The sequence below is a fragment of the Apodemus sylvaticus genome, chromosome X (assembly GCF_947179515.1).
Source record: "Apodemus sylvaticus chromosome X, mApoSyl1.1, whole genome shotgun sequence".
Classification (NCBI taxonomy): domain Eukaryota; kingdom Metazoa; phylum Chordata; class Mammalia; order Rodentia; family Muridae; genus Apodemus; species Apodemus sylvaticus.
In genome coordinates, this window is record NC_067495.1 from 100,618,582 (window position 1) to 100,762,760 (window position 144,179).

Genomic DNA, 144,179 nt, shown 5'->3' on the forward strand with positions numbered 1-144,179 from the left:
TAATCCTATGGGTAAATCATTTCACTCGCTTTCCCGATTTTCCTTCTTCTTCATTCGATGGGGCCATAAAATGACAGGGGACGAGAAAGAGAACGCAGATCCCTAGGAAAGTTACAGTGTTTCTTGAGGCCTGGGGGATGGGGGTGGGTGGGTGGGATGACGGTGCGGGTTGTTTGGACTGTGGCAGAGCCATGGGGCCCAGGCTGGGAGCGGCGCAGAGCGGGACCGGTTTTCCGGGGCTGGCAGCTGCCTAGCAAAAAAGTTTCCTGTGGAACAGTGGCCGGCGGGGGCGGGGGCGCGGGCTGCGGGCTCAGCCCAGGACCCGGGGGCGGGGTGCGGGCGGCTGGAGGCTGGCCTGAAGACCGTTAGAGACTCCCTCTGCCCCGGGGCCCCCCTGGCTCGCCTCCCTGCTGCGCGGCTGCCCACCTGGCGACGTGACGCTCCACCAATCCCCTTCGAGCTCCTCCGGGCCCCTGAGCCTTGCACCGCCCCCCTCCTCACCCTGAAAGGCGCACCCAGCCCCGGCCGCTCTGCGCTCTCTCCGCGGAGCACCCTTCTGGCTTCTTCGTCTCTCGGACGGACGGACGCTAGAGCTCTCTCCTCTCTCTCCCTTCACCAAACTTACTTTCCCGCCTCCCGAAAAACTCCGGCTTCCCTCTTCCTCCTCCCGCTCGCCTCTTGGCTCTTTTCCTCTCCACGTCCCTCTCCTCTTCCCCGAACCGCAAACCCACCTTCCCATTCCTCACTCCCATCCCCTCCGCCCTTCCCAGGACCCCCGAAAACTCCTCTTCCTCCTTCATCTCAGACCCAGTCCCAGCGCGCCTGCTGGACGCGGTCTCCTGCTCGGTTCTTCTCGAAGCCATGGCAGGACCTGGGAGTTGGAGGGACAAGGAGGTGACAGATCTGGGCCACTTGCCGGTAAGTAAAGGACTCCGGGACATCGCCCCCCTTGTGAGCTTCTTTCCGTGGCTTTGAAAGCCCAGGGAAGAGAGCCTACACCCTCCAGTAGCCTAGGCCAGGACTTCGACGGGCTGTGGCTTAGGATGGGCCAGGGAAGCTGCTGTGCACAATCATCATCCCTGAGCTCGTGGCTGAGGTGAAGGCCACGAAACGCAAAGGAACGGGTGGGGGTGGGGGGGTGAGGTTGGGGAGAAAGAAGTGGGTCCTCAGAAAGGGTGTGGCCTTTTCTAAATAGAGCCCGCTTTGTCTAGCAGCTGTCTAGCAGCTAGTAGCGCATGGGTACCTGTAATAGAAGCATTCCCGGAAAGGACAAGTGGTGGACCACCCTACTTTCCTTCTTTTGCCAGCAGAGATCTCTACCTATGGGCGGACCCCCAAACCGCCCCCCCCCGCCTGCGCCGTAAAAAAATGTACTGAGCACAGAAAATATAAGCATAGGATCACACTGCTCTCACTGTGTAATAGCAATTTCTAAAACTTTATTCTCACCAGGAGAAGGTTCTGGATTAAGTATTGCGGAGTGAAAAGAACTCGACGCCTCTTGGAAAGGACCGGAATTCTGTACATGGCTATTAATTTTTAAAAGTGTATCATCTCTCTTAGATAATGAAATATAAGTTTGTTTGTGGTTATCATGTGCGGGGTCTCCGTTTTCAATGCCCAGTCGAAATTGATTGGTGGGCTATTAAAGCCGTCGTAAACAGCAGACATACTACTGTGGCAACACCGTTTATTTCAATGGCATCTGGTTTCTCGCTGATACTGGATCCCACCCAAATTCATTTTTCAAGTTCCCTTTTTAGATTGGCATTTCACTTGCACCCTTTCTTGAATGCAAAGGGCCCCTGGACTCTCCAAAGGAGAAATGAACAGGCACTGGCCTGGAATGATCGCCAAGCGTGTGTTGTTCAGAGCAGTGGCCTCCTTGCCTTGAGAAAAGCTAAATATTAACCTCGGGGTTATAGGACTATTCAAAGACATCTTGCCTTAATTAATTTTGTGTATGTTTGGCATTTAAAGATATGTGTTGTTAATGATGGCTGATACTTGCCTCCCTAAAAGCAGGACACTCCCAAAGCCTCCCTTTATATTTTACATTAGAATGGTATGTGGTGAGGGGAGGGGTGAACATGGGTAATATTTTAGCAAACTGTTATCAGTCATTAAAAGAACATATTTCAATGCAAAACTGTTGAATAGCAAGTATTAGAATTACTGTTATTGCAACCTCATAAAATAAGGCCAAATAATTTTTAAAAATTAAACTCTTTTTCTTCCCAGATACACCTGAAATCACTTCTTTTCCAGGACGTATACAAGAGATTTCTCGACTATGGAGACCTCAATTGGATTCCTGTCCGTCCACCAGAGCAGAATTTTTCCTATTCAGATTAAGATTGGTTTGATCCTAAATAAGAATGTAAAGGCAGTGCAGTGCATGAGCTCGGCTCCTCCTCAGCACGCTCTGGGGGAAGGGTGGGGAGTGGTGAGAGCACACGTGGGCAAACTGAAATCAACAGCTTTCTAAAAATGACCAAGCCGAGGGATAAAAAGACCTTATAGAACCGATAGTGATAGCATGGGGGAATTCCCAACCCCCAAGGAACAACAAAGGAAAAAAGTAAAGGTGTGATTAGCCCAAAGAATGGGGCTAAATTCTCTGGATTAGCTGACTTGGCCCTGGCTTTGGGATATTCTGATCTGAGTCGAGTTCCTGAGATAAGCATGATCCTTATATTATAGTTCAGTAGAGCATTAGTGTTCTCTAGATTGGGAGAGGGTGGTTGTGGTTACAGAACAGCAAGATGAGACTGCCTTTTAATGTTGAGGCATATGGAAAAGACAAAAAAAACATAGGGGGCCAATGGTCTTTTCTCTCATTTTAAATCCTCATGAAGGGTTCAAGTTAGGAAAATTCTTATATTTCAGAATTTTATAATAGTCGTTTTATGTACTATCTGTACAAGTCATGGGTAATTCTCCCATTTCACAGATTCAAATTCCAAGAAAAATAAATATAGCTGGAGAGCAGTGTGCTCTTCAATATTATCTTTATATCAAATGCTTAGTAGAGATTGAAAGTCATGCTTTCTGCAGTCACTGAGGTATAGGAGGGTTTTTGTTTTGTTGATATTTAACTTATCTTGATGACTTCAAAAGAAAAGAATAGAGAAATTGATAGTTAATTTAGTTTGCACTTTGATGAAAGGGACAGATGTTCAAGTAAAGAAAATGGCCTAGGCAGTGTCCCTTGTAGTAATTATTCTCAATAGGACACATATGAAGGACAGAATATTGGCATATGTCCCTGATAAGTGGACAGCTAGATAATGAGAAGAGATTTAACCCTTGAATCGTCATATTGATGAAAAGTATCTTGGAGGCCTGGGTGTGGCCTACCCAAGCAGTAGATTGAGTGCTACCATGCAGAGTTCCTGGGTTCAATTCCCATACTATACAGGCCCGCATCAACATAGACACATTCTTTTTCAGATTGTAGAGATACAATTAAATATAGATTTGAGATTTGAATATTTTGTATTCTTTGTGGTTATGAAAATCAACGACCAGAATCTAGAAACCCTTGAGAGTACAAGTTTGTACAAGAGTATAGATTGGAATTTAAAGGGGTGGAGATTCGAATCAGAGGGAGAAGGGTCATGAGTTTGAAGCTAGTGTGAGCTACAAATAGTCTGGGCCTTCAAAGAAGACCCTCTTTTATAGTACACAATAGCAAAACAGTGCAATTAGATAACATTTTATTCTAATATTAGTTTTATTAATATTTATTAATATACTAGATAAATTATATATTTTATTACTAAAACATTACACAGAGAAGAAAATGACATAAAGTTCACAATTGTAGATGGTATTGTAATGTTATTATAAACCATTTTATATAGGGTCTTAGACACATAAAATAAGAAGGCCAATACAATTCTCAATGAGTAGGCGGATTCCATTATATTTGCTCTTTGTTTTGAAGACAGGGACTCTCATAGCCCTGGCCACCTTCCAAACTACTTATAAAGGTGACACTGATCTTGGGCTCCCTATTCTTCTGCCCTTGTTTTCTAAGAGCTGGTACTAAAGATATGGACCACCATATAACCATCCATGTTAATGACTAGCTATAACTTTTCCCAATTTTTACGTGGTTATAAACTTTCTATAGGAGAAGAAAAATACAGAGATTTATGGTATGTGCTTCCTTTCTTAGAAAAGAGAATTGCAATGTTGTATGTGTTCACACATCTTAAAATCATCTGTTTTGCCTTGCTTACTGTACAGGGGTATATTTAATTTGTGATTTATTATATATGGCCATGTATAACTAGTAACCAAGTCTGTATAACTCAATCCTCTTTATCTCCAAATCTAGCTTATTTTTCACTATGATCATCCCGCAAACCTTCTATGCCCACATTCCTTGTGGCTTCGGCCTTGGTATTTGACACAGCCATGTGTACTCCTAAACTATATTAGGGTCGGGATTAGATAGTACATGACCCAAACCCTATATTGGAATTACATTGACTTTATATTTAAATATACCTTCCAGTTCACTAAGAAGGCAAACCCTGAATTCAGCCATGAGACGCTTCTCACTTTATCAAGTCCCTTAGCTGCTGCGTGGAAGCAATTTTGCCTTCAAGTGCCCAGGCTTTGAAATATCCAGCACACCATCCATTACAAGTAGAATAGTGCCTCAGCTTGACATTGTAATTCAATTTATTTTTTTCTGAGCCACGTTCTTTGTCTCTAGGACAGTGTTTTCCCCTAGGTTTGTGCATAGAGACCACAGGTTACATGCATTGAGAATCGCCTGGGTAGTTTAAAGACTCATCTAAGGAAATTCTGATTTTATAATTTCATAGTAGCCCTAAAGATTAGTTTTAAACAGGATTGCTAAGTAAGTATCATGGAGGGATAATCTATGAATGGATCATGAAATAATGATCTACCACCCTTTGCCCTTTCTAAGCTCCGTTTCTATTGTGAAGCTCTTCCTTGCCTTGCCACTGACTGAGTTTCACTCTAGAAATTATCCCACTAGATCCAACATATTAGAGACTCTACCCATTAGGGTTTTTTTTTTATATAAAATTACTATTTGTAAGATTAAAAATGGGGAAAGAAAATCCCGTGTCATCTCCCTTTATGCACTTTGTATGTCTTTATCCCTTTTTTTTTTTTTTTTTTTTTTTTTGCTGTGTGACCAGGGAAACACATTCCCTCACATTTAAGTAAATTTAGGCATACTTAAAACTTCTTGCTACAACGACCACGTGTTGCTTTTCTTCCTGCTTTATGTAGGTGGTTAGACTTGGAAAGACTTCCTTGACCAGCAAACACTGCCTCCTGGTGGTTCTGTTGCTTCCTTCTTCCGTGCCCTTAAGGAAATTAGCCAGTGGACTCCTCCTTACTCAGAAGGGGAAAAAAAAAAAAAAACTCTTAAATTCCAGTTTGCAAGGGCAACTCAATTAGGGCTTCTAATTTGGTAAAGATAATTTAGATATATAGAACTATTAGACAAATATTTTTAAAAATTGCTTAATGACTTCTGGCTCAGAAATAATTTTATTTGGCCTTTTTTGGCCTTTTTTTCCTCTCCTTTTTGAGAGATCTAGCAATTGGGTTTCTTATATTACAGTTCAGAATAATTGTGTGCTGAATAAAAATAGGAAATGATATTAAAAAGCTGTGTATTAATTTACAGATCAGCACAGTTTTTCCTGCTTTTCTCTTAATTTAGTTGTAAGATATGTTACAAATGATAAGGATTAACAATAACATCAATACTAAGTTCAATACACTTTTAAATCATGAAATGTAAAAATGTTTTATTTTATTTAAAGTGAGCATTAAGGTCATTAAGATGATTTTTGAATAGGAAACAAGATTTCTAACAACATTAATGAAACTAGAACAAGGGCTCTGTGATTCCACAGCCCATTTACACACTTAAAATCTGTCTATAAGATATGCTTATTATTATTGATAGACAAAAATAGGATAAAACAAATTTCTGATTTTTTTTTTTTTTAAGTTTCAGAGTTTCAGGCTCCATAGACAATATGAGAGTTCGCTAACATATGGTATCTTTATCACAATAAATAAGACTTATGAAAATAATTGCTTACCAATAACAGTTAGCTAACTTGTTTAATTGTTTTAAGAAGTAACCAGGCTCTGCAAGATGGCTCAGCAGGTAAACGTGCTTGCTGACAAACCTCAAGAATGGAGTTGAATCCCCAGAACTCACACAGTGAAAGGAGAGAATGGACTCCTGCAAGGTGTCCCCTGACCTCCACGTGTGCACCATGGCATACATGAATGTGTGCACACAAGTACAGAATGAATGAATGAATGAGTGAATGTGTCCACACACGTACAGAATGAATGAATGAGTGAATGTGTCCACACATGTACAGAAAGAATGAATGAGTGAATGTGTCCACACATGTACAGAATGAATGAATGGGTGGATGCATGGATGGATGAATGAATGAGCGAGTGAGCAAATGAATAAATAAATAAATAAATAAATGCATTTTTATTGGTTGTTTCTCTTGGATTGCTACTGTGGTAAATGTACTTCTCAGTGATATATTTAAAAGAACTATTCGGTACTACAGTAATAGCACCGAAGAGCTGGTTCTTAGCAACTCCTTTGTTACTTACCTTTTCCCCATAAATCTTTCAGAGTCACAGCAAAAGTCATATACTAGACAGTAAATATAGTCTCCTCAAATTCTAAAAGCTGTCATTTAAATCACATTTATATTTTGAATAGAAAGATATGCCTTGATCTACTTGCTTATACTCACCACTTCATTGTGTGATTATTTTAAGAAAGGATTCTGGATTGCTGCCTTAACAATCGTTTTGTCAATCCTGTGGAAACATCTGGATCTTAAGATGAGAGAATCTAAATATTAGAGCTCAGAAATCACTGAACATAATGCCTTTAGTTCACACATGTGAGAATAGAATTGCAGAGAATAAATGAGTTACCTAGAGTTGTATAGTTAGTTAATAGTTCTGGTATGAAGAGTCAAGAGAATATTGATCTACTTGTGCCACAAAAAGACACTCAATTGATACAAATGTGAATGCAGGACAGAATACGCTCACTATCATCAGGTTTTACAGTATAATTATGCAATTTCTTAGTGTTCTTTTTTTTGTGAAGGACTCTGCTTAATCTAAGAACATTGTTACCTATTCTTTTGGGAAACAATGGATTCATCACAGAACATATTTTTGGGGTGCTTTTTGTTTTTTACATTCTAAAGGAACAATGCAGATTAGAATTTTTTCAAGAAAACTGATAATTTTTGTTCTAATTTTTGTAGGATCCAACTGGGATATTCTCACTAGAGAAAACCATTGGTCTTGGTACTTATGGAAGAATCTACTTGGTAAGTGGAGTTAGGTTACTTATTCATGCTTGATTTTATAATAACAATAGTAATTGTGAGTCAAATTCCAACAATGCAAATAAAATGTGGTTAAGTGCAATGCATCAATCTGAAAGGTGAATCATGCTAAAATATACAATTGAAATTTTAAATTTATTGTTTATTAATGCGAAATGAAAGCATTAGAAAATCTGTTGAACCAGTAAACATGAGATGTAAAATACATGGCAAAAATTAAATTAAATTCTTCATTTGAAAGGAGAAAAAACATCTACCCCTTCCCACTTGGGACCTAGAAAAGGGGAAATCATTTGAAATGTAAATAAAAAATATATCAATTAAAAAAAAAGAAAGGAGAAAAAACAGAATGTATCAAAAATTATCATTTATTTTATAATATATGTCAATGCTTTACTTGTCCATATTGAACTTTAAGGTGAATGCTTTATTATTGATAATCATAGTTCATAATTTTCCATTTTAGTGCACATGATTCTATAAATGTATAAAGTTTGCTGAAGAATTTCTCAAGAAATGATGTATTTATTTAATAATTCTATATTACACATTAAGGATGTCCCAAAATTTGTGATAATCTCTTAGGATAAACTAAAGATTGAACCAAATATAGTTCCTACTTTTCAAGGGGTTATAATATGGAAACATGACATTCAATGTCTATATGTATAAGGGGCTTTTTTGAAACATCCACATAACATATAATTTTAATTGTCATGCATTAGCTATGAGAAAAATCATAGTAATATAGATGAATAAAACATGGAAGTTTATTTAGATTAGTGGATCATTGTTGACCTAGTTCCTGGAAAGTTAAAAACTGATATCAGGGGTATAAATATGAAGTATTGTGGAGGATATTGATACATTTTAGGGGGTATGACAGCATTAAGAGCTGGCATGTATTTAGTTAAGTCTGCTTCTTGTACTCATGATAAACTTATGTTTCTTCTATCTTGTAATATTATAAAACATAAGGTTCTATACAAGGAAACACTTCTAATTAAAATCAGCATCCCTGTCCCTAGGCTAAGCGTTACTGCCCACTGGTTACAGACATGTTTACACTGAAACTATAACAATGCCCTGATATAGGCCTAAAGGAAACATCTTTGTTATTCAGACAAGGGTACCCTCTATCAGGACTTGTCTGGAGCAGCATCTTCCAAGTAGAGCATCTTTTCTAATGTATCTGCCAACACTGGTGTAAAACATGCTTTTAAAAATTCATACCAAAGCACAGTTCACATAGCAGCAATAGCAATGTAGCCATGCCATAAGTGTGGAAAGAAGCTTAGTGAGTACAGAGTGGGGGGGGGACAGGGGGGGAGAGACAGAGACAGAGAGACACAGAGACAGAGACAAGAGAGACAAACAGACACACAGAGAGAGAGAGAGTGAGAGCATTAAAAGGACAAACATTTCCTTTCCTTCAAATAAGTTCTGATCTTACACATAAGCAGAATTGATTATCTACAAACTAGTAATGGCACAGAGCCAAGTATATTGCTTATGCTGTGTTTTATTTCCTATTTGTTAACATTCTCAGTTTTGCCTCTCGATCCAATGATAAAGCACTTTATACATGGGTAGGAAAATACCTTTTTATAACACACACATTTAGAATATGCATATAGCCTATAAAAATTTCAATTCCTATGTTGGTGTATATAAATAATATGTATGTATAATTCTTCTGACTAAGAAGTATAAAGCCTTCTCCATCACCAAATTTTGGAAATAAGGTAAGAATTAAATAAATAAACATTCTTCAGAAGTGATATCCTCATCAGAAGAACCAAAAAGGAAAAAGGTATGTTATGCATGGAAATTTATTTTAAAAACAAAAACAAAAACAAAAAAAAAAACCCTGTGGTTCTAGTATTTCAATCACAATGAAGACTCAAATACAGATTTTATGTTGATGTAACTTGATGAATGCCTTTCCACTTAGTTGTGTAACATACTGGATGAGGTTCAATTTTGCTTTTACATATCCTACAGTTGTGTTTTAAGTTTATTTATATTGACTATGCTCACTCTTTCTATATTCACTGGGGGAGGGTTGCATTGTCAACTCCCTTAGACCAAATAAAATAAATGCTTTTTATATAAACTTTTGCTTCAGCCTTTTCTAGAATTTTCTTTACGAAGATCTAATTTTATATCTGGTAGGAAGAGCTTAAGACTGAAGACCTTTATGGTCCTTGTAGTTTGAGGCTTCTAATGCATTTCTAATGAAATGTATGACTTCTCTGTTACTTCTGAAAGACAGGCATAGGAGCTGGATTTTCCGTTTTTTTTTTTTTTCCCCTCTCAGCAATATAAACATGTCACTTCATTCCCCTTGGTTTCCATTGTTTCTGAAGTTTGTGTTTGTGTGTGTGTGTTTCAGAGATGCCCCCTCTCTTTCTTGCCCCACCCTAGTAATATTACTTCTTACTAAGTTCTTGTTAACCCTGTGCTAAGGATAGGGGGGAGTTCTCTACTTTTCTGTCAGCCTCATTCTTAGCAGACCCTCTCTCTGCCTCTGTCATACTCCACATCATTTGGCTTCCAAACTAGTTTTGGCTTCTCTCCAGAGAGGACTGTAATTTTTACCTTTTTCTCATTGCAGTGGATCCTTATCTGTATTCAGGAATGAATAGGTTATTTGCCTTTCATCAAGGTAGTGGGTTTATTCCTTAGGTATAAAGGTGTACTTTCTAGTGCTTCTCAGTTTGTTGGTGTCTCTTCATTGGCTCTGTGCCAGGAATACACATAGAGATGCCTGTATGCCTGCTTCCCAAGTCTTTTACACTGTCACATAAATTCACACCTAACTTACTGTAAATCACCTAAAAATACATGATTTCTTTATGTGTTCTCATATGTCTGTTTATTCCCATTGTGGCCATATGGAAGCCCATGCTCAGGACTGATTTCTCCTTGCAGGTGGTACCTTTCTTCATCCTCAAGACTTGTTAGCTGCTTTGGCACTTCTCTCTAGATACTCTCCAGTGTGATTTTGTATATCGTTTAGCTTTTTCTTGCTATTAGTCTAGGAGTGGTTCTTTTTCTTGATTTCATATCTTCATCCAAAGTGAGAAGTCTATGTAAATTTCTTTTAAATGAATGTTCATGAAGCAACCATTCATTGTATGGTATTGTACATCAACTTCCAAGAATTTTATATGAAACTATTCAGATCTAGAGGTGGAAAATGTTTTTCACTGTCAGAGTTTTCTAAGGAAATACTCATTGCAGGATAATGATGATTTCTCTCTCTCATTCTTGGCCCATTTTATTATACCTCAAACTAACTTCCTTTTGCAAAAAAAGCATATTAATACTACCCCCATAGAAAACAACACAGAGTAAGTTGTCATTAATTTTAAACTGAGTACACTTTTCATGCTAATAATTCTACCTTAGAAGTTTATGATAAGTACTCCAGTTTGGAAGCATAGAGCCACTCCTTGTGTAAAATTAACATATTTTGGTGAGGACATAACTCCTTTGAACCAGGCAGGCCTAATTCAGTATTTAGAGTTATGACTTTGAATCAATTGTTTTACCTCTGACTATTTATATTTTGTTTATAAGATAGAGTTCACCATACTTACCTTGTAAGTTCTGAAGAAACTTTACAGAAACAGTATTCATAGAATGTTTGACATATATTAGATGTCCCTTAAGACATCTTTCACGGTCATTATTTTTAGTATTATTTTCACAAACAAATGAACTAACACTGGAATTGATAAAAAATGGACTTACCTTATACCTAGTATTTCACTATTTTGTAAAGCAGTATTTAGTAAAAGGACAGAAGTAAGCTCAGTGGGCTAAATAACATAGTATTACTCCTACATTATCATTATAGTTATGCCTAAATATGCAGAAGGGAAACATTGAATTAAATTCTTAGATTATTAAGATATCGAGTAATTTTCTAGTCCATACTTTTTGCTAGATTGTCACTCCAGTCTGTGTCTTACATAGATGTGTACGTCTATTATATATATTACACATTGCAGAACTAACCTATACAACAAAATGCAGATAGGATACCATTCAAAGTTACTGTGAGAATGATTCACAGAGCCCTTTGCTTTTTTAGTGCTGCCAACCACATCCCCTGCTGTTGTTTGTTTTGGTTAAAGTCTCTCGGATGTCTTCCAGTTTGGTTCCAAGCTCTCCTTCTCTAGCAGGTTTCCAGCTGTCTGCTGAGGACTGTGCACTTTGAACTAAAGACTGAGTCTCACACTGCCTTCTAAGTCTTTTCCTTTCCTTCTTCTAATTGGACACCTATCTTCCCACCCTATCCCCCTTCCTGCCACTACAAACTTGACTTAAAGTTGTGAGCTTCCTTTTCCTTCCTCACACTCGGAGAAGTACTGCTCTTCTGTTTTCCCCCAAGTAGGGGTCGGAGATGGTAGATTTCACTTTACCTTTAACTACTAGGCTCATAACTTGTGATTAGTAATTTCAATTAGAAGAATATTTAATATTGGATCATGGAATGACATAGGTGCAAAAAAGAAAATAGCTTATAGGCTAGGAAGATGGCTTAGTGGTTACAGGAGCTTGCGATCCAAGCCTGATGAGCTGAGTTCAATCAACAGAGCCCTTCTAAAGGTAGAAGAGAGTCAAATCTACAAAGATGTTCTCCCATCTTCATATGTACCCCATGGTACATGAATGATGTCCCATCTCCCCAACAGATAGAGAGGCACACAGAGGAAGAGAGACACAGAGAGAATATAATAACAGCAAATCAGTGTTTCAGAAAATAGATTGCAACTCATTTTTTAACAACACAAACTGAAACTCAAGTTTCTCAAGGAGAAATGTACACAGAAGTACTACAGTAATGTCATGAAATGGGAATCAACAGACTAAGAGTCTTTAGAAAGGAAGCGTAGAAACTGGCAACCTGACCCTCTTAACTTACTCTAAGCATGTCATTTAAATTTTCTGAGCATATTTGTTCAGCAATAACATCAATACACTAGACAGAATTGCCAAAGTTTCTTGTGGCTTTGAGATACAGCACTTCACTGAATGTTTGACACAGCATATGATTAAGCAAGTCCTACTCTCAGAGTAATGACAATAATCCTGTAGTTCCAGGACCTTCTTGCATACTAGTTGATTACTAGTGGCATTTCCATGTTTTAGTACACCAAATAAATTCTGCAGCATATTTTTCTGTTTCTTCCTCTATTTTACCACCTGAGATAGGCTTGAGAATTAGCTGTTATTATAATATCCCTTTCAAAGGTAAAGTTGGTACCAGGGATGCTAAGAATGTAAAAATACATTAGTATGTATCACAACTCAACTAAACCTGGTATTAGTAAAGTGAAGCAGGCAACAGGATTTTCTGAATAAATAAAATGACTGCAATCATCTTGACCTCTTGACTGAAATGCTAACATGATGAAGTCAGTAAAAGGAACTGAATGAGACAAGCCAGCCACCTCAAGCAAAAGCAAACTTGTCTGAAATACAGTAAGAATGTATGGTGATAAGTAGATAGTTCAGAAATTGAAACTTACCTTGGCTGTTGATCCTTGAGAGATCTGAGTAGAGAAATCTGTCTCTTGATAATCAGAAGGTTAATTCAGGTAAATAATAATGTAGCTTTAGAGTCCTGAGCAAATCCCTGATCTGTTTTTACTCTGGAAGGGCAACAGTCATTGTGGAAATCTTGTTTTAAAAAGCTGTCTAATGTATGGCTCTTGAATTAGATTTTTTTTGTACACACTGCTGAACACATTGCTTCAATTAACAAACCTTACCAGACAGGTGAGATTTAGGATTATTAGTTACATTTTCTGCATTTGAGTTTGGAGCAGGGAATGGGGCAAGACAGGAAGGAAAGAAATGTCTTCAAAGTTGATGACATACAATTTATGATATTTAAAATTAATTTCCAAAAATATGGTGCTGACATTTGAGTTGCCTAGCCACTAGGTCTATTGGATGGGAGAGTGAATATTTTTCCTTTTAGGCTGAAATTATACTGTTTATTTGCCTACCAAATGTCTAGCACTGTGAATGCTTTCTTTTTAGGTAGGAAAGTTTCCTCACATCCTTGCCATTTTGCAAATATAGCTCAATTAAGTCAGCCAACAAATATTACTTGAGTGCCCACAGAGAACACAACACTGGGTATTTTATCATACATTGCAAGCCTCTGAAACAGAATCTGAAGCTGAAGATTAATTGAAGCTATAGGCATACCAAGCTATTGTGCCTTCCTAATACAACATCCCAATTCCAGAGCCTGGCCATGACTCCAACTCCTTCCTGTTCCATGGTTCTTTTTTTGATAATATGTCTCTGGAGTAAGGACTAGCTTTCTCAAGTAACATGAGACTGCCCTAGCATAAGAAATATTAAAAGTGTCTATTATATAAAGACATTATTTTCAATGTTTAAAATACTCATGATAGAAATTCCCAAAACTTAGTGAACACATACTATTTACCATATACTGTGTTGAGTGGAATGTAGTAAGATAATCAAAACCTATCTGGAGGCAATTTTTCTTGTCTTACTTAACTGAGACCCCCACATTAGAGGAAGGGATGATGCTAAGAGGAAGGAAGAAAGAGGGATGACTGAGAGTGGGCAAGAGGGGAGAAAATAGGAATGGTATTTATTTGTTTGTTTGTTTGTTTTACTGGCTATAGTAATTACAATGAATCAATAAGAATTCAAGAAGAGTTTTATTATCACTAAGAGAATAAAGGTTGAATATTTGTAGTGGGGATGGTGAAAAGAGCCAGCATAGGCTAAATCAATTGAGACCCAGGCCAAATTAATGGAAAATATTAAGTCTTAAAGCCCTTAGAGAAAAGGATAGCTTTCTAGCTTGGCAATGGCACCTCTCAACTATTGAAATGGAAGCAGGCCTCTGAATTTTAAGGTTACATGGTTTTTTCTAGTTTATCAAAAGTTATGTATCTGAATCTTGAAAAAAGAAATCATTAATATTACAATTAGAGAAGAGCAAGTCATGTATTAATTTTTCCTCTAAGATCATTAATGTAGTCAGTATAGTATATGGATATGCAAGCCTTAAGCACATGTATAAAATCACACTCCTATTCATGGAACAAATTCAGTTAAAATTGTTTAAGTATCAAGAGTTTCTGCTTTGGTTTAGCCCTTAGTAGTTTCGCATCAGGTCACCATTACATGTCATTAGACACTTTATAAAATATCCCTTGATTTACTGAAACAAGAAATTAGAAGTAAGAACAAACCCTAATTGGTTTTAGACCTTCTCAACATTCTATCATACTTGTATACCCGTGTCTAAGATAATATTGCAAGTGGAGCCAAATGTGTTTAGAAGTTAAGTGTGACTCTCTGAACATTGTAAACAGAAAAATGGAAGCTCTTAGAAATATGTTTTACACAGCAACTGCAATGGTGAAAAACTTACAAAGAATCCTATTAGTAAAATCAAATGAAAATATAAAAAGCAAACAAAATATAGAAACAGGTCTTTATGCTACAGTTTTTATTTTCTCTGCTTATCTACACAGTGTTATAATAAATTGCCCCTCTACAAAAGCCTGAGGAAAGGAAAGGGAAATTAGATGTGAATTTTGTGCTATTAAATAGGAGAAATAATGGCACCATGGTGTCTTATGGGTCATTTTTATTGTAAGATAAGAAAGCGTCTTTGAGTTTGTCTTTTCAGGCACCATCCCTTCATGACTAGAAAAAGAAGGTTAGATTGTTCAGAGACCCCTGTAGTGGGAAAAAAAAGATTGATTGTATTCTAAGCACTGCCAGCAGCAACATTTTGTATAAATCATTAACCCTAAAGTACAAAAAGAAAAAAGAAAAAAAACTAACAGCATAAGCACCATCATGATCATGATCAAAAAGCGCAGGTCTATGAGTCCTTGGAGGACAGGACAGCTCTTCTTGACTTTGAGAAAAATACTATAATTATTGATTTAAACATTATCCACATTTAGGGACTGTGACCTCAAGGTCTAAACATTTCCTTAGTTGTTACATTGTCACTAGCTCTTACTAGTCATTATTGACTTGACATCTCATAAGAACACTGTGATGTACCTTACCTATTCACACAGGAGGGAAGCAAACATGGAAAAGATAACTAACAAACTGACAAAAGTAGTAGATTAGACCTTTCAGAGGAAACTCCACAATTCTCCATTCCCTAGGGGTGTGCTCTTAGCCCTCCTATGTCATATTCATCTTAGCATGTCCAGACCAGAATAAAACAGTCTATTAGATATCAAGTGAACATAAGTATTTGTTTCCCCAACTGCAAAAACAACCATATTTACAAAACCAAAACAAAGTAAACTCAGGACATGATGAAGATCATTAGCATGTGTCCCTGGAACACACTGTTTCCTTCCTGATGAGCATGAAGACAGTCCATCTTAGGGCCTTTTTCTGAAACGTAATTGAATTTCTGAACTGGATGGGCACAAACAGATAGGCTTTAAAGGGTGCTCAAGCTCGTAACTGCACTTCTTAGACTCCTAGAAACCACTGAATGGTAGAACAATGCTTGCTATTAACACTCCCTATTGTCTAGTGCCCAACATTCTACTTATGAGTCCAGGGGCATTTTCTTCAGTTATGTTCCTACAGGTCACCCCCAGGAAAAAGGAAAACACTGAACAATCATGTAGAGTTAAGGCCTTGTGGATAACTGAATTACTTTTTCTTCCTTTCTAAAGATTTATTTATTATATATACAGCATTCTGCCTGTACTTATGCATGCCTTCAGGACAGAAGAGGGCATTAGATCTCATTACAAATGGTTGTGAGCCACCATGTGGTTGCTGGGATTTGAACTGAGGACCTCTGAAAAGCAGTCAGTGCTCTTAACCTCTGAGCCATATCTCCAGCCCAATGAACTGATTTCTTTTTATTTTTTCCTTTTTAAATGTTTTCAATTTTTAAAAGATTTATTTATTTATTTAATATATGTGAGTATACTGTTACTGTCTTCAGACACGCCAGGAGAGGGCATCAGATCCCAATACAGATAGTTGTGAGCCACTATATGGTTTCTGGGAATTGAACTTGGAACCTCTGGAAGAGCAGACAAAGTACTCTTAACCTCAGAGCCATCTATCCAGCCCAATAACTGATTTCTTTTTAACTGCTTTCATTTTTTAAAGATTTATTTAATATATGTGAGTACATTGCCACTCTGTGCAGACACATCAGCAGAGGGCATCATATCCCATTACAGATGGTTGTGAACCACCATGTGGTTGCTGGGAACTGAACTTGGGACTTCAGTAAGAGCAATCAGTGCTTTTAACGTGGGCCATCCCTCTAGTCCTGAGAATAGATTTCTTATTAATGAGAATTTTCATTAATTCAGAGAAGAAAACCATGAGGCCCCACTTCTAGCTGGGAAGCTATTACTTATTAGTTATTAGCTATTAAGTTGAGAGCTGCTTGGAGACGGACAGTCAGTTTTTCCTAAGAGTGTAGCCTCAAGTAGACTCATGTCCCAGTGTAAAAGGGCACATATCCAAGAATATATGGCCAACACAGATTTGACTTGGGTTTATTTAAAGAGGGGCATGATGAATGGCAGGTAAGTAGGTAAAGGAGGAATGAGTACAGAAGGAGTTGGGGGAGGGATGAATATGATCAAAACTAATCGAATAAACACATTTAAATGTATGCATTCATAATAGATATGTTTCTAGTGGCATGTATAAAGATTAGACTGCACAAAACTTAAGGACCCCCTTTCTCTGCTTAAGAACATAACTTCTCCCAGAAAAGATAGGGAAAAAATGACACATAGCTTCACACGTTAGACATTGGCGGAGGATGAAGCACATGGAAGTAGACAGTAAGGGTTTGGCATTGCAGATGTGGAGGTGAGAACCAGGTATGCTGTTTTAAAATGTCCTTGTATTGTTCCCATCAGATGGGGATGCAGGTTTCAACAGAACTTACTGCTTGAGGTTTCCCTAGTGGTTAACCTCTACAAGAGTTTTGTAATCAGCCAAATTCTTCCCACCTTGACACAAAATAGTATTGTGATGACAGTCAAAAACCAGCCAGAAGGCTTGGCGTGGATGTCTAAACAGGAATTAGTCTTTAAAAGTGCTATACAAGTTCTCTTGAAAGCAGGGATCCAAGTGTATTTTTTCTTCATTTTGACTATCATGGAGTGCCTAATAAAGTGAATTGCATATGGCTGGAATAGAAAAACATCAGGGATAAATAAACAAGGAAAAATTTCCCATTTCTGTTTTCTATTGTCCACATTTATGTGTCTCTTTGTCTTAAATATTTTCATTTAACAATGAGATAATTTAAAAAGAAACACTGCATCCAGAAAATCTATTCTCATTTTTTTTAGGACTTCTTTGCTTGTTTTCGATCATTTTTTATTAAATGTGTCCTTATGAAAAATTTCTTTTGAAGATCTGTGAGGGCTTTATTTTTTCCTGTTTTTTAAATTAGATATATTCTTTATTTGCATTTCAAATTATTTCCCCTTTCCAGGTTTCCCCAGCGAAAAATCCATAAGCCCTCTCCCCTCCCCCTGTTCCCCAATCAACCTTCTCCAGCTTCCCTGTCCTGGCATTCCCCTATACTGCCGCATCTAGCCTTCTCAGGACCAAGGGCCTCTCCTCCCACTGATGTCCAACAAGGCCATCCTCTGCTGCCTATGCATCTGGAGCCATGGGTCCCTCCATGTGTACTCTTTTGGTGGTGGTTTAGTCCCTGGGAGCTCTGGGGGGTACTGGGTGGGTCATATTATTGTTATCACTTATATACTCTCTTTGGAACAAGAATGGTACCTTATACACCTGGTGTTTAGCACATTTTCTATTGGATATAAAAGGATGTGTGTAGAAGTGACCACCTCTGAAACGTCACCTCTGCAAGATGCACCTTGAAGGAAAAGCCTAATGACACCCTACAAAGCCATTACCAGAGACAGCTTAGTTTTTTCAAATTATACCACCTAAGTAACTTTCTATTCTGACTTTTCTTTCAAAAGATGGTACTTTGTAGAGATAAATATTTCCAGCGGATGGAAATATTAGCCCTGTTTTTTATTACTCTCTCCTGAATGAGTCATTTAGGATGCTTGAAAGAGTATATTTTTTCTCAGGGTACTGTAGTTTGCTGTAGAGTTGTTGGCATGGCCGAATAAGATGGTTTCAAGAGAGCTTCATACCTTCAGGAAGATGTCTAGAACATGTACAAATATTTCCTGACTTGGAAAATTGGCAGCCATTAGAAAGAAAAACACATATAAATAAGAACTTGCTTCCCTTCACCTTCTACCCATGCTCGCCAGCTTCTGAACTATCCTAAATTTTATTATGCTTTAAAAGAAATTAAATGGCCCAAAATAGTAAATTTTAAAAGATTTAGTAGGATAAAATTCTTCTTAGCAGCTCTCCTTCTCCTCCCTCCATACCAGCTCTGTCTCTTTCTCTCTCTTTCATTCTCCCTTTCCTCCCCCTCCCTCTTCTCTTTCTCTCCCTCCCCCATCTCTGTGTGTGTGTGTGTGTTTATGCATGCTTGATTTATGACCCTTTAATGTGTCTTAAACATATCATACTTGGCATTAGGTAGATGTATTCAGTTGCATTGGCGCCAGAAAAAGTCAGCATGAACAAAAAGGTGAGAACTAGTTGAACCATAAAGTGGAGCAGTGATATCTGTGGACTACGGAGCCTATGTTTACTCCAACCAGTGCATTGTGGAAACAAATTTGACTGATGTCTTCAACAAAACACTACTAACTCTAAATATACACAGATATATTATTAGTTTTATGACCATTTTTGAAGGAAATTATTAAAAATGTTTGTTGGCATCTGGTGTATATAGCCTTACTAAAATGGAACATAGATGGTTTCTATTGCACTCAAATCTGAATGCCTAGACTCAAGAGAAAGAAATTACAGAAGAATAACTGTCAGCTTCTTGACCTAAGGCCCTTTAGATGGGGTATGAGGCCAGAACTATCCAGATAAACCTAAACCTTCCCCAAGTTTCTCCAATGGCATGTGTGGGTATGTGAGTTTATAGGAATATGTTGAAATATGATCAATAAATCTATGCAAGAAAATGTTTATAAAACAAGAGCAAAATAATTATATCCATAATTCTGTTAGAGCACTTATAAGGCCTTTCAGGCACTATAAAAGAGGACAGTTTATATTTTGTCAACTTTTTAAAGTTTTGAGATTATAATATAATTACACTAATTCTCCCTTCCCTTTGCTCCTTCACATGTTCTCTTACCATCTTTCAAATTCATGGCATCCCTTGCCCTTGATAGTCGTTGCATGCATATATGTATATGCATGCACTCATATACTTCTTAAGATAACCTGCTCAGTCGCATTATAAAGAGCAAAAGACCTGCTTTTTTACAACACACACATATATCTGAGGGGGGAACGCTATGTTCAACTCCATACATACTAGTTTATTTGGAATTCTGTTAGTGTTTTTTTTTCCTAGACTGCTACACACTTGATAGATGCATGAGATATAGCAATCAAGACTTGTTCCCTGAGCATGCATCTGTAGGTTTATAGGACTTGCCTTCTGTTTGCATTAAAATAAGCAGAACGATAGGTAAACTAAACAAATTTGCTGATTCTTAATTGAGTCTCCTATTGAAAAGTACCCATAAGGGCAAGGGCTAGATAACAGATATCACTTTTAAAATTTTCTCTGCAGAAGCATTATGCCAAAACAAATTTGCTGCTTAACTGTGTATTTTCTGTTTTTCTTTATTTAAATATTATATTTCAAGGCCTTGTTGTTCAGGTGGGTAGTAAAAAAAAAAGTGAACAAACAAACAATCAAAAATATGTGTGCTAAAAAGACAGACATAGACGGATTTAAGGCCTTTAAAAATGGAGTTGCCGATTTGGTTCCCAAATGGAGAATATTCACTTAAATTTCAGTCTCATTGAACAAAGAATAATTTTGAGCACAAGTATGCCCCAAAGGTGTATACTTATACTACGAGCACAGGTGTCCATCTGAAATTAGAATTTAGCTGGGCAAGTTCTGCATTTAACCTGCCAGCTTTACTCAGAAGCAGCTTTACCTAGTCACAAGTTTTATTATCTGTTAACCCTATGAAATTTAGGACTGGCAAAATGAAATAACTTACCTAAAGTCATGCAGTAAGTTGCTAAGCTCGATTTGGAACAAGATTTCTTTGGCATACAAAAGCCCTCCCTTTTAACTATGTAGTATCAAATTATCAGGTACTTGTTAAATACAAAAAGGGAGCCCCCTCTTCCTGCCTGGCAGGTGAGTGACAAAAGGCAGGGTCTGTCCTGGCTTCTCAGAGGGTGTTTATGATAAGGCTTCATTGTATACAACTCACAACCTTTGTAGGATTCTTCCTTCCCTTTAATTTGGTAAGTCTCAAAAATTTGTGCCTTTTAGATAAAGATGGAGAATTAAAGAATTAGCTGTTTAGTCATTTGATGAAGCCAAATTATATGGTATGATTTATGGGGAACACAAGGAGCTATATGAGAAATTATTTAGTTGTTTATGACAAGCTTGTTCTGAGTAGTCAATATTTAAGGATTACATTTTGTCCCAAAGAACAAGCTTTTTTCTAAAGAATAAATTTATAGTTTTTATGTAAAACATTTCAACAGTAAAGTGACCAGTGTACAATGTGTTCTGAAACCAGCCAGAGCAGAAATAAATTAGACATGCTATTGATATTGTGCTATACAATTTCAAAGGGAAAAGCTTTCCAAATAACTAGACAGTATATATATAAACTTAAGAGACTAATGCTTTTAATAAGAGTTCTTTCTAGGAAGATAACTGTTTCATGAATTTAATTCCATGTTGTTAACTAATAATTAGTGCAAACATTCATCTTTCTGTAATCATATCATTATAATCCCATACAGTGGAAGCACACACTTTGGTATCGCACAGGTCTGAATTTAACGTGTTTTTGAGTTAAATGGCTTCCTGAATAGAATACCCAGGTCACTTAACCTCCTTTAGGTTCACAGGCAAAATCACTAGGTCATGTAGTTGTTATCATCCCTGAAAGAACTTGTCAAAATCTTTTCACCAACCCTAGAGATGGTACAAAATGTTATTTTCACTGAAGATGAGAGAAATGATCAAAGAATTACTTTCTTTAATATCAAGCTTATTTTAGAGCTATAGACAACTAAGAAATGCTCAGAAGGGGAGAAATAGTCTTCTCCAGGGAAGGACACAGTAAATGTTTATCCATGAGCATGTGATCATCCTCTAAAACAAACATATGATTAACAGTATATACAGTGAGCAGATTAAATTTAGGGGTACATATTTATATTCATATAACAGTTAATGAAAAAGATAGTCATGGATTTACGGGAGAGCAAGAGGGACATATTGGAGCAGTTGGAGAGAGGAAAGAGGAAGAAGTAATATAATTACACCACAATCTAGAAAATAAAATTAAAAATAACTCTCCCAAAAGGTGAAGTCGTTGGGGAAGAATCAAACTCTACTGCAGGTCAGAGTAGGAAGGACTCCTTAGACACTATAGGTCTACCATTAAATTAGAAATAAAAAACTTAAGCCCTCAGCAGGAAAATTACATGTTTAAGGTCAAATAAGTAAAGATGTAAACCCTCATGCTCTAGAGAAAAAATATGTCCCTATCCTTTGTTAACTTAGTCACACATATTCAAGGCTTCCAGATATTGATTAATACTCTTGATTTTCAAGTAGCTATGATCTAGAGAGCTGAAAGTGAAATAGCTCACTCTTGACTGCCAATAATTAAAATGGTAATGCTGTCTAATAGCAGTAGCTCTTGTTAGTACACCAGGGAAGTGTAATTCTTCCGAAATGAGATGTGATTTTAATGTTTCTCTGAGATCTTTTGAGTAATAGCCATAAGTAAACAATATTAAGCAGTTTATTCAAAGGAGTCTTATTGATACACACAACAATTCAAAGAGAAAGCAATAGAGTCTTCTGTCTTTGCCATGTTACTCCCATTTCCTTCATCTCTCCCTTGATACAGTTTTCTTGTTCTTTTGTATCTTCTCTCCTGACTCTTTCCTATTTAGATGCCAACAGTGCTTAGTGCAGTGAAAAACTTCCACTGCCACAAACTTCTTCAGAGTTCTTTGGAAAGAAACCGAAGATACGTGAAGGAAATTTGTTCCTGGCTTTCTGCAGCCATTTTCCACCACGTTTATTTCCATATGTTATGTGTTATTATGTAAAATTTTAGGTAATTTGTCCTAGGTTTATTAGATGATGATGATTTAAATGTAGGGTTGTCTGACCTGCCTTGGTTTAAAATATCTGTTTACATTGCTAATGCCAGATATGCGTGGGACTAGGAGGCAGTAATAGCGGGCAAATGAATGATATAAAATGGACTAGATTTCAGTACTTCATTCCTTCTAGAGTAACCCACAATTTGATATGAACTAAGAAATGCTTTGAGCAATGGAAGCCTTGAAAGTAGAGCCAGTAGCAGGCCTTTGGCTTGGATGCCTCTGATGGAGTATAATATCCTTGTTTTTGTACTGCCCAAGTTCTTCAATTGGAGCGCACACCAAAATCCTCTGGAGGAATAATTCACACAACACATGCCCAAGGTCTACATGAAAATGCTTCCCCTGGGAACTACTGCTAAGTTGGACTATAGATATGAACCAGAAATCTCAGAGAGGGCTTATTGATTTATTCAGAAGCTAGGAAACCTTAAGCATAAGATTTGAGAACATAGAGATTTGACTCAATATGGTATGGTTTGCTAAAATGAAAAACGAAAATTATTTCCTACAGAACATTTTACTGCATTCTTCCCATATTTACGTTACTGGACACGCATGCACTTTAGGTCTTCTTATCAGGAATCACATTTTAATATGTATTTTATAAATTAGGAAATGCATTAAGCCACTTATTAACAGTTTAAGGAATGACCTTAGTTCTCACCTTAATCTCAAGAGAAACAGGTCCAAGGCAGGTAAATTATTTCTGATGGTTGTGTGAGAGTTAAGAGGGAGAATTCCATAACAAGGGGAGTTGCTCCCGAGAAAAGCAAAGCCAGATGTAGCACCTCTGTAAAAGGAAAGAGCCTTAAGGGCTGTGTGGGAGGGGTGGGGGAACGAAGGCAAAGCACACTTTGCCAGAGGTTATCCAATTGCCCTTGATGGAGGGAGCCTGCTTCTCTCCCTCTTTCTGGCTCAACTCTCTTTACTTAGAATGACCCTCCACTGACCCAACTTCATTTAAATGCAAAGAAACAAAGAAAGACTGAAGGACTTAATCCTATCCCTTAAGTTAGAGTATTGAACAGCTGATTGGTATAACCTCTTCAGAAGAAGACAACACACACTGTATATTCAAAGCAATGTTTTAAATTTATTTGTCAGTTCGGGAAAACAGGCTTCATTAAGTCCAGAGAGAAACAACTTTTTCAATCTCTTTGCACATGCTATTTTATTTGCTTACCTGAACCTCATCTAGAGTTATGGGGCCATTTAAGTTCTCTAGTGGAAAGGGAATTGACCTTTGGGTCAAATATTGTGAGACTTCATTGATACCGTGAAAAACGTTGAAGTGGACATAGGCTAAAGACTTAAGCTGAAGAACAGAGAAAATGGCCTTGGTCACCTAGATGAGTCTTTTAAATTGAGTGATGAAGAGAGAAATGGTAAAGTTCTGATTGTGGATAGAAACAGAATTGGGGGACTCCTGGCATTGGTAACTATGGCTTTTACTATCCCTTTTTAAAATCTCTTTCCAGCTATCAATAAAGCCTGCTCGTCTAGATGTCTTCAGGGTACATATAGCTCAGAGACTTGTGTTTTCTTTAAAATGTGGTTTTGATTAATCCATTCTTGGATCATCCAGTTGGTTTTTGGTCAGTTAACTTGAGCCTTGGACTTTAATACTTTTTCTTTTTCATATTTGGCCATGTAAAAGGAGGATTAAAGCACATATCAAATCTAAGCAGCAGGATTTAAACCAAGCCAGACTCATGAACTCTTGTTCTTACTCCTCCCTTCTGATGTTAGACATCTAGTCCCTACAGCATCACCAATGTTTTCAATTAAGGAAGCCAGTTTAAGTGGCATGTGGACCACTTTCTTAAGGGAAGCCCAGAAGCCAGTGCTAAAGTCTTGGCAGATAATAAAGGCAAAACTAAAGTCTAGTCACTTCAGATTTACTGAAAATCTGCTGAAACTTCTATGAAACCCCAAGACTTTAACAGTCCTCCCCCACCCCCAAATGGGGCCTAAAGGAAGGAGGGCCACAATGTCTTTCGAATGTTTTTGAATACCCTGTTAGGTCCTTTGGAAATCTACCATCAAACTAACAGAATCACAGAAATGGTTATTCACCTGTGTTTCTGTTCCTTCTCTTCTGGCTAAGCCAGATTCACAGATTCTACTTTCATATATTAATTCCTTTTATGTTGTCATTCTCAAAGTCAGGCTTCCTGATCACCAACGGTGTCAGTATCATCCAGAAACTTGTTAGAAATGCAGAACCCTTGGTCCATTCCAGTAATATTGAAACAAACACAGCTGGGATTGCCAACTGGGTGAAACAGGAAGCTTGCTTTAATAGATGCTGTCATTCTGGGCTTATACCTAGTGGGAGAGTCATTGCTGAAAAACATTTCTTATTTGTATTCTGTCCTTGAAGTTCCTATCATCCTCCCATTCTATATATCATCTATAGTTAGAATCAGCTACTAAATAGAAAAGCACATTTTTTTTTTGGAATTTCATGATCATTTAGCAAAACTTACTTAATCTCCTTTCCAATCTCATGAGTATATGAGATGCATACTCAAACACCCATGCACAACACACACACACACACACATACACACACACAAACACACACATTCACATATGCAAAGATTCAGTTAGAAATAAAAAAATATTTATCATTATTTAGACATTCCAACATGCCATGAAAGGAAAAGTAAATTGTCTTCTTTTTACTTGGAAAATCTAAAGAAAAAGATGAACTAGGCAAAATTTTGCCATGTCAAGCATAAAAGTTTCCAGGTTAAGTTCTTAGAACATATAGATTTGATGAAGAAATTTAAAACTCCCCTTCACAATAAAAATAAATTATAAACCATGAAAGTATGACTTTGGGCATGGATAAAAGCAAACACCCTGACTTTCCTGCTCCCACAAATCCCTAGAAGTTTAGAAATACACACAGCCCTGGTTTTGATTATAGAATTAGTTACTTTTCTCTGCATGGCATATGTATTCTGTTAGTGAATTGGAAACTTAAGCAATTTGTTCCTTACATCTTAATACACAGTCGAGTAGCATTTTGGGACAGTCTTCACAAAGTTCTTTCTTGGCAAGTTAGTGATGGCAGCTTAATGCACTGGTTTGGAGTAGTGTAACAGCATTCTGCAGTAAATTTCTCTGTGATGATGGCTTAGAATGTACTAAATGTTTCTGCAGAACTCTCAGATCTGGAAACCTGGGCAGGGTTTTTCAGAAAAGGCAAAAGTTGACAGTTGTGATAGAAAAGCTGTAAGCTCCCCTAGTAAGATTTACAAAGAGATAATTTGGAGGTGATTTGAAGACTTACAATTTTCTTGTCAGATATATTCATCCATAGTTCCAGTCAACTTTGTGATTCCATGTAAGAGTAAATAAGGTAATAAGAGAAAGAATGCTTGTCAAGGCTAAATTAATTTTTGGTTAGCTTATGCTGGCTGAATATATCATTCAAAATACATAGCCTCAAGCTACTACTGAAGTTTTATATATTCCTAGCAAGAAACTGAGGCAATATTAACATCTGTAAACCACATGAATATAATATTATATTTAGTTAATGAGCTTCAGATGAAACATATTTGAGTCACAGAAAGCACCACTCCATATGTATTCTAACATATGTCACTTCTGTTTCTCTTAACCCTCACCCATGGCGAGTGAGTCCAGATTCACTACATTCTGGTACACAGTACTTTAAATGGATGTGCCATGTGATAAAGATTCTTAGGTTCTCTCAGAGGTTGGCTTTCAGTAATTATAAGGAATGGTCATTTCATTGTTCTACTCTTTGGAAAACAGATCTTAAGTGAAGGTAACAGAAAAGAGAAAAGGTAAGGAAATGCATGTGCAATGAATGCAGAGAGAGGCTGGCTATAGGTGTTTTATTATACAAGTAACTTACAAAACAAGTAGAACTCCAGCATGTATTTGTGGATAGATAGGCACATATGTAGCTGTACTTCTCATCTATCATATATATATGATAGATGATTGATTATATGATATATATATATATATATCTATATAATCAATAGTCATGATGACATTTGAAAATACACAGGCCACATTCTTGTTGCCACCTCCTCTCCCACTTCTATTGCTCTTATGCCTCCCCCTCCCTTTTTTTCCTCCCTCTTCTTTTTTGTTTGACCCCGATGCCCTCTTTATTGACCAAGCTCTTTATCTCCTCTCCCTTCCCCTCTTTTCCTCTCTGATTTAGTAGAAAACTTTCAACAAATGTGGGACAAGAAAATGCTTTTCATTGTCTCTCTATTAAGTTAAAGGCTTAGTAAAATAGAAAATTACACTAATTGATAAATCTATTATCAGAACTAAAATATAATATGTATATGATATGTAAAAATATGTGTTTGTAATATGCAATCAGATGATTATCTTTCTTAAAACTCCCAAAAGAACACTAAATGAGCAGAATTTATGAATGTAAATTATCCTTCAATAAACTTATCTAGTTTATAACAGTAAATTTATGTAATTATTGTGGATCATAGAGCAAAGCATGAGACGTATACCTATAATGCCAGAACTTGGGAATGAAAGGCAGGAAGACGGGTTACAGGGATCAAAGACAGTCTAGGTTACAGGAGATCTTGCAGAAGAGTCAGATAACTAGGAGATTTGCTGTGAGATAGTATCTTTTATATATGACAGCTAAATTGCATCCATGAAATCTCAACAATGCAGTTGCCTAAACTATGATAATACCAGTTGACATATCAGTATGGATGGAGGAAATTCTACTGTTCCCTAGCACTAGAGCTACAGAGAGAAAAGGAGAGGGAGAATCAATCTTCTTGTATGAGTTATCCAATTACAGTGGCCAAGCCAAACATGGGCATACAAACAATACTAAAAGGATTCAGCTGGCTATAATCATAAACTTACATGTACATGCATATTTATATAACATTAATAATTAAAGAATAAGAGACCATGAATTTTTAGGGGGAAGTGTGAGAAAACAAAAAGACTTGGAGGGAGAAAAGGGACGGGGAAATGATGTACCCATATATGAACATATTTAAAAAATTAAGAAAAAATGGTGACATGAGACAAATGTGAAGATTAAAAGTAGACAACCAAAATGCTAAAAGTGTAAACATCTAAAGCCAATCATGGTAGTGTTCATACCTTTTCTTAGGCAACAAATAGGAAGGCTGGAAAAGAGGATTCCTTCTGCCCAGGAGTTTAAGGCCTTCTTGGACATCATAGAAAGTCCCATCTCACAAAAATAAGATACATAATTTGATAACATAAAGAATTGATACTGAGATTCCATGGCTATAATATCATGCTTGCCCAGTAACAGACTTCCTCCAAGTGGCACCAAAGGGTTACTTTTGTTTCCTGCAGTTTGTTTATGTGTGTATGCACTGAAGGGGTTGGATTAGAATCTCATTAAACTAAGGCAGTTCTCCACTGAGGTGAACTGATTTGCAGGGTGATGGGGGAAGAGAACTGTTTAAGTGTCAGAAAGTAAATCATCTGTCACAAAACAGGTGGAATGGATAATGTCATGTGAAATTTGAGAAACATCTGTTTGCCTATATAACAGTGCCTGGGTCAAGATGGAGCCACCTGGTTGAAATGATGTATCAGGTTGCAAAAATCAGAATCTGGCTGACCCAGGACATTTTGGGCAGTGGGAAGAACAAAAGACTTATCAGTTTTACATTTTTAAAGACTGCTTTACTTTACTTTCTGGGGGTTAGTTCCCATGCTAGCAAGGAAGAAGAAAAGTGAGTTAATGAAAAGTTACCATCATTTTGAGAATTCTGCTCAAGAGAAGAGATTGCAGCTAAGATGAGTAAGCACTAGATTCTGAATCCTTGACTTTCTTGCATTCTTAACTTGGCTTCTGCAACTGGATCTCTTTCATCTAGGGGAAGGAGACCCTGTGCCACTGATTACATCAATATGAAATACGAATGCTTAATGCGTTTATGTAATTTTCTTAATTATGTTTTACAGAACTAGATTTACCTTCCTAAGCATACACAAAATATAAACCATGGTAAAAATGATGATGTTGAAAAGGAGACAAGAACCAAGGCCAAACACATTCTCTTGCTGACCTTGGATTCCCTTGCTATACATACACGGAGTACCTATAAGTACCTTGCAGAAAAGTTTTCTACACATGTTTCAATACGTTTACAAATCATATATAGCCAATCTCAAGGATCTTAAGGTGCTTCAGGTATCCTCAATACAATTGCCCTCTTAAGTTCTGTAACTTTCACATCTTTGAAAACAATCCTGCTATCTTCACAATGATTTCTTTTCATGATTTTCTACAAACATAATTAATGTGATGCCCATTGTGGGTGGTACCATCCCTGGGCTGGTAGTCCTGGGTTCTATCAGAGAGCAGGCTGAGCAAGCCAGGGGAAGCAAGCCAGTAAGTATCATCCCTCCATGGCCTCTACATCAGCTCCTGCCTCCAAGTTCCTGCCCTGGTTGAGCTCCTGCCCTGACTTCCTTTGGTGAGGAACAGCAATGTGGATCTATAAGCTGAATAAACCCTTTCCTTCCCAACTTGCATCTTGGTCATGATGTTTGTGCAGGAATACAGACCCTGATTAAGACATAGATAAACAACAAGATTTACTCTATTGTGTTTTTTTTTGTTTGCTTTATCTTTTGTATTTAGGCAGTTTATTTATTTTGAGATACTGTCTGTCTAGAGAAAGAAGTGGATTTTTTTTTTAAAAATTCAGTATTTGTTAACCATATTTAACAATTTCCATTGATTCATGCTGCTGTTCTTGTCAAAAACTAATGCACTACAAATATAAAGATTTTAAACTTATTTTGTTTGTTAGTGTTAGTAATTATACATGTTATGAATTTAGTTCAGATGTTTAGCCACTGTATAAAATATGATAGAAACATACAAAGTGATCTTATTTGCTGTTAAATAATTGTTGAAATAATTTTATACTCAAGAAAAAAAGAGGCTTATAACATTGAATGTAAATATGACAAGATGTGGTCATTCACTGTTGCAATGCTGCTACTTTGAAGGCTAAGGCAGTATTGCCATCAGAATGAGGCTAAAACAAAGTTGGTTTCAGGCTAGCTGGGAGCCATGTAGTGAAACTCTTGTCTCAAAACAAATAAATGAAATGAAACAAAAACAAAACAAAGCAGGCAACAACCAGAAAGAAAGTGTAATTGAGTCTTTGCTAAAATAAATTACCCCCTTTTCTCAGTTTATCTGTGGATTTGGATTTAATCGGGAGCTAGTTTGGAAAATTATATAAATGTCATCATTGGGGCCTTCTTTAAAATCCAAGTTTTTCTCACTGATTAGCTACTAAAATTTTAAACAGGAAAAGAAAAGGAAGTGAGATAATTATCCTACACTAATTAAACCTAATCATAAGACATTTCACAAAACAAGATATACAGGAAAGTCATCACCCATATCTAAAAGGAAGGGAAAAAAGTATTTTAAAGTCTCAGACATACTTTCTTCCTCATGATTTTACTTTGACTGAGATTATCCAGAGATGTGTTTCAAAGGATAGTGATGGGTGATAGAATATTTTGGTATCAGGATGTGGATCATTTGATGTACAAATAAACTATATAGAGAAGAAGTTGGCTCTAAAATGGATGTATTTGTGGCTTTAACTTTCCTAAGTCAACATTTATGAACACAATTAGTGGCAGATGTTAGAACTGGGGTAGGGAGAGTTGTATTTACGGAGTCTTTATTTAATGCTTCTCAGCAAATTTGCTAAACTTATTTCTAGTAGGCAACATATTTTTGGCAGTGTGGGACTATATAGTACATAGACAGTGAGCTTATACTTTGTTTTGAAGTCTTATTTGGTTGGTTTGAAAGTAAAGTTTCTCACCATTAAAACAATAGAATGTAGCTAGAGAAGTTATAGCCCATTCATTTTGCGGATAGGCCTGGGGGAGAATAATATATTATAGATGGTAGACAAGGAAAAAATAGGTACTTTGTGGAGTGGTAGAATGAGAAATTTTATGAAATAAAATATTGACATAGAATATCTGAAACTATCATGTTGAACAGTTATACAAAGAAATCAAAGGATTAGAGGGGGGAGATCAACATTTGTTCTAACTGGTGGCAGAGACAATTGTTAGGTGCAAAATGTGTGAAATTAAATTAACGTATGCATATAACGTAAAACACATATTTATATTTGTCTTATAGATTTGGTTGTGAGCCTAGTGTTTAATGGCTGAACCAGCTCTCCAGCTGTTAAATAATGCTGCTGCTTCATTTTGGTACTTAAACTTGCTAAAAAGTAAACAATTAATTTCTAATTGACTTTCTCTAAGGGAAGACGTGGTCAGGACAGAATTAATTTTAGTTCGTTAAGCCATTTATATGGAACCTAGATTTTGCTAAAAATAGTAGATACATTTTACAAATTTGAAGCAAAACTAGCCACTTACATGAGTTACCTGACTCTACACTTCACTCAGTTTCCTGACATTCATCAAGATCAGTTAACATTAAAAACACAACCCCGCCCAATTTTGTTCATTTCACAATAATAAATCATTCCATTTTTTTCTCCTCTCTTCTTCCTTCCCTTTTTCCTTCTGCATCCCTTTCTCCCAACGCTTGTGTCCGGAAGGCAGCTGACAGATATTTGACACTTTTACCCTCCTAAATGACCCAGTGAGAAGACAGAGCTCCCCCTTTAGTCTCCCATATAGAACTCTAATTTTCAGTCTCACTTGAGACGCCTGCTGCCCCCTCCTATCTCCGGTTTTGTAACCGCTTCTTGTACTCTCTTCACCTACACAATGAAACATTTTTGCAACAATCTGACTAAAGTAAAGCAACAATATAACATTGTATCTAACTCATTACCTGTGATTGTAGAATGAGAAAAGTGAATTTGGAGGTAGTGGGAAGAAGTAGAAGCACTTCTGAGGAGAGATTTATTATTGCGAGAAAAGAGGGTCATTAAGGAGGCCCTTGAGCTCAGTCTTTTTGTGTATTTCCCCATGAATGCTGTATTATTTGACTTGTCATAGTTCACAATTAAATAAAGGTATACAATACATGACAGTAAGAACAACCTCTAAACTACAGTGCTGACAGTGACTCATGACTCTAATACCAGCAAAGACCCTTGGAGACAAAATACTTTTGAGATAAATCCCAGATGTAGATTTAGTGAGTTTTTTTCTTTCTGTACATTGAAGTGGAAATACAGGAGCATTTACAATAGCTCTACAGGCAGGCAACAAATGCCTAGGCTCCCACAAGAGGTGAAGCCCTGCAATCGGTTTATGAAAGAGCTGTAATTTGGCCCAGAAGTTAATGAATCAGATATATGATTAAAGAAGACTCAGAATACAGAGGTAAAATAAACCATCCTAACTTTGCCACCTTTCTTTACAAAAAGGAAGAATATAATTGCATAAGAAGAAAATACTTAGTCTTGCAGCCTTACTGGCATGCCTGTGGCAAAGCCCCATGTCAGAATCTTCCCTTTACTTGCGTCTTGCCAGTACAGGCATTTTAGGAAAATTCATGGAAAAGAAAAACACTTCAGACACAGCCCCCCTCCAAAAAATAAATTAGGCTCACAGAATTCTTAGCTTTGTGAGTATTGTAGGTGGTACAGCTTTCTGACAATGAAAGTCAGGCACAATTTTAGAAAAAGAAAACACAATCAGAAGACAGGATTTTGATGGCAGGATTTTGTCTCTGCTGTGACGTCTCAAACGGACTGGATGCCAGGGCTCATGTTTATCTCTCCAAGCAATAAGAGCTTTAACACACTCATCATTTTATAAAGCTTATTGTTCTATTATTAAAACTTGCATTCAAAGGAATGGAAAATGTGGTCTAAAATAAGGGAAGTTAAATTAGTAAAATTACAAGGAGATATTAATGTAATACATCCAAAGTTACAATGGAAATCTTTGACCTCTATCTCAGAATTTTTATACATGAAGTTGGAAAAATTACTAAGAGTACAATGAGGACATTTGGTCTCTTTGAACTGTGATGAATTCTACTATCAACAAGTAGAGAATAACCATTTTGTCAGGCACACAAGGGGCATTTTAATAACTTGATTATATGCTTAAGTATAAAGAAAATTTATATTTCAGGGGTCCATATCCTACAGAACATACTCTGACTAAATTCAATATAATTTATAAAGCAAAAACAAAATGCAACAAAAATGTGATATATCCAGAAACGGAATGCATGCCTCTGTCTATAATTTGTAGGCAAATGACTACTTAAATATAAACTCAAAAGCATCTTGTCTGAGATCCTTATCTAATCTAATAGTGCTTTTTACTTGTGACATTTAGTGCATATCAAATAATAATACATTCAAAGGATAATTCATTAAATATTTGCTGAAGACCTGGACAAAGTAGTGCTAAACTCATTAATATAATTAACTTACTTATAGGGAAATTATTCAATCAATTTGCAAAAGTGGTTTTGTTCAAATTTTTGGCACTATTATATTATATGTCATGTATCTGACTTGATGAATAGTTTAAAGTGATATGCAACAATACAAAATAAGAGAAGAAAAGAAAACCCCACAGAGTTAAGTTGAAAGACTACAAACCAACAGCAGAATAGGAAGGGATTCTTAGACTGTGCTTTGGATCTGTTGTTAATTCTGTCACTGGTTGTGTGGATTAACAAATTTAGGGGTTAGTAGTGCAGAATTAATAGAAAAAATATGAAGCCATATGAATTAGGAAAGAAAAAAGTCAAAAATTTCAACAAGGCCAAGTCGTCCTGTGTGCCCATGATATGTATATCCTTTTTTCCTTCATTTCCAACCTGAGAATATTTTCCCATCAATATATGTCTCCTTTAGATGACTGTCTCGGTCTCTCAGATTACTTTTTCAGATTGCCTTACTAAAATTAACTAATTTTCCTCAATGATTTTCTTGTTCAGGGTACCCTTAAGATATCCTGCACAGCATACATAAAAACTTCTCTTGGAGAAGTCATAAACACCCTGTCCACGTTAGAGTCATACATGGGTCTTTTGTGATTAAGCCTCTACTGGTAGAGCTGGGAGAGTTAAGACTCCCCTTTGGAGTGAGTAGATTTTGAAGGAAAAGCTGATGCTTTGGGCTGCTGCGCCCCTCCCCTCACCCAGCAGCCAGCTGTTTCAATGCTTTCCTTACACTGGTTGCGCTGCTTGATAGAAGCGGAGACACTGGCCCTCACATCTGTCAGAACAGATGGAATACATTCTGTGTGAGTGTTAACTGATTCATGCATTGCATAAAGAAAGCAGTTTATGTTAAAACATTGTGACATTGTGGTGAAGTATTATCCATTCTGTTCTGGCTAGAACCTGTTTGCTTATAAAAGATGTGTTTCTTTGCCCTTGCCCATGCCTTGATACACTGTCCCACGGTTACGTCCAAAGATATCTAAAGAAAAAAAAAACAACTTCCATGATTGTGAGAATGAGAAAAAATAGTGACAGAGAGTTGAAGGGAGGAAAAGAATATGAAAAGGAAAGGAGCTTCTGGGATCTAAATTCCCTCTTATATTTGTAATGTATAGCACTCCTGAGAGGAAAAAAAAGTCATAGGCTTAATTAAACAGGCACACACAGAGTTACGCAGGTATCTTTTATTCTATCACATTTTCACTGTACTTTGATGAATAATGATGCTGGGAGTGTGAACAGTGATTTTGAGCACATGTAGGACCGAGTCATGTATGTCATAGTTTCCTCAACATCTGAATTTCTAGTTTATAGACTGTGACTATTTTTTAAAGACTTGTGTCTTCTCTTTGTGGAAGTGTGAATGCGCCATGAATATGCAGATGCTAACATAAGAACAAAAGATGGTGTTAGATCCCCTGGAGCTAGAGTTAGAGGTGACTGTCAGCCAGCCACCTGATAGGGGCGCTGGAAACCAAGCTTAGGTCCTTAGAAAGAGCAGCCAGTATTCTTAGCCTCTGAGCCAACTTTTCATGCTACAGGCTATCACTTTCAATTTGTATTAATGGCCAACATTGAAAGTTTCATGATGCTGCCTAGTTGTAAGAATGAACTTCAATGGTTTTGCATTTTTGTCACCTCTAGACCTGGCTTATGGTGTAGCCGTCTGTTGAGGACACCTCTTAGTTACCAAGTAGCCACTATCCATATATTTCTAACTACCAATTTTGAACTTTATTGTCCATTTTATGCAATTTGCTGTTTGAGTGTTGTAGTGTCAGAGGGAGCAGCTCCATTTGCAAATGATGTTACTTCATATTTTGACCTATTTTTCCCTGCAGGAGTAATAACAAGGGTAATAAAAGTCAGTTGAAGCTGCTGTATAAGCACACATAACTGCCTCAAATTACAGGGCAGATCCTAAGCTACAAAGCCACTGAAACCGCCAAGGTCCTCTTCCGACTATTTCACAGTTGTACTAAAGCATGACCATGACTGCCCCAGATTTTTGGAAGAGGAAAAACATTATGCTGTCTGGTTACTCTGGTGCTTCTGTAGCTTTTTACTTGCAAAATCTGGTTCACTTTGAATCCATTTACTAAGCTAGCCAAGGATTTTGTAATTGGATGGTTTGCTACCAAAGAAAGGGATGAAACACTTGGTGTTCTCAGCACTTCACACCTCTGAGCTCAATAGAACCACAAGGAATATATATCAGGGATATTTAGTGAAGGTTTCAGGGTAGTAGCACCATTGAGGATTAGGCAATATCCCCTGACAGACTAACATTGTATGGCTTTGGCAAGAACCTTGGCACTGCTTCCTTTTAATAGGCCCCTACCCTCTGATATGGACGAGCACGTATCTTTCCAAGCCTTGAGGTTTTCTAACTGAAGAGAATTGCATGGAACTTTGAGTGGCCTCATAGTGTGACCACAGAGATGATTACAGGGTTGAAGAAGGGAAATTCACCTACTGATAATTAATGCTCTTTGGATTCCTGGAGTACCAAGCAACACGGCAGCATTTAACAGGCTTTGTCTGAAATCTCAGTGTATTATAGTACTTATTAGGTGTTATGATCTCTCTAAATTTATATGGCATAAAAATTATTTTGTGTTCCACCATCACCCATGTGTCTACACTCACCACTTGGCACTTCTATTTTAGATTCATACTGCAATTAAGTTGATTTATCCCAATACACCTTTGCTGAATATGTGTAACCCTAAAATTAAATAAAAATAAAATTTTCCTTTAAAAAAGTTGTCATCTAGGTAAATGATTCATTTGATAAAAGGAACATATGAGATCTCAGACATAGAGTATCAAGTGATTATGTAACTTAAATTTATGTTACTTAATTACCTAGAGTGTAAATTTACCTTCATTTTACTCAAAGATATGACATGTCTTCATAGTGGCATGTAAGTAACAACTGTTTTACAAATAATATTTATTGTGTCTTTAAGAAATCTGTTAGAAATTTTAACAGAAGCATGACTCCTTGTTATCTTCACCTTTAACTTGCAATGCAAAATACTGTAATTGTAGAAGTGTTAAATCCTAAGGCCCAAAAATTAAAATACTGTTTATTCAGTTTTAGGCTCCAAATGCTTCTAGCCACAATTATTTTTATCTGCAATTTCTTTAATAGGATTGAAGATGGAGGGATGGAGAGGAGAGACAACGAGAGAGAGAGAGACAGAGACAGAGACGGACAGAGAGACACAGAGAGACAGAGAGCAAGAGAAAGACACAGAGACAGACACACACAGAGAGATCACACCTAGGAAGACATTCCCAATTTTGATACACATAACTCGAAAAACCCTTGTAGCAATGAGATGTCTATGCAAACACAGAATAGTAGATCCTGCAGAATACTCTTTGGCCGCCCTTTGGTCTAATGTACTGATCACAGTGTATGTTCATGCAGAATACTAAGCTTTGTGAGAATGAAAACAGGTGTGTCTTGATAATTTTGTCATGTATTATCACCTATCTAATATCTGTTTCTTAAAATTTATTTGAAAAAAAATGAAGCTCATACATTCCCTTTTCATCCCAAATATACCACAGTTCCTTCTTGGAGAGTGATTTGCATTTCATAGAAGTCCTCAGTTCTCACCCTCTATTTTCACCATATCATGGCTGGTTTTGATCATACCTCCACTGATTGCTCGCAACACATTTTGGGCTTCCTGAGCTGTTTTTGTGATGGTGGAAGGATAAGAAGGAAAGCTATCCATGTAAGAAACAGCATCCTTGTTACCAATCTGAAAGGATAGTTAAGGAGAGGACATGTTTAGAAGGAAAGCCCTCAGCCAGTCACTTGCTTTTGTGTTTCTGGACAGACCTGTTGGTAGAAGCTATTGTGTTAGCCACCGGTGTCTCAACAAGGTCTCCTAGATACTGTTTATGGGTGCCCTTGTGGTGGCCATCAAGGATCAGTTGGATCTCTTGCTAGTGACCAAAACGGATGACAAAGAACAAATCTTTGTGAGTCAAAGCAGGCCGCACAGTTACAGAATGGACTCAAGTACGATAAGTACCTCAGTGGTCTTTCTCCACCACAAACCCAACTAGAAAGGAAGACTACCATGGAGATTATGTGGTTTCAGTTTGCCAACTAAATGCAAAATAGATGACTGGAGGGACTCCCGAATGAATGGCTGAAGAGAAGGCAGTTTTTCCACAACAATTTCTTTAACTACATGATATAAAAAAATGTCTAATGAAAATTACAAGGCCATCAAGAACTGTCCAATATTCTTTCTAGGGGAAAACACAGTAATTAACTGTTACAGAATGATGGATTTTACAAACACAGCTGTCACAACTGCTATTTTAAATCATTTGTTATGGTTTAAAATGTATAATCCCCAAGAAATTGATCATTACTGCAATTCAATGCTGATTTTTCAGTGCCTTACAAATTTTGAGGTTTGCATCAGACTATTAGCTAACAAAAGCCAGTCATAAAGTATACAACTAATGACTTATCTCTCAGTGATGTCTTCTCTCTCCTTTTCAGCACTATTTTATTGTTTTTCCACTGACATTTCTGCTTGTGACTTAAGCAGGTGCGCCCTGACATTCTGTGTTCAGTTTTTCTGCTGAATGGCCATCCTCCCATTTCTTAACATTTTTGCACTTAATGATTGATTGTTCCTTCTCAGCATTGCCTGATAATACTTGCTTGTGAAGTTCTAGGCAACGGAGACCACCATTTAATGCCCAGACTTTTCAAATGCTGTGCCATATTCATGTTCTAACTGGCATCAGTACTATCTCTGTCATGAACCTTTCCCAATTAACTGGAAGAGATCTTCATCTTCACCTGAACATCCCCAAAGGTGTAGGAGAATACTATAAAATAAATCTGAAGAAATGCTTGAAAAGAACTGTGCCCTGAGAATGGAAAAATTAAAAAAAAAATCCCTTGGAAAGGTGGTTGACTTATTGATCAGTTAGGGGCTGAACTGATGATGCACAAATTACTTCTGTCCTTATAAGTTCACTTACATTTACCTTTGGAATTTAGCACCTAAATGAGCCTTACTTTATTATTTTCAAGATACTCCCCCAAAGTGTAATTAGTCTTGAGTGTAGTAATTTGACTTCCCAAAGTAATTGAAGGAGTCTGGATATTAAGAAGGAATACATGTTTTCTTGTAACCTACACAATTTCATTCATGATTTTACCTTCATGTTTTATGTATATCAAGGTTTAGTCTTCAATTAAAGAAATAATTTATGCATGTATATAAGGACACTATATATGCATTTGTTTGTATGGGATCAGTCTTAAATTTAGGAGCATGCAGTATTTTCTGTTAATAAGACACATTCAAAATGCTGGTACTAATTTTCAAACTCATAAAGACCAACAACACAGTAATGAATTCTGCTTTTCCTAGAGTAAGAAAACTAAATAATGCTGTTTATTTGATTACCTAAATTAATTAAGAACACAAATCTTTGCCAAGTTGAAATTAGCACATTGAAGGATTTATTTTTTCCCTTGAGTTTCTTCAAATAGATCTGTGAAAATAATACATGTTTAGTTTGAAAGCATTATATGTTCTTAGGATAGTTATTTAGGATCTTATTAATGTCTTTTCATGGTAGCCTATAGTCATTGTTCTGAACCCTTTAACCAATTCTACTAGAAATTCAAAACGATTTAAGTAACAAGTCCTTGGATTTTCTTATACACATCTTAAAACTTACAACTCAAGACAGTTTAGCTTTCTAGTACTTTTTGAGCATTTTATATTTTAAGAAATATTATTATTTCAGTGCAACCAGTGGGTCCCTCTATATTGTTGATATTTCTATAGGAAAAGTAAATGACAAAATCCAATTTATATTTTTGGGCTTTTCAATACTCGGTACATCAAGTTCTGATTACTCTAGAGTACAAAACCTATCTGCTTTCTTAGCACTTTCTACATATATTTAATTTTGCACAAAATGCAAATTATATCTGAAAATGAAAAGGCCACACCTAACCCACATTACAAATCCTGCCCTCCTCTCACTATAGCATAGCCTTCCTTCTGCTTGCTGCAGAAAGCAGCTTCCACATAACCAGCAAACCACAAGATGGCACTACTGAACAATTAGTTTATTTTCAAAAGGTACCTTCTGGATCCTCTAACTAGTTAGTCAAGAATAACAGTATTCTCCTTCAAATCTGATGTCAGTAACTTCCAATGATTTATAATATGACAAGGAATGAGTAGTGGACAAACTTCACAGGTCTTACATTAAGTGATTAAGGTCACTCACTATTTCATAATTGTTGTGATACATATGATGATGTATACGGGGACAGAGGACATTCCATTTGTTTGTTTTTCTCCTGCAAGTGTGTAATCTCAGGATAATTACAAGAAAGCATCAGATAAACACAAGCTGAGGTATATTATACAAAGTAGTTCATCATAAATAAACTGTAATATGGTTTAAAGGATTATTATGCCAATATTAATTAATTTTTATATTGTAATCAAGTAATATGCTATTTTTAAACTATGTCTGAATTTAAAATGACTTAGTAATAAATGTTAAAAATATCAAGAGTACAAGGGAGATCTCTGAAATGTTATTTTAATAGCAGCAATTTATAATTATGTATTTTTGTATACATTAGACAAAATTGTTACTTCTTAACCTATTATGTGATTCTAAGACCTAGGGTTTATTTTTCCTTCAGAAATAGTGAATAACTTCTTGAAACACCATGTTAATATATAATTGGCTGATGAAAAACTGTGCAATTTTGAAATGAGGGTCAATCGCTGATCACTGATTGAGAGAATATTTAAAAAAAAACTTTATATCGTGAATACCAGTACTTAATGACATTCAACTACTTCACTAATGTATATTCACAAGTATGAAAGTGATATAATTCAAATTTTACAGATTATGCATGATTAATATTTTTGCTAGTATGTCAAATGCTTTATAGTGCACAGAACAGTAGTATGAACAGAATAGCAGTTTGACCCATGAATAACCTCTTAGAATCAAGGAAAGGAAAGTTGTAATTCATGGAGCCTACAGAGAAATTCAGGGATGACCAAGTAAGGTCACAATCTGGAGTGCAAGGTGAAATTCAAATTTGGGAGACTACTGTTCAACCTAGTATAGTCCAAGAATAATTTTCTGCTAGAGAACTATCCTATTAGGCATTTTCCTTAACTTACACACAATAACACAGGGGAGGAATTTCTATTACCGCAGTATGAAATATTTTTGAAAATTAACAGCCACAAAATAATCTCTAATTATAAAAACTATATATTCATTTTAATATTATTTATAAATGTACGATTTGCATTTAGGCTAAGACTACATTATTAAAAGTAATTATAATTCAAGACATATTAAAACATTTAGAGTCTGTTGGATTAATTATGCATCACTCTTACCAGCGATTATTATGGAAGAAATATTCAATAGGAAGATATCTTTGCAAAGTACTACATGCATGTAGGTCAAAACGTGTACAGTAAATGTCTTCTATTTTTGCTATTTTCAATTGAAAATTTGTGCTGTTCATCTGGATTCTTCAGTGGAGCACAGATTGAGACTATTAATTATATCAAATAAATGATGTCCATGGATTAATATAAGCACAAAAATAGAAACTACTTAATAAACTTGCTTCATTTTCAGTGAAGTACTTTGGATTTATTTAAATGTTGATAACATAGTTATGTTTGCTATAAACACATATACATATTTTATAACATGCTATGTTCTTGCTATTATTTAGCTCTATTTTACTTCATTAGTTTCTTTGTTGCTGGATGAATAACAAACATTTGATACATCAATTTCCTTTTTTTCAGGGAATCCATGAGAAGACTGGTTCTTTCGTGGCTGTTAAAGTAATGAATGCCCGGAAGGTAATCAATACTGTGTTCTCTCAATATTCTGCTCACTTGATGCCCTGTACAGGGGATAAACAACTCCAAAATCATTGGTTTGAAATCATGATTTCATGTATTAGTGAGATAATCCAGAATAATTATAGGTTTGTAATCACAGTTGTTAATGTATTACAATTACTGGTTTGCTACCACATTAAAAACATTTCACTCATACCATAAATTCTAAATATGTGATATTACAAACCAATTGGGGAAGTATCTTTCTATTTCCAGTTGGTTATCTATTGCCAGGGATAGCAAAGCAGATATTTCCTTTAATATTGTGTTAACACTGCTCTGCTCTGTCATACTTTCTCTCTAATCATTTCTTCTGAGAATTGAGGCCATTAGATTCCCAGTGACAGGTAGAAGGAAAGAAGTTGTCAGAGAAGCACATTTTTTCATATGTTTTCTGACAGATAAGCAAGAGAGACCATTTAATTGGCACTGTTCCTGCTAACAATCATAAAACTGTGTTACAGTTCATAATCTGCTGTCAAAGAATTCGTGAATTCTGCCCACTTTCTTTAGCACTTCACTTTCTAAAGATAATATTAACACAAACATAATAGGAGTTAAGAAATTTTTATTTCATTAAATCCCAAAGGAAAAATGCTCAAAAGACTAAGTAGCTTCATGGAACTGTTATACCTTAAATGAACTGTTATTTTGCAATTAGTGAAGGAACCGTAAAGTACTTTTGTTTGGCCAGTTAATGTTGCAAACCAGTGTGAGATTCAGGGGATTTGGGAGTTTTGTGAGTTTATAAAACATAGCTCCCAAATAATCCACTGATTTTTAAACTAATGTCGTATAAGATACTTATTTTCTCGTTTTAATTTAGGAACACTAGAACCATATAAAATCTTTGAATATTTAAAAGTCGTGGTAGGACAATAGATGTTTAATATTTACTATCTGCATTTGTAAAAGGAAAAATAACGCTTCACTATTGCAAAATTTCCCATTAATGTGTCAGTTACATCCATTACCATAAATTTGTTCCCAGTTTACACATGCTATAAGAAATTGAAATTTTAGATTAATGCTATTAGTGCAAAGCCAGAAAGGAACGATGTTACATTCATCTACAATTTACTGCTAAAATAGCACAAAATACTTCAGCATAGGTTATTATAAGAGTATACTAGTAGGTCTCATAATATTTTCTTGGTTTTTTTCCAGACTCCTATGCCTGAAATAGGAAGACGGGTGAGAGTGAACAAATACCAAAAGTCTGTTGGATGGAGATACAGCGTGAGTACTTGGTCTTCTTGGCACCTCCATAGTCCTTCCCTTGATTTTAGCATTCAAGTCATCTTTTGCATTATCTCTACCTGGGCTCCCTCTAAAGTGCTCTTGGTGGAAATGATAACATGTATGTCTTCTACTATTCGTATAGATTTATTCATCAGAGTTGAACACTGACATCTGTCAAAGAAGAGTGCCTTTGCACAGTAAATTATTAGCTGCAGGAGAAAATGAGTGTGTCTAGAGTGCATAGAGCCTTTACGTTGGCTAGCAACAAAGGAAGAGCTGATGGTGCCAAGAATGCTTTTTTTCCTAAAATTGACCTTTGCAAAGTACTTTTTCACATTGTGCACAACTTCTTTAGAACAAGTCTATTGCCCAGTTATGATGATCACAGACATCATTTTATTTGAGCCAAATTAATAGCTGCTTTTTATATTGCAAAACTAATAATAGAAAGTCAACCTAGTACCCATCCTAACACTCTTCAGATATTTATTCACAATACTTGGACATAGGAAGGAGTATGAACCACTTTCTCCTTGCAAATTTATTGATATCTTTCCAATCTCAATAATTACTGTTTTTAGAATAAGTTCAGGCATACAGAACTGTATTTCTCAAAACATCTTAGTTTCCTATCAAAATGTTATATAAGCCTAAAACAAAAGCTATTGTTCATATCAATATATTTCATTGATACAATTTTTCTAGTCTTCTCTCCTACAGCCAAATAAATGATGTTCAGTTATGTAGTGATATATACATAAAAAATAAACCTTTCTATTAACACAAACACATTTGGAATCTTTCTAGGTATATGAAAAATCCACTGCCAAATACCTTCATGATTTATCTGTTACACAAAAGGCTTCTTTTAGCTATCATATTAGAATACTAGAAACATATTCAGAGGAAGCAGATATAACCAGCTTTCTTTTTAAAAAAAAATTGTATTGAATATACTCTTCATTTACATTTCAAATGTTATATAACCAGCTTTCATATATCAAAAATCCACCAAAAATCAAAGAAATGTAAAATAGAATTATTAGGTTAATTCTACTTTTCTTAAAAGTTGATATTAGTAAAAAAAAAAAATGTGTCCAAAACTTTTCTGGTATTCTTTCCATATTAAAAAGGGGGGATTTTGGTTGTAGCACTGGTGAATTTACAAAGGGAATTCTGTCATCCTTGAGCTGCCTCTTGACAAAAAGCAGGATATTCAGGCCGGTCTAGGATCAACTGGCACAGAGCCAGGAAACACTGCAGCATCATATTACTGGGAGATGTGTGAGAGTTTTAAATTACCACTTGGCCTGACGGATATTATGTACTTGTGTGTTTCTTACAAGCTCAACTTCCCGTTAATTGAGAGTGGCAAACACACTAATGCTTTCCAAACATATCTGATCGTCATTTATTTGTTTTGGGAGAGTTTACATTTATGTGGGAAACCCACTCTTGGAAGTTTTTTTTTTTGTTGTTGTTTTTTTTTTTAAGTCACGTCTTTTGAATTCTATGGTTATGTTTAAGTAAAGGAACATCATTGCTAGCTAATCAGTTAGGATCTCTAAATTAGCTTGACTATTTTGGCTAAAAAGTGTGTTAGCTGCACATACATATATCTTCTATGAAGACAGGACAGTGTTCTATCTTCTACTGTATTTTTAAAGTAGATGGAATCCTGGGGAGAGAAGGGGGTTTCTTACTATGGGAAGTCGATGGTAAAAAGAGAAGTGTACCAGTACTCAGAGTTAGTGTTCTTTCCTGGCGAAGGTCAAATGCACTTTTTATAGAGTTGTCCCTTTAAACTTTGCTTTTCACCTCATTGATCTCATCTAATCAGGTGGATTCAACAGGCAATAATTGATAATTCTTAAAACACAATGCTTCAACATCTGTCCTCACCCTGTAAGCATCAGACCCATATATCCATTCTTTACAATGTTATGCTGCCTCCAAATGATACACAAGTATTCTTTGCTGTAGGTAGATGTGTTTTATGTACTAATACAAAATTTAAAAGAAAAATATGAAGTTCCTTAGATTAAAATAAATGTCACATATACCTATCTGTATCTATTGTATGCATCATATGTAACATATGTGTATTGTGCATTTATCACTTTAGTCTCTAGTTACTTTATTAGCATACACAACTCTGGCAGAATGCATACTACAACCTTTTAACAAGAGTCGGTTAAATAATTGGAGAGACTAAATCATTACTTGTTTTGCTACATAGACATGATGTACAGCTGTTATGATTAGGCAAACAAAATTTTATTATAAACTTACCATCAAATGAGCCCATACCTTTAAAATGTATCAAAGGCTAATCACAACATTCTGCTACTAGCTCTATAAATGTGCAAGAAAAAAAGGACTGAAAATGGATCAAATACCTAAACATAAGAGCTAAAACTATAAAATGCTTAGAAAATAACATAAAGCTAAATGTCTGTGATTTTGATTTGATGATGAATACTTAGATAGGAAACAAAGTCTCTAACAATAGAATGATAATAAGTTGGACTTTATCAAAACTAAAATGTGTGTGCCCTAAAGAATACATGAAAGATTAAGACAACTCACAGAATAGGTGAAGATACTTATAAGTCCATGATTTCAGTACACACGCACACACATACACATATCAGCTAATAAGAAATTGATAAAATAATCTGAAACTCTTTCTTCTTAAGAGATTATAAATCAAAACCACATGATATTGTCACTGCACTCTCAAAGAATTTGAGAGCAGTCAGAACTTCCTATATATGTACATTGGTAAGGAAAAATGATGCAACAGTTGTTGAAATGAATTTGTCTTTTCATCACAATATTCATCAGAATGAACTGCAAACACATACATTAAGAAAGTTGACATGAATGCTTATAGAAACATTATTCACAGTGCCCATCATTTTATTGTAAGCCAAAATCAATGAAACACTAATAATTTTTGAATCCCTATCTCATACATAAACCTCAAAAATAGCTAGTATAAAATGAATACACATTATTAAATAGTATTTATATACTTTGGATAGAATATAAATTAGTGGTTTCACAGACCAAAGGTGAGTGTGATAGAATTAGAGGTAAGCTATGGTTTCATTTGAAAGAAAATATTTTTGTTATTGACTGTGATGATATTAATATATAGCTATGTTACTTAAACAATAGGGTGTTATATTTTAAGTTACTGAAGTATACAGTATATGAATTGTATCTCAATGAAATTAGAAAAACATGTTGCATCATTTATTGAATAATTTCTTAAGGTCCAGTGCTGCTGTTCTTGAGTCACATTCTAAGAACTTCTAAATTAAGAGATCTTTAGTCTCCTCTTTCCTTTGGCTCCTAAATTGTAATTTTATAAAAAAGATTTTCATTAAATGTTAATTCTGTAAGATTTTCCATAGTATAAACATTATGCTTTAGAGACTAATTGCCACTGATTTGTCCTCAAAAGAAAGCTTTGCTTTCCCTCTTTAGGATGAAGAAGAGGATCTTAGGACTGAGCTCAATCTGCTGAGGAAGTACTCTTTCCACAAAAACATCGTGACCTTCTACGGAGCATTTTTCAAGCTGAATCCTCCCGGCCATCAGCACCAACTTTGGGTATGTTTGTATTTGCCCTTGTCTTATTCTAAAAGAAAAATCAAACACAGCAAAGGAGCTACAGTGCGATATTTGTTCTCCTACTACTACTAGAAAACTGAAGACCTCAACTGTTCAAGATAGTAAGGGAAAACCTATTCTGACTCCTTGAGACAGTGAGATATAATAGAAAGAATAACTTAAAGGCCAGGCAAGGTAGGATGGAGACAGACCCAAAGAAACACTGGTAATTTAAGATTCAAATTTTAAATTGTAGCTTTGTTGGTTTTACTTTTTGCTGATATCCAGGTAGCTTGACGGGCTATAAAATAAGAAATAGACAAAGATACAACTTGAATTAGCACTTGGCATACCACGTTTTAGGTGTTTTGACATATGTGCGCTTATGCATAAATACAGCTAAATGGATCATTGATTTGTCATTGTGCCTGGACTACTATAAATATCAGATCAATGAGACATAAATTTCAGCAACTAAATGGAGCCCAATATAACTAAGCCATAGTCACTCGACTTTTTCTCATGCTCTACTATCTTAGATAGTAAGTTTCAGTCCATGATACCTTGAAAGACAGCACACATGGAACATAAACTGGAATAATGTTTTTTTTTTTTTTTTTAGGATCTTCTACTGTCAGTTAAAAGTTCTATTATGTTGTACATAACGTATTTTAGGAATGGGGCCATTGATACTATAGAAATGCTTACGACACATTACATTGAAATTCACATTTTAGCATGAATCAGAATCTTCTAGAAAACTTTCTATAACACAGTGCTCGTGCTTTTTCACAGGCATTTGCATCATTATAGATCTGTAATGCATGTGAAATTTGTGCCCTCTAGTAAGTCCATAGGTGATACTGACGCTGCTATCTTAAAACATCATTAAGACCGCTAATTTAGACATGTTTTTTCTCAAATACCCAGATTACTAGAATTCTCTATTTTCTGAAAATGATAGGTGTGATTTTATTGAATATTGTTCCATACATAGCTATAATGGTTCCTTATTTAATATTTAGGTGTATACTATATTTTCATAAAATATTACAAAATTTACCTTTCACACAATATGAAAAATTATTAGAAATGTTGAGTCCCATTATCAAATATATTAGTACTCTACTCATTCAGTCATTCTAGCCCATTAAAAAATGAAAACAAATTAATATGAATGAGCTGTAAATTCTTATAAGATCTTCCATATCCAGGCAAACTCTTTTCTCAAATATCCTTTCTTTCCCGTTCCCAGCACCATTCCGGATTCTCCTTCTCACAAAATTCTTCCAAGGATATTTGTTCTTACATTTTTAGCATAAACTTGAATGACCTTCCTTCCAAATATCTCAAACTACAACCTATAAAAACCTAGGAGTGAAGGATTAGTTTAACTCCCACCTGCTGGCGAAACATTCCAATGTGTTTCCTGGTTAACCTTCTTCCACAAATTCTCATTCCACGGCTGTAACTTTCTAAAATGCTGCATGTTTTTGTGGCACCATTGCAGATGGTGATGGAGCTATGTGCAGCAGGCTCAGTCACTGATGTAGTGAGAATGACAAGAAATCAGAGTTTAAAAGAAGGCTGGATCGCTTATATCTGCCGAGAAATCCTTCAGGTAAGTAGTCAAATCATCTTTGTCCTTGCTCTTAAAAGAAGCTAGCTCTAAATATATAACTTTATAATACTGCATAACTAAGAATTTTACACATAACCTATGAATAAAGAAACCTAAAAGCCCAAAATACTGAGATCAACACCCTGAATGGCTCTCTTTGAGATTCTCACTACTATGTTCACCAGATCATGGAAATGACATCATGGCTTGACTCTATTTTTAAGTATTGACATAACATCATAAATTAAGATGATGACTAGTCAGGAGAAGTCAGTATTCTACAGTGTGGCCCCAAACTCTCTGCATCCTTTGTAAAGGACATATATCTTCTTTGAATATAGACCCAAATTTTTCTTTAACTTCTAACATCTAGTTAGATGAAAGAAATGAGCTTCTTGGTCAGCCAAATTCGATTGGTGTTCAATACGTAAATCATTAGGGTCACCCCCCCAAAAGAATATTAATAAGCTAAAGAGTACCCCCAACACCATTGGAATGTCTTTCTTTTCATTTTGTTTGAATGTTTTTTAATAACAATGGAACTGTTTTAAATCGTTCACCGAATTTGGATTTTAATTCATCATATATAATTTCTGTGACCTTGAATCAATTTCTTGCTTTCCCTTGCTCTCTTTTTCCTTATCCATAATGTGGGAGGAGAGCCTATTCCCCAAAGGGATTCTTTGACAACTTAGTAATGACTCCATCTAAATATTTAGCACAATGTCTGGCACAGAATAAAAGCTCAATAAATGTATTATTAATGCCCAACTAGTTTCTGGCATGATCTCACTGAAGCATAATACTGCATACCATGGCACGGGTTCGCCAGGTCATAGGGCTCTTAGTAGTGAATGGACTGGAGCCAACATGGTAAGCCAACACAAATTGTACACACTTTAAAATGAATTTCCATATTCCCTCAGATTCTAGGCCTACAGGCCCCACCAGAAAATATTTTGGACTAAACAAATGTTTAGATAAGAAATAGAACAAAATAGTTAATAGTTAAGCTGTCCGGGCATTTACTCTCATCCCTAGTCAGAAATATAGAGGCTTTAAAGGAGGATAAAGTTTCCTGATCTATATAAATATTACTTTTCAGTGTTCTTTTTCTTTCATGAGTATTCTGATATATTTTCCTTTCCTTATAGCCAAAAGCAGTATTTCTGGGAACTGGTTGTAGTCATTCCAGCCTAAAGAATTTTGTTTAAAAAACCAAATGTGGACTATTTTTCTTAACAAAAGATTTTTTTCTCCCAATGCACTTTAAAGCACTACCAAAAATACTTAAAAAAGAATATTCATCTAGATACTTGCTTGACTTTTAAAATCTGTATGTATGCACAGGGCTTAGCTCACCTTCATGCTCACCAAGTAATTCACCGGGACATCAAAGGGCAAAATGTGCTGCTGACTCATGATGCTGAAGTCAAAATCGGTAAGTTCCTTCTTGTAGTGGGTTAGGTGAGGCAGAGAGCTAAGACAACTGCTTATAACATATCAGTGCCAATATAGGTATTTGGGTTTCCTTAAAACTTTCTTTGTCAGGGAGTTGTCATTAAAGTAATAAAGCAAATGACTAATTATTTCTTTGAAACAGCAGATAAACAACTTTAATTATGATGGGAATTTTGCTTTTTGGTCATTTATTGCTTTAAACTATGTTAGTGATAGTTGTCAGACATGTTCCAGTGATTGAATTGTGGTAAGTCTTAATCGTTTTTAAAAGACTGCCCATTACAGAGGCATATTTTGAAGAATATGAAATAGCTTTCAATTACTAAAACATAATTTGCTTATTTGCATTTATTCCTTGAAATTTTATTAATCAGAAGTGATGTTTCAGTAATATACAAACCAAATTCTGATTTTCCAGTTTTCTTTCTAAATAAAATGGAATAGACATTTTTGTCATAAATTACAAATACTTTTATTGAATATTTGTGAAACAAATGAGGCAGTAATTGTGTGTTATGAAATAACAGTAGTTTTGAGAGAATGCATCATGCCTTGAATGCATAAGCTGCAAAAATAGCAATATAATTTTAAGAAGCTGTAGGGAAATACATCAAATACATATAGATGTTACACTCAAACACACAACATTGATATTTATCTCCCAAGCTAGATGTATCCGATATTCATAAGCTTGAGTCACAATGTCGGTAACCCCAGGTATTTGTAACATGAAACAAAACTTACAATTAAAAAGCTACTTAAATATCTGTTTTAAAGTCCATTCAGTTATGTTAATATACTTTATTCATGAGGTAAAACCTTACAGTGTTAGCTTAGAATTGAATCTGGGTTATTTGGCACATAATCCTTACACATTTTAATTTAGATTTATCAGCTAAGACATTTTAAACAATATACATGAAAAGAATATTTCAGAAGGCAAAATGATAGCCAAAAACGGTGACATCAGGAAAGACATTGTAAAATGGAAATAATCTGCATAATGTCTTCCTTGGGTAATTAAAGAAAGTATACGTTATTTTACTGTTGAGTTTTGTTTTGAGTGTTTTATTGTTGCTGCTGTTGTTTTGAAACAAAGTCTGTGTAGCTCTGGCTGTCCTGGAACTAGCTCTGTAGACCAGGGTGGCCTCGAACCAAAGATACACTGTGCTTGCCTAGTGCTGGGATTAATGATGTCCATCACCACTCCCAGCTTCATTGTTGAGTTTTCAACATTCCAGCTTATAATTTTCTTTATCTTTTAAAACCCTTTATGTAGCATTATTTCTTCTCGATTTTACCCATTTGTTTTCCCTGCAAGTACGGGATATACCAATTTATGGCCTTCATAGGTATTTCTTGGCTCTGAAATTCAGCTATTAGACAGAGTGAGAACATTGAGTTATTATGTAAAGATAAACTTTTGTAAAGTCTAGATAATGAAAGTTTACAGCAAAGGAAAATCCTCAAAAATATTTGAAATATTTCTTCCTCTTCTTCGATGCTTTCTGACTGTCTTAAACTATTAATTTTGTTTCATTTTTCTTTGATTCCACTAAATTATTCAAGCTGCTTTTCAGTTATTTTGTTCACCATCTTCCAGATTCCCAGAAACCATTATAAATTTGAAAATCTACTTCATATTTCATCCCTTATTGTTTTTGGAATCAATAACCTCAGTCTACTTCAGCATTTTTTCTGTCTGTTTCTCAGGATACCATACTAAATATTTTCTTACATTGTAACCCACAGAAGAATGGGAAAATGAACTTTTTTAGAATAAAGCTAAGCTATAGATAGCCCAGATAATAGTTGTACCTGATTCAGGAGGCATCTATAGTAAATTAAGTTCAACCAGGAAGCTCGCTTTTCCTTATCAGTGGGATTGGAGTCTCCAATGTCATGCATGAGGCTTTCTAGATAACTGGTAACAGAAATGACATTGCTAAGATGTGGCTCACAGTGCTGTTCCTCCTCCTGCTTGGTGGCAGATCCAAGCTCGCCATATGCCACATCGTAGCAACCAGTGAAACTTTATTTTTAATATTCATGATAAACATTTATCCAAACCTACATTAAATTTATAACAGTACCGTTGGGTCTCATTCCAACATAAATAGCAGCTAAAGCTCATTTCCCAGTATTCCTGGAGAAGACTTCATGGTAAGAGTTTTCTGTGCCAGAAAGAAAATTTGTTATCCATTGTGGCTTTTGTATTGCCTTTCCAAGTTAAAGCAATAACTTATTGAGATTTGTGTCCCTGATTAATTCTTTTGACATATGTAGTGGATTTTGGAGTGAGTGCCCAAGTGAGCAGAAGAAATGGACGGAGGAACAGCTTCATTGGTACCCCGTACTGGATGGCCCCAGAGGTGATTCATTGTGATGAGGACCCAAGGCGTTCCTATGATTACAGAGTGAGTAGAGAATTCAGATAGGGAGGATTCTAATTGGTGGAGAAAATGACTACATTTATTTTATTTTTTTAAGATTTATCTTATTAATGCCCACACATTATGTCCAGGTGTCCACGGAGGACAGAAAACAGTATGGAATGCCCTGTAGCTGGAGTTAAAATTATTTGTCAACCATATGACCACGAGTGCTAGAATCTGAACACTGATCATCATGATTAAGCCACAAGTGCTCTTACCTACTGATCCATCTCTCCAGCCCCAGCTACATCTAATTTGAATACTAAAAGAATAAAAAGTAGATCTTCCGTTTAAACAAATACCATTAATCAGAAATAGTAGCCTCTATTTCTATATGTGGTTTCATAGTATGAATAAGAATAATATTTTCTAATAATGAAGACAAAGTAGAACATTGGCACTTTCTCAGAATCAGGAGGGAATATCTAGTTCATGTTGTTGGCAGCTTCTTTATAAAAATATATTAGATGGTTTCAATTGGAATTTTAACTTCCAAGAACAGAGGAATTTGTAAACTCATTGAAATGAGGCCAGGACTGGGGCCTCAAGACTGCAATCTCAACTACTTAGGCAGTCAAGACAGGAGTATTAAGCCTGCCCGAGCTACAAAATGAATTTGAGGTCAGGTTTTTAGCACAACCAAGAGTGACAAATGGGGCTGATGATATGGGTCAGTATAGAAAGTCTGGCATTCATGAAGACCTAAATTTAATCAGCAGTTCCACACATAAAGAATGAATATAATGCAAATAATTAATCTGTGTAAGTTCAAAAATAAAAATAATATTTTCATTACTTGGTGTACTGGAGATAATCCTTGGCATGGCCTCCAAAACCACAGAAAATCAATGGAATAGAAAAAAACAAATTGTGCTGTATATTACCATTTCTATTGTAATTTCTATTTGAAATGCACATATATACATACAGGTATACAACTGGATATTACAGCAAATTAATATGGAAAGAGCAAAGGTCCCTATGTGCTAAAAACTAGAAAAAGTAAACTTCATTCAACCATGACATCGCAAGCATTCCAAATAATTTTCTGTGATCTCATTCCATAGCATGCAGGACTCACTATCTGAAATAGATCAGTTTATATTTCATCTCTTTGCCTTTTCCTCCAATCTTCTTTGCTTGTTATAGAACATGATTATTTACTGAGAGCCTCTTGCAGTTTTGGCACTGCATTGGAAGTTAGGAAGATAATGGGAATAAAGTTTTTAACTCATTTTCTGCAAAGTGTGATGCTTTTTATCTGTATAAATTTTACAGTCCTCTTAAGTACTTTAACCCTTTGCTTTTATTATTTAATCTCAATAAAATTATTTAATCTCTTTAATTGAAAGAAACCTTAAACTTACAATATCATAAAAAGCAAAGTTAAGCTCTCTGTAAGTTGAGGCTTTAAACTAAACTATTTTGAGTCAGCCAGTACATCACTAGTAAGGTGCCCTTTACACTTTTTTTAGAGCTACATTTTATTTAAGTATGATATCTGTACTCACCCACCTACCTGCACATGTGTGTGTGTATAAAAGCACACGTTGGGTTCAAAGGACAACTTTCAGAAGTCAGTTCTCTCCTGTCAAAATGTGGATTCACATTGGCAGGCCTGACAGTGAATGTATTTAGCCACTGAACTATCTTACCAGCCCCTTTTCCATACTTTGAAAAACCAACACCAGCTAATAATGGTGAATATAGTTTATAAGAGCTCCATAATTATTCTAAGCTCCATTGATTATATTCCAGGAGATATTGAAATGTGTATCTAATAATTAATAAGAAAATTTCAACAAATATTGTTTGTATGTAACATAATTCATATAATAATGTTTAACTTGGATATGTATATATTATGTGTATATTGATATATTGTGTACATATGTACACGTATTAATCCTTTGAAGAGAGTACTATTAAGAAGCATTCTACATTAAATGAAACTTAGACACACAGAATTAAATTACTCTATATCACACATTATAGATCTTAATATTAAGACTTCATTATGAAAAGTTATTTTTATATTTAAAGTACATCATGACTAGAAAAGCATACAAGATGCACTTACCTTTCACTAAACATCATTCCATATGAACCTATGATACAATGAAGTGCTGGCTAGTCACAAACTCAAATAACGTTAGTCTACAATGAAGCTTCATTATAAAAACAGATGAAATGACTGTAGAATTAATATCCAATTCCATCCAAAATGGTTTTGAGACTCCTAATACTAATTCCCCATTTTAATAGGTTTCTTCCTATCCTTTTTTTTTTAGAGTGATGTGTGGTCTGTGGGAATCACTGCTATTGAAATGGCTGATGGGGCTCCTCGTAAGTACAAATGTTTGATATATTTGATATATTTCAAAGTTTGTGAGACTATACAAATCCGTCTCTCTGGAATATGATGCTTTCATTTGTAATAGTCAGCTTTAATTAGCTATACATGTGCCATCATGTACCAAACCATAAGTGGTAGTTTTTCCAATAACCAAATGCTTTTGCTAAATATCATCCTATGTAAGTATATTTATATATGTGTGTGTATGTATGTATGTGTGTCTTATTATTTTGTTTCTTACATCTTATCTTCAATATCTACTATGTCAGAATGTGATACTTGACATTAATTTTATTTTAAGATTTTAAGGCATAAAAGGAAAAGGGATTGAAGTACATACTCAGAGTAGGAGGGCAGAAGAGTCTTGCACAGAGTTTTCAAAAGATAAGCTTCCTTGGAAAGATACATTAAGACAAGGAGATTCTCAACTCACAAAGAGTTATCAGTAGTCATCCTGCCTAGATAAACAGCGAAAATGGCTTTAATCATAAGTGGCTCTAGATTGCCTCCCCATCAAACATTTCTCTTTCACCACTATTGTTCTTTGCCTGGAGTATGAACTCTGCATGCAAACAATACACGTCAAGGTAACTGTAGCAATCTTCTAGGTTTTCATAATTTTGACCTCAAAGGAGATACTTTTCCAAAACCACAATTATTAGATGGTGTCTTCCAAGATTTAGGTCAGAAAATTATCATCCTTTGATCTTTTGGACATCATCAAGGTCTCCCAGAGAAACAGAAAAGGCAGAGGAAAACCTTATCAGGGAGAAGGTACCTTAACAATAGAAAATGGAACCTTTTGGCTACCAGGGCTTTCTTTAGTTCTTATGTTATAGGTGGGAACTTAAGCAATATAGAGGCATTTACACCAAGGCTGGAAGATTTATAGAAACTTTCAAACCCCATAACAACATAGGATATAAGTTGAAGAGATGTGTTTCTTAGGCTCTGCCATTTTTTATGTGACAGTGTGAATCTTCTGCTAGGCACAAAGCAGAATATGGACGAAACCTCCTCCTATATACCAGGAGAATTTAATTTCATCTGCACCAAATATTTTCCCGTTTTCACATTCTCCTGGATATTATATAAAGTAGTTTTAATACTGTTGTCCATTTTTCTAATAGCTGTTTTTTTCATTTTTTATTAGTTTGTTAGATCACGTATTGAAGACTTATTACAATGTTGCTATTAAAGTAAATGTTGCTGTTAGTTATTACACATTTATTTATCTGTTCATTTCTTAGTGTCTATTTTACAGGACACGTGAATGAGACCGTGGGACGAGCAGTGGGCTTTGTACTTGTTCTGCATGTTCTTCCTAAACTTATCTGTTTCCCTTCACAGCCCTGTATAAACTTCAGCCTCTGGAAGCCCTTTGTGTTATTCTACGGGAAGCCTCTCCCACAGTCAAATCCAGTGGATGGTAAACAGGAATTTATTAAATATATTAATTTAAGATTTATAAAGTAGTTTTTCATTGATTTGATCATTCTTGTTTCAACATTTTTGTTGGACAATACTTCCTGCAATCCAGTGTCTTATGTTGGATGCCTAAATAGCCAGTATCCAGTATCTTTTTTAAAATCTAGATATAGGTGATTAACCAGAAATAAGCAGTATCCTCCATAATACGAGATGAGGATATTACAGTATTTTTTGTTAATGGACATTTTCAGCTGCTTCTTTAGCAGTGAGGTGAAGGGAGCAATGAAGAACCATATTGTGATGTTTGTCCTGGTGCCTAGACATGCAGTCAGTAACTGTGATGTACAGCTCTATTGGTTGGCCCATTAATTAAGCATTCACAGACTTGAAAAACTGTTCTGCATTGCTGCAGACCTGTTACCCCTGAGAATTGTGTTTTATGAAAGCTACATCCAGCTAAACTCTTGCTTACTATGATTAGTAAGAGCTGGCAATTGCTGTTTGATTGTTGGCATTGCTGTTTGAATTCAGTTTAACTGTTTACAAATATCTAGCTTAAGTCTCTTTGCATGTGTCATTTTACAAGCTTGTTTTGTACTGTTTATCATCACCTTCTTTCGGAATTACATTGAATCTTGTAATTGTCATCTGATTACATGAGCTTTACTATGTACCTGCTGCTAGAATTAATGGACATTCCTAGTGTTGAGTAGAAAAGTCCGTTGACTCAAGTTCTATTGATGAGGTTTACCTGTCATCATTGTATCATGTATATTGTTAAGACATGAGATAGTTCCTAATTGGAAAGGCAATCATAGTTCTAACAAGTTTTTCAGAATCTTTGACCTGGAAAGCAGCACAGAGGTGGGGTAGGAGCCACACAGCAGTATATGGTGTCTTTCATCTCCATGCTTCATTTCTTTCAGGTCCCTTAAGTTCCAGAATTTCATAGAAAATTGCATGATAAAAAATTTCCTATTTCGTCCAACATCTGGAAACATGCTTCTTCACCCATTTGTCAATGACATCAAACATGAACGACGTATTGTGGAGTCCTTGACAAAGCATCTTACTGGGATCATTCAAAAAAGAGAGAGAAAAGGTAGAAACTGCAAAGCTTTGTATCATTCAGATAAGACATAGGATCTTACATTTATTTATTGTTTTTAGTTTTAAAGTGTTTGTTAAAGAATTACGTTTTGGACAGCAGGGGGTGATTCTAGAGGGTTGGTTCAGCAGATAAGAGGTCCTAAGTTCATTTCCCACCACCTATGCCACATGGCCCATAACTATCCTTTACTCCATGGCAAGAAGACAAGTAGATCAGACAGGTCTGGGAAAATCCCAGAGCCTTTTTACATTTCAGTTTTTCAGTACTGTGCATCACTAATTCATTCAATTACCTCTTTGGTGAGCATTTATCTATGAGGTTACTTAACTATTCCTATTATACCTATGAAGTATTCATATTTACAAGACCTAGAAGCTCATATTCAAATAGAATTTTGGATCATGGCTATATTATTTTAAGGGAAAGTCTAACTAAAGAAATGTAATCAACTCTTTGGAGACAAATGTGTTCATAATTGCAAATTTAATGACTTAGTTTTTAATTTAATTTGTATATACCATATGAAGTTCATGTTATGTCCTAATCACAAACTTGAGATATGATTAAAGAAGCTAACTTTTGTACACAAAGGTCAGCTGACACTTACTGATCCCCAAAGTGACAAGATGATTTTACTCAATGTAGAAGAAAATACTGAGGAAGCTCCTATTTCATATTTTCTCGAAGTTTATGCATTTAACTTCAGGAACTATAGACAAGGCCCTGAGTATGGGACCTGATAACGACAGAAAGCATGCTAAGACCAAATTAAATGTGAGAGTGACTGCAGTATTGCTTAGCTCGTCCACAAAATTATGTGTCCTCTTTCTGAATGGGTGGCTAAAGGGTTCGTTTACACATGCCTCTGATCATGTTATGGGGACCAGCATCAGACAGGCCATTCCCAAATCGCTAGAGGAGCATCAGCCATAATTTGCTGAAATCTAGAGATGTAAAATTTAAAAAAATGTTACCTACAGAAAAAGTCCCATTTCACTGGCGATTTCTCCACAAATGCAATTATAGCTGTCCTAAGCAATTTAACACTCTCCCATTTGTAAGATGTCACATTTCAGTAATAACACCATGGTTGACAGGAAAGAAGTTGAATGCATTAAATATATTAAATATAAAACAAGCAAAGGCAGACTACTTAAGACCCTGCATGCCGATTGCCCCTCTGTCAAGGTGTGTTACCTAAGGGAAAAGCACTTAAACAACTTCAAGGGGAAACCAAGGTGTTTATGTCACTCCAGGCTGAGCATCATACACATAACTAAGCCTCTCTTGGAGCAGACTCAGGACCATCAGTGAGCATACAGGGTAGCTCAAGAGGTCAGGGTTCTATAGGTCAAATCCATACCATCAAGTGCTTCTTGTCCTTCTTCCTTTATTCCATTCTGCCTTTTCTTGACAGCAGTCATCAGATTGCTAAGATTTTTTTCCTTATGTCTAGAAAAGTTAATATGCCTGAAGTATCTCTACTGTGTTTCAAAACTATGCCTAGAAACTTATTAACATTACCCACAAAATATGTTTGAAGAGCGCTCTTATTTCTTACCTTCTTATCCATAGTAATTCACTCTCCGTCCTGCGCCATAGAAAGCTACAAAGTCACTAAGGTGAAGCAACCGTTGATGTTTTTGCATTACTTCCTTTTCTCTTTTTTCACACAAAAGGAATGCCTCTGGATGTCGAAGGAGAACGAGCTGTTAATGAACAGTACATCACACAGAGATTCAGGTGTGTTGGGAAAACTCAGTTTATAATTAGATGATAGCATCTTACCTAAGACAGTAAATTTATTGCTGTTATCGTCCGCTCAAGACAACTTAATCCTATTTGGCAAAAAAACAAACAAACAAACAAAAAAAACAAAAAAACCCCAAAAAAACCCCCAGAAAACAAACAAAACCCACCATACTTCTGTTCCTATGAGATATTGTGAGAAAACATTGAGAATTTGTGTTACTATTCTGAAATGACATATATCAATAGAATGATCAAGTAGAGTAGCAGCCTACAGTAAGGATTTAATCCATCAGCAGCATTACACGTTACCTACAGAATATTTCAGACCTTGCAAGAATGAGTAGAGAATTATTTGTTATCTTTGTTGGTGGATCTATCTTTTAAAACTTAAAGCAATTCTCAGGCCTGACGTAGTTCCAGTAAACCCTCATTATATGCCATTCTTCTGTATGCTTATTTTAGAGGACCTTCTTGCACTCCTGAACTTTTGAGAGGGCCAACCAGCAGCAGAGGCAGACCACTCAGAGTCGTGCGTGGAGAAGTCCCTCAGCCAAGGTGGTTACCTGATGAAGAAGGGCCACAGGAACAAGAAGTTCAACAACTGCAGGAGGCAGCCAGAGTGTTCATGCCTCTACAGTCTCAGGACAATACATCTAAGCCTTTACAAAAGCAGGCTGTGGAACCACAGTATCTACATGGGGCAGTTCAGGTGGTCATGCCAGTACAGGTAGAGGTTGATGCCACAGCAGCTGCATCTCTAGTTACAAAGGCCCAGGCACCTCCCCAAGTAAGCAAAGCAGCCCAGGTGCTCATGCCACTGCCTACTCAGGATAACAAACCTAGTTCTCCAGAGGCACAGGCCCCCGTACCCAAAGAACAGCAGGCCCAGCATGATGCCTCAGAAACAGAACAGCCTGAAGATTTGGACCAGGTGCCAGAAGAATTTCATGGGCAAGACAGGGCACCTGAACAGCAAAGGCAGGGCCAGGCTCCTGAACAACAGCCGAGGGAGAATCCAGTTCCAGAGCAGCAGCCAGAGCAGAATGGGGAACCTGAGCAAGCTGAGGTGCAAGAAGAGGCTGTTGAGCCTCCACAGGCTGAGATTGAGGATAAGGAACCTGAGGTAATACAAGTGCATGCCCAGGTGTTCCTGCCCTTACTGTCCCAGAACCATCACGTGCTCTTGCCTCTTCATTTGGATACACAGCTGCTAATTCCAGTGGGGGAACAAAATGAAGAGATGCCTCAGGCACAGGCCTGGGATCTAGAGGCCTCAAGGGCAGTTGGTGCAGTGCAAGCACTGATAGAGGGACTGTCCAGGGACTTACTTCAAGCACCAAATGCGTACATCTCAAAACCACTTGGTCCACTGCAAATCTTCTTGGAAAATTTGTCTACAGACAGGTTTTACTCTGAACCGGAGCCCATAGAGAAGAAAAGGTCAAAAGTTTCTAGTCTGAAGCGAGCAATAGCAAAAAGGCTAAGGCCCAAGAGGTTCAGGGCAAAGGCATTATGGAGGCTTGAAGATTTTGAATTCTCAGATGTAGAAACCAGCAGGAGACGGCGCCATCGTAGATGGGAGGACATCTTTAATCAGCATGAAGAGCAACTGAGACAAGTTGAAAATGTAAGAGATTTTTAATATTTTTCCTGAGTGAAAACTACTGAGAAAATATGCTGGTTATTGCTTGCATATTTTCTCTGTGAAACCAAACGAAACAAATATTCCATGTTCTACCGAAGATTTACTAATTTGCACTTCAAATGAATCATTCTGAAATCTCCAGATAATTGTGATCAAAAGAGTAAAAATTGCTTTAATAATACAACTAATAGCTTAATGTATCTATATAGGAGTCGTGGCTTAATATTTAGGGTTTTATTTTGCTTTGTTTTACCTTTTCCAATTACTCCCAGTAAATGGATAGCATACAAACACTTAAAATTTGAAACATTCCTCATTTAAAATTTCAACGCTTCCTCCATTTTTATGGCTCTAGTATGTAACTTTCTGAGGCTAAGAGATGGCTCAGCAGATAAAAGCATTATGACTCTTGCAGAGAACATAGGTTCAGTTCCCAGAACCCTACATGGCAGCTCATAACAGCCTGTAACCTGTCTTTCATGGGTTTCTGCACACATGTGGCACACATGAATTAAAGTACGTAAATACACATAAATAGAAATACTTTTTTCAATTTGAAGTTGCTTATTTGTTATTTCTTGCCATAGAATGGAGGATTGCATTATTTGTATGAAGTGCATTAATTATTACTTTGGGATTTTAAAACTGAGGTTAAAATAAAAACAAAAAGTAAGGCCTAGAGAGATGGCCCAGAGGTTAAGAGCACATACTTTCTCAGGACTCAGCTTCAGTTTCCAGTATCACCTGACATCTAACAACCATCTAGAACTGCAGTCCTGGGCAATCTATTACTCTTTTCTGATTTCTACAAAAACTGTACACCCATACAAATAATACAAAATAAAAGTAAATATGTCTCTTTTGAAATGAAGACAAAACTTATTTGTAAAGCACTTTGTATATAGTTGTCATATTTATAACTTGTCTTCTTAATGCTCCCATGCTTTTATGTGATTGTTCAGTGATGTGACAGCACAGACAGGGCGAGTGGAACTTGCCTTCTTATTTAGGAACAGTCAATAAAACGTCAAAGCTCCCGTATGTAGGTGGATAAAATCTAACAGGATGTTTTGAACTTTATCTTGCACTATTAATTTGACAATGAATAGTTTATAGGTTTAATAAGCAAATTAGTAAGGTCAGTATAGATTAGGAAAGCAGTTTTTTTCTAATAATTTTCAGTATTCATTTATATAAAAGGAAACGTTATATAATGATTAGTTAACCACATTCACTTACTAATAACTAATGTAATAATTACAAATGAACCTTTCCTTAATATCTAGAGAAGTTATAATTTGAGTTTGTGCACATTAAGCCAATTAAACAACTGGTAACTCCCTGGCACATTTACATAAGAAAGGATTTTAAAAAGTGAAAGGAAAATGAGCTAAAAGGGCAAATGGATGCATCCCTTCCAGAATATAAGGAGCTAGAAATCATCTGAGTCAGAAACCATGATCTGTGGCCAGAAATAAGGCATATAACTAGCTAATGACTATCCTCAATGAGCTCTCTAAACCAATTAGAGCTAATGGGATTTGCATTAGTGAACAAGACTTGTATTTATCCTGGAAATATGCCCAATATTAGCAGCAGAGAGCATACTTACTGTCATTGTTTTTAATATATATGTGAGAAGCTACTTCAAAATAGAAATAAGTCAGTTAATAATTGTTAGCCATCCTATGAGCCTAGGTTCTCACATAGACATATATAATATATATATATATATATATACCTTATAGAATACATAAAGGAAATAAAATTCTTTATAGTACAGAAAAAGTCACAGTTCTTTTGATATATGTGAAATTTAATTAGAATTTATAGATATGTCTGAGTGCTTTGCCATACCAGTACACCAGAACATAAGGTGCATATATCTTCATTATAATCTGTATGTGAAGAGATAATAGTGGTTGACTCATTTGATTGAACAATTTCTTAAACTCCGAGAGCTTAATTTAGGAGGAATGTTTGGACTCTATATCACAGATCTTCCGCTACTGAGGACCAAATTTTGGAGTTATAACAGCTTACTAAATGTGAAAAGTTAGGTTGTGACTATGTGTTAATCAAACATTAAATTAGATACTTAATCTGGATTGCAAAGATAAGCTTCAGGAAACCAGCAGTTAACCCCAAAAATGTATGCAAATGTGTATGTCTATAGTCAGCTTTCTGTTGGCAGTCTGTACCTTTCCTTAGAGTTTAAAAGGGATCCCTAACCAAAAATTATTAGAAACTGCTGGTTTAAATAATTTTTAAGTCTTTGGAAATTATTCGTCATGGTTACAAAATAAGATGATTCTTTTGTTCTTATCACTTGCACACTCATAATGATTTAAATATTTATATTATTTTTTGTTTCAAAGGACAGAGAAGATGACTCATCAGACAATGATGAAGTGTTTCATTCAATTCAGGCTGAAGTCCAAATAGAACCACACGCTCGAAATCCTACAGGAAATGAGGTAAAGTTCTCAATATGAGTTGTTATGACATTAATAAGTACCTAGAAAAGTGCCTCTTAAACTTAATGGTCTCAGGATCCCTTTATAATTTAAATATTGAGAATTCTGTAAAGCTTTTCCATTATGTCATTCACTATCTAACTTACTGAAAATTAAATCCAAAAAGTTATAAATACATTTAACATAATAAGTAAATGTAAATGAAAAATATTTATTTTGCTCAAAACTTTATTATACAGATCTCATTGTCTCCTATTTTCAGATCCTTTTAATCTGTCTTGCTTAATAGAAAACAGCTGGATATTCATATCTACTTCATAATTCAATCTGTGACCATATGTTGTTTGCTTTAAATATATGTGTAAGAGCTGGCTTAGTACATAGAGATGGCTAAAAAAGAGGAATTTGATATAATTTTTTCAGATAATTGTGACTGTTGTAAATTTTCCTTCAGAGTGTCCTTCAAATACTTGTACATATTCATTGGTAACATGCCCAAACTAGACAAATGGAATTTAAAATAGTACTTACTAGTCAAATATTGTGTATCTCCAAAACTTCATTGTCCTGTCTTATACTTTGAATAGAGATTCCACTTACACATAATTTCTAAATTCATGTATTCATCAACTGGAAAACATTACTTCACTGTGTATATAGATTCTCCCAAATGTTTACATTCCATTTCACAATATCAGAACAGCATTTTAACAGCATTACCAATGTTTACCATAAATGTAACTGAGTATTCATAAGTTGTCAACTGTTCAGTGACAGATACTAATTTACACTTTCTAATTTTCCATTGAGAGCTCATGTTTTTATCATTGCTGGTAAGTGGCCTCACTTTGATTTTTTTCTTCAGTTTGCAAACTTATTTCATTTAAAATATCTAGAATATACACATAGATCATGTAAGAAGGATATTTTTCAGGAATTTTTTAAGTCTACTATTTTATACTAAAATGTTAGTAGCTTACTGTGGAACATAATCATACATCTTTTACCTTGATTCTGTCTGCTCCTGATAGACTATTTATCACAGATCTAAGTCAGTCTATGATTCATTTTCTCACACATGAAAAGTTAAATAATGTCAGGGCAACTTCAGTTTTGATGACCACATCAAAAAATACAGTATTTAAAACATGTATGTGGTATTGTGAGTTCACTTCTTATGTAGAGATAGTAGGTAGTATTATTATGACTTGGTTTGTAACAGCCAACATTCCCAATTCTTCTTGGGGTCACTGGAATTACTTAATAAATAAATAAATAAATAAATAACCCTGAATTTCCTTTGGTGATAGTTTGTTAGGAGTCATATGTGCTGTACACAATTAGCACAACATACTTCACAGAAGTCCACTATGAAAATTGTCAATGCTTTTGCAATATAGTTTCTTAGAAACTAAATCTTGTGTGACTAAGATTCTTGATTTATAAATATTAAATATTTACAGAGAGGTCATGGGTTGGATTGTGTTAGTTAATGAGAACAGTCAATAGTGTTTCTTTGTTGCCCTAACACATGGCTTTGCTTGTATTCCCAGAGGGTAATTATTACCTTCGGTTTGACACTAACCAAGACATTCAATGAGCAATGTTTGGATTGGAATGTATTGTGTCTTAATAGATGCAATACTCACAATTATTTTACTTCTCCCATTTTTCATACCAAAGAGTATCAACTCATATTAAGCCATGTCTTTTCATCTTTTATCATTACAGATGTGTAGTGATTAGTGATTTTTGAAATTTAATTTAATAGTGTCACTTAGTTTCTTGACCCTGCTGCGGTGGCAGTACATACCTGTAAACTCAGCTGCAGGAAGGGCAGAGGCAGAAGGAGCATTTGAGCTCAGTAGTTTCTGGACAGTCTTATAACATAGGGTGACCTAATATAAAATAAAAATGAAAATAACAATGAAATAAAATAGAAAGTTCTTGAGACAAAGTGCATAAAAGGCATAGAGTAGATCAGAATAATGCCAATTGGCTAACCTGAAGTTAGAAAATGGTTTTTCAGGAAGACACTTATCATGCATTCTGTAAAGCCTCTAGGTATATTTGGCATTACTCATTAGCCAAACATAAAAGACTAACAGTGTTTTTCTTTTCTCACCAATCCATTGGTTGAAGTAAAAAGACAACTTAGATAAGTCACTTCATTAGGCAAACTGATATTTGAATGCTAAGTGAAGTTTCTAGGAATTAGAGGGAGGGAATTTGTTTGTTTGTTTTTACAATATCCTACTTTTTGTTTTTAAGTACATGATGCAATGTCTTCTCCAAAGAGTGATTTTCTTATTACATGTCAGATGGCCATAGCTGAACATTACTAAATGTGACAAGGCAGCACTCTATGGCTCTGCATGCCCTGCTAACAGAAAGGAATGTTATTTCATAGATGTAAGCCAACATCGCATGTGTGTGTGCTCTTTCTTGAATATTTTACTATATCAGATGAGTATAATTGACTTAGAGGCTAAAAGTATTTGGAATACTGATTATGCCATACTTTCTCAAAGAAACTATATTAACTTTCTTGTGAATGATAACCTAAGAAATTGTAGAGTTAGTTTAGAAGGATAGGAGTTTGTACTTAAATTCTTTTCTATTATTATTATTGTTGTTATTATTATTATTATTATTATTATTTCTTCAGGGGGATGTATTTTTGCTTTCTTGAGACAGGGTTTCTCTGAATAGACCAGGCTGGCCTTGAACTCAGAAATCCTCCTCCTGAATGTGGGACCACTACCCGGCATGATTTTATTTTGTAAAATTTTAGAAGAGCTATTATCCTTCTCCGGCTATTGATTATGCAATAATAAAAAGAAAACTTTTGATTACATAATTTCCAGAGTCTACTCCTATGCTAATATTCTAAGAAGCCACCAGAAATTATTGTTAATTAGTTCTAAGGTTATAACTGTAGAAATAATTTCAGTTTATAAAGATTGTGTTTTTAAGTTAGATATTTGGGAAATATGTGAAGTAAGCAACTTTCTAATAAATTAGTAACTATGAAGAATTTATGATAACAAACTTTATCAATCAATGGCATTGTATCTCTAAGGTCCGAGAGAGATCTGCTCCTATGCCTTGCAACGGGAATCGTACACATCGGGTGAAGTTTTCTCCAAGGTATGTGTTTTTGTTTTCAAATTTTTTGTGAGTAACTATGAAATTCATAAAACAAAATTTTGTTTCCTTGGCATTAATTTTTGTGTGAAGTCAAAACTCAATTATCACTAACATCATGATCATTTGGCAAAATTGGCTTATATTTAAAAACCTTACAGCAGTGACCCAATAACAAGATCTTCCAGTAACAGTGCCATATGATTCAATTCAATAATTGCCTAACAATTTTGAGAATATAGAAATAGAAGTGATCACAATAATTTATTCAATACTATCCATTTTGCTGTAGGGTTCAATACATGTCAGGTGAGTTTTCTCACATGCACAAGGTAATAAAAGAGAAATTATTCATAAATGTAGAAGCTAATGCAACAGAATGGAACAGTCAAAAAGTATTCTGCAGTTACAATCAAATATATGAATCTGTCCTATAAATAAGATAGGCTTCTTATTCAAGCACATATGAATACATATGCAACATAGAAACTATTTGTTGTAGTTTTAATCTTTGTATCATTCTTGGTTTCAGTGATTTTCAAAGATTATGTTTTATAAGTCAGGATTCTGTTTGAAAGACAATTTTTAAAATAGGCTAATCTCACAGTGGAGAAAACTTTAGTCTGTGTTCATTAGGTCAATCATTGAGTAATTATTTGTTGACCATTCATTATATTAAGATATTAAGATAATGACCTGAGCTCAGTTTCCAACGTGTACGAGGTCAAAAGAGTGAATCAACTTCTACAAATTGCCTCTATGACTTTTGCATAAGTAATGTGACTTTTTTTTACCTATAGTTACATGTCCACACACACACACACACACACACACACACACACACACACACTGAAAAAATGTTTTAATCGGTGTTTAATTTTTGCCCATAAATAAGTTAATTTGGACTTAAAATTATAAACTCACCTAGTAAAGTAAAATATTAATGAAAAAGCAATATGAATGAACTAAAAGTCAAAAGTAAAGCTACTATACACTATGCACAGATGTATAAACTGTAAACTGTGTACAGATGATAGAGAATTCATATCTAATAAGCATAACCCTATGACATAACATTTTTAAATCTTGTGACTTTATATCTTCACATAACACTTGTGGGAGAAACTTTTTTCTTTCTTTGGGTTTGGTTTGAATTTCTTTCATGGATGGCTGTAAGAGATGAAGATAAAACTTCCCAATGTCCTTATCATGATTATCAATATACCTTCTTCAAACCTTTGGTCTCTGTCATTTTAGTGTTGGTGAGGAGCCTTCTTTGGAAGAGCTTCAGCAGCCCATGGACATCAGACCAAGGAATTGCCTAAATCCTCAGAATTTTCAAGCGGACTCAGGTGATTCAACACTGAAAGTTTCAACATACGCCTAATATTAACAGCTTATATTTCAGAAGTATAGAAGTATTTAAAGAAGGAATGCATGAAAATGTTAGGTAGGCCAAGTAGTATTAAGACAAGCTGTTGATATGGTGGAGTGATCAGTGGGGACCTCTGAGAAAAAGAATCCAACATGAGATAATGCATGAAACCTTGAGAGACCATTCTTCAACTAGCAAAAGTATATTAGACTAATTTTACGACAGTAAGTCAAATAATTGTGAGGACAGATTTTCCTTGTTGTTTGATTTCACCTCTTGAAAATATGACATTTTTAACATGTGTATTATGAAATATGAAAAACTTGTGGCTTTATTCAAAATACATGGAAAATTAATTGATCATATAGTACTAAGATAGCTTGAAAAACTGCAGTATCATTTTCAATCAAACAGTGGTGTTCATTTTAGAGATTTTAAAACGATTACACATTTGTAAACATTATGAAAAATGCAAAAAACTCTGTGTTGGGTCATAAATTCTGGCATTTTTCACTTTTAAGTATGCAAGATATGTTTAACTAAAGGACATTTCCTTACCAAACCTTCACATTATTTATAAAATTTAGCATACAGATTTTTGTTAAAAGTTTATAAGGGATATGGAAGATAAAATACTCAAATATCTGAATTTTAAAACCTTAGTCCATCTTAGGAGAGTAATATAATGAAACAATTGTTTTCATAGTGTATTTTCACATAGAAATTCCGTTTTAAAAATCTCAGGCCAAATTTTAGGAATGTTTGCCTTCTGTGTTGGTCAGCTACAAACTTGCTAGTACATGGTGAACACACAAATTTTATGATCCATTAACTTGCCTTTTTGAAAGAAAATAATTCATCAACATTGATAGGAGAAGGAAGCAGTACTATCTCTGCAAATAACCAAACTTTTTAGGTCTGAGGCTCCATTGTGTGTATGACACATGTTGTATGAGATTCCCAGCAGGCTTGACTTTCCCATAGAGGAAATCATCTCACTGTAGACATGCCATAGAAATCACTGGATACTCAACCTTTATCATTGTTCTACTTCCACGCTAAAAGACTTGAAAGTATTACTTTTTGAATAAATAATAAATAGCAAGGTTGAGACAGTACTGGACAGCAAGAATGCACATTCTCCAATATGGAATGTAATATTCTCAAAAGATAATATCATTTACAAATGCCATTGGTATTATTTGTAGTGTCTAGACTTTGACTATGTATAGTAAGTTTACAGATAAAGGAGGTGGCAATGGTATTTATCTTTAATATCCCTAGAAAAAAGCATTACTTTGGGAAGCATTTTTATAATAAATATGTTCACCTAGTCCTCACTAATTTCTGAACCTATTAAATATTTGCACTGAATTTTTAAGACAACTTATTATTTACTACAACGTAGTTTTCAAAACCTATACTTACCATGTGAAAGAATTTGTATTTTAAATAGAAACACCATCATAATGGAATTGTGCTGTCCAATGTGACAGTAAAAAGCAGTGTCATATGTGATTATTAAGATGAAAACTAAAAGAAAGTTTAAATAAAATTTTAAGTCTATTTCTTAGGTGTAATGGACACATTTTAAATGCTCAGTTGCTTCCCTGCTAGTCCAGTGGTTAATCTTCAGTACTCTAAAATGGTCACTGGCCATAGAGGATAGATCAGGCACAGAGTATTTCTATCACAAATCATTACTCTAAAGTTTCCAGTTTCATGAAACATAGTTAAATTTTGTAATTTTTATTAGTTCACTCTTCATTTTTATCGAACTATTTGGGACTATATTAACTGGGCTAAAACTGGGGAGGTTTAATATTGCAGTACACATTCAAGAATTTTTCATCTTTAAATTACATCTTGGACCTCTTTCCTACTGTTTAGTATGTGTGAACATTGGCGCTGTCAGTCTTTCCTCTTTTTAATGTTCGATTTCTAATGAAGCTACAAGCTTACTAGCCTCACTGTCTACCCTCTTACATAGATTCTAATGGATCTATGTGCTTACTAGCCTCACTGTCTACCCTCTTACATAGATTCTAATGGATCTATGTGCTTACTAGCCTCACTGTCTACCCTCTTACATAGATTCTAATGGATCTATGTGCTTACTAGCCTCACTGTCTACCCTCTTACATAGATTCTAATGGATCTATGTGCTTACTAGCCTCACTGTCTACCCTCTTACATAGATTCTAATGAATCTATGTGCTTACTAGCCTCACTGTCTACCCTCTTACATAGATTCTAATGGATCTATGTGCTTACTAGCCTCACTGTCTACCCTCTTACATAGATTCTAATGGCTCTATGTGCTTACTAGCCTCACTGTCTACCCTCTTACATAGATTTATCAAGTGTACACTAAATATCGAAGACAAAGGTGCCTTGTAGGTCTACAGCATAAACCAAACTTGAGTCTGCTACTACCTTTGAAAGCAAAACTCAAGATCATGGGCACAGGAGGGTTTAAATATAAGGTGATATTTCTGTAACTGAATTACAAATGACAAAAGAAAAACACTGAGCTATTGAATAGATCCACTGCAAAAATGGAAGCAATTGTGAAATCTCTGTTGTTACTAATGAACTTTTGGCATTCCATAGAATCATCTTCTGAGGAGGACAGTCCTGTGACTAGGAGGAAGTCCCAGTCATCACCCCCTTATTCTACTATTGATCAGAAGTTACTGATTGATATCCATGTAAGTTTATATCATGATACACTTATATCTATTTTTAACATCAGTTTGGTTTGACCTATTCTTTCTGACCTTCCAAGCTTAAGGTTAAGGACTGGAAAGATGGCTCAGCACTTGTTTTTCTTTCAGCAACAAGGGTTTGTTTTCCAGAATTTCTCTGATGACTCACAATCATCTATAACTCCAGTTCCAGGATTCTTAGCACCCTATTCTGTCTTTTGCATACACCTGGCACACACAAGATGCATATATATATATATATATATATATATATATATATATATATATGCAAACAGTCATACACAAAAAAGTTAAGAGTTTAAATTTTAAATGTGTTGTATTAGTCTTTATAAAAAGATCATATTGTTGGGCAAGTATTCAGGATATAAGATTTGCAAGTTAAAATTGAAATGGGGAAAGAACAAACAATATTGCATTTTTTAATCAAAGTGTATTGATGAGAGGTACTGAAGATACAGCTTGGTGGTAGAGCACTTGCCTAGAGTACTCAGGTCTCTAGGTTCAATCCCAGTACCACACAAAATAGAAATAGACTATAGAGGAAAGAACATTGACAAACAGATACATCCAGACTAATCTATGACTGAGAGGTATAAGTCACATTTTCAACTTTTGCTTAATAGTATTTCTTAAATAATGAGATAATTTCCTGTGATTATATAAGTAAAAAGGCCTCCCTAAACATTTTCAATGTGCTTTCTGATCATATTATTTAATTTCATAATACCTCTATTCTATCATACATATCTACCATAAGAATTGCATTTGTATTTGCTTGCTTTTTGGAGGCATTTGAAATAATTTAAGATAATATATGGACTATGCAGACAAAACTGGGAAAATAACCTATATTTTTCAAGAGCTATACCCTAATCTCAGTGTTAGGATAAAACAAAAGGAAATAACTGACTTTGTCTAGAGCATACTGCCTACCATCAAAAGCAAATGTCTACTCCTCAGCAGGCAATTGGGTTAATAAAACAGTGAGTAAATTGGGCCATGTGATCTACAAAGTCCACTAATAACCACTAATGTTTGGGTTTGGGCGACTCATTTCACTAAAATGTTTTCTCTTTGTAGTAGGTAGACATCTGTTTCAATAAATAATATAAGTTAATATGTTTTAAAATGTCATTTTGGGAGGTTCTTCTATCTAAATTAAAAAATGAGAAGCTATTAGAAGCTACCTTAACCTTTCTTGTACACGCAGGTTCCAGATGGATTTAAAGTGGGAAAAATATCACCCCCTGTGTACTTGACAAATGACTGGGTAGGCTTTAATTCACGCTCTGAACTCTTCTGGGATGATTGGATATTGCCTTCACGTTCTGCTCGGCAACCTGAAGAAGATGGTGATTATGTTGAACTCTATGATGCTGACGCTAATGCTGATGGTGATGCTTATGAATATCCCCTTGACGCTGCCAATGGCCATGATGACATGAATAGCCAGATTGATCAGGCAAATGGCTATGAAGGCCATGGCGCTGGTCACTACAATGATGGAAACATAGATGGTAATCGTGGTGCTGCTTTCAATGGGCCAAGGTTGGTTCATCTCTCTTATTATACAGTAGATGCTTATAAATTCAGAACAATTGGCATATTTGGTTTATTTCAAAATGTAGAATAACATTTGAGAATTAATGAATTATACTTGCATAGTGGTGAATGTTCCATATTGTAATTTAAATTTTTCTAAGTTAGAACACCTAGTTCTGAATTTAATATTTATATATTATAAAAATGCATATGCAATTGAAATTCAGTTATTTATTAGTTTCTTGATAACAGAGACTGAGGTTTCTCTTAAAGTTAATCTAGTTTTCCTATAAAATCACAATGAGAAATAGGGTAAAAAAATGAAGTATTCTACTACTATTTGTAAGCATAGCTAAGCATTTCTCAGAGAGTTGAGATTTTGCCATGTATATGATCAACTTAATATTGTCTTTATTAATTTAATTGGTGGAGAAGTTACAAAAAGATCGTTCAGATTTTTCCCAAAATAAATAATGTATTAAAAAGTTCCATTCTCACACAGCTTTTCTTCTATGGTCACAATAGGGGCATATATTTAATAGTGAATACATTTACCATGCAAAACAAGGTACTTGCATTTTAAAAATGGTATTTACAACCACTGATTATGTGAGTCTCTTAGATTTGAGCCTCTAGCATTTGAAACCTGTATTACACGTACTTTCTGGTAAGAGTAGCTGACCAAGGTTTCTATAGCAGAGCTGTTGATATATATGTAAATGATTGAAAGCATATTTTCAAAATAGCATAATATAAAATAGTGAAATATTCTAATATTACTATGGAGTTGATCATTAAATGTGATTGAAATTTATTAGTAAATGATCTCACTACTTTAGAAAAATTAGTATTTTCTGTAGCTACCAAATTATGTGTACCTAACAACAACAACAACAACAACAAAATGTAATTCTTTTTCCTCTGAACAATGGTGACACAGACTTAACAGTGTTAATTCAGTATTAGTATAGGCAAACCTTTTGGGAACTTTTCATGTCTATATAAGACCAAAAGCATTCACAAAAAGCAAAAACATTCCTGAACGTAAAGTGTGTGTGTGTGTGTTTGTGAAATATCTTCTCTTTTTCTTTCCTTTTGTAGCTTTGATTTGTGTTTGTATTGAATGGCTTTTTATTAATTTCTTCTTGTTATCAGAGGAAATCATCGCAGAGGGGGAATCTTGAAGAACGGTAATAATGATGGACGTGATGTAAACAGGGGAGCCTTCAGAGCCTATGGAGATGATGAAGCTGGAGCTGTTGGTGGGATCCAGGAGGGACATGAAGCCGATAGGGGCATTCGGGGTCAACATGTATTCCCACAATTTGAACGTGAACAAGAGGTGATGACTATATAATAATATATAATATTATGAATATGTACTTCTCTTGTAAATGTATGTCAACACATATGTAACATTACAGGTATTTAACATTGATTATAACCTTTTTTCTCAAATCCTGAAATTATTAAAATTCTAAGTGCATAGGATCTTTCCTACATACAATTTAATGGTTCCTAGGTACTTCCAAGGGAAAAAAATCTGATTTATTTTGTCCTTTTGTGTCAGATTATGCACTTAGGAGAGTATTTCAAGGAAATGGCAAGATTATTTATAGCTGGAGAATACAAATATGGAAATGTTTCATGTTAGTTTGTAAATCACTAGCATTTTGGACATGTACAACACTGTGCAACCATTAGCATTTTCTATTTATATGGCACATAAAGGGATAGATTTCATATGGTATTTTCACACATCCTCTGTCTTTGTTGTCTTCCTCTTCTTTCCCTTCCCCTGCCCCTCAGTTGTAACCTATTTGCCTCCATTTAACTCTCAAGTCAAGGCCAGGCAGTGGTGGCACACACCTGTAATCCCAGCACTCTGGGAGGCAGAGGCAGGCGGATTTCTGAGTTCGAGGCCAGCCTGGTCTACAGAGTGAGTTCCAGGACAGCCAGGGCTACACAGAGAAACCCTGTCTCTAAAAAAGAAACCGGAAAAAAAAAAAACTCTCAAGTCACATGTATTCTCTTGACTCCCTTGTCCCCCATTACTCTCCCGTAAAATCTTTCTCCCTCTCATTCATAATCACTTCTAGTTCTATGCTATAAACACACATATATGTATATATTTGTATATGTATAAATTAAATTCTAGAACCTGTATGTATCATAAAGAATAGGAAATATGCTTCTGAGTAGAATTGTACCGTTAGTATAATAATTTCCACACACATACAACAAATTGAAGTTTTCATGATTTCATTTTTCTTTGTGGCTGAATAAAATTCGATTGTGTATATGTACATACCACATTTTTGTTTTCCACTTCTGCTAGGCCGATATATCTTTATCCTCCCAAATAATTAACTCCCAGTTCTTCCCCTGACATTCAGATTCCTCAACAGAGAGTTGATAAAATTTCCACAGATAAAATATAGTATTGCCAAGTTTAGAGGTTTTTATCCTTAAGTGTCTACTCCTTAAATGGAAGACTTAGAGTTAAGTACTCTTAAGACTTTTATAATTTGGGTTTTTGTTTTGTTTTTTCCATCTTTTGTTTGATCATTTGACCCCATGCCTCCAGACATTCTTCTTACTATCAGTTTTCCTAAGCCATGTATTTTTGGTGTCTTTTGTTCTCCTGTGTTTGTTTGATTACAGTTTTAGGATCAGAGTCTATCTCTGTAGGCCCACCCCTAGCCTGGAACTTATACAGCTCAGGCTGGCCTAAGACTCACAACAACTCCCTTCTAGGTGCCAGCATTAGATTCTCGTGCCTGTGCTATGAGACCCAGATCTATAGATATCTTAAACTAACAGATGCAATACCCTCATGATATGCTTCTTTTTTTAAAGTAACTATTTGGCACATATACTTTGGAGTCAGATTCCTTTCAAGCCTTACTTAGATCCTCTACTTACCAGCTCTCAGACCCAGACAACTTTTGATTTCTTGAAGTTTTGGTTTCCTTATAAATGAAGCAGAGGCAATGGCACTTACTTCATTGTGTTGTGGTAACTGTTCATGGAGATGCACATTACAGATTTCGCATTTGAACTTTCAAGGCACCCATGGCATTTTTTAAAAAAAACATTAAAAGTTGGGTCTTTGGTCTCCTTTTAGGAATCAGATTGTGGAACTGAGACCTCAGATTCAATTGCCTTGGAGATCACATCCTTTGATGGTGAGCACAACAGCGATATACCTGTATCATCAACATTGGGGTTTCCTATCAGGCACTTACCTTCCAGAGGTTCTGATATTGGGAGTGACATCTGTGAGTATTTCTGCTGTGATCTTTCTATGCTGAATGCTTCTACTTGCTTGTACCATAATTCATGATGGGTGATGAAGCAAAGAGATTGAATTTTCATTTGGTATAAATCAAGATTTATGAATGCTTTAAAAAACATTCCTCAAGCTGGCAAGGTGACTCAGGAGGTAAAGGTATTTGCCACCAAGTCTAACAAGTTAAGTCTAATCCCCTAAACACACATGGTAGAAGAAGAAAACCAACCTCTGTGCCTAAATAATTAAACTAAGCATACATATGCATTTGCACATACACATAAACATACATATCTCTTTTTCCTTAGACTTTTGGGAGTCCTATGTAACCAGAAAGGCATTAAGCTCATTCTATAGCAGTTACTGGCACTGACTTCCTCATCTTCCTGGGATCACAGACCCTTGCTATCATATCCACCTGTCACTCAATCTTTAGGTGACTGGATTTGACCTGCAATTGAGAAATTGAATCCTTTACTCAATTCTTGGTTTTGTACAACTATAAAAGCCACAAATCACATTCATACTCAGCAATGTATTTTAACCACTATAATTTGTATTTTCCAATACATTAAGAATTTACAAAAACTACATAAAAGATGAAATGCAATAAGGAAACCAAACTTTGAGGGACATCTACATGATGGAAATACTTGGCACATTTAGTATACAGACCAGTGATTTGTCTCAATACCTTCCCCCTTTACAGTATAGGTAGGATTTGTTGAGGTGCTAAAAAAAGCACCTAAGCTACCATCTGAAGTCAATGTTAACCCACTCTCTGTCTCTCCAGCATACAACACACCACTGATTCATGAGTATGAAAAGGATTTCTCATCTGAGGTCTACTGTGGTTCTTTGTGGGGTGAGTTTGATTTCTTGAACTGAGGGTTTAATTTATTTAATTGGTTTAAGGTTGATTTGCCTTGTTGAAATAATGTCTTCCACTTCTACGCTTTGTTTAGCTTGTGTTAACTGGAGTGAAATACAAACTTAGTCTTCATTCTAATTATTTGAAAATTTGAGTTTAAATCTTTCTAATGTAGAATACACTTAATGCAAGAAAGAGTTCTGTAGGGTCTTACAATTTTTAAATCTAGAGTATGATTTTTCTCTATAAATTCTTAAATTTAACAAGTTTTTTCAACTGTATTTTTTTAGAAAAGTTATGACCTTATCAGTAGGGTTGAGACTATAGATTGATTCTAGAAATGTTTTTGACAATTTAAAAATAGTGCTATGATATAGACAACACTCTGTATGTCAGATGGCACATTAGATGGCAGGAAAATAGAATATTTCTGTGTGTAGACATCTATTTACACATTTTAGGGGACATACTCTGATAGGCATGTGCATAGGTGAATAATATGAGATTAATAAGGCCTGAGATAGTACGAAATAAACATTTACCTAAAATGATAAAGTCATCTTTATTCAGATCAGCAAGGTGAAATTACAAAAGTAATTATACATATATATTTAGTTAGAAAATCAATAAATAAAGGGTGAAGAAATATGGAATTCACTTGTGCCCAGTAGAGTATTATTCAGCTGTGATACAGAATAGAATCATGTCTGTAGGAAAATAGGTTATAATTGATTATTGAAATAAGCCAAATGTGTAAAGATAAATATCACATTTTGCCTTGTATATAAAAGGTTATTTTAAGGTCCTACGGGTATAATGGAGAGGACCAGAGGGAGGGAGAAGGAAAAATAAGGTGGGGGAAGGGTAATGAGAATGATTTTCATCAAATTTTGTGATAAATATAAAAACACCATAGTGAAATCCCTTTCTGTAGAATTAATACACGCTAATAAAACAATCAGCTAATGCAGCACTTTTCCTTTTCTGTATCTGAACAGGAGTCAATTTGTTGCTGGGCACCGCATCTCATCTGTATCTGATGGACCGAAGTGGAAAGGCAGACATCGTTAAACTTATAAAGCGAAGACCATTCCGCCAGATTCAAGTCGCGGAGCAGCTCAATTTGCTGATTACCATCTCTGGTTTGTTTAAGACCTAAAATTAACTGAGTAATTATGTGGAGTAATTGAACTGCAAACTAGGTTAAAGGCTTTCTTAGGTGAAAGTGTTCATAGGGAACCACTTTAAATATAACCTTTAATTGGGACAGCAGAATCTCCTACCTGCATTTTCTTATCCATTTGGACTTTAAACAAAATCCCTTTGGTCTTGATTCACATAACCTAGGTTGGCCATCAGGAAAACCACTTTTTGCATTCTTTAAAGCTCCTTTCAGAGTAGGCTTTAAAACTTCAGAGCTGTAATCAAATGCACAAGAGACTACACCAATATCTACCATCTAATTTTTGATGTGTCTTAAACAACAAAGAACCAAATGGATGACTATTTGGATAAAAAAGAGAATTGTACCTGTCCCTACCTCGTCCTACAGACAAGGTTAAGTACAAGAATGGATGCCCTAAAGACACCTACACCTTTCCCAAACAGTAGTGGATTTTCATAATCTTAATCAATCAGGTCCTGAAACTTTGACAATGAAAAGTAAATAAGTCCGTATTAAATTGTGACTACTAAATGAATGTAAAAAGATAAGTAAAGGAGGACGTGACTGTTCCTAGCTATGGTGGAAGAGATTTATTATAAAAGAGAGATCATAGCCAGAGGCATAGACAGAGGCATCTGGGAGAGTCGAAAGTGAACATAGCCAGCAAACTGAGTGGGGCCATATGAACAGAGGGAAGAGGACAACCTTGAGTGGCAGCCAAGAGGTCAAGAGGCCAAAAGGCAAAAGGGTAAAAGGACCAGTGTAGCCAAAATGGCTGGGTTGTATATGGAAGAGCAGCTGGGGGAAGGGTAGGCCAGCCCCTGAGCTGCAGAATTCAGAGCAGTAGGCAGGTTGTGCTCCCCGGGTGGATGCTGGGACATAGCCAGTGTCTGCTTTGATATGTTAATAAGCACCTTAGTTAGGCCTTTGTCCTAGGTTTGAGACCTAACACTAAACAGGATTTAGTATCTGAAAACCAAAGACAAAAGAATGAATGGGAATGGTTAACATAAGGGTTGGCCATCAAATAAAACCATACCAACCACTGATATTTATGAGTTTTGTACTTCATAAGATATGATATATGTAGAAGATATATTAATGTCCAAATTGCTTTATTATACACTGATTGGATGCAACATTCTGCTCCGAAGTTTCATTAGAAGCCAAAAACGATTAAAAAAATTCAGACTTCATAGTATTTTAATAATATTTCATGACCAATCATTTGTAATGACTTCAGGTACATAGAAGCAACATTAAGTTTGAAAACAGCAGATACCTGATCGATAACATCTGAATGAGAAATGTTTCTCACCTTTTTTTTCAAACCTTTTTATAGTCCTTAAATGTAACCCAAATGTGATTCAGTTTTGGTTTAAACTGGGATTTAAAACTAAGGCCCATTAAAGGTAGGCAAGCATCCCTCAACCTAAAAAATATTTTTGTGTCAAATACTATAAAAAAAAAAATCATCATCAGATGAGAATCTTCTAAGGCTACGCTGGAAAAAATCTTTCAAGGATGCAATGTGAAGTTAGTAGTTTATTTTACCAGTTAAGTATTAAGTAATAATAAGCATAATTTTTGGAACCCTAAGACTTCTTTAAAATTTCCCTATTAAAACAGAGTAAAATCAATCATATTAAGAATTTTACTTTGTAGGCTGAGTGGTGGCACATGCTTTTAGTGTCAGCACTCAGGATTCAGAGGAAGGTGGATCTCCAGGTTTAAGGCAAGCATAGTCTCAAAAAAATCTTATTATTGGGAGTATTATAACCATCTTAAAATGGCTAAGAAAATTAATTAATTCAATAATAGGACCTTTAGTTCTTAAATTATAAGAACTTGATAGATTTGGTTATTAGGAAATTAAAATTAAAGACAATCCCACTCATGAGTAGGATATAAAAATTTTCTCAACAGGCTATATTTATATACTTAGGAATAGCCATGTATATATATATCTGTATATAACAACAATTAATGACAAATAGCTCATGGCTGTGAAAGAGAGAAAAGAGTGTTCTAAGGGAAGACTTGGAGGGAGGGAGGGAAAAGGGAAATGATGCAATTATATTATAATCTCAAAGGTTAAAAGAAATAATTAAAATGTTGTCACTGAGAATAGACTGCCCAAGTCTGGATATAATGGAAAGGAGAAAGAAAGGTGCTGTTTAACAACAGATACATAATAGGTGAAGGTTAAAGAAGTACAATATTTTGTTGTTCTATGGACCAATAGGTAAACGTAATAAAAATAGGCCATTATATATTTCAAAATAGTCAGAAGATAGGAATTTAAATGTACTCACCATAAATAAAACTGTAAAACTTAGATAATGAATATGCTCATTTCTTGATGTCTATATGAATTAAAATAGCACATCTTACATCATAAATATACCAAAAAGAAACTTTGTAATAATAATATAGTAATGGGGTTTGTTTCCTAAAGACAGTCTTAATGTATCCTAGTGAATTATTTTACATCCACTTCAGACAGGCACAGAGACAGCTAGTAGAACCCAACTGTTTCTTGGAATTGAGGCAGAAGAGGCTAGGAATATGTCTGTTTTTAAAAGTGACTTTTATTTCATCAACATTTCATTTAAAGAGCAGTGCACCCCACTACATCTTTGCATTTCTAGAAAATAAAGGAATTGAAATGCCATCATGTTTTACTACCAGGCAAAAAGAACAGACTCCGCATGTACCATCTGTCTTGGCTGAGGAACAAGATTTTGAATAATGATCCGGGAAGTAAGAAAAGGCAGAAGGCGATGAAGAAGAAAGAGAAAGCTTGCAAATCCATTGATAAGTTGATTGGCTGTGAACACTTCAGTGTCCGTATGTCCATTTCATGTTTAATATTGCTGTATAGTTTCTGTTTTCCTTCATGTGGAGAGGTTCATAATTGCAAAAGACAAGATGAGGAAAGGAAAAAATTCACCAAGTAACTGTCATGGAGGCATCTCCCAGGCCTTTTCTAGATAATCAGACTATTGGCTGAAATTGCTCTGGGAGTTATTTAGTTGACTTCCTTCTTCCTTTGCTAGTCACTCTTAGTAACTGAAGTAATAGTTTCCTCACTATAAATGTCCTTGAAGTATCTTCAGCAGCTTGCAGAAATGTGTATGGTATTTTCTTTCCTTTGAATAGCAATAAACTATGAACCCATTCAACACTGACCACGAAATTTTATGGTGAATCTGAAAAGGAGGTTTTCTGTGATCTGTTGACTCTGGCTTCTAATATTTTATGTTTCACTCTAGAATGTTATCATATCGTATATCTCTCCATGAATGTCTCTGTAAACACAGTAATAACTCCCTTTGGCCTCTGAATTCAGTTGTCAGATGTCCACAGCTATGAAGTTGTTGGAATGCTGTCCCGTTCTCTCCCATTTCTGAATCAAATCCTCTTCTCTTAGTTTCCTTTTACTCTGAAACAATTGACCCTTCAGGGAGAATTGGTAATGTACATGAAAGTCTACCGAAATCAAATTATGTGAGTTGCAAGAGAATATTTCTATCATAAATGACAATTTTTGTTAACATATATATGCATATTTAATTAAATGAAGAAATTTGGATCTAGAAAAATAAAGTACAATAGAAACTCTTCTAACTTTAAATAACCACCACTGCCCATTATTATGTAAATATGATAACCCCCCAAAGGTAAAAGATACTAAATCCAGGAGTTTAGGTTGTAGAACTATTTATTAAGTTGGCAATTTTTATCTCAGTGATAGTTGCGTACAAAGGTAACCTTGGAAAGTTGAACTCTTGGTAAGTGGACAAATCCATTCCAATCAATGGTACTACTACCCAGGAAAACCAAGAGTCATTCATTCCACGGATAAGTAAAATAGTAAAAGAAATACCAAAGGAGGAATGAGAATATGATCAAGAGACAGAATATTAGAGATAATCAGAACGAAATCCATATTCTAGCCAAAGAAGAGGATGTTACATAAAACAAGCATGTGCTTTGTATAATATTTACTTTATTTATAGCTCTATTGAAATGATTTACATATTGTGAATTGTATTTTTTGAAGTGGACAAATCAATTGTTTTCATCTCTTTGTAGTGTTAAATAGCCGTCACTATGATATTATTTACATAAATGTTCAGCTTTGCCCCCCCAAAGGATCCCATAATCCCTCCATTGCAGGCATTCAGTACTTCATTCCTTCTCACCTTTCCCACTTGATGTCAAGTACTGGATAAACATCGACCTACTTTCTTTATGTATTCACCTTATCTCAGAAGCTATCAGAAATATCTCCATGGATTATGTGGTCTTCTGTTGCAGACTTCTTTCACTTAGCATAAATGTTCTGAAGGTCTATTCATGTTGCATCATAATACAGGATATGCAAATACTTCTTTTTTTCACTCCTAAATACTAATGTATTGTACAGATATCACATTTACTTATCCACAAGCTGGTTAATAAACATTTGTATGCTTTCCACTTTCAAGCTTATAAGAAAAATATTGCAGTGGCTGTTTATGTGCAACTTCTTTTTTCTATTCTCTTGGATAGTACTTCTAGACGAAGAATTTCACATTGCCACCAGTATTATATATAAGGACTGCATTTTCTGTATCCATTTGAACATACACATATTTGTATGTATGTATGTATATAATATGCATGTGTGTGTGTTCATAATATATAGTCATTCTAGCATATTTAAAGTACTTTCTCATATTTTAATATCCATTTTCTTGGTTAGTAATGCCCTTATATACTTTTCCATGTACTTGATCATTTGTATATTTTTCTTGAAGAAATGAATTTTCCTAGTCTTTGCCCTGATATTAAATAATGTTGGAGGAACTTTCTACCTCCCATATACTATACTCTTATCATATGTAGAACCTGCAAATATTTTTTCCTTAATACCTTGCTTGTATCTTTCTTCTTTAATTTTTCTTTTTCCCCTTTTTTTTGTGATACTGAGAACTGAACTTCTGGTTCCTTGTTCATACCAGGCTGTCATTTTATCACTGGGCTATATTTCAAGCCACTGTTGTATTTTGAGACAACATAGTTGGACAGTCAGGCCTTGTTCTTGCAGTCCTAAGTCTTTCTTAAGATTTCCAAATAGGTGAATGTGACTGTCCAGGCAGACACTATCAGGGCCACTCTCACTTTCTTATGCCCTGAGATGAACATGATTTTAATCTTCTATTGTATCACTGATATATAAATTTTGTCAGATGTAAGAATACTTTGCCATATAGAAAGTTAAGATTTACTTCCTGATTTGTTTACTGCTTATACTTTTACAGCATAAGCTCTGAGATTTAGGTCTTTGATTCATATTGCCTTCATTTCATGTGTATGCTGTAAGGTAGTTTTTGCCTCTATTCTTTTGTCTATACATTGCCATATGTCTCAGCACCAATGGGTGTTTAAGGCACTGTGGTTGTGTAGGTTTGTTTTTCTTTTTTTCTTTATTGAATGGTCTTGGAGCCACTGAGCTCATATGTGTAGAGTTTATTTTCTAAATTTCAAATGTATTCAGATTATCTGTATTCCTATCATTTTAAAAATATTTTATTCATATGACTATTATTTTGCTCTTAAGATTGTGTTATTTGTTTGTGATAATAAGCATAACCATGTGACTGTTCTTGTTAATTCTGAGGTATAACTTTTTGTGTGTTGCCGTTATAGTTAAACATGAAGAAACAACATACGTTGCAGTTGCTGTGAAGTCATCAATTCACCTGTTTGCATGGGCACCAAAATCCTTTGATGTAAAAACTGCCATCAAAGTAAGTGGCTAGTTCATTTGCATCATGCTATTTTTCTCTTAAGAAGACTTTATAAACAAAATAGTAGTTTGGAATGTAGATGCAGAAATATATATGTAGCATTTGGCTACAGTTATTGCAATTTGAATATACCATGTCAATAATTATCATTTAACCCTGTTTTTAGACAATCCACAGGCTCCACAGCAAGGGAGAGTATGAGGGAATTCCCTAACCCCTCCCCTTACAGGACACTCCCATTTCCTGTAGTCAACATGAAGATCTTCTCTTCTAGAGGCCCAATCACAGGCTTCAGGTGCCACCCCATTGACTTAAAGTGGAGAAAGTCCCTGTTCTCTCATAGTGGGGGGAGGGATGGAGAGCAGAGGGAAGGTAAGAAGAGAAGCAGCAATACTAAGGAGGCCACCTCAGAAGGGGGAAGACAAGAACTTCATTCCAATTATCATTACAACAACAGATGGGTGGGGGAAGGAAATGGGGATCTATATTTCTTCCAGTGTGAAACACGATTCTCTGGGATATAGTGGGTAGGCCCACCAGTGTTCTTGCCATTTCTTGATGAAACGGAACATATATGGATCAGCTATGGAAACTAACCATCTAGTGGCCCAAACAAACTGCTGCTGGTTTTGTTCCCTTCCCATAGACTGAGGACTGTAGATAAATTACATATAATGCTCCAGAATTCTATTTAAATGGGATAGATTTTTAGAAAACCCAAATAGCTTTTGAATCTTGCCTGTTGCAGGCATCAGAATCAGTGGGGCCATTTCGTTAAATGTTCAGATCTTAGACCCAACCCCAGGCTGAGTTAGTAGGTCTGTGGTGGGGCCCGAGAATCTGGTTTTAACAAATGGTCACAATGATACTGAACTACTTGGGCTACACACAAAATTCACAGAGTACTGATAGGAGCATATCATGATCAAGGTATTCATGAAATACATTTGTGTCTTACATACGGATCTAAATATATGTTCTAATTTTTGAGCCCAAACATTGCATGAATACATTGAACATGGTATAATGCCTATGACTACTCCTAGTATAGATACTAGACAACTAGATAGACAGTCTACCATGGCAGATATAGCATCCCCTTATCTGGTCTACTTAAATTGGCTCTTGGCTCAGCTGTCAACATTTGGATATGGATTAATTCTTGGGTGTCTGCTGACTTGTCAGCGCTACCTAGTATGGAACTGGAAAACAAAGAGAGAAGTACCACCAGTACGTTTAGCCTGTTTGGTCCAAGTCCTCACTCCATCCTTAGTGCCCACCTTACAACCATGCTATTGTGAATCCTATGATGCTCAATCCTATCCATCATTTGATCTCAGCAATAAATCTTGTTTGGCCTTTTGTTTCCTTGGACTATCAACATTAGGGGTCTTAGAGTATAGTCTGTCTACCATAGGTTAATGTGTATGGCCTTTTTCATTCCTTACCAAGTATGCACTGATCAATCAGCAGACTCCGAAGGAGACTACATGTCCTATGAAGCCTATATACGAGTATTGGCAAAAATACAGGCAGCTGATCCAGCGAACCGGTTTAAGAGACCAGATGAGCTCCTTCATTTGCTGAAGCTCAAGGCAAGAATTTAAGGACATCTAACAAGAGAACAAGGCCATATGTGGTTCTGAGGGTCATAACAGTGTGATCACTATAGGTTGAATGAAGCCCTCAGTTCCATCCCCAGGATCATAATCATTCAGGAAATCATAAAGAAGCCATCTGACTGTTATAAATTTGTAAATATGAAAAAAGAATAGGGAAAGTTTGTCTTAGTCAGAATGTCATTTTGGCCTTTGGGCCATATTTGCTTTTCTGTTTTTAGGTGTTTCAGACTCGTGATCTTAAGCCAGTGACAGTTGACCTGGCTATTGGTTCTGAGAAAACACTGAAGATTTTCTTCAGCTCAGCTAATGGATATCATATCATCGATGCAGAATCTGAAGTTATGTCTGATGTGACCTTGCCAAATAATGTAAGATAATACCTTTGGATCCCTAGAAGTTACTGTAAAACACTTTGAATTTTTCTAATTATCAAAATTTTCAAAAGATTAAGGGTACAATTTATGCTACAGCAGAGATATAACAGATAACCTGAGTATATCAGAAAGTGTTGACACATAAGGAAAATTCACTAATTATTTTATACTTCAGATATGTAAATGTGCTCTATAGACAGATATTATTTGACCATAATGATTTTATAACTTTTAAAATCCAGACTTTTGTTGATTAACCAGATCTGATAATCTCAGGCCCACACCACCATCTGGCCATTATCAACTGGAACTAATTGAGGTCTGCCTCCTTTTAATGGCTCTGTATTCTACATTTACTATCCATTAATCTTTGTGCATTCATACTAATTGGCCCAAAGATGCTTTTCAGTTAGCTTTAGTATTTCTATGCCCTGTAATATACTAATACATTTTGGTAAGAAATCAATAACAGTATTACATAATTATATGTGCCCTCCTCTTTATTGCATTAGTTATAGATGATAGCAAATTATGTCAAAATTCATTTAATATATTCATTATATTCCAGAATTTCTGATGGAAAGATTCAGTATTTTAAAAGTAATGACACACTATTTTTAAATCATTAATAGTTGTATATAATTAATATGAAAATCTTGACGTAACATCATAGTACACCAAATGCATCATACAAAATATTGATAGTGAAATTGATGTTTTTCCTGTTTGAATTTTATATTTAAAAGGAATGCCTTTTACTAGCAGTTTTTTTCTTCATTCTTTCTTGATATTCAGTTGGTTGAATATTAAAATTTTAGCAGCTTATCATTATGTAAAATCCTTGAACAAAGTATTATGGACTTTAAATCACCCTGTTTGTGTGATATTTTGAACCTTTTTGGTAATACAACCTGTTATATTAAATTGCCTCTGGAGCGTCAACCCTTTTAGATTTATCAGAACAGAGAGCCTTTCCTCAGAAGCCAGTGCAATAACAAATAATAAAATGGTTTACGTTTACACTTATTGAAAAACCAAACAGGCATATGAGTGCACGCATATAATCCCATAAGTTTGGAAGCATAGGCAGAAAGCATGGGAGAATTATGGCCATCATCAGCTTTTTAGCAAATTCGAGGTCAGACTGGCATACATGATTCATTGGCTTGAAAAATAAGATCATTGAAGAATTTTAAGTCTAAATAATAATTAGGGAAATTATTTCCTTTAGAAACAATCAGTTAATTAACTATAGAACCTAGAATGAGAAAAGATGTTACAAATCATTTTCTGACCTAATTAGGGGATACCTCATAGATAGGCAAACATATTTTTAGACGAATTCCCTAGTGTCCTGACCCACTAAAATAGAAAGGACTCTACTCTAAAGGAGAGGAGGGTGTCATCTGCAAAAGAATGTCCTAAAAATACTATTCTCTCAGAACTGCTAGATTACAAAGGGTCTGATGGTGCTGGAGAGCTAGCTACACGTGCTGAAAGTATCCGGTTGCTTCAGAAATCATCTGAGAAAGCAAGGGAATTTCCTCAGAGGCTGTCCGGATTTGCAGCAGGCCCGGTTTATTACAAACAGATTTTCTTGAGAAAACTGTATTTCTTGCCTTTTCTTTCATTCTTTCTTATCTGTTTTCTGATTCAACTGCTCATGCAAGTACCCAGGGAACGCATTAAAATTGCGTTTCGCCTCTGGATTCCCGTTTTAGTTTTGAGGATTGTTGTCGCTGAGACATGGCCTCAAGCGCTTGGCCTGAGTACGCTGGCTTTGGCAAGTATAGTTTCTGACCTTCCCTCCCTCTCCCCCTTCCCCAACCATAACTTGCTAATTTGGAGAAACAGCAGAAGAAAACATTTCTTTTTATTTCTCAGAGAAATACCATCAATGTCATAATATCTTTGCTCTAAGCAGATTTTGTCCTATTTATAAATCTGGAAGTTTACAAATGCTTAGTTTTCTCTTAACATTTCCTTATTCTACAACAAATACTTCTGAACTCTATATTGAGCCTTTTGTAGCATGTGATTTGAATGAGAAATCTACATCTTATTGAAAAGGGGAAAATATAAAATAAGCCATGAAAAATATTAAAGGTTGCCCCTTAAAATATTTAAGTTCAAGCTATTTGAGGTTTATTTTTCTTTTTTTGTCATGAATTTGCTGATGAGAAAGAATTATGTATGTGTTTTATTGCTTGGGTCACACATACATTATGAAAGTATTGCTTAATTTCTGAAATAAATCTGAAATTCAGGATTGTATTATTTTTCCCATTATAATACATAATATTTTGTGGCATTTCAAGAAATTTCTCAGTGTTAGAAATACATCTGTCTTTTTCCCCAAACAATTATCTTAAATAGAATATTAAAATTGATGGCTTTGAGCCATAAAGGGAACCGAGTCTTCTAAACTGTTTATCTCATGCCACTGACTTTAGACACAAAAGTCACCTCCCCCCCCCTGCTTTTTGAACATCTTCTGGTCTTCAATTAAGTAATCATTGTTTCGATTAATGTAATAGTGATAAAATGCTGGACACAAAAAAGTCTTTATGCAACATAATCCTAGTCACTTGAAATCATTCTACCACAGAATGTCATCATTTTACCTGATTGCATGGGAATTGGCGTGATGCTCTCCTTCAATGCTGAAACTGCCTCCGAGGAAGCAAATGAGCAACTGCTCAAGAAGATCCTTGACGCGTGGAAAGACGTACCGTCTTCTGTGGGTATGTGTAGACGTTCTTTTGCTCTCAAATGATCTAGACAAGCTTGAAAAGGATAAAAAAAATATGTCCTAAATAAGTTTTCCTGGATTGTTCCTTTTCTCTTAAAACACTAAAGGGTAATTATATACATTAAAAAATACTTCTATTTTGTCAGGTCACTTTGTCATTTATACTTCTAAGTTGCCAATATGGGTATATCCCCATTTTATTTCAGACTACACCCTTAAACAGTGCAGGACTGCTGGTCTGGGAAATTAAAATAACTAATTTGAGACTCTTTCTATGTTCCTAAGGTTTAGTGACTAGAGGACAGAAAATATACAAATAGTTAAAGTATTAGAGCTGGTAAGGGTAGAGTGGAATGATAAGATAAATGACCCACCTCTCTCTCTCTCTCTCTGTGTGTGTGTGTGTGTGTGTGTGTGTGTCTGTCTGTCTGTCTGTCTGTCTGTGTCTCTGTCTCTCGGTTTCTCTCTGTGTCTGTCTCTGTTTCTCTCTCTGTGTGTCTGTCTGTCTGTCTCTGTCTCTCGGTTTCTCTCTGTGTGTCTCTGTGTCTGATTCTCTCTCTCTCTCTCTCTCTCTCTCTCTCTCTCTCTCTCTCTCTCTCTCTTTTCTGTGTGTGTGTGTGTGTGTGTGTGTGTGTGTGTGAAGGAAATAAAGGCTGTTTGTCCAGAGGACAGAATCCTCTCAAATGTGTATGGGTAGAAGTGACATCCACATTGCTTTAGTGACCAATTAAAAAAAAACTCCTTTTGAACAACTTTCTTATGGGATGATAGGGTTTTTTGCATTGCATCTTCAGAATCTTTCAATTATTTTTATACATGGTCAATATTAAGGGTTGTCCTGAAAACCTGCTCTAATTTCTTCCAACAGGTAAGAACTCAGAGAGGGTTTAAAACCATTATCAGTGATAGACACTCAATGCTTAAAGTACAATTTAATTAATTTAGGGCAAAAGAAAGTGAGCACAAGGAGTCATGGTATATCCTTGTAGTGATGAGTTGGGGAACTATACAAGGAAGGACCTGGTGAGGCAGCCAAGTAAAAGAAATACCCCCTAGGCTGTGCAAGGACTGGCTTCCATCCCAGAGCCTCAGAAAGTAGGAGTCCCAAATGAAAATCAGGTAGCTGACTTCAAAGGGGAAAGTGAGCCACTCGGTGATCATAGCTGTAGAGGGGGTTTTAAAATTCGTCTACAACATTGCCTGCCATTAGGCAAGAAGAGTCCTAACCTAGATTAAAAAGCTTGGTAGAATTTGGAAGACATGTATACATAAAATAACACATAGCACAGACACATTTTTTTGTTTGTTTAGCATATATTGAGAATATATTACAATACCGATATCAAGGAAATGATTCAATCTGTTTTCTACTTCAACACAACTTGCTGGCTACAAGTAGCATAAAACCAGATTTCCCTAGACTAAAATTTACATTTCTTTAAACTCTAATGCCTTCAATAGCAAGGACAATGTCCTTTATCCCCAAGTAAATGTATCACAGTTTAAGAATAGCAGATAGATTTGCCAAAATATCTCCTTCCAGATTTCAGAGTTCCTTCTCAGAAAGCACACTAGTTCAGTAAGTAGTGGCAGATCTGTGAGAACATAGACATTGAGTGCTCAACTCAGTGTACAGGCTGTTAAGTTAGAAAGGTTTATTCTATGTGGCTGTTGAGAAGAATAGTATTTTAATATAGTAGTAACTGGAGTAAAATAAAACTGAATTCATAGATTAAAGAGTTAGACCTGTTGCTAGTTTTGGTATGTCAGGTCAATGATCCTTCATACTTCCTGTGCCCACTTCAATTCTGGCCTGAAATTATACTATTAAAGTTATTTAAGAACAGCTATTTTTCTTAGTCAAAATGTGACAGAAATTTAATTACAATTTTGATATCAAATTCATATAGGTAAGTAGTTTGAATTATAATAAAAAACAGGATAATAAATGCTTTGTGCTTTTCCTTGAGGTAAGCTACATTGCTCATACTGTGTCTTTGCTAGTTACTTTTATGATTGTATGTAGTCTTCCATGAGTTATTTATGTAAATTTAGTGTATACATACAGCAAGTAAATTTTGGTTTAAGTAAGATTACCTAAGAGCATTTGATAAAAATGGGAGATTAAAAAAATAAAAGACAACTATACTAATTCTGATTTTTCCCTCATTTAAAATAAAGGAAAACAGAAAGTCAGATTGATTAACAAATTCTGGTTTTAAACAAAGTGCCATGTTTTGTATTTTAACTTCAGTTAAAATTTGCATCATTTTACATGTTATAATTTACATGTTATATATGGAAATTTTCTTCCCTGTAAATTTCATAAAGAATAAAAATTGAAAGTTAAACATTTAATAATGTTGCTCCTTATGCTATAAAATACTTCACAGAGTCAGTGGAGTATGTGGACTTTTCATAATTAGGGTTATGATTTCATAAATTATATTGCCATGGTGGATTATAAAACATGTCTAAAAAGTTTAAAATGTAATACAATTTTCCCCAGAAGGAAAACCCTTAAGTGTATAAAATTGCCCTCAGTTCTGCTTATAGCAGAAAAAAATTATTCAATTAAATTAGGGTTACTGAAGTCATTTGAATAAGATATTATTTAACAGATTTAGTTTATTCAGGGCTGAGAGCTGAACTTAAATCCTTGCACACTACCACTTAGCTGAATCCCTATTCCCTGTTTTAATTTGTTGAAAAGACAGTTTTCCATGTTGTGCTACAATACACCTCTTTATTAGGAAGCTTCCATTTGGATCTGGTGGGATACAGTATCTCACCTACACCATGAAAAAAAATGTAAAGCCATGGATTGATCTGAGCAACTAGAAACAGAGTCATTGCCTCTTGTGTTTGTGTGTGGCCTGACAGTACATTAATACAAACATTAAGAAAGTTATAGCAAGTCAATGTTCGTCACCTATAGAATGCCAGTCCTAAACAGCAAAATGACTAAAATAAGATGAAGAACAGATGGGGTTAACCTAACCCAAGACTGTGAGCTCCTTAATAGTTAACTTCAGTTACAGTTTTCATATCACTGCTACCAAAAATAAATGTTCTTTTACCATCTCCAATTTTATTGTAGCTTTTGAGTGTACAAAGAGAATCACTGGATGGGACCAAAGGGCTGTTGAAGCGCGCTCTCTGCAGTCGACTATTCTTGAGAATGAGCTGAAGCGCCGCTCAGTCAAGAAACTGAGATTTCTGTGTGCCCGTGGTGACAAGGTATAGTTTACACATTTCAGTAAAGTCAAAACAAACTAAGCATTAAAATTAATTAGACTTTACACTTTTTCCTTTTGCTTGTACATATTTAGGATTTTTTAAATTGGCATAGTATTAATAAAAACAATTTTCATTGTTGCAGTAGAAACATATTTGGTAAATAATGTAATTTTGTCTCAACAGAACCCATTTTCAAAGCACAAATCTCTAGCTATATCCTAATTAAACTCGGATATTTTCTTTGGCATGGACTCTTTCATTAGTTTTGATCCATGGTTCTTTTCATTTTCGTGCCAAGAAATTTAAGCAAAAAGTATGAGAGCAAATCTGCCTTCTTAGAATGACTTAAGTGTTTTGATTTGGATTACCATAATTTAATCACACATAGGAATGGCATTCTTTGTGATATTTCCGTGTGTGCCCTCCACGTGTACCGCTCAGATCTAAACTCCTTTTATCTGCCCCACTCCCAATATTGTTCCTAATCTCTAGATTGATGTTTGTTTTGCTTTGATATATAAAAGAAACCACTAATATTCGATTTTAGCTTATGTCACTTAAGTTCTCTAGTTTTGCTGAAAATGAATGATTTTATTAGTTTTATCCATTCATTTGTAGATTGGTGCCTAGCTTGACTAAAAAGATATTGTGAATAATGCTCCGATAACCATGGGCATATAAATATCTATGGTAGGTTGGTACCCATTTCTGGTGGGCAGATACTAAGATATGTGAGAACCAGATCACACAAACAAGTTTATTAGTTTGTATGTCGGTCTGTTTGTTTGTGGAAATTTTATGCATAGTATTTCCCACAATGGCTAGAATAAGTTGCACTCCCACCAGCAGTGTGGGAGAAGTCCTTTCCAGCCATCTCCTTGCCAACATGTATTTGCTTGTTGAAAATCTTCCATTTTTACTTTTAGCATATTCTAAGACTAAAAGAAAAAGTATACTTATATTTGTTGAATATATAATTATATGTTAGGTTATATGCTTGCTATTTTAGAAGGTTGTCTCAGTTTATCCTCACAAATAGTATAATGATGATTTTACAAGGGAGAAAACTAAAATTGAAACTCAGAAATTTTCTGTGAAATTTGATCAGTGTTAACTATTAAAATAGCTAGATGGGAAAATTCATCAACCAAATTAATAATTTAAGAAATAAAACTGTGAAAAAATGACCTTGAATATAATTAAGAATCACTACCAAGGATTATACAGATTAAGTCTTTGTAACCAGCAAGATCAGGGAAAACAGCAAAGTTGTCACATGTCAACAAAATGTGCTCAATTTTGGGGATCTAGTGTGTAGAAACAGGGTTTGAGGTCAGAGAGCTTTGAAACGCAGTTCTGACTCTGTCATCTAACAAGATATGAGAACCTGAAATGTTTAACTGACCTTTACTTTTTTTTTAATCAGAGGTTGGGAGAATGCTGGGCATGGAACTCAGGGCCTCTCAGATGCTAGGCAAACACTGCATCACTGGGTCACATCACCAACCATTGTTTGAGCTTTTTAAAATTTAATTCCTTTATCACTAAAATGAAATAACTGTTTTGGGAACAAGGCAGAATTCTACAGTATCATGTGCATACACAGCATCTTCCAGGGCATTGGGCACATGAAAGGTGTGAAGGGTAGCTGCTGCATCTTCCCTGCATCATCATTAGGTCTCATGCCCTGCTACCAATAAGCATCAATGACTTTAAAAACGTGCCTTTCCTTTTTAGATTTATGCCTGGGTTCCATTCTGATTTTTTTATTATGGAAGAACCCATGTTTATACAACATGTTCTTCCTCAACACATTGCATTTAACTCATTGTACCAAGGGAAGAAGGACATGTAACTCAATTACAGTCTCAAAAGACTAAAAACACATTTATTTTAATTCAAATTGACCTATTGAAGACCACTTTCAATTCAAATTGACTTTGCTTTTAATATAAGGAAACAAATTATTTCTGTCATTTGCCACCCACCTGTGTTTATGCTTAATAATTTCTGAAATGTTCTACTGTTTTATGACTTTCTATTTCTGTAAAACGAATTGACACTATAAAATGTAGAAGTTTTAATTACAACATTGCTTTCCTCCATTTTTCTCCCTCCAGACCCTCTCTGTATACCTGTCCTCAGTCATAATAGTCCCCTTATTACAATATATAATATTATAATATAATTTTATATAATATTACAATAATTAGTTCACTCATTATTATTGCATGCACATATCCATATGTATATGCATACATTCTTAAATATAAACTGTTCAGTCCACAGAATGTTGCTTGTACATATGTATCCAAGGCTGACCTTTTGGCACTGGACAACTAAATGTGCTGTTTGCGGGAAAGACCACCTCTCCAAGCACTTCCTGCTCTTAGCTTTCTTCGGTTGCCTGTAGTTCATTGTGTAGAGTTGAGGTCTCATAGGCTTTTCTTCATCCAGTTCGATGTGTTCTTTGTTGTCATCCTTGCTTAGCTAAAGGAAAGTGCTCTTAACCAAAACTAACTTCCAGAGAGGAACACCATCTACTATAAATACATGGCAGTTCGTAGCTGCTAAGGGAAGAAGACTCATTAGTCTTTGGTGAGATGCAAGGGAGTGACCACTGGTATCTTCCCATGACCCAGTGAATGATCTCATACCTGTGCACATATGATCAGCACTGAAATGGACCCAACAAGTTAGAAGTTTTAAAAAGAAGAGAGGAATCTGGGAAGAAACATGTTGAGGTGGTCCACAGGTAATTGAATGAGAAGTGACCAAGTCATCAAAATTCATTGTGTAGAAGTGTGAAGTGCTCCAAGAATACATTTTAAAAGTGAAAACAAAGCCAAAAAGAATAAAGCATATAAATTACAGTTATGTAGACTATGATGAAAAGGTTACTTTGAAATATGTAATTTAAATCCAAAACTAATCAAACGTATGCTCCTTAAAATGAAGAAAATTTGCTCCAAACAAGATGGCTTAATATTTTGATTACATCAAATTATAGCTATATACTGGTACTTAACACTTTTGTTTATTATCTAGTTTAAATGGATTAGAAGCTTGCGGATGATGCTTTTTTTCTTTTTCTCTTTTTTTAAAAGATGTTCTTTGCTTCTACACTGAGCGATCACCAAAGCCGGGTTTACGTTATGAGCCTTGGAAAACTTGAAGAGCACCACAGAAGCTATGCTGTTTAAAGGATTTCAGTGATCGACTACATTTACATCCAAAACATATATGCCATTGCATCCTAACATTGGAGTTTTATCATTAGAGAAAACTTTCATCAAAGGCTTTTAATGTAGCACAGAATAGTTCGGATAAGAAATGCAGCTTTATAAAGAAAATTAACTATAGCAAGCTCTATGTACTCCAGTGGTGTACAATCTGTTTTGCACAAACTTTGTAACTTTTGTTACTGTGAATTCAAACATTTCTCTTAGGACAGTTTGGACAGTATCTGTATTCAGATTTACAGCATGGAGTAAGGAAACCTGTTGCAAATTACATCACCAGCAACTTTCAAAGGAATTGGCCAAATTAAGCTTTTCCAAATCAAAAAATATATACATGATTTTTCCAAGTAAAGATTAGATTAAAAGACAACACATAATGAATTTTACAACCCAGATTAAGGTTGAATAACCTGTGTGCACAAGGAAAATTATATAGATCAAGGGGAACATTCAACCTAATTCTTTTTCACAATAAATTCACAGTTGAAGACCAATTGTGATTGTTTTCCAGCCCCTTGTTAAATTTGAATTCTCTATATAAGAAAAAGAGAAGAAAACCTCAGATGCTTACTTCTGCCCTCTTAAAAACCCCAAATATATATAATTTTTTCACAAACTACCAAACAATATATTTACTGTCTTGAATACAGGACTGAACTCCAATGCAGATGTACTGTAGAAAGTTTTTTTAATACATCAAAGTAGGCGTCAAATTTTGTCCCCCAAATTGGCTAAGTTTTGAACTTTATTATAGACCATCCAATAAAAGTAAATATTTTTAGATATTTAAATACATTTGAAATACTATATAAAATGTCCTTCAAGTTATTAAGCAAAGTAATGCAACTAAAGGAGAAGAATGTTGATGGGTAATAATCATATTTTCACATTTTTATCACTACAAGTTCAGAAATTGAGGTGATAATCCAAATTTAGTCATTTGTTCTAGGTTTGAAAATTACAAGAATTTTGGAAAAATATAATATCCATTGTATATCAGAGTCTGCAAAACTGAAGTAGTGAAATTCATGCCAGTTCATATCCACATATTTTACAGACGCCAAAAATAGGTGATATTTGTTCACCTATGGTAACTGCTACCTGATTTTTCTAAAAAGTGTGATTTATACCTATCCATCCTCAATGACATGGTTAGTTCTGGGGTAATAGAAAAAGCTACAGAACCTACCACAAAGTATACCTCAATAAGTCCTCGAGTACTGCTTCTCAAATCTGAAGGCTGTGCTAGCAGGATAATAATTTTTAAACTACCTGGTTAACCAAAACAAAAAGCAGCTGACTATGTGTGATTTCCTGATAGTATATCATTTCCTGATGCCTTTGTGCCAGAAATGAAGATTTGGATTTTCCTAATGACTTGTGTAGTAAGTCAGTGCTCAGATTATAGGGGAACCTGAATCCACAAGATAAATGTGATTCGCATTTCTGTTACTGTGACACACAAATGTGATCCTAAAACTGGCTTATCCTTGAGTGTTTACAATTCAAATTACTTTTTTAAGTTCAGTAGTTATTTTAAATAAGCAAACATTAATGTCAATTTAATACCTTAGAAGTAGTTTTCTTTTAAAAAAAAATAATTGTACACCAAAAGGCCATGAGGAACTTTGTGCAAGTACCTCATCGCTGAGGAAATGGAGCTTGCTATGCTGGAGGTTAAGAACTTTTTCTCATTTAAGTAGTATGTAGGAACAAGCCTTTTAAGATTTTTTTCTTCATAATATTTACTCAAAAATAAGCTTATAAGTTTTATCTTAAAATCATATGTTTAAGGCAATAAGACACTAAGCCAAAAAAACTATTTTAGCAACTCAACTCCCATTGTTCTCTGTGGCATTAATTCCAGCAAGCACAGGAAATAGCAAAGAGAATCTACAACGTTCTTCCAAAGCAATTACCCAAAAAAGATTACCAATGCAGTGCTGGGCTTTGAGGGCCAAAGTGTTAGTGAAGAAACAAAACTTGGCACCTAGCAAGAAGAAAGGAAATTGGAGGAGTGGGTGCTCAAGTAGGAAAGATTGAAATATTTGAAGTAGTTCATTAGTCATAAAGGTCACTAATGAATAGGTGCAACTTAGGTGTAAATCTGTGTGGGAGTTTTATAGCCTTTGACAGGTGAAAAAACAGAGTGTGACTGTGGCCTACTTTGTAATAGAAGAAATAGCATATGCCCTATACCTTGTAACAGGACCTGCAAGGCCCAGTACATGACAGAAGTGAGGAGAGGCAGCCCAGAAAGCCAGTTTTAACGAGAATCATGGTTTGAAGTGTGAACATTTTGGCAGGTTAGGAGCTGCACTGGAGAGAGTACCGTTTGATTTCATTGCAGTTCAGTTTTATTACCAAAGCACTAGTAATAAAATGTATCATGTGAGATGTTTGAAAACTAGAATAGGGCTGGTAACGTAATTCGTGAGGGAATGAATACATTTGAACAAAGTCAGATCCTAAGAGCTAAGAGCAAGAAGGGAGAAGCAGGCCAGGCTGCATCGCCTAGTCACTCAGTCCCTTCACAGGAACTTCAGCATGCATAGGATTAGGTACTTCCTGTATCACCATTTCAGAGATAAATTGATGGCTAAGTGATGTTTTCTTCCAAGATGCTTTTCTTTGAGTGCTAGAGAGATAGCTAGGTAACTAAAGCCCATGCCTTAGAGCTGTAAATTCCATCCCCAGCAATCACATACAGATTCCAATTGGTGCTGGATACTCTCAGTCCCTGTGCTAAGGAGGGTAGACAGGTGGATCTCTGGAGCTCGATGGCCAATGAAAAAGCCTATCTCCAAACAGGTGGACAGATGTCACCCGTGAAGATGACACTGGTTGTTATCTTCTGCTCCCCTTCTCCTTATCTCCATTTCTCCCTCCATCCCCACTCCCTTCCCTCTCTCACTCATACAAATACATGTTCACAAAAAACCTGTAAGTACACACGGACAAATATCCATGAAACACAACCCATTCATCTGAGATAGTCTCTGTAAGATGCACAATAATGCCACACACTCTCAACAGGATCTTTTAAGTACTTTTCAGGTTGTTCCAAGACAAGTTCCAGTTTGCATCATTGACAGTCAACTTGTATTGCATTAACCTTTGAGATGAATTGTTTGATCAGAAACTCTGTAATGAATTATTGGCTTCTTAAATAAAAATTGGCAGTTATTGATTGGTGTCATTATTGCAATACACAAGCACAATGCCTTGGGATTTGGGCTTATTTGAGAAATAATAATTTCTTTAAATTAGGTAAGAATGTACTAATTAGGGGGTGTTAAAGGATCTCTGTGTTAAGAGTTCTGGCCAAGGAAAAGTGTATTTATCTAATAAGAGCTCTTGCTGTAGGCAGAGGAATATGTTTCAGTAAACTGCTTATAATTCAAGCATCAGAGAACTGGTAAAAGTTGTTAATAAACCCAGGACTTGGAGAAGAGGTGACAAACGTGGATCCCTGGAGCATGACGGCCAAGCAGTATGGCCAAATCAAGGATTCTGATTTAGTAGGATAAAAAACAAGGTGACAAGCAACTGGAGAAGACACCCAATGTCAACCTATGTTCTTCAAATGCACATGAACAGGAAACATACAAATGCACATACAATATCTCCTTGAAGCTACACTTGTAAAATTAAAAACTAATAACATTTCTTCTAGATACTCAGGACATTCAGGCATAGAATCTCATAGGATAGAGGGAGACAAATTTTGGACACTATGGTGGACACATAGGCATAGACTCATTTGGTATGGGAAACATAAGCAAGGTTCAATGCTTCCTTAACTATCATGCCAACCACATGCCGTCAAGTCTGCCAGAGAAGGAAAAGTAGGAACCTTATCCAAAGAGGAGACTACATAGTTTGAGTTTACTAGTGATCAAAACTGGATTTAGTAAAAGCCGATAGTAGCATACAGAAGAGTATAAATGTGGCATTTTCACATGTCCAGTAAATTCATATTCATTCATGAACTTATCAACCAGATTCAAATACGAGTTCCAGAGGAAATAAAATGGATCTATATGAATTTATATGTTCAGAAACTAGTCAATACTGTAGATAAATACAACCCAGATTTGGAGCTCCTTTGTGGCTTTACCACCTCATATGGAAAAACTCATTAGGTAGTTATCACAGGAAAGACGTTCAAGAAATGCATGAAATAAAGGAAAATGGGACTTCAGCAGTGGGAGGCTGAGCTTATCCTGCACGCTTTTATTTTTTTCAACCATTTGAAATTTGGACTTATTCATTGTTTCATCGAAGCATCATCTCTGTCCCTGCAATGGCATGGCCATGGCACATTTTTGGCTAATTTCAAAAATCTTCACAAACCTGAAACTTAAAGACAGGCCAACATAATAATCTTATTATTATTTACCTGGGAAAGAAGCACAGAGGAGGTACTTTACATAGCTCAACGCTCATAGGAAATGACAAAGTTTTCTTACATCAAGCATCACAAAAATAAGGCATTTACTTGCGGGTTTTATACAAACATTTGTTTTAGATGTGGTTCTTTTATACAATTATTGTAGCATCCTGAGATGTGTTTCTAAAGGTTTAGCATATGCTTTTGAATATGTTTTCATCCACAAATGTCATGTTACTATAAACAAATATATTTCATGAATTTATTTAAGGCACCTTTCCAGTAGATAAATTATTTAACTTGTATACAGGAAGGAAGCCATTAAAACAAACACATCACACCAGAAAGATGAGTCTCTTGAATTGCAATAGAAATAAGTAGAATGGAGTTTAAAACTGATTCAATTAAGTTCTTTCCATGGTTGGAATTAAAATTACATTACAAACTGAAAAAATATGAACCACATTTGATATTTCCCCATGGTCTATTGTCTATATTCATTCAAGTAAATACTTGGTTCCTTTGAAGTGGCTTTCCATTTTCTGGATATGAATATCATAGGAATCGTTGGGCTGTGGGCCCAAATACCTGGAGTCGGTTCCAATTGGCCCTACTACCTTTCTGGGTAGTGTGAATATGTGGATTCCTGCTGCTTTGCAAATTGCGGTTCCACTTACCCTTTCCCACTCCTGATGAATCTGTCTCCAGTAAATCCTTTAATTCTGTCTGCATCTTGTCCCATCACAGGTAAAATTAATTAGCCTTTTCTATTTACTTTTAAGAATGTTCTAATATAATCATGCCAACAAAGTTAGAATTGTAAAACAAATTTCATTCATGTTCTACTATATAAATCTTTTAAATGCCTAAGATTTTAAAGTAACTATTAGCTGTGTTACATAGCCTAGGGGGAAATGAATAAATATATAGTCAGCAATTCTAAGACCCCAGGGACTAAAAGAATGATTCCATCCAAGTTCACCTTGAGGAATCATTGACTTTACTGAGTTACTCAATGGATGTGAATGACTACCCAACCAGCTTCAAGCTTGTGGGTTCTTTTGGAAATTTAAATTCAGTGAGAAACGTGGGGTTTCTTGTAGACAAAGATAGCTTGCCAACTGTTGACACTTGTCATAGCTCAGCTAGGATTTAAAGCGCTGCACATTTTGACTTCAGAGGGTGTGATGTCTCTTAGAACTGAAAAGAAATCATAATTGATACAATTCAAACTATATTCTTCTGAAACATCATTAAGAAGTCCAACTTTTCAGCTACTTGCTCCACTGTTAATATTCAAAACATATATACGATTGGCGCCTTTAAGAGTTGGTTGAGGGATTAAAAGATGGCATAGTTGATAAGAGTATTTACTTATTATGAAGACAAAAGTTCAAATGCTAAGCCCTCATGTAAAAATCCAAGCATGGTATTATGTGCCTGTAATCCCAATAAAATGAATGCTATGCAGAGTCAAGAGGATCTCCGGGGTTTCCTGGATACCAGCCTAGCTCGGAAGTTCAGTGAGAGACCCTGTGACCCTGTAGGAAGGAATTAAGGTGGGGAATTTTAGAGTAAAACACCTGATAGTACTCTTCTGACCTCCATAAGCCTGTAAGTGAACACACTCGATTGAATGCACATCGAATGCACAGGTACATATACCACACACTTAAACATTCACATACCCCCAAAACAAAGGATTGAATTATTGAGTGAATGAATGGATGGATGGATTGATGACTGCCTTGAGTAGGGTATGGAACAAGAAGAGAGCAAGTAGAATCATCTATTCTCCTATTACTGTAGCTTCTACGGCACATATTTATATAGTTTCCACAATATTAGCTCTCCTTATACTAACCTGATAGCATGAATTAGGAAATATGATCTGCTTTTCTTGACTTAAAGCTGAGAGCTAAAATAGTGGAAGGAAGCTGTTGTCCCTAACAAGTGTGTCTTTTTCATATTAGTTTGTATACATGAAGGTTGAGAACCACAGTTTTAGACAGACACACCAATGGCCCAGTCTTGAGATTTCCTGTGGGTATTCACAGATGATCTCATTTCACAGTGGTAAAACAGATATGTGCCATCTGGAAAGTATTCCACATTCTACTCTTCCTTTAGCTTTTATGCTTTTTCTCAACCTGCTTCCACAATGACTCCAGAGCCTTGATAGGGACAATAGAGATGTTTGATCATTTTTCTCCCATTTAGTGCTGATCGTTGGGCCAGTATGACACAGCAATAATACATTTTTCTAATCAGAAGTATGACTGGTTATAAGTATCTACAATAACTACTGCCCATTGCAGAATGCTCCATGGAACAAGCTACAGCAGCAATAGTTGATGGTCATAAACAGAAATCTTTAAAATGCAATTTCATAAGTACATAATATCTGCCAGAGACCTTCCCAGCATGACAGGTATGGAGATGGGACACCACATTGGCTTGGAAGAAGGCCAAAGACTGGTGATCTCTGGCCTTGTTACTCTCTCTCTTATTATTCTGGGGGTCAAAAGCTGATGGCCTCTAGAAAGTTTATGTTCTTGCTATTTTGTGGCTAAAAGCTGCTGGTTCCTGGCCATTGAATTCCTCGCACTCCTGACAAAGGTCTAAAGGACTGTCAAACCTTTCCTCCTACCAGCTGGTTGGCCAGTCTAACAAGGACCACATTAGGACCTCTCCACATCAAAGTTGTGGGCCTGTCTTTGTTCAAATGGATCAGCCCTAAATTAGGGAGGAAAATATACCTCAGAGCTAGGTAAGCCCTTCAGCCCTGGAGGAAAGGCCTGACTTCAGCTTATACAATCCACACTCTGCTTTGCAGAACTTCTTTCTGTGTGCATCTCTCTGCTCTGCTTCCGTTTTCCTGCTGTCTCTGTGTCTCTGTCTCTGTCTCTCCTTCCCTCTCAAATCTCTCTCTCCCTCCCTCCTACTCACCCCCCTCACTATGTGCGTGCGTGATTGCATGTGTGTGCGTGCATGCATGCATGCGTGTGTGTATGTGTGTGTGTGTGTGTGTGTGTGTGTTGTTTCCTCACTGGCTGACCAGCTGATTCTATCTACTGTGTCTAAGATTTGCCCTGCAGCTACCTGTAGTGCTTGAGATATTTCTGGCAGGGAAATAACTGAACTAAGCTCCTCAATGGTCCTCAGATAGGGCTCTGCCAGGGGGAGCTACCACACACACGCACGCACACACACACACACACACACACACACACACACACACACACCTTCAATATGTTGGTTTCCACTACTTGGACGAGCAAGAGCCAAAGGATATCAGGGTCATGCCCACTCTCATTGTGCAACTGCAGGTACCACTCAACTCAAGCAGTGTTAATGCAGGGGGAGAAAACAGATGTAAAATAACAGAAAAAAATATATAGTAGATTATATTACATAACTTTTAACATTAACAAATATTGCCTTTAAGGAGGGAAATGCTACCTGGGTGAGTAAAATTCTTAGTGTTCATATTTTAGCCCGTTTGGGCTCTTGAAGTACTTAATCATAAGTAGATACTACCTTCTAACTTGTTTTATTTAGGAAAGAATTTATGGGGCCTGGGCTGACTTCTAACTTGTGATATAACCTAGAGTCATCTTCATCCTCCTTCTTCCCAAGGACTGGAATTAGGCATATACCATCAGGCCCAGCTCAGATAACTTTTGATTAATTGATGACAATTTGACAAATAAATGATGAACTGAAGATATTTATCACTCTATTTTTCTTAGATTTGCATTTGAATTGGAATGTGGGTGGCATACATAAACTGTAAAACTAGAATTTAGTGAATTATTTGTACGTTCATCTCCATAAGTATGTGTCCAATGATCATTCAGATCAACATATATGTTTTTAGTAATCAATATAATTTCTTTTATTTGCTTCTCACCACTCTGAATTTTCTTTCCATTGAATAAAATTTGCTTCAGTTTTCTTTTTTCTTTATTTTCTTTATTTTCTATATTCTATGTTTACATTCCAAAAGCTTTCCTCTTTCCCAGTTCCCCTCTCCCCATATGTCCCATAAGTATTCTTCTCTCCATCCATTCTCCAATCGTTCCCCCTCCCTTTTCTCTGTCCTGGTACTCCCCTACAATACTGGATCAAGCATTTCCAGGATTAGGGCCCTGGATACCTGGGTTCTTTCCAGCTTCTGGCAATTATAAATAGGGCTGCTATGAACATAGTGGAACATGTATCCTTATTACATGCTGGGGAATATTCTGGGTATATGCCCAGGAGTGGTAGAGCAGGATCTTCTGGAAGTGAGGTGCCCAGTTTTAGGAGGAACCGCCAGACTGACTTCCAGAATGGTTGTACCAATTTGCAACCCCACCAGCAGTGGAGGAGTGTTCCTCTTTCTCCACATCCTCGCCAACACCTGCTGTCTCCTGAATTTTTAAATCTTAGCCATTCTGACTGGTGTAAGGTGAAATCTCAGGGTTGTTTTGATTTGCATTTCCCTAATGACTAATGAAGTTGAGCATTTTTTAAGATGCTTCTCTGCCATCCGAAGTTCTTCAGGTGAGAATTCTTTGTTTAACTCTGTACCCCATTTTTAAATAGGGTTGTTTGGTTTTCTGGAGTCTAACTTCTTGAGTTCTTTATATATATTGGATATTAGCCCTCTATCTGATGTAGGGTTGGTGAAGATCTTTTCCCAATTTGTTGGTTGCCGATTTGTCCTCTTGATGGTGTCCTTTGCCTTACAGAAATTTTGTAATTTTATGAGGTCCCATTTGTCAATTCTTGATCTTAGAGCATACGCTATTGGTGTTCTGTTCAGAAACTTTCTCCCTGTACTGATGTCCTCAAGGGTCTTCCCCAGTTTCTTTTCTAATAGCTTCAGAGTGTCTGGCTTTATGTGGCGGTCCTTGATCCATTTGGATTTGAGCTTAGTACAAGGAGACAAGGATGGATCAATTTGCATTCTTCTGCGTGCTGACCTCCAGTTGAACCAGCACCATTTGTTGAAAAGGCTATCTTTTTTCCACTGGATGTTTTCCGCCCCTTTGTCGAGGATCAAGTGGCCATAGGTATGTGGGTTCATTTCTGGATCTTCGATCCTGTTCCATTGATCTGCCTGCCTGTCACTGTACCAATACCATGCAGTTTTTAACACTATTGCTCTGTAGTATTGCTTGAGGTCAGGGATACTGATTCCCCCAGATTTTCTTTTGTTGCTGAGAATAGTTTTAGCTATCCTGGGTTTTTTGTTGTTCCAGATGTATTTGATAATTGCTCTTTCTAACTCTGTGAAGAATTGAGTTGGGATTTTGATGGGTATTGCATTGAATCTGTATATTGCTTTTGGCAAAATGGCCATTTTAACTATATTGATCCTACCGATCCATGAGCATGGGAGGTTTTCCCATTTTTTGAGGTCTTCTTCCATTTCCTTCTTCAGAGTCTTGAAGTTCTTGTCATACAGATCTTTCACATGTTTGGTAAGAGTCACCCCAAGGTACTTTATACTGTTTGTGGCTATTGTGAAGGGGGTCATTTCCCTAATTTCTTTCTCAGCTTGCTTATCCTTTGAGTATAGGAAGGCCACTGATTTGCTTGAGTTGATTTTATAACCTGCCACTTTGCTGAAGTTGTTTATCAGCTGTAGGAGTTCTCTAGTGGAGTTTTTTGGGTCGCTTAGGTAGACTATCATGTCATCTGCAAATAATTATAGTTTGACTTCTTCCTTTCCAATTTGTATCCCTTTGACCTCCTTATGTTGTCTAATTGCCCGAGCTAGTATCTCAAGTACAATATTGAAAAGATAAGGAGAAAGGGGGCAGCCCGGTCTAGTCCCTGATTTTAGTGGGATTGCTTCAAGTTTCTCTCCATTTAGTTTGATGCTGGCTACCGGTTTGCTGTATATTGCTTTTACTATGTTTAGGTATGGGCCTTGAATTCCTGTTCTTTCCAAGACTTTAAGCATGAAAGGATGCAGAATTTTGTCAAATGCTTTTTCAGCATCCAATGAAATGACCATGTGGTTTTTTACTTTGAGTTTGTTTATGTAGTGGATTGCATTGATGGATTTCCGTATATTGAACCAACCCTACATCCCTGGGATAAAGCCTACTTGATCATGGTGGATGATCTTTTTGATGTGTTCTTGGATTCGGTTGGCAAGAATTTTTTTTTTTTTTGAGTATTTTTGCATCGATATTCAGAAGGGAAATTGGCCTGAAGTTCTCTTTCCTTTTTGGACCTTTGTGTGGTTTTGGTATCAGTGTAATTCTGGCTTCGTAGAACCAGTTGGGTAGTGTTCCTTCTGTTTCTATTTTGTGGAACAGTTTGAAGAATATTGGTGTTAGGTCTTCTTTGAAGGTCTGATAGAATTCTGCACTGAAACCATCTGGTCCTGTGCTTTTTTTGGTTGGAAGACTTTCTATGACTCCTTTTATTTCTTTAGGGGTTATGGGACTTTTTAGAGCATCTATTTGATCCTGATTTAAATTTGGTGTTTGGTATCTGTCTAGGAAATTGTCCATTTCCTCCAGATTCTCCAGTTGTGTTGAGTATAAGCTCTTGTGGTAGGATCTGATGATTTTTTGAATTTCCTCAATTTCTTTTGTTATATCTCCCTTTTCATTTCTAATTTTGTTAATCTGGATACTGTCTCTGTGCCCTTTGGTTAGTCTGGCAAAGAGTTTATCTATCTTGTTGATTTTCTCAAAGAACCAGCTCCTGGTTTAGTTGATTCTTTGTACGGTTCTCTTAGTTTCTACTTGATTGCTTTCAGCCCTGAGTTTGATGATGTCCTGTCTTCTACTCCTCCTGGGTTAATTTGCTTCTTTTTGTTCCAGGACTTTCAGGTGTGTCGTTAAACTGCTAGTGTATGATCTCTCCATTTTTTTTTTGGAGGCACTCAGGGCTATGAGTTTTCCTCTTAGCACTGCTTTCATTGTGTCCCATAGATTTGGGTATGTTGTGTCTTCTTTTTCATTAAATTCTAAGAAGTCTTTGATTTCTTTCTTTATTTCTTCCTTGACCAAGGTATCATTGAGTAGAATATTGTTCAGTTTCCATGTGTATGTGGGCTTTCTGCTGTTTTTGTTGCTATTGAAGACCATTTTTACTCCATAGTGATCTGATAGGAGGCATGGGATTATTTCGATCTTCTTGTATTTGTTGAGGTCTATCTTGTGACCAATTATATGGTCGATTTTGGAGACGGTACAATGAGGTGCTGAGAAAACAGTATATTCTTTTGCTTTAGGATGAAATGTTATATATATATATATATATATATATATATATATATATATATATATATATATATATATATAATATAATTGGTCCAAAGCTTCAATTAGTTTCATTGTGTTCCTGTTTAGTTTCTGTTTTCCTGATTGGTCCATTGAGGAAAGTGCAGTGTTGAAGTCACCCACAATTATTGTGTTAGGTGCAATGTGTGCTTTGAGCTTTAGTAAAGTTTCTTTTATGAAAGAGGGTACCTTTGCATTTGGAGCATAGATGTTTAGGATTGAAAGTTCTTCTTGGTGTGTTTTTCCTTTGACCAGCAAGAAGTGTCCCTCAGTGTCTCTTTTGATGACTTTGGGTTGAAAGTCAATTTTATCTGATATTAGAATGGCTACTCCGGCTTGTTTCCTGAGACCATTTGCTTGTAAAATTGTCTTCCAGCCTTTTACTCTAAGGTACTGTTTGTCTTTGACACTGAGGTGTGTTTCCTGTATGCAGCAAAATGTAGGGTCCTGTTTTCTTATCCAGTCTGTTAGTCTATGTCTTTTTATTGAGGAATTGAATCCATTGATGTTAAGAGATATTAAGGAATAGTGATTATTGCTTCCTGTAATTTTTGATGTTATCTTTTATATTTGTTTGGTTATCTTCTTTTGGGTTTGATGAAAGAACGTTACTATCTTGCATTTTCCAGGGTGAAGTTTCCCGCCTTGTATTGGTGTTTTCCTCCTATTATCCTTTGTAGGGCTGGGTTTGTGGGAAGAAATTGGGTGAACATGGTTTTGTCATGGGATATCTTGGTTTCTCTATCTATGTTGATTGAGAGTTTTGCTGGGTATAGTAGTTTTGGCTGGCATTTGTGTTCTCTGATAGTCTGCATGAGATCTGCCCAGGATCTTCTAGGTTTCATAGTCTCTGGTGAGAAGTCTGGTGTGATTCTGATAGGTCTTCCTTTATATGTTATTTGGCCGTTTTCTCTTACTGCCTTTAATATTCTTTCTTTGTTTAGTACATTTGGGGTTTTGATTATGATGTGACAGGAGGTATTTCTGTTCTGGTCCAGTCTGTTTGGAATTCTGTAGGCTTCTTGTATATTCATGGGCATCTCTCTCTTTAGGTTAGGGAAGTTTTCTTCCATAATTTTATTGAAGATATTTGCTGGCCCTTTAAATTGTAAATCTTCACTCTCATCTATGCCTATAATCCTTAGGTTTGGCCTTCTCATTGTGTCCTGGATTTCCTTGATGTTTTGTGTTATAAGATTTTTGCATTTTGCATTTTCTTTTCCCATTGAGTCCATGGTTTCTATGGTATCTTTGGCATCTGAGATTCTTTCTTCTATCTCTTGTATTCTGTTGTTGATATTTGCATCTGATTTCTTCCATGATTGCCCCTGATTTCTTCCGATGGTTTTCTATCTCCAAAATTGTCTTCTTTTGCGATTTCTTAGTTGTTTCTACTTCTGTTTTTAGATCCTAGATGTTTTTGCTCAGTTCCTTCACTTGCTTGTTTGTGTTTTCCTGTAATTCTTTGAGAGATTTTTGTGTTTCCTCTTTCATGACTTCTGCCTGTTGAACTAATTTCTCCTGTATTTTTTTAAGTGATTTTTGCATTTCCTCCTTATTGGCTACTATGGTTTGACCCATATTCTCCTGAATTTCTTTAAGTGATTTTTTTTCCTTGTAAGGGATTCTAGCTTTTGATCATTTTTCTCCTGAATTTCTTTAAGAGATTTATTTATGTCCTTCATGTGTTCTTGTAACAGCATCATGACCAGTGATTTTAAATCCAAATCTTGTTTTTCTGGTGTGTTGGGGTATCCATAACTTGCTGTTAATGGAGACTTGGGTTTAGATGCTGCCATATGCCTTGATTTCTGTTAGTAACATTCCTACATTTGCCTTTTGCCATCTAGATCTCACTGGTGTTAGTTGGTCTTGTTGTCAATGCTGGACTCACCAGTGCAAGCTGCCTCCCTGAAGCTGGCCTCTGGATGCACCGCTGGCCCTCTGCACTGCTTGGGGACAGGGCGCATGGCCCAGGCTGCTCCTGATCCAGAAGTGGGGACCAGAAGGCTCCCACCAGAGACCTCCGGACTGGATCCTCTGCTCTGCCGGGGTCAGACGGACTCACCAGTGCAAGCTGCTTCCCTGCAGCTGGCCTCCGATGCACCATGGCCCTCTGCACTGTCTGGAGAAGGGGTGCGAGGCCCAGGCTGCTCCTGGTCCAGAGGTGGAGACCAGAAGGCTCCCGCCAGAGGCCTCCGGACTGGCTGCTTTAATTTTCTTTACTGGTTTCAGAGAGCAAAATTATGTGTCACATAGATAATGTGACAAATATCCCCGATGAATAAAAGTAATTACATACAGGAGAAAAATGCATTGCCTATTTTTGTTGAAGTTATTTACTTGAGACAAATTCATTACTCACATCCTCTGGCTTAAGTGGTAATCAATTGGTATATTATTTGTACTTGATACGTCGGATTGTACACATTAAAAAGATATAGAGTACTTTAACCCATGTGTAATGTTCAGTAATCATACAGAGCCGGTGGCATGCCCATCTCCCTGCCACATATTTAAAAGAGAACATGGAGCATCTTTTTTCTTCCTTTCTCTCATCCTCTTTTGCCCTTTTACAAATTTTTTAGACAGAGGTTTGGTATGTAGCCAAGGTTGGCCTCATACCCTCAGTTGGTAATTCTGCCTTAACTGCCCAGTCTCCAATTTACTAGCACATATGATCATATTTCAATGGAATAAGTAATTATCCAGGTAATCAAACCCTTAGACAGTCCTGATGTGTACGTAAAAGGTGGAATCTCCTGTATTCCCACCTCACAAGCTCCTATAACATTTTGTGTTTCCTTGTATTCTGACCTCCTCTTGTGGGCTTACATTGCCAATTTTTAATTTTTTTTCTTACAAATTGTTTCCACAACATAGAAATGTAAATAACAAAATGTTGGGAAAGTCCCTCTCCTAAGAAAGTCCCACATCTGTGTTCTACAAGGCATGACTGGGTCCTTTCTCCTTGTTCAAAGCTTCTTTAGCCTAATACTTGTTTCTTTCTCTAACTCCCCTACTGGCCTAATTTTTATTGCTAGAGTAGAGTAGTATTGGGTGAGACAGAGGAGCCACCTAACCTAGAACAGACAAGTGGGACCACAGTGCTTACCTGAGTTCCCATGGGACAGCTACTTGATATTTGATATTATTTGGATTTCGAGGTTCTTCTGTGGCTTGTTTTAAGTATTAGACTAAACATAAAACATCGAAGGAGCCTGCAGTCCTTGGATCACTTGAACCTCTTCAAATCATTTTTACACCTGCTTCTATGAACCACACAAGCCACTAAGTGGTGCTATAAGCTCATGTTTGAGAAACATGCATCCTGAGTATATTTATATTGTTACATAGAATGATAGTGTTCTTTAAGAGTAGGGGGAAAATACAGCCTGATTTACTCCTAACGTTTCAGCATCTTCTTCAAAATGAGTACTCAGAGGCTAAGGTGTAGACTGGTGGATATGACACTGTAGAAGGCCTGGGGCTGAAAGGAAGACAAATGGAACATTTAATTTCATTACCCTTTGTATACCATATTATTTATAACAACTACAAGATTGCAACATAACTGCAACATCAAAGACTGTTGCCTTTTAATTTAAAATTCCTTTCTCATTACATTTCATTTTCCTATGCTCTATGGGTATTGTAAACATATCTAAAAACTTGATATACTATAAATGTGGAAAGGACAAATGCCTGAAACTTATATATTTAATTTATCTTTGTGAGCTATTTCACATTTTTTAATTAAAATCATAAAATATAATTATAAATTAAATTTGTTTCAGTAGCTTATTATCTAGAGTTCTGATAAAAAAGACATGTATTATCTCTCAGGAATTTTGCTCTCTGGGGACATTTGCTAGAATCTAAGGACAATTTGTTTACCACAACTCGGTGTCTTTCATAGATTTCATGTCGTCACCTAAAAACATGAATGAACATATTAAGTAAAAGGAGAAATAAAATTATATTAGAGACAAATGGGCCTAAGTGGAATAGAAAAAGGATTGGGAAATCTGTTTTGGTTTCTTTTGAAGCAGGGTTTCTCTGAATAACAGCCATGGCTGTTATAAAACTCCCTCTGCAGACCAGACTGGCCTCAACTCAGAGATCCACTTGCCCCTCCCTCCAGAGTGCTGGGATTAAAAATGTGTATCACTACACAGACTCAAATTCAGGGATTGTTTTCCTTTTTGTAGTGCTGGAGATTACACTCAGGGATTTACACATATTAGCCACAAAAAGTATCACTGAGCTTCTCTCCCCCAAAATATTACTAGATTATGCTGCATAGAACAGTTTTAACATCACAGCAACAATGAATGGAATCAAGCCCATGCTTTTAACTTCTGTCTTATCTCCTATTTTCTCTCTCTTATATAAAAGTTACTTTATCTAGAGAGGGAAGAATGGACAACTCTAGGGAGAGAGCAAGGGGGGAAGAGGAGAAGGGAGGGAGAGAGAGGATGACTAACTGCTTTCATATCTGTGTAACTGAGAAGTAGCTTAATTGAGAATACAGGCTGATCTATTCTTCTAGAGTCTAATAATGATGTCTTAATGCTATTGCCTTGAGCATTAAGTTGTGGGACAATATATCTTTCCAGGCAACTTGGTAAGGTATGACTCCCCCAAAACACACGTGAGATGGCAGGTGGCTCCCTGCTCCCCACCAGATCTCTGGCCTGGGACACACGTGCCACACTTCCCACATAAGGAAATGTGACCTGTGGTCACACAGGCCCAGAACATCGGTCTCCATGCTAAAGGAGCAGCTAGAGGCCCCGAGGGCTTAGCCAATAAGCTCCCATTCCCGGACATTCCTCCCTGCAAAAGGTATTAATCTCTGGCCCACCCTGAGAAGTTGATACACATCCATGTTCCAAGATGAACAACGAATAAACAGTTTGGAACCAAGGGCTGTCTCTTTCATCTACCACTGCCATGGGAGCATGGAGAAGGCCTTTGCTTCTGGACCTATGGTTTAAATCTCCCATAGCAGGCCTCTCTGTACTTCCAGGCAGCCACTGCCAAGCTAAGGCAATCACCAATGACCTAAACTGGAGCTCCTAGCCTCAGCTCCAGGCTAAACGATGTCCTCAGCCCATAGACCCCCAACTGTCCTGGCCTTGTCATGGCCTGTTGAGCCCCAACTCTTTGTTCCTGACTCCTCTGTATGGTCCCCAGTGGTGACTGGGTGCTTGAGGCATCAGGGAAATGCCAACTCTCCCACATCTCAGACATCACTTCCCAGCCTCTGGAGCAGTGCTCAGCATGTCCTTGAAGCCCAGCACCAAATGGGCAGCTGTGTGGGAAAAGCGCAGTCAAGCTCCCCACATCTCGCCTACCCAAAGACCATAGCCAGCAGCAGGGCAGAACACAGTCCCATGTTAAGTTTCAACCTTAATATTCAAACCACAGCACCAAACCTTAGTTGCAATCAGACAAGTCAGTATTCTTAGATGGGGATATGGCTCTACAGAAGACCAAGTGAGTGTGTATGGCTTCTAAGATTAGCATTATCCACCTATCCAAGGTACCTATATTGAGCCTCCTTATAAAAACCTATATAGAGGGCCTAGAGAGACGGCTCAATGGTTAAGAGCATTGACTGCTTTTCTAAAGGTTCTGAACTCAATTCCCAGCAACTACCTGGTGGTTTACAACCATCTGTGATGGGATCTGGTGCCCTCTTCTAGTGTGTCTGAAGATAGCTACAGTGTACTCATATACACATAATAATAAATAAGAATCTTTTTAAAAATGAAACTTGTTTTAAAAACAAAAAAACATATATAATTATATATCATATTATATTACATTAATTATATATGGTATATTTTATTTTTGGTGTTGTTTTGCTTTTTGTTGTTTTTTTCAATTTGGGTTTTTTTGTTTGCTTTTATTTGTTTACTTCTTTTGATACAGGACCTTATTATGTAGTCCTCGGAGTCCTGAAAATTGCTATGTAGACCAGGCTGGCCATGAACTCACAGGTCCTGCCTCTTCTACTTCCCAAGTACTGAGATGAAAGACATGCGCTACCACACCCAAGAAAATAATATTTTTAATTAACTAAAAACTAGTGAATTTTCTTGTCTTTTAATACATTCTTTATTTAGGATAGCACTTCTCCTACCAAGTTCTCCCCATCCTTAGATATTATTTCTAGTATATACATATATATGATAATATATTTTATATAAGATAATATATAGATATAATATATCATATGCAATATAATATATTGCTATCTGAACATTAGTATTGAAGCTTAAATAAATTTTATACCTTTATTTTCCTTTCAGTGTAATTCAAATATTTTTAGATTTTCATTGAAAGTTCTTTGATCCATGTTTTATTTAGAAGTATGTTGTTTCATCTCCTCAGATTGGGCAATTACCCAGCCATCTATTGCTTACTGAGTACTAGTTCCAGATGTACCTCGTCGCCAATAAAGTGGGATACTAAGGGACTATTTCCTCAATGTCAATTCTATCAATTTGATTTTACTAGTGCTTTTATGATTTACTGAATCCTTACTAACCTTCTGGATGCTTAATCTATTGACTACTGACAGTTTTATGACATCTCCAAATGTAGAGGTGGATTTATCTATTGCTATTCATAGTTTTAGCAGTTCTGTGTCCCCTACTTTGATGTTTTATTATTTAATGAATATAATTTAGGGATTATTATTTCTGGGATACCTGACACATTTATTATCTGTAATGCCTGTTATCTGTAATAATCATCCTGATTCTGAAATTTGCTTTACTGAGATTCATAGAAAGTACCTCTTTTTAAAAAATTCACATATATCTTTGTCATTCCTTATCTATCTGTCTCCTTATTTAAGATAAGTTTGGTAGATGGATTTGATAGTGAATCCCTATAGTCTCAGCTTCACAGGATGCTAAAACAGGAGGATCACTGGAGCCTAGAAGTGTGTGACCAGTCCAGGCAACATGGTGAAAAACTGATTAATAGACTAATTAAGGTTCTGTAAACAATATGTACTCAGGAGCTCTTTTGCCTTCATGTGCTTTAATTGGTGTGTTCAGGATATCTCATTTATGACAACTAGTACATTTAGAATAGTAAGAAACACTTGTATGTATGTCTTTTACATTTACTGCATCTGTTCTTTATAGCCTTCTAGTTTTCCTAGAGCTTGCATTTCATGTACTTTTAAAGTTCTTAGGTAATCTTAAGTTTCAATAGGCGTTTTAATTAGCCCAAAACTCTCCTTCAAATAACACTTTACCACTCCATATGCAACACACATACCTGTCATTCACATCCCATTTCCACAAATCCACGACGACTTACTGTCCTTATTATTTTAATCAATCTTCTGCCTTTTATTTCTACTAAGAATAAGGAAAACTGATAATTTTGTTTTGACTTTATTTATGCTTTCTTCTGGCATTCTTCCCAATTTTATATGAAATCAAATTTTGATTTATGAAATCCCTTTTCCCTAAAAAACATCATGTTCTTGAGCAGTGCATCTCAACCTTCCTAATGCGGCAGCCCTTTAATACAGTTCCTCGTGTTATGATGACTCCAGCCATCAAATTACTTTTTGTTGCAACCACTCAACTTTAATTTTGCCACTGTCATGAACCAAAATATAAATATCTGTGTTTCTGGTGATCTTAGGTGACTCCTGTGAAACCTTAGGGTCATTCGACACCCCCAAAGGGGTCACAATCCACAAGTTGAGAACCAGTATAAAATTGCCTGACAATGAATTCTTTCATTATTTGTTTTGCCTTTATGCTTAACTTAATTCCATGATATTGCAGGCTGATTGAAGGCCTCACCCATGGTAGAAAAGCACAATACAAATGAGCTAAATCCTCAGCTTCTTTTAGCTTATTTGAAACAAGATTTCATTAAGTTTCTCAGGCAGCCTTGAATTCACTCTGTAGCCTCAGCAGGTTTGAATTTATAATCTTCCTACCTCCACCTCAAAGTAATTAGAAATACAGACCTGTACCACCAGGCAGAGCTTTTCTTTAATTTTTACTTTACTGGTTATGCAATCTTAACTTCCTTGTTATTCTTTTTATTTCCACCTACACTATGTAAATGAACCACATTTTCTGTGTCCATTCTTCAGTTGAGGGACATTTGGGTAGTTTCCAGTTTCTGGCTAGTATGAATAAAGCTGCTATGAACATAGTGCAGTGTCCCTGGGGTATGGTGGGACATTTTTTTGGGTATATGCCCAGAAGAATTACAACTGGCTCTTATGGTAGACTATTTCCAATTTTCTGAGGAACTGCCAGATTGATTTCCAGAGTGGTTGTACAAGTTTGCAATTCCTCCAGCAATGGAGGAGTGTTCCTCTTTCTCCACATCCTCGCCAGTACCTGCTGTCTCCTAAGTTTTTGATCTTAGCCATTCTGACTGGTGTGAGGTGGAATATCAGGGTCTTTTTGATTTGTGCTAAGGATGTTGAGGATTTTTAATGTGCTTTTCAGCCACGTGATATTCCTTTGTTGAGATTTCTCTGTTTAGCTCTGTACCCCATTTTTTAACTGGGTTCTTTGGTTTGTTGGAGTCTAACTTCTTGAGTTCTTTATATATTCTAGATATTAGCCCTCAGTTGGATGTAGGGTTAATGAAGATCTTTTCCCATTCTGTAGGCTGCTGTTTTGTCCTATCGACAGTGTCCTTTCCCTAACAGAAGTTTTTCATTTTAATAAGGTCCCATTTATCAATAGCTGTTCTTAGAGCCTGAGCCAATGGTATTCTGTTCAGGAAATTATCTCCTATAGCAATGCATTCAAAGGTATTTCCCATTTTTTCTTCTATTAGATTTAGTGTATCTGGTTTTATGTTGAGGTCCTTGATCCACTTGGACTTGAGTTTTGTGGAATACAATTCAGCTATTAAAAAACGAGGAGATAATAAATTTTTCAGGCAAATGAATGGAACTAGAAAATATCATCCTGAGCGAGGTAATCCAGACCCAAAAGGACATATACTCACTGATAAGTGGATATTAGCCATAAAGCACAGAATAGCCACGATATAATTCAGAGACCCAAATAAATTATACAAGAAAGAAGGCTGAAGCAAGGATACTTAAATCATACTTGGAAGGGAAAACAAAATAGTCACAGGAGGTGGAGAGAAGTGGGTGGGAGAGGGGAAGGTTGAGCAGGATCAGATGTGCAGAGAGATATGAGAGAGACCCAGAGAGCCAGGAATGAATGGAATTTGCAGCTGCCTAGGGTTGGGGGTAGGGGAAATCTTTAGAATGTCCCAGAGACCTGAGATGGGAGAAACTCCCAGGAGTCAATGCTGGTGACCTTAGCCAAGATGCCTAACAGTGGTGACATGGAACCTGAGAAGGTCACCTATTGTACCCAGGCAGGATCTCCAGCAGAGGGATAAGGACACCAACCCATCCACCGAACTTTCAACCAAAAATTTATCCTGTCTAAAAGAAATGCAGGGACAAAGATGAAGCAGAGACTGAAGGAATGGCCAACCAATAACTGAAGCCCATCCCATGGACAATCACAACCCCTTATGTTATGTTATTAATGATCCTCTGTTGTGCTCGCAGACAGGAGCCTAGCATGACTGTCCTCTGAGAGGCTCTATCCAGCAGCTGACTGAGACAAATGCAGACACAGCCAACTATCGGATGGAGTTTAGGGTCACTTACAAAAAGTTGGGGAAAGGATTGAAGGAGCTGGTGAGGGTGGGAACCCCACAGGAAGAAAAACAGAGTCAACTAACCTGGACCTCTGGGAGCTCTCAGAGACTGGGTTACCAACCAAAGAGCATACATGGACTGGACTGAGGTCCCAGGCACATATGTAGCAGACATGTGGTAGAGCAGAGGCTTTCCCTAAAGCTGTAGCATGACTGTATTATCTGTCCCCCAAAAAGGCTGCTTTGTCTGGCCTCAGTGAGAGAGGATGCACCTACTCTGTAAGAGACTTGATGCATGGGGGTAGGGAACACCAGTGGGTACCCTCTCAGAGGAGCAGGGTAAGGGGCAAGAGGTAATGGTTTCTGGGGGGGGGACTGTGGAGGTGGTGTTCGGGTTGTAAATAAAAATATTTTTTAAAGTTAAAAGAATACACATACAATGCTGTGATGTTTAGTCTTTTTTATTATTATTATTTTCTATATTCTTTGTTTACATTCCAAATGCTTTCCCCTTTCCCGGTTCCCCCCTCCCCATAAGTCCCATAAACCCTCTTCCCTTCACCCATTCCCCAATCACCCCTCCCACTTCTCTCTCCTGGTATTCCCCTACATTGCTGCACAATTCTTTCCAGAACCAGGGCCCGCTCCTTCCTTCTTCTTGGGAATCATTTGATATGTCGTGTCTTGGGTATTCAGAGCTTCTGAGCTAATATCCACTTATCAGTGACTGCATTCCATGTGTGTTCTTTTGTGAATGAGGTACCTCACTTAGGATGATATTTTCCAGTTCCAACCATTTGCCTAAGAACTTCATGAATTTGTTGTTTTTAATAGCTGAGTACTATTCCATTGTATAAATATACCACATATTCTGTATCCATTCCTCTGTTGAGGGACACCTGGGTTCTTCCCAGCTTCTGGAAATTATAAATAAGGCCTCTATGAACAATAGCAGGGTCCTCTGGAAGTGTCTTAAAAACATAAATATCCTACAGTTCTTTCTGTGTGTGTGTGTGTATATATACACACACATGTATATATATATATACACACACATGTATATATATATATACACACACACATGTATATATATATGTATACACACACACACACACACACACATATATATATATATATATATATATATATATATATATATACAATTATTTTTAAACAGCAAAGTACTGGCTGGAGAAATGGCTCAGCTCTTAAGTACATTGGCTATTCTTCCATAGAACCCAGGTTCAGTTCCCAGCACCCACCCAGGTGACAGCTCACAACTGTTGTAACTCCACTTTCAGAGGATCTGACACCTCACACAGACATACATGCTGGCAAAACATGAAATAGTTAAAAAAAAAAAAAAACAGCAAAATACAACATTCCAGCAAAATGGTAGCCTACAGAGTGGAAAGCAGAAGGGGAGGTACAAAGATTTTAAGAGAGAGAAGAGGTGGATGATCCCAAGAAAACAGCATCTTCCAGACACAATGGAACAGATGCACAGGAACTCCCAGAGACTGACAGCACACGCAAAACCTGTGCAGATTCTAACCAGACAAAACCTCAGCTCTGAGAAGGAAAGGGAAACCCAAAGTCCCATGACAACCGAGAACCTATTTGCATTTGAAATCTACTGGAAAGGGGGGGGGAAAGCCACAGTTTTCTCCAATGTAGTAATAATATTGGGTATTATAACCACATTCCAAGGCAGGCCCTATCCCAGGCCTAAAACAAACAAGTCAGTTTTAGACTTCATACTTTTTTGTTCATTTTTTTCTTTTTCTCTTTTTTCTTCTTCCTTTCTTCTTTTATTTTTTTGTTTTTGTTTTTGTTTTTGGTCTTATTGATTTTTGCCTTTATTTTGTCTGTTTTGATTTTTGTATTTGGGTTTGTTAATGTTTCTATTTGGGGCTTTTTGAGAGAGGGGGCAAGACGAGGGAGAGGATAAAGTTATGTGGAGAGAAAGGCAAGGATATGGAAAAAGTTGGGAGAGGCTAAAGTATATGATCAGAAACATAGTACATAAAAATTTAAATAAAAATAAAAATGTTAAAATGTTAACTAAGACACCCTCGGGGAGGGGAAGGGCCACACACACACACACACACACACACACAGAGAGAGAGAGAGAGAGAGAGAGAGAGAGAGAGAGAGAGATTGGTGGTGGCTGAGGCCAATGGGATACATTCTCAGATGTCAGGAAGCTCTGTTAAAAGCTGTTCCTATGGAGAGCATGTCTTGGCAACAAATACTTTTCCTTCTCCCGCCAAAGCAAAGTTATGTCTTTTGGGCTTTCCATTATGTCAAGCTGACAGATTTCTGGAGATAAAAGTCAGAAAACTGTAGAGGCCTCGCCCTGATTCTCTCTTCTCCTCCAGAGGTTTCTCCTTCTCACAGAACTCCACATTACTGCTTATACCTTCCCATCAGTTGATTGTTTTCTGTTCCTGGTCAAAACTTGGCTGGGATTCTCTGCCTTCTCTGTGTCTCCAAATTGAAGTGTGGTATTTGCCCTGAAAATTCAGCTTGATAATTGTTTGAAATGGTTTTATTTCTTTCTTCCTTTCAGGATCCTATCCCCCCCCAAAGGTTGATAGCCCCCCTCTCTCTTATGTATTCAATGAAAAAAAGAAATATAAACAGTTAAAGTGGAAAAATATTATTTTGAGTTCATTCAACTTTCAGATTTTGTGAGCACTGGAATAGAGAGTGCTCAGGTTTTTGTGTGTTAAAGATTGAAGCAGAAGGTCAAAAAGGTCTGTTTATTTTTTCCTTTAGTTGGTTAAATTTAATTTGAGGCTGTTCATATCTGTGTGTGTGTGTGTGTGTGTGTGTGTGTGTCTGTCTGTCTGTCTCTCTCTGTCTCTGTCTCTCTCTCTCTCTGTGTGTGTGTATGTGTGTGTGTGTGTGACTGTCTGTCTGTCTGTCTCTGTCTCTCTCTGTCTCTGTCTCTCTGTGTGTGTGTGTGTATGTGTGTGTGTGTGTGTGTGTGTGTGTGTGTGTGTGTGTGAAGCATAAGACACAGCATAAAATTTGAAGTGTACAGTAAAGTAGTGTGCGTGCACTGCTTCCAGCAGCTCTCTGGAGCTTTTCCATCTGGCAAGACTGAAACCACAGCAACTGAGCCTGAGCTGCTGCAGCTCCGCGTTCCTCACTCCTCCAGCACCTGGCAACTATCAATCTCCTTTCTGCTTCTAGTGTTTGAATGCCTTATACGTGTCATGTAAATGGAATCATGTCGAAATTGTTCTTTTGTGGCTGGTTTGTTTAACTTAGTATATTGCCTTTAAGGTTCTCCTACGTTATAATATATAAATCTTGATTTTGAGGAGAGGAAAAAAAAACCTACAAAGCTAAAACATACCAACTGTGTGCGATTTTAAGTAGCTTTTGTTCTGGTAAGTCTTACTGAGAAATTGATTTTTAAGGAGAGATTGGAGAGAAGCGGGAAAACATAGTCAAGCAGATATCTGGGGGAAAACAGTCCAAGTGGTGTGGAGCCAGAGCGAAGAAACTCAAATCAGAGTTTACTTGGTGTATCAGCAGAAAATCAATAAGGAGAAGCTGATGGAGTAAAAAGGCAAAACGTATATTCTAGGAGCAGAAATTAGATAGAGAACAGTAAATACAGCGCATAGAAGCCGATGGCCCTGTAGGCAATTATAAAGACACTGTCTTTGCCTCTAAATGAAATTTGACTCGATTGAAGGGAATTGAGACAGGAGAGGTACACAATGTAATGTGCACTATGAAAAGAGAACTCTGTGTGCTGGGCTAAAAATAGGCTGTATATACGAACTAGATGAGCCCCAGATGCAAACAGAATTCACATGAACCAATGATTCATTGTACAAATACATCCTGAATATTTGTCCAGATTGTATCAGTGGAAAATAGGATAGGAGACAGAGAAAAACTGCAGTAATTATGTTCCTGCATTTTAGGCTGTGCAAACAAGAATCCAAACAAACCTAAAATATTAGGTACTACAGCCTAAGCTTTTTCCAAATCGAATAATGTCAAATTAAAAGTAGCGGCAGTGGTGCAATTGGGAATTAGCCTCATAAGCTATGCAGTAAATTTAATTAAAGCTATAGCAATGCCCTCATCCCGGTTGAGGAATGAAAATGTTTATCCTTTCAGCCTAACCTGTAGTCAGCAAACTAAAGTAAAAGTCCTAAGGTAGATTCCCTCCCCCATTTTAATAGATAATAGTTTAGCAAACCCAAACTGCACCAGTTCGTGTATGCGTTGTGTGATTGTGTTTAACTATAATGGCAGAAGTCAGAACTTGCAACAAAGAGTAGGGAGCCTCCAGTGCTGAAAACATGTATTCTCCCTTCACCTCAACTTCTACCTAGAAGAAAGTAAGACCCAAATTAAGTTAATGGGGATCAGAGGAGAAATGAATGAAGACGAAATCTGAGAAGTAGTGGGAACAATCAATGAGAATGAAAGCCAGTTCTCTGATAAATCTTTAGCAGGATGGAAAAGAGAGAGAGTGCAGGGTGGAAAAGAGAGAGAGTGCAGATAATAGGAAAGAGAGAAGTGGATCACAGGAGCTGCTGGGGAATCCCAAAGCTATTACAATGTTCCGTCTGGATAAAGTAGAGTAACTAAGGAGCTTTCCATGATTGGGAATGTCACCTGGCAAGGCTATAGTGTCCAACTCTTCAAATGCTAACTTTTATGTTGTTACACATGTATTTTCTTTTACCTTTGTTTGTTTGTTTGTTTCTAGGGAGAGTGTGAATATGTGCCACTGAAATGCACTTTGACTTCAGGTGTGCAACTTGTAGAAGTCCGTTTTCTTCTTCCACCACATGAGTCCCAGGGACCTAACTGAGATTGCCAAGATTATTGACAAGTATCCCTTTCCACTGCTCTATCTCCCTGATGCATTACTATGTTTTCAAAATATGATAAGCGTCTTGCAAATAGGTCACTTTTAATAAGGGTTTCCATCTGTTGTAGCTAGGTTTCTATTGTGACACCGTGATCAAAAGCAACTTGGGAGAGAGGGTGTATATTGCTTGCTTAACGTTCCACATCACAGTCCACAGACGAAGTCATGGCAGGAACAAACTGAAGGAAGCCACAGAGCACAGCTGCTTACTGGCTGCTCCATACGGTTTGCTTAGGCTGAATGCTTGTATAGCCCAGGACCACATACCTAGGGGTATGTGGTAGCCTGTACCCTCCCATACCAATCATAAATCAAGAAAATGCACAGATAGGCTTGCATACGGGCCATCCTGATGTGGGCAAATCCTCAGTCAAGGCTCTCTTCCCAGATGACTAATTTGAGTCAAGTTTATGAAAACTAACCAGCACAGCCCCATACTACCGAAATGATAGAAGCCCTTTCACTTCTGTTATTTGTTTATGTGAGGCTAGGGATCTGCACACTGGTCTTAATGTTAGCACAGTACTTGACCTACTGGGCCATGTCTCTATAGTTTTTTCTTTCACGTTAGAATATTTCTTGCACATGTGTTTGAGTGTGCTGTATGTAGGTAGTTTATGCCTTATGCTTTAAGACAACATACATCATGAATCTGAAGCTCATATTGCCCACCACACATACACACACACATGCACACAGCTGGAAGGCAGCAGTCACTCACACACACACACACACACACACACACACACACACAGCTAGAAGACAGCAGTTCCAGAGATTTCAACTTTCATTCAACTTGGTGCTGGGGTAATATTGTGTGCAGTACCATTGCTCACTAGATCTTCAGGCTTGGCCAGCAAGCTGTCTTTATGTATAGGAGAACACTGTACCGATCTTCAGAGTCACCAGAAGAGGGCATCAGATCCCATTACAGATGGCTGTGGTCACCATGTGGTTGCTGGGAATTGAACTCGGGACCTCTGGAAGAGCAGTCAGTGCTCTTAACTGCTGAGTCATCTCTCCAGCCTTGCAAACTGTGTTTAACTATTGAGCTGAACCACTGCATCAGTCTCATAGAGCAATCAAATAGTGAAGGTACAAAATTATATACAACTATTGTGGCACTCTATATATGTACATTTATATTTTATATATTTGTATTTATTTACATTTATATATACATATATCATATATATGAACTAACTATAGTAATGAAATGCACAAATAAAGAAAATTTAATGGTGTCTAAGCGCTGAAGCCAGTGCAGGTGGGTGAGAAAATAGCATACTCTTTAATCTGTAGAAAGTTTTCATTTTGTGTAGATGATGTCATTCTGGAGATTGATTATACAAAAATGTGAGCTAAGCAATACCCACTGAGTGATAAATTTAAAACCAGTCAATATGGTAAATTTTGTATCACATGCATTTTAACGTGATTAAATAATTTTAAAATGGCAAAAAACTTGAACAGGTGGATAAATGTTTATAAAAGGATGCTTTTGCAATGTGCCATATGAAAAATGAAAGCTAAAATTAGATGAATATATCAACTCAAACTTGTTAATATGCCAAAATATTTTTGCTATTACTAAGTTCTGATAATAAGATCTTTTCTTGAGGACAAGTGAAAATATAAAATAGTATACCACTGTGGAAGATAGTTTAAATTTTTCTTAAAATGCTTAATTTAACCCTCACAATTTAACCACCTATGTCAATAAAAAATCTGTATATGACTATTTCTAGCAGTTTAATTCAGTATTGCAAAACTAGAAAAAATCTTATTCTTTAAGAAGTGAACAAGCAACCAAATTGTGGGTTTTATTGGTCAATAAAAATAAATGAACTATCAAGCTATGAAAAAGATAGAATGGGAGAAAATTAGCTACACATTGCTACAATAAAGAATCCAGCTTACAAAAACAACATAGTATATAATCAAAATCTTATGAAAGTCTGGACAAGACAAAAATATAGAAAATGTAAGAGGTCAGTGATTATCAAAAGCTTAGGTCAGGCCAAGTGGGATACACAGGGATGCTTAGATGGTAATGAAAATATTCAGGGTATATGCAATTGTACCCATTGATATAGGTATGCCCATATGCATTTATCAAATCCTTAAGATTATATAAGCACTAGAATTAAAGTTAATCTATTGTTTTAAGTTATTAATAATATAAAACTATTTTTCTCTTAATTATATGAAATGTACAGCATGAAAGTAAGATGCTAATTATTGGTAGAATATGAAGGAATGAGAAAAGGTGGAACTCTCTTCTAGTCGCTTAGTTTCTTTTTGCAGCTCTGAGATTTGAACTCATGACCTTGTCCATTCCAATGTACCTCTAAGCTACATCCTCAGCTCCACTCTGTTGCTTTTATAAATCAAATGGTGTTCTAGAAAATGAAATCCTTGAAAGTCGTGTAACATCTCCAAATAATCATCAGTAGATTGAGGTTGTTGTAGGTTCCACATGCCTGGGTCATAAGACACAGAGAAATAAAGCTCTTTCCAAGCTAGAAGAAGCTCAGTAGTTCTAGTCACACTACCTGGGGAGAAAATACATCATCAATGTTAGCCAGCCATGTACCCTGTGAGTTATAATAATGACTGTATTGGCAAGACATACCTGCTGATATGATAGTGGTATAAACGTTGTGACATTGCCCAGCCATTTTCTGATTGGATTAAAGTCCTTAACATAAGTGGGACAACATGCCCGATACTATTAATTAGGTCAAAAACATTTGCCAGTTATGTCATAGGTCCTAGGGAAGAACTTGTTTCTTTTATGCTGCTAAATGGATAAAAATCTGCCCCCTAAGTTCTTACATTTATACTACTAGATTGGGGTATCTATCAATTCTTATCAGAGAAACTACTTTCTGCAGTAACTCTTAACTCTTAATGCACAGAATTAACAGAAGACTACTGTGTGGACTTCTTTGCTCTAAATGCGACATCTATAACATCCTCATTCCCCCAAGGCTCAGGAAGTAGAAATGCTGTTAAGAAAAAGAGGAAGTAGTGTCCCTAGTGGATCATGTATTGCTGGACAGCACAGTTGCACACATGAACTCACAACAGCTGTGAATTCATGTGCAAGCCTTGCATAAAATGGAGCCAAGCCAAATCCCAGTGTGGATGGGTGAGGGGCTCATGAATTCCCACCTCAATCTGAGAAGCTATTGGCAATGCACAGCTGCTGGGAAAGAGTTTTCTTCAAGGGTGAAGCAACTGAGTGGCTACTCATGCTGCAGCAAATGGCTCTGAAGCCATGTACATAGTGATAGCACTGAGTGAACTCCAGTGTATTAATTAAACTCCATGGGTACATATATGCATGACCATTAAAGAAAATATTTATTTAAAAAAGAAAAGAAAGAAACCTGTGGCAGAGGAATAAGGGTTAACATATAATCAATATAGCAAGGAGATTAAAATAAAGCCAAATGTTTGTAAATTAAAAATAAAAGCAGCATCAACGTTTAAAAAAATTACACTTTGTGTAATAGCTAGAATTTAAAAAGATTGGCATCAATTGGCATTACTGTCGGCAAGTGTCTGAGGTTACTATAACACTCATGCATGAAAAGTGATACACCAAACAGTACAACTGCTTTAGTAAACAGCTTAGCAGCTTCCCAAAAAGTTAAATATATTCTCAACACAGGATCCAAAAATTTATTCACTGTATTTATTGTAGAGAAAGGAAAACAAAAGATTTGCATAATAATGTTAATAGCCGCTTTCATGTGTACTAGCCTCATATGTGAAAATTAACCCATTGTCTAGGTAAAAGGACTTGAATAAGCAAACTCTAGCATAATCATACAGTAAAATATTATTTACCTATTAAAATATTATTTACAGGAAATAAGCTTGTGCTACATACAACAATGTAAGAGACTGTATGTCTTTGTCATGTTGTTGTTGTAAGAGATGTAATTGTTGACTTTGAACAACCTAGAATACCTGGGAAGAGTTTAAATTGAGGAAATACATATAGATCAGATTGGCCTATAGGCACATCTATAGAAGATGCTGTCTTGAATGCTAATTCATGTAGGAAGATTGTACCTGTTAAAAGTGGCACCATCCCTTGCTCTCAGGCTTTAGACTATGTTAAAATAGGCAGGGTTAGCAAAATACTAAGCAGAAACAAAACAAGGATCCATATGTTTATTCTTTCTCAGCTCTTAATTGTGAATATGATGTTTAAAGTCCCTGCCCTGACTAATCACTATAATGGACTGGAACCTGGAATTGTAAGCTAAATAATCCCTTTTCTCATCAAAGTTGCTTTTTTGTGGGGGTATTTATGAAAGCAGCAGAAATAAAACTAGAATAGTAACGTTAAAAGATTAATTTGAGACTCATCAACTCCTACTCAGTGTGTCCACTAGGGAGGGAATCATGCCAAGGATTCTAGGAATGGATGGACACAAAACATCTGACTCTCAACAGATGACTTTGACAGCTGTTTATTTGGCATACAAACCCACAACTTTGTGGAAGATGAACCAGCTCCTGGTTTTGTTGTTTCTTTGTATGGCTCTTTTTCTTTATACTTGGTTGATTTCAGCCCTGAGTTTGATGATTTCCTGCCATCTACTCCTCCTGGGTGTATTAGCTTCTTTCTGTTCTAAAGCTCTCAGGTGTGCTATTAAGCTGCCAGTGTATGCTCTCTCCAGTTTCTGTTTGTAGGCACTCAGAGGTATGAGTTTTCCCTTTAGCATTGCTTTCATTATGTCCCATAAGTTTGGGTATGTTGTGGCTTCATTTTCATTGAACTCCAAAAAGTCTTTAATTTCTTTCTTTATTTCTTCCTTGACCAAGTTGTCCTTGAGTAGAGTGTTGTTCAGTTTCCACATGTATGTGGGCTTTCTGTTGTTAATGTTGTTATTGAAGACTAGCCTTAGTCTGTGGTGATCTAATAGGATGCATGGGATTATGTCAATCTTCTTGTATCTGTTGAGGCCTCTTTTGTGACCAATTATATGGTCACTTTTGGAGACGGTATCATGAGGTGCTGAGAAGAAGGAATATACTTTTGATTTAGGATAAAATGTTCTAGCTATATCTATATCTGTATCTCTCTCTCTATCCACATGTTATAGATATTATATATATATATATATATAATCCAGTGGGTTCATAAGGTCTATTACTTTCACTGTGTCTCTGTTTAGTTTCTGTTTCCATGATCTGTCCATTGATGAGGGTGGGGTGTTGAAGTCTCCCACTATTATTGTGTGAGGTACAATGTGTGCTTTGAGCTTTAGTACAGTTTCTTTTATGAATGTGGGTGCATTTGCATTTGGAACACAGATATTCAGAATTGAGAGTTCTTCTTGATAGATTTTTTTCCTTTGATGAGTATGAGGTGTCCTTCTTTATCTTTCTTTTTTTTATAACTTTTGGTTGAACGTCAATTTTATTTGATATTAGAATGGCTACTCTAGCTTGTTCCTTTGGACAATTTGCTTGGAGAAATTTTTTGCAGCCTATTACACTGAGGTAGTTTATGTCTTTGTCACTGAGGTGGGTTTCCTGTATTCAGCAAAATGTTGGGTCCCATTTTTATATCTAGTCTGTTAGTCTACATCTTTTTATTGGGAAATTGATTCTATTGATATTAAGAGATACGAAGGAAAAGTGATTGTTGCTCCCTGTTATTTTTGTGGCTAGAGGTAGAATTACGTTTCTATGGCTATCTTCATTTCAGTTTGTTAATAAAGATTATTTTCTTACTTTTTCTAGGGTGTAGTTTCCTTCCTTTTGTTGGAGTTTTCCACTTATTATCCTTTGAAGGGCTGGATTTGTGGAAAGATATTGTGTAAATTTGTTTTTCTCATGGAATATCTTAGTTTCTCCATCTAAGGTAATTGAGAGTTATTCTGGGTATAGTAACCTGGGCTGGCATTTGTGTTCTCTTAGGGTCTGTATGAAATCTGCACAGGGTCGTGTAGCTTTCATAGTCTCTGGAGAGAAGTCTGGTATAATTCTGATAGGTCTGCCTTTAAATGTTACTTGGCCTTTTTCCCTTACTGCTTTTAATATTCTTTATTTGTTTAGTGCATTTGGTGTTTTGATTATTTTGTGACAGAAGAAATTTCTTTTCTGGTCCAATCTATTTGTAGTTCTATAGGCTTCTTGTATGTTTATGGGCATCTTTCTTTAAGTTAGGGAAGTTTTCTTCTATAATTTTGTTGAAGATAAATACTGGCCCTTTGAGTTGGGAATCTTTACTCTCTTCTATATCTATTATCCTTAGGTTTGGTCTTCTCATTGTCCTGTATTTCCTGAATGTTTTGAGTTAGGAGCTTTTTGTTTTTTGCGTTTTCTTTGACTGTTGTGCCAATGTTTTCTATGATATCTTCAGCACCTGAGATTATCTCTTCTATCTCTAGTATTCTGTTGGTGATGCTTGCATCTATGACTCATGTTCTCTTTCCCAGGTTTTCTATCTCCAGAGTTGTGTCCCTTTGTGATTTCTTTATTGTTTATACTTCCATTGTTGGATCCTGGGTGGTTTTGCTCAATTTTTTTCACCTGTTTGGTTGTATCTAACTCTTTAAGTGATTTTTTTGTGTTTCTTCTTTAAGGGCTTCTACATGTTTACCTGTGCATTCCTGTTTTTCTTTAAGTGAATTATTTATGTCCTTCCTAAAATCCTCTATCAGCATTATGAGATGTGATTTTAAATCCAAAGCTTTCTTTTCCTGTGTGTTAGGGTATCCAGGACTTGCTGTTGTGGAAGAACTGGGTTATGATGTTGCCAAGTAGCCTTGGTTTCTATTGGTAGGATTCTTGTGCTTGCCTTTCGCCATCTGGTTATCTCTAATGTTAGTTGTATTTGCTGTTTCTGGCTGGAGCTTGTCCATCCTGTGGGTCTGTAAGCCTGTGTCAGCACTCCTGGGAGACAAGCTCTTTGCTGCTGTGACTTGTTTACAGAGGGCTGTGGAAAAGCCTTAGCTTAGGGTACAGATGGTGACAGGAAGAATCCTTTCCCAGCTGCTCTCCTGTTCCTGTGCCTTTTGTGCTCCTGGCTGGTCCTGCTTTGAACAGTTATTGGAGAGAAAGTACTTATGTTACCTCTAATCCCAGGTGTGAGAACACTCCTGGGAGAACAGCTCTCTCCTGGTAGGACCTGTGTACAGAGGGCTTTGGAACTGCCTTAGCTCAGGGTGCAGATGGTGACAGGAAGGCTCCTGTCCCAGCTGTTCCAGGAGTAAAGATAATTAAAAAGTCACTTGTGCTTCGTCTATCAGACTGTTACAGACATTGACCTCAAGGAACTGGAATTTCCTCAGGAGCCTCTCAGTAGTGAAGAAAAGGTCTGGTCCCCTGAGGCCCACCACAAAGCCTACTTTAATTGCCAAATGATTCCACACAGGACTGACAACTTCATGGACACTGAGTACCAGGAGCAGAGAGATGATGATGCAGTAATCATGCATGATGGTTCACCGATGTGTAGGACCACATCATGAAAAACTTAGTTATATGTTAAGATTTCTACCCTATATAACGCTGAACCTCAAGCCAGTGTCCCAGAGATGAATCTGAGAGAGGTGGGATTTTACTGGACTACTTTTTGTTCCTCTTGCCACTGTGAACACAATAAATAAATCTTTCCTCCTTGTTTTTTACTATTACTTGTATAAGATACACTTCTGTATACACACACACACACACACACACACATATATATATAAAACAACAACACCATGACCCACAGTTTATGAAAAAAGAGTTCAGGTTAGGGTTTCAGAGGAGTAAGAGACCATCATAGCAAGAATCATGGCAGCAGGGAATAATCATGGTGATAGAAGTAGGAAGCTGAGACCTCAAATATCCACTGAAAGGCTTGAAACAGAACAAACTTGAAGAGGGTTGACGCCTTGAATTCTTCAAGCCAACTTTAGTGATGAACTTTCTCCAGTAAGGTTACACTTCCTCATAATCTCTCTAAACAGTACCATGAATTGGAGACCAAGCTTTCAATTATCTGAGCCTATGGGGACACTTATTAAAACTTCCACATTGGTATCTTTACATGGCTTAGGAAGAATGAAGACCAAAGCCTAGCCTGTTAGGTCCCAGGCTCTGAACTTAACAACTCTGAGGATAATAAAATGCTAAGAGGAAATGGGATAAGATAAAGTAGTGGATATGGAGAAATTGGAAACTCATATGTTGTTAAACTTTTAAGTTCTGCTTTGCAAGTTGACTACAAGGATGTGGTATGAGTAATTAAGGAAGTGACATCATGAAATAATTCCCTATATGATAGAAGAAAATAAGATATATATATATATATATATATATATATGATAGAAGAAAATAAGATAGATAGATAGATATAAAATAAGATATATGTGTGTGTGTGTGTGTGTGTGTAGATATGAACAATCCACTAAAATAAAAATTTTATGTGAGAGAAACAAAAAGAAAAATAGATGTAGCCCAAGTAAGGAGCACACAAAAGGTCATACAATAATAGTTGTAAGCAATATTGATTTTAGACCAGAATAAGAGAAGTTTATATTTAAATAAGTATTAGATGATAAGGGCACAATGTTGCTAAGTAGAAAGCAGTAGGGATAAATCTGAAAATTTTTCATTCTGCTGAAAGTTTGAAGACAGAAAAATGTAAGAAAGATTTCATAGATAACTAAAATAAAACTATTATTCGCACAGCATTAAAGTTTACTGTAAATATGAGGTTATCAGTTTATTATGCATTTTCTTTAATCATGATTTTAGGTAGAGGCATAAAAGAAAGCCCAATTAAATGAACTTTGAGACTTTTCTACGTAAGTGTGTTCAAAGGACAAAGTAGTTAGTAAAGTGTTACTTTGAATTTGATATGTCCCCAACATACTCATATGTTAAACCCTTGTTCCCAGATGATGACATTAATTTAGGAAGCTATAGGATATTAAGGAGGTGAAGCCTTATTGGCAGATCTGGTGATTAGGGAAGGGCATTCCCTCCTGTGGTGTTCTAAAACACCCTGAAACACAATTTTTCATTCTTAATGTTTCTGTCAGATATTGTTGAAGCAGGATAGAAGCATTGGGAAATTTAAGGAAACATGGAAAGGGAAAGTAGCCCCTCATCCTGGAGGAGTTAAGCCTGTTGCCAGTTCAGTGTCAACAATTCCACCACAATTGACAACACTAGCTAGGAGGTTGCCTATGTAGAGACAATATTCCTTTTCCAAGAAGATATTCTTGGGGGCTGGAGAGATGACTTAGAATTTAAGAATGCATGCTGCTCTTGCAGAGGTCCCTGGTTTTGTGACTGATAGCCACAGGTGACTCACACCCATCTGTAATTCCAGTTTCAGGGGGGGTTTATGTCCATTTCTGGCCTCTGCAGATATTGCACACACAGGGTCCATAGATATACATGCAGGCAAAACACCCACATCCACTGGATTAATTGTTGTTCCATTGCTATGAAGAGACACCATGACCATAGCAACTCTTAGTAAAGAAATTATTTAGCTGGGACCTTTCTTACAGTTTCAAAGGGTAAGTCCATGATCATATTGGTGGGACACATGGAAGCACACAAGCGTGCATTGTTTTAGAGAAGTAGCTGAAAGCTACATCCTTATCCACTGACAATAGCTGAAAACTACATCACTATCCACTGACAGTAGGCAGAGAGAAAGAGGAGAGAGAGAGAGAGAGAGAGAGAGAGAGAGAGAGAGAGAGAGAGAGAGAGAGAGAGAGAGAGAGAGAGAGAGATCCTGCCTGGGGATGTAGACTTTTTAAACCTCAAAGCCCACTCCCAGTAACATACTTCTTTCAATGAAGCCATACTTTGTAATCATCCCCTCACTAACTGGGTACCAAGCCTGCAAATACAACAGCAGCTTATGAGGGTGAATCTCACTCAAACCACCACATTTGCCTCCTACCCGCCACCTCCATCCAGGAACTTTGACCTGAAAAAAAAAAAGTTGAATCCTTTAGGTTGGGTCATCTACGTAGAACATAGACATTGGTGCTGAGAACAATGTAGACAATGACTTCCCATCCCAGAGGGGAAAAATATTAGTAAGTGGCCTAGAGACCATTCTCACGATGTTTTGGTAAAGAATGTGGCTGCTTTATGCCTTTGTCTTTTGCCAGAGGCTAAATATTAGAATTTTGGATTTATAGGAATTGGCTGAAGAGATTTCAAGACAGTTTAGTATTGACTAGAGCCACATGTTTAGTAGTAATCATTCTGATAGAGACCGTCAATGTGAGTGGGACAAGGAAAATACAAAATGTACAATGTGAGGAGAAAAAGGACATCAGGAACGGTGATGTTGGAGCCAGATTCTGTACTTGAGGAGATAAAAAGTTTAAAGAATAGCCTGAGCTAAATGGAATAAACAGAGTAGTGACCTCAGAGCAAGGCCCACACAGATAGAGGAAGGCCCCCAGAGATAAACATCCATCTTGTAACAAAGGAATTGAAGGAAAGCTTCAGACATGAAGGAAACAATCAACAAGTCAAATCTGCAAATACAAGTCATCCAGGTGTAGGCATAAATTTTTGTCAACCTACTTTAATAAGCATTCAACTTCCCGTCTACCCTACTACCCACCACAGGTAGTAGAAAAGAAAAGTTATTAGAACATGGGGGTACTAGACCTACTGAGAAATAGTTCTTTTGGGGTGATTTCAATCTTTGTTGTGAGGATATCAGCAATCGATTCCCATATCAAACACCAAATACAACTCAGCAGCTGTAGTCTAGTTTTCTTGGCAGGCTGACACTAGGTAAGAACCAGCAGCTACAATTCAATCCTGAAGAAACTGCAAGGCTAGCCAACTGGCCTGAGGCCACAGAAGCAGCAAGAAGCTGCAGGGCCCTCACGAGAAGTTTTTTGGGGAGTTTCCCTCTGGCATCACCACAAGTGGAGCTCAGCAGCACGTCAGGTGAACCTGTGTGTGTGTGTGTGTGTGTGTGTGTGTGTGTGTGTGTGTGTGTGTGTGTGTGTGGTGTGGTGTGTATGTGTGTGTGTATGTCATCAGTGAAGAATTGGGTAGCAGAGCAAAGCAAACCAATGCTCCAGTTCCTACTGTTGGTGGGGTCATATTTATATTCCTTCAACCAGGGGCCGAGCTTTCAGCCCTTGCTATCAGTAGAAGTTGGAATTTTCAGGGCTGCTCTGACTTGAAAGTTAAAAATAAAAGAGGTTGTTCAACATCCCTTCACAATTAAGGAAAGCGTCTGAGGCCAGATATAAGGCAGGAGAGCCTCTGCATCAAGGCTCAGAGAGGCCAATGCATGAAACAAGGCTTCAATGTTGGGGATGCCAGAGTCCTGGGCTACCTGCCAAGGAAAGTGGCACACCTGGTGCAGAACCAGCTGAGGAGAAAGAAATGTGTTGTAATCAACAAAGTTGATAGGAGTTGGAAATCTAAAGAGCATTTTGGCATCAGACATGGAGATGTAGAATTTAGAGTCTGTGCTCTGTTTCCTCCCTTTGGCCATGCATTTTCTGTATAACGTATATTGTATGTTGGAAGTACATGACCTCCTTTTTAATTTTTCCAACTTTAGAGCAGGAGACAACAAAATGCTGGCCACACAAGCAAGAGGCCTTGAGTTCAGATTCCATCACCTATGCAGAAAGAACTGGAACTCATACATTTGTAATCCCAGTTCTGAAGAAATACCACAGGGAATTGCTGCTGGCCAATCAGTCTAGCTGAATCTATAAATCCTAGATTCAAAGGGACATCAATCTAGAAAAACAATAAAAATTATGACTGAGGCAGGGATATTGATTCATACCTTTAGTCCTAGTAATTGGGAGGCTAATCTCTGTGAGTTTCAGTCCAGAAGCCTGGCCTACCTAGCAAGTATGACGACAGGTAGAGGCTTCATAGTAAGGGCATGTTTCAAAATTAATTAACTAATTAATTAATTAGATGGTGAAGAGATGAAGGAAGATATCAGATATTACCTTATGGTATCTGCACACTTATGCACATCCTAATGTACCCACATATGCCCCTACACATAAACATACCTCAAGGTCATTTCTTCTTGCTCATTTTATAATGCTATACAAAGTTGTGTTGATGTCTCTGTACAAAAGTCCTCAGATTGCTTCAAGTGGCAATGGAATTGATTTCTGGTCCATGCAATATAAAATACTTGCAAACTATTTGGAAGTGAAGGGCACAGCATGGAGATTTCAGCCAGTTGAAACACTTTCCACCTTTACTCCTACTTTTCACCCTATACAGTTCAGGCCTAACTGCTGCTTACAGTTTAGTATGTGTGTTGGAAGAGCAAAAGTTTAGCAATATACCCAAACTTTAATTGTTGGAGTCTCTGAGACTTTGAAACTCCTCCTTGAGATAATCAAACTGAAAAAGTGCAATCTCCTATCTGGGTAATGATCCAAAATGGCTTTTGATAGTTAAATCTATTTCATGTTAGCTACCATTATGTGATTTGCCAAATTCCAATAGGCGATAAATAATAGAATCAGGGTTTGTACTCAGGTACCTTTGTCTTCAAAAAATCCAAACATTCTGATCCTGGCCCTGCTCTCTGTGGCCTGAGAGGATGCAGGTATTCAGTTCAGAGTCAGGAAATAAGCAAAGCTGTTTCATAGGGGATTTTTCCTAGAGTAGACTGAATAGTAGACTCACAAGCAGCAAAAAAGAGGGCCTGGGTTTGTCAGTAGCAGAATGGAGAGCAAACATGACATTTGTCACAACACCATGGGGAAGGGAGATATAAACTGAAGCAAGGCCTTGCAAAACTCCCTCAGTGAAGTTAATCATTTGCAGAGCACAAAGCAAACACATGACAGGAGTAAGCAGAATCAACTTAGTTCTTTTTTGGGCATTTCATCCAGATTCTGGGAAGTATAATACGTCAGAGAGATGTGTGTGTGTGTGTGTGTGTGTGTGTGTGTGTGTCTATGAGAGAGAGGGGGGGAGAGGGAGAGAGGGAGAGGCTTGTATCTCCAGCTTGCAGAGCTAGCTATGAATGGTCATATTAACTTTAATATCCTCACGGTTCCTTTGCTTCATTTTTGTATTGAGAGTTTTATAAGTGAATTTAACCTGTTTGATCAATTCTATTCCTATTCCTTCCTCTCCAACATCTCCCCTAGCTCCCTACACCACATGTGCTCTTATTTTTAAGCTTACTGAGTCCATTTAGTACTGTCTGCAGAGACATGAGTGGAGAACCGTCTGCTAAAGCTGCAGTCTCACAAGAGCCACATCCCTGTAGAAAACAGACTCCTCTTTTCCAAGTAGCTATCAATTTTCAGTAGCTTCTCATCACAGTGCTGACCTTACTTAGTTTACTTTTTCATGCCACACTTACAATGGCCAATCCATGTGGAGGACTGTTTTGTTTGGTCTTATACAAAACATGCCCTTCTGCACTTCCACTGATATGTGTCAAATGCAATAATCAATGCATGGGTCATCTAGAAAATGTGTAAAGTCCTTCCTTTGGATGGAGATGTTGTGACTCTAGTATCATATTTCAAATTCCTAACTGGCTTCTGGGAAACTAGTGATTCCTTCTCAAAATTCAGTAAAGGTTTCTGACTACATTTGTTTATTGCCTTCTATTGACCTTGTGGCTGGCTGACTTTCTTTTTTTTTTTAATTGATATATTTTTTTATTTACATTTCAAATGATTTCCCCTTTTCTGGGTCCCCACTCCCCACAAGACCCATAAGCCCTCTTCCCTCCCCCTGTTCCTCCATCCACCCCTTCCTGCTTCCCTGTTCTGGAATTCCCCTATACTCTTGCACTGAGTCTTTCCAGAACCAGGAACCACTCCTCCATTCTTTTTGGACATCATTTAATTTGTGGATTATGTCCTGGGTATTCAAAGTTTCTAGGCTAATATCCACTTATCAGTGAGTGCATACCATGACTGATCTTTTGAGACTGGGTTACCTCACTTAGTATGATGTTCTTCAGCTCCATCCATTTGTCTACGAATTTCATGAATTAATTGTTTCTAATGGCTGAATAGTACTCCATTGTGTAAATATACCACATTTTTTGTATCCATTCCTCCGTTAAAGGACACCTAGGTTCTTTCCAGCATCTGGCTACTACAAATAGGGCTGCTATGAACATAGCAGAGCATGTGTCCTTATTGCATGCTGAAGAATCCTCTGGATATATGCCCAGGAGTGGTATGCTGCAACACTAAGTAACTCTGGGAAAAGGCCACTATTGCTGTCATTGACCTTGTTACAACCATTTCCCAGGAGGTGGATAAAATCATAGTCTAGGTGAGATCATTAGACTGCATGGTAAACTCACTAAATGCCCATGTGCCTTTGAATGAGTTCCTTAGCCTTCTCTGACTTGGTTTCCTCATCTCTACAATAGGAACAATATTGGTACATTTCTACCTCCAAGTAATGTTTTATGATCATTAGTTTCAATGGCTTAATAAATTAGTGGTTTGTTTCACTCTTGTGTATGAACTAAATGCAGGTTCACGACAGATGATGGTTTTGTAAATTCCATGACAGGAGAGAAGACATTATCAAAAAAGACACATGTGCCTCTTGCTTTGTCTGTCAGACTATTGAAGCTATGAACCTCAAAGAATTAAAATTTCCCTAGGAATGCCATCCCAGGGAGACAGAAACAGCTGTGATCCTAGCTAGAGTAGGAACTTGTCTCCTAGAAAAGATTTCATACAATACCAACAAAACAACATATGCATATTTTTTGGGTTTTGTTTCTTCTTTTTTTCTATACAACTATAACACTGCAAAAGGGAGGAAAGAAATTCAGAGTATGTCTCTCCTTAGTTTGGCTAAACTGTAAAAACAGCCACTTTCCTTTATTTTTTTTCTTGACGTCATTAAGATGTAAAGAGGCTTATGTATCTGTGGTACATAGTAATTCAGAGGTCCAGCTTCATTTCCGTCTTATAACTGCCTCTTCTGAACCTTTCACTCTGGAATATTGTGCATGAACTTGACAAACTGACAAGTGATGATGGGATGGAATATCTGCCTCTCCATCTCCTTGACTCAGTTGTACAAATCCCTTTCACAAGTCACAACATCCATCCAGACTTAAGTCATACTGAGGAACAGAAACCGTGGATAAGCCACTGATAGAAGGCAGGGCGTGGATATTTGAAAGGTAATTATCTCTGTTTAGAACTCTAGCCACTAAATATCTAAATGCACATTCCTTCCCACACTTGGCATATTCTTCCTCCATCCCTAAAAGATGTGAGCATCCCTACATGTAAGCAGTCCTGTACAGCACCAACCACACTAACCCTTTTATAAACAGTTATTCTCTGCTTTCTTTCTTTGATAACTCATTCCTCTCTCTCTCTCTCTCTCTCTCTCTCTCTCTCTCTCTCTCTCTCTCTCTCTGTGTGTGTGTGTGTGTGTGTACGTGTAAGTGGATGTGTTTGGGTCATGAGTGCATGAACATACACATGTGGACATATGTATATATGGCACGTGGAGGAAAGAGGTACATATGGAGGCCCTTCCTGTATCCCCCTCAGCCTTACTTGTTGAGACAAGGTCCTCACTGATTGGATAGACTGAGAATCCAGAGAATCTGAAAGCTTGGGTTGCAAGAGTAATCCTCCAAACTAGACTTTTATGTTTTTGTTAGGGATCTAAATTCAGTTCCTTGTGGTTTCAAAAATAAAGATTTTACCCAGAAATCTACCTCCTTAGCTCTTCTCTGCTTTGTAAATATATAGTTATATCTTTTAAACTACAGTAAGTTTTACCATTATTATTTGCTCAAATATCTTTTCTCCTTCCATCCACCCAATACTGCACTTTACCTACAGAACCATATTCCATGATATTCTCTGCCCTTTTTTTCTTTTTAATTTTCTTTTTTATTAATATTTTTATTTTCTATATTCTTTGTTTACATTCCAAATGATTTCCCCTTTCCCAGATCCCCCTCCCCATATGTCCCATAAACCTTCTTCTCTCCATCCATTCTCCAATCACCTCCTTTCTTTCTCTGTCCTTATATTCTCCTCCAATGCTAGATCAATCCTTTCCAGGATCATGACCCTCTCCTTACTTCTTCATGGGAGTCATTTGTTATGCGATTTGCGCCTTGGGTATTCAGGGCTTCTGGGCTAATTAATATCCAGTTACCAGAGATTGCATTCCATGTGCATTCTTTTGTGACTGGGTTACCTCACTTAGGATGATATTTTCCAGATCAAACCATTTGCCTAAAAATTTTGTGAATCCATTGTTTCTAATTGCTGAGTAGTATTCCATTGTGTAAATATACCACATTTTCTGTATCAATTCCTCCTTTGAGGGGCATCTGGGTTCTTTCCAGCTTCTGGCTATTATAAATAAGGCAGCTATGAACATAATGGAGCATGTGTCTTTATTGCATGCCGGGGAATCCTTTGGGTATATGCCCAGGAGAGGTATAGCAGGGTCCTCTGGAAGTGTCATGTCCAGTTTTCTGAAGAACCACCAGACTGATTTCCAAAGTGGTTGTACCATCTTACAGCCCCAACAGCAGTGGAGGAGTGTTCCTCTTTCTCCACACCCTCTCCAACACCTGCTGTCTCCTGAGTTTTTGACCTTAGCCATTCTGACTGGTGTAAGGTGAAGTCTCAGGGTTGTTTTGATTTGCATTTCCCTAATGACTAATGATGTCGAGCACTTCTTAAGGTGCCTCTCAGCCATCCGAATTTCTTCATGGGAAAATTCTTTGTTTAGATCTGTACCCCATTTTTAATAGGGTTATTTGGTTCCCTGGGGTCCAACTTCTTGATTTCTTTGTATATATTGGATATTAGCCCTCTATCAGATGTAGGGTTGGTGAATTTCCTTTCCCAATTTGATGGTTGCTGTTTTGTCCTTTGAACAGTGTCCTTTGCCTTACAGAAACTTTGTAATTTTATGAGGTCCCATTTGTCAATTCTTGATCTTAGAGCATAAGCTATTGGTGATCTGTTCAGGAACTCCCCCCCCCCCCTCCCCGCCCCGTGCCCATGTCCTCTAGGGTCTTCCCCAGTTTCTTTTCTATTAGTTTCAGTGTGTCTGGTTTTACATGGAGGTCCTTGATCCACTTGGAGTGAAGTTTAGTACATGGAGATAAGAAGGGATCAATTTGCATTCTTCTGCATGCTGACCTCCAATTGAACCAGCACCATTTTTTGAAAAGGCTATCTTTTTTCCACTGGATGTTTTTGGCTCCTTTGTCAAAGATCAAGTGACCATAGGTGTGTGGATTCATTTCTGGATCTTCAATTCTATTCCATTGGTCCACTTGTCTGTCACTGTGCCAATACCATGCAGTTTTTAATACTATTGCTAAGTAGTATTGCTTGAAGTCAGGGATACTGATTCCCCCAGAATTTCTTTTGTTGTTGAGAATAGTTTTAGCTATCCTGGGTTTTTTGTTATTTCAGATGAATTTGAAAATTGCTTTTCTAACTCTGTGAAGAACTGAGTTGGGATTTTGATGGGGATTGCATTGAATCTGTAGATTGCTTTTGGCAAGATAACCATTTTAACTATATTAATCCTGCCGATCCATGAGCATGGCAGATTTTTCCATTTTCTGAGGTCTTCTTCGATTTCCTTCTTCAGAGACCTGAAGTTCTTGTCGTATAGATCTTTCACTTGTTTGGTTAGAGTCACACCAAAATTCTTTATATTGTTTGTGGCTATTGTGAAGGGGGTCATTTCCCTAATTTCTTTCTCAGCCTGCTTATCCTTTGAGTATAGGAAGGCAACTGATTTGCTTGAGTTGATTTTATAACCAGGCACATTCCTGAAGTTTTTTATCAGTTGTAGGAGTTCTCTGGTGGAGGTTTTTGGGTCACTTAAGTAGACTATCATGTCATCTGCAAATAGTGATAATTTGACTTCTTCCTTTCCAATTTGTATCCCCTTGACCTCCTTATGTTGTCTAATTGCTCTAGCAAAAACTTCAAGTACTATATTAAAAAGATATGGAAAGAGAGGACAGCCTTGTCTACTCCCTGATTTTAGTGGGATTGCTTCAAGTTTCTCTACATTTAGTTTGATGTTGGCTACTGGTTTGCTGTATATTGCTTTAATGATGTTTAGGTATGTGCCTTGAATTCCTGTTCTTTGCAAGACTTTTAGCATGAAAGGATGCTGAATTTTGTCAAATGCTTTTTCTGCATCTAATGAGATGATCATATGTTTTTTTTTCTTTGAGTTTGTTCATGTAGTGGATAGCATTGATGGATTTCCTTATATTGAACCATTGGATTCGGTTGGCAAGAATTTTGTTAAGTATATTTTGCATCAATATTCATAAGAGAAATTGGCCTGAAGTTCTCTTTCTTTGTTGTATCTTTGTATGGTTTGGGTATCAGCGTAATTGTGGTTTCATAGAACGAGTTGGGTAGAGTTCCTTCTGTTTCTATTTTGTGGAATAGTTTGAAGAGTATTGGTGTTAGGTCTTCTATGAAGGTCTGATAGAATTCTGCACTGAAGCCATCTGGTCCCGTGCTTTTGTTTGGTTGGGAGACTTTCTATGACCCTTTTTATTTCTTCAGGTGTTATGGGACGGTTTAGTTGATCTATTTGATCCTGATTTAGTTTTTGTGTCAGATATCTGTCTAGGAAACTGTCCATTTCCTCCAGATTCTCCAGTTGTGTTGAGTATAGGCTTTTGTAGTAGGATCTAATGATTTTTTGAATTTCCTCAGTTTCTGTTGTTATATCTCCCTTTTCATTTCTAAGTTTGTTAATCTGTATACTGTCTCTGTGCCCTTTGGTTAGTCTGGCTAAGGGTTTATCTATCTTGTTGAATTTCTCAAAGAACCAGCTCCTGGTTTTGTTGGTTCTTTGTATGGTTCTCTTTGTTTCTACTTGATTTCAGCCCTGAGTTTGATGATTTCCTGCCTTCTAATCCTCCTGGGTGAAATAGCTTCTTTTTGTTCCAGGGCTTTCAGGTGTGTCATTAAGCTGTTAGTGTATGCTCTCTCCATTTTCTTTTTGGAGGCACTCAGGGCTATGAGTTTTCCTCTTAGTACTGCTTTCATTGTGTCCCATAGATTTGGGCATGTGGTGTCTTCATTTTCATTAAGTTCTAAAAAGTCTTTAATTTCTTTCTTTATTTCTTCCTTGACCAAGGTATCATTGAGTAGAATATTGTTCAGTTTCCACGTGTATGTGGGTTTTCTGTTGTTTTTGTTGCTATTTTTTTTAATTTATTGATATATTTATTTACATTTCAAATGATTTCCCTTTTTCTGGACCCCCACTCCCCGAAAGTCCCATCAGTTCCCTTCCCTCCCCCTGTTTTCCCACCCAACCCTTCCCACTTCCCTGTTCTGATTTTGCTCTATACTGCTTCACTGAGTCTTTTCAGAACAAGGGGCCACTCCTCCGTTCTTCTTGTACCTCTTTTGATGTGTGGATTATGTTTTGGGTGTTCCAGTTTTATAGGTTAATATCCACTTATTAGTGCATACCATGATTCACCTTTTGAGTCTGGGTTACTAAAGACAACTTTTTCTCCATAGTGATCTGATAGGAGGCATGGGATTAGTTCGATCTTCTTATATTTGTTGAGGTCTGTCTTGTGACCAATTATATGGTCGATTTTGGAGAAGGTCCCATGAGGTGCTGAGAAAAAGGTATATTCTTTTGCTTTAGGATAGAATGTTATATATATGCATATATATACATATATACATATATATATATATGTATATATATATATATATATATATACATATATATATATGTTAAATCTAATTCGCCCAAATCTTCAATTAGTTTCATTGTGTCCCTGTTCAGTTTCTGTTTTCCTGATCGGTCCATTGAGGTAAGTGCAGTATTGAAGTCACCCACAATTATTGTGTTAGGTACAATGTGTGCTTTGAGCTCTAATAAAGTTTCTTTTATGAACGGGGGTGCCCTTGAATTTGGAGCATAGATGTTCAGGATTGAGAGTTCTTCTTGTTGTATTTTTCCTTTGACCAGCAAGAAGTGTCCCTCAGAGTCTCTTTTGATGACTTTGGGTGGAAAGTCAATTTTATCTGATATTAGAATGGCTACTCCAGCTTGTTTCCTGAGACCATTTGCTTGTAAAATTGTCTTCCAGCATTTTGCTCTAAGGTAGCGTTTGTCTTTGACCCTGAGGTGTGTTTCCTGTATGCAGCAAAATGTAGGGTCCTGTTTACATATCCAGTCGGTTAGTCTATGTCTTTTTATTGGGGCATTGAGTCCATTGATGTTAAGAGGTATTAAGGAATAGTGATTGTTACTTCCTGTCATTTTTGATGTTATTTTTAAATTTGATTGGTTAACTGCTTTTGGGTTTGATGAGAGAAGGTTACTATCTTGCTTTTTCCAGGGTGATGTTTCCCTTCTTGTATTGGTGTTTTCCTCCTATTATCCTTTGTAGGGCTGGGTTTGTGGATAGATATTGAGTAAACTTGGTTTTGTCATGGAATATTTTAGTTTCTCCATCTATGGTGATTGAGAGTTTTGCTGGGTATAGTAGTTTTGGCTGGCATTTGTGTTCTCTTAAAGTCTGCATGAGAACTGCCCAGGATCTTCTAGCTTTCATAGTCTCAGGTGAAATGTCTGCTGTGATTCTGATAGGTCTTCCTTTATATGTTACTTGGCCTTTTTCTCTTACTGCCTTTAATATTCTTTCTTTGTTTAGTACATTTGGGGTTTTGATTATTATGTGACAGGAGGTATTTCTGTTCTGGTCCAGTCCGTTTGGAGTTCTGTAGGCTTCTTGTATATTCATGGGCATCTCTCTCTTTAGGTTAGGGAAGTTTTCTTCCATAATTTTATTGAAGATATTTGCTGGCCCTTTAAGTTGTAAATTTTCACTCTTATCTATGCCTATAATCCTTAGGTTTGGTCTTCTCATTGTGTCCTGGATTTCCTGGATATTTTGTGTTACAAGCTTTTTGCATTTTTCATTTTCTTTAACTGTTGAGTCCATGGTTTCTATGGTATCTTCAGCATCTGAGATTCTTTCTTCTATCTCTTGTATTCTGTTGTTGATATTTGCATCTATGTCCCCTGATTTCTTCCCAAGGTTTTCTATCTCCAAAGTTGTCTCCCTTTGAGTTTTCTTAGTTGTTTCTACTTCTGATTTTAGATCCTGGATGGTTTTACTTAGCTGCTTCACTTGCTTGCTTGTGCTTTCCTGTAATTCTTTAAGAGATTTTTGTGTTTCCTCTTTCATGACCTCAGCCTGTTGACCAAAGTTCTCCTGTATTTCTTTAAGGGATTTTTGCGTTTCCTCCTTAGTGGCTTTTGTATTCTCCTGAATTTCTTTCAATGATTTTTGTGTTTCCCTTGCAAGGGCTTCTAACTTTTGATCCATTTTCTCCTGAATTTCTTTAAATATGTCCTTCATGTGTTTCTCTACCAGCATCATGACCAGTGATTTTAAATCCAAATCTTGTTTTACTGGTGTGATGGGGTATCCGGGACATGATGTTAAAGGGGAATTGGGTTCAGATGCTGTCATATTGCCTTGATTTCTGTTAGTGATTCCTTTGTTTGCCTTTTGCCATCTAGTTCTCATTGGTGTTAGTTTGTCTTGTCAATGCTGGACTCCCCAGTGCAAGCTGCCTCTTCCCTGGTGGCCTCTGGTGCACAGCTGACCTCTTGCACTGCCTGGAGGCAGGGTGCTGATGCCCAGGCTGTTCAGATCCTGAAGCAGACACCTGAAGGCTCCTGCAGGGGCCTGCTGGACTTACCAGAGCACACTGACTCCTCCCAGATGGCCTCCTGGATGCCCCTCCTGCCTCCTGCAGGACCTGGAGATGTGGCGTTGCATCCCAGGCTGTTCTGGATCAAGAAGCGGAGATTTGAGGGCACCCACAAGAGGTCTCAGGACAAGAACCTAAGCTCTGTGCTGCAGGAGCAAGCTGTGTGCTCCCAGCCTGCTTCTGGGTGCACACCAGGTCTCTTGCACTTCCTGGAGACCGAGTGCTATGGCCCAGGCTGTTCAGGTTCTGAAGCAGACACCTGGAGGCTCCTGCTGGGGCCTGCTGGACTCACCATAGCACACTGACTCCTCCCAGCTGGCTTCCTGGATGCTGCTCTTGCCTCTTGCAGGACCCGGAGATGTGGTGTTGTAGCCCAGGCTCTTCTGGATCCTGAAGCGGCGATCTGAAGGCTCCTGCCAGAGGCCTCAGGACTGGAACCCAAGCTCCGTGCTGCTGGAGCAAGCTGTGTGCTCCCAGTCTGCTTCCGGCTGCACATCAGGTCTCCTGCACTTCCTGGAGACTGAGTGCTGTGGCCCAGGCTGTTCAGATCCCAAAGCAGACACCTGAAGGCTCCAGCAGGGGTCTGCTGGACTCACCAGAGCACACTGACTCCTCCCAGCCGGCCTCCTGGATGCCCCTCTTGCCTCTTGCAAGACCTGGAGATGTGGCACTGCAGCCCAGGCTGTTCTGGATCCCGAAGTGGAGATCTGAAGGCTCCCACCAGAGGCCTCAGGACTGGTCTTTTTAATTTTCAAGATCAGATTTATTTCATAATTGGTCATTAAAGTTTTTAATTGATTTTAATTGAAACTTCTATGGGGAAGAATATTTCTCCCTCTCTCCAAAGTCCTATGATAATGTTCCTTGGTCATTGAGTATAGAACTTGAGAAGCTGTAATATTAGTTTGTGTGTGTGTGTGTGTGTGTGTGTGTGTGTGCGTGTGTGTGTGCTGGGAGTCCCATACTCAGTTGTTCTCTCCATTTTGACCAATTGTGGCTTTCTGTAACCGTCTCCATCTGCTGCAAAGAGAAGGTTCTTTGATGAAAACTGGGAGATACACTTATCTTTGAAGGACAAGGATTTAGAAGGCAGTTAGTAATTACACTGGTTTAGTAAGGTATTAGGTTAGATTGGTTAATTTTGGTATATGATTTTTTCATTTATTTTCATTTTTGTAATAAAGTAAAAGGTTGTCCACACATATATGAATTATGCCAGTTTAGTAAAGTGATGGTAGTAGGGTCTATGATCTCACTAGCCCAATGTAATTGGCCAATTTTCTAATATCAGGTATGATTTGCTTCCTGTTGAGCAGGTCATACATCCAATTAGACAATTATTGATTGCCACCAAGTTGTGAGTACACTGTTGTACCTTTATAAATATCTTGCCATCTGGTCTATGGTTCATAGGTTTTATAGCCAGGTAATACTATTGGCTGCTTCCCTCCCTTCACAGTTCATATAGTACCTTCTGGCACTATCTGAATCAGTTTTGTTGAGTATGAAAGAAAGAACCTTCCTTTGAGTTTAAGGATTTTAGCTAACAGATCTCAATAGGTCTTTTTTTGGTTAGAGACTCTTTAATTCTGAACTTTTTGCACCTAGGGTAGATTTCTGTATTTGCTATAAAAGTCCTACTTGACTCTTTTGCATATAGACATCTAGTTGCCCCAGTAGTTGTCCCCTTAACCAGACTGCCATTTCCATTTTAATGGTCATGGAGTACCTGCTAAAAAAGTCAATTCACCATAAAAGTGTGAGCTATGTACAGGTTCTCATCTCTATTACATTGATTGGTTTGCATGCTTGTGTTAGTGCCACACTTTTTTTTTTTTTTTTTTATCAAGACAAGTTTTTCTTATCCAAGAGCCTAGGATAGCATTCCATTTCGGGATCTGTTTTTATTTCTTGCAAAAATATTTTATACTTTCAGTGTAAAAGTCTTCTATTCTTTAGTTAAGTTTATTCCTAGGAATTGTGATCTCTATGTTTGAGTGTAAATTGAATTTTTAAATTTGATTTGTAGTTGTTTATTCCTGGTGAATAGCTACAGGACTTATTGTTACATGTTGGCTTCTCATCCTGCAACCCTACTGAACATATTAACTAGATTTTTTTTTTGTAGTGTGAAATGTCCTTGCTTTCTTCTTTTTTATTTTTTTATTTTTTATTTTCTATATTCTTTGCTTACATTCCAAATGATTTCCCCTTTCTTGGTTCCCCCCTCCCCATATGTCCCATAAACCCTCTTCCTTCCACCCATTCCCCAATCAACCCCCTCCCACTTCTCTGTCCTGGTACTCCCCTACAATTCTGCATCAAGCCTTTCCAGGATCACGGCCCTCTCCTTCCTTCTTCTTGGGCATCATTTGATATGTGAGTTGTGTCTTGGGTATTCAGAGTTTCTGGACTAATATCCACTTATCAGTGACTGCATTCCATGTGTGTTCTTTTGTGATTGGGTTACCTCACGTAGGATGATATTTTCCAGTTCCAACCATTTGCCTAAGAATTTAGTGTTTATCCTGGTGGGTCTGTATGTTAAGAAACATAATAGGATGTCATCGGCAATCAGCAACAAGTTAGTTCTTTTGGTTATTGTTCTTTCTCTTCCTTCATTATTTGAAAGATACCTATATCAAAACTGGAGATTAATTCC

General features: G+C 36.6%; 1 protein-coding gene across 1 annotated transcript; it reads left to right on the forward strand.

Annotated features, from left to right (window-relative positions):
* Nucleotides 1-861: 861 nt before the first annotated feature.
* On the forward strand, nt 862-93,424 carry Nrk (Nik related kinase). Its single transcript, XM_052171331.1, has 29 exons — nt 862-918; nt 7,323-7,388; nt 41,064-41,120; nt 42,330-42,401; nt 45,900-46,025; nt 47,536-47,646; nt 48,997-49,087; nt 51,394-51,524; nt 53,834-53,888; nt 55,249-55,327; nt 56,256-56,431; nt 58,120-58,183; nt 58,655-58,925; nt 58,962-59,819; nt 62,216-62,314; nt 65,397-65,464; nt 66,719-66,813; nt 69,450-69,547; nt 70,776-71,113; nt 72,263-72,449; nt 74,235-74,388; nt 75,193-75,264; nt 76,269-76,412; nt 79,127-79,285; nt 82,133-82,233; nt 84,074-84,223; nt 86,838-86,973; nt 90,082-90,221; nt 93,329-93,424. The coding sequence occupies exons 1-29, from the start codon at nt 862-864 to the stop codon at nt 93,422-93,424; spliced, it is 4,251 nt and encodes a 1,416-aa protein (XP_052027291.1).
* Nucleotides 93,425-144,179: the final 50,755 nt, after the last annotated feature.

Bases quoted from the DNA above. Each gene is read 5' to 3' on its own strand.
- Nrk (XM_052171331.1), top strand. From the start codon at position 862: ATGGCAGGACCTGGGAGTTGGAGGGACAAGGAGGTGACAGATCTGGGC. The intron at 49,088-51,393 runs GTAAGTTCCTTC...TGACATATGTAG, and splicing joins TGATGCTGAAGTCAAAATCG to TGGATTTTGGAGTGAGTGCC. The intron at 66,814-69,449 runs GTGATTCAACAC...GGCATTCCATAG, and splicing joins GAATTTTCAAGCGGACTCAG to AATCATCTTCTGAGGAGGAC.